Source organism: Balaenoptera ricei, chromosome 13 (assembly GCF_028023285.1).
Source record: "Balaenoptera ricei isolate mBalRic1 chromosome 13, mBalRic1.hap2, whole genome shotgun sequence".
Taxonomy (NCBI): domain Eukaryota; kingdom Metazoa; phylum Chordata; class Mammalia; order Artiodactyla; family Balaenopteridae; genus Balaenoptera; species Balaenoptera ricei.
Window position 1 is genome coordinate 43,952,572 of NC_082651.1, and position 144,179 is coordinate 44,096,750.

At 43.1% G+C, this 144,179-nt stretch overlaps 1 protein-coding gene and 1 long non-coding RNA gene across 4 annotated transcripts; both read right to left on the bottom strand.

The window, feature by feature from the left end:
* Positions 1–7,230: 7,230 nt before the first annotated feature.
* ARHGAP25 (Rho GTPase activating protein 25) lies at positions 7,231–57,003 on the bottom strand. Of its 2 annotated transcripts, XM_059943154.1 has the most exons (11): positions 56,973–57,003; positions 54,414–54,613; positions 47,585–47,672; positions 41,722–41,838; positions 28,906–29,113; positions 23,135–23,267; positions 18,443–18,516; positions 16,476–16,597; positions 15,124–15,320; positions 11,987–12,513; positions 7,231–9,210 (listed from the first exon to the last, which is right to left on the bottom strand). In XM_059943154.1, the coding sequence occupies exons 2-11, from the start codon at positions 54,594–54,596 to the stop codon at positions 9,003–9,005; spliced, it is 1,857 nt and encodes a 618-aa protein (XP_059799137.1). In that variant the 5' UTR covers positions 54,597–54,613; positions 56,973–57,003; the 3' UTR covers positions 7,231–9,002. The 2 variants fall into 2 exon arrangements, with proteins under 2 accessions (XP_059799137.1, XP_059799138.1); XM_059943155.1 differs by lacking the exons at positions 41,722–41,838; positions 56,973–57,003 and having other exon boundaries at positions 54,414–54,923.
* A 44,531-nt stretch (positions 57,004–101,534) lies between these two features.
* On the bottom strand, positions 101,535–116,372 carry LOC132377118 (uncharacterized). 2 transcript variants are annotated; one of them, XR_009506535.1, is made up of 6 exons: positions 115,983–116,372; positions 115,316–115,459; positions 110,240–110,343; positions 109,933–110,083; positions 108,649–108,873; positions 101,535–105,896 (listed from the first exon to the last, which is right to left on the bottom strand). It is a non-coding gene; the product is annotated as an uncharacterized LOC132377118 (long non-coding RNA). The 2 variants fall into 2 exon arrangements; XR_009506534.1 differs by lacking the exon at positions 108,649–108,873.
* Between the last annotated feature and the right edge of the window lie 27,807 nt (positions 116,373–144,179).

Consider the following 144,179-nt stretch of genomic DNA (forward strand, 5'->3'; position numbering starts at 1 on the left):
AAGACCTCTGTTGGAGAGTCATCAGCAGCCTGTGTGGCTCCTTGGTGTCGGACGAAGACTGTGTCCATCGTGGGCTGGTGCAGCCCTGCAGGTGCTGGGCTTAGCAAGCTGCACGTGCTTCTGTGTGGAGCAAAGGGCCCCCTTCCTTGGGGTGAGCAGTCAGGATGGAGGCTTGGAGGGCAGAGTGCAGGCTGCCGACAGAGCAAAGGAGCTGCATTTGCCCCCCTCAGCTGTACAACTGCACAGGCAACCTGGAGACAGGAGGCACTCACCCCCCGGAGTTCCAAATGGCAAGCTTTCTCTGCCCCTGCTGATCTTCTCTGCAGGGTCTCTAACCACTGCCTCATCCCACTTTGTCCCGGCCCTGATCTTCAGTTCAGTGGTCCAGGAAGCGGCCTCTGCCTTTCCTTGTACCCTCTGTCTAACTCTTTTCCTACCAGGTGCAAACTTCACTTATGCTTTACTGGGGTTTCCAGTAAATGTCTGTTTCCAATTGGCCAAGCTTGGCTATTAGCGTGTGAAGCAGACTAATTTGCCAAAAGTCAGTTTGTCAGATGAACAATTCACCCAATTACTGGAGATTGTTTGAAGTGTTAGCATTGCCCTCATGTGTCCCCAAATCCATCTCCGACCCCAGAAGCTGTCAGAAAAATGTTTTCCTCTGGATGCGAGACAGTTTGCAGAGTCACAGTAAAAGGCAGGAGCAAAAGCAGAAGCAAGTTCCTTTGCTATAAAAAGGGGATAGCGCTATCTAGTTCTGGGGGTTTTGTCAGGATTAACTCAGTTAATACAAAAGAAGCACTTAGAACAGTCTGGCCGGCAACATTCAGCACCCGATAAAAGTTGGTGATTATTACCATTGTAATAATTATTACTTTTAATTGACACATGCATTTAAATTATATGAATTGAACTACACATTTGATGAAAAATTAAAATAACAATTTAAATAGGAATGCCAGGTAAAGAAGATAGGTAACAATCACTAGGGCCGATTCAGTGGTCCGTACCCTTGGTCTCGTCATTTAGCCGGGGAGGGGAGAGGGGCTGGAGATGAGTTCAGTCACCAATGGCCAATGATTTAACCAATTGTGATTATGGAATGAGGCCTTCATAAAACAGAAAAAGTTGAGGTTCGGAGAGCTTCCGGGTTGATGAACACATGGAGATGCAGGTATATCAAGGAAGCTCTGTGCCCCTTCCCATGTACCTTGCCCTGTGCGTCTCTTCCATCTGGCTGTTCCTAAGTTCTATTCTTTTATAATAAACCTATGATCTAGTGAGTAAAATGCTTCTCTGAATTTTGTGAGCCACTCTAGCAAATTAATCACAACTGAGGAGGGGATGGTGGCAACCTCTGATCTGTAGCAGGTCAGTTAGAGGCACAGGTGACAATTGGTACCTGAAGGGTTGAGTGCGGGAGCAGTCTTGCAGGACTGAGCCCTTAACCTGTGGGTTCTGATGCCATCTCCCCGCAGAGAGTGTCAGAATTAACTGCTTGAGGTGTTGGAAAAGCACACATTGGACATATTAATTTCAGGGGTGCAAATGAAAAAAAAAACATTTGCACACTTGAAATTAGTTAGCAGGATACTATGAGCCTAAGCAAATTACTTAACCTCTTGAAGCCTGTTTCCTCACCTGTAAAATGGAGATGATACCAGCACCTCCCTCATAGTTTACTGTGAGATGTAACAGAAATATTGCAGGTAAATCAGAGTCTACCATGCTTAGGGACTAGAAGCACTCAATAAGTATGTTATGTTTTTAAAAACGTCCATACAAATGTAGCTCTTCTAAAACACTAAACTGTAGGAGGAAGAATCAGTATTGTAATATTTTGCTGTATCTTAGGTGCAATTTACTTGTACTGAGTAAAGATGTCATTGGCAACACAGCTACCCAGATTATCATTGCATAGAGATCAACCATCAGGAGTGGAAGATGCCAGATGCCATATGATTTTCATGTATTTTATTTTTTCAGTAATTCTCAAATTCTTTGGGGCATGGATTCCACTACTCTCGGAAGAGCAAGGAAGACACACAATAATGCCTGTCAAAGACTAAGTAAGTATTACGAAGAGCAAGCCAAACAACCTATGTGCACACAATTGGGTCCAATACCATGAAATCCTGCATGAGAATCTTGAAGGCGATAGCTGGATTCTGAGGGTATTAGTTTTGTTTAAGGACCAGCATTTCCACAGGTGACTAAGCTCAGTTGCATAACACGGTATTGGCTTTTTCTGACTGGGGTTGTTTTTTCGTTGAAGGTAATATCCAGTCCTAAAATAAACACTGTATCTGATCCAGACCACCTGCTTCCTGGTGATCAAGTTCAAGTTCCCGAGGAACGTGTTTGGTGGCAGCCCCAGGACAGCTTCTAAGGGAAATAAGGGCTTTGCATCCTAGCCAAAAGGCAGTAATCATAAAAAAAAAGAAGCAGAGGGCAAGTATGGGTAAACGCATCATTAGATGGGCCTTATTTTTAGAGCAGTTCATAGGGCGACATTTCCTCTGTCGCTGATCTACCAGGAGTATTTAGGAAACACACTATGTGAAACAGACTGAAGACTGTCTGGTGTCCTGTGCTCAGAAACTGCAAGCTTCCAGCCAGAATGGTCTGTTTTAGGCTAAGGTTCCACAGGGCAGAGCATATATTTAACTTATGACACATCTTAAGATGAGGAAAAGATGGGGAAAGCGTGACCCTGTGTCCCCACCCCTGCCACCACATCCGCCTCCACGTGGAACAGGGGGAGGTTTTTCTCTCTCCCAATGATCTCATTGGCAGTACATCCTGCAAAAGCATCCAGCATGCCCACTGAGGGCCCTTCTAGGCTCGTGGGAAGAGACAAGTGTTTTCTAAATGGAAAAGAGGGTTGAGAATAAGTGAGAAAGTTCAGAGTAGAGAGACTGACTCCTTAGCACAGTAGACCAGAGGCTCTCAGGAGACCCCAGTCCCAGAGTTATTCCCAAGAGATCTTTTAAGTGTGGAGTCGATGACATGGGACCCTGAACTGACTCCAGGCAAAGACCAGGTGATGTGTGGCCTCCATCCATCCTCAGGGCAAGCAGGTGGGGTGAGATCCGGGGTTGTGGGGAGGCATCTGCCTACAGATATTTCTCCACATTGATGCTGAGTCAGAAAAGGCAAAATTCGTGATTTTTTTTCCTGGACCCACACCTGTCTTCTCTCCTTAAAAAACTTGGAACGTTCTTGGAAATTTTATTTTAATCTATCATTACTTAAGAGATCATTTTCTATGTTGTACTCCTCTACATGAAGGCCATAGCATTGGGCAAATTGGACAGACTTGTGTCAGTTCCCAGCTCTGCTACATTGAAACCTCAATTTTGTCATCTGTAAAATTGGTAGAGTAGCATTTAATCCAAGAGTCGATTTAAGGTTTAAAGGAGGGCTTCCCTGGTGGTGCAGTAGTTGAGAATCTGCCTGCCAATGCAGGGTACACGGGTTCGAGCCCTGGTCTGGGAAGATCCCACATGCCCCGGAGCAACTAGGCCCGTGAGCCACAACTACTGAGCCTGCGCATCTGGAGCTTGTGCTCCGCAACAAGAGAGGCCACAACAGTGAGAGGCCCGCACACCACGATGAAGAGTGGCCCCCGCTTGCCGCAACTAGAGAAAGCCCTCGCACAGAAACGAAGACCCAACACAGCCAAAAATAAATAAATAAATAAATAAATAAGTAAACTCCAATCTCTTTTAAAAAAAAAAACAGATTTAAAGGAGATGACATGTACAAAATCCTTGGCACAGAGAATAATTGGTATTTGTTCCTTATTAATGGTAGTTCCTGTTATGATGTTGATGATGAGACCGATCAAGGATCCAGGATGGTATCTGAACATGATGGGCTTTGCAGGCTGGGAGGACACCAATCAGTAAAGGGGAGAAGGGAGCAGAAAAGGTGGTCAAAGTGCCAACTTTGACCAGTTGTCAGCTTTGCTTGAGGGCAAATGAGCTCTCCATCCTGCTACCTGAGTCCCCCTGTCCCCTTTTAAGTCCCTACCTCTTCACCCATCTCAGATTGTATGCCCTGTGCTCTCAGGTGACCAGCGTCCCCCACTGCACTATTCCATGGTGACATCTCACACTTCATCCACCTCTCCACCCACAACACAACTTACCCCACCAGGCTCCCATTCTAATTACACAGCTCTCTGCTAGGAATCAGATAACTACGTGGTATAAAGATGGTACTAATGATTAATGCAAGTTTCATGGATGTCTCCCAGGAATGTCACATTTGTGGTTAATATCCCAAAGGCTCTTGGTAGAGATTTCTCGATCTACTATGAGTCTGAAAGGGAGATGGTTTTAATCAGAGTTGTTCTCAGGACTCATTAAATCAAGCCCTGAAGTGCTTATCTCCTTTGCCTATGTCAACCCTTAAAGTATAAGTTGAGTGTATCCCCAGGTATTAAGGAAGTCTCAAACTCCTGGGACTTCTTCAATGACTAAACTACTGTTATACTGAAATTCTTTGGTAACATCTTCAGGCTCAGTCTTCCCCATCTAAAAAATGGGTTCATATCCTAAATCCATTTTCTATCTTGTAGGCATCTCTTATCCTAAATGAGTGAACACATGATAAACTAACAAGAAGGGAGGACAGAGAGTATCCTCCAATCAACAGTTGTGTTGATTGGAGATGGGAAGGGGGAGCAGGTAGATTTAATATTATCATTAGTCATGACTTGAGCCAAACTTAGCAGTTTTAGAACCATGTTTAACAATCCTGTCTGCATATTAGAATTAACTGGAAAGTTTTTTTTAAGAAAAGAAAATTCCCAGGCCCCACCCCTAAGATTCTGATTCAGTTGATATGGGGTGGGATCTGAGCATCAGATCCTTAAGGAGGTTCTATTGTGAGGCCAAGTCTGAGAACCACTGTCTCAGGACAGCACTGGTAATGCAGAGGAAGTGGAAACTGGCATCATATGAGGTGGGTCTTGGTTGTGACCGAGAGCTGAGCCCAGCTCTATATTCTGGAAGCACTTAGCGACTGATGTTCAATGAGTTTCACAGCATGGTTGTGAAACTGGGGGAGAGAACTCTTGGACAGAAGCCAAGAATCATAAGAATCCCTGAACAGTGGATCAGAGGAACCCCTTCTTTAATCCTCTTCCTCATCGCTGCATAAACACTGGCAATTCACTTGTCTCTGAGTCTCGGTTTCATTATCCATTAAATGAACAGGTTAGACTAGACAAGTTCAAGGGTGCCTTCCTGGGCTGTTCTTCTATGATCCTAAGATAGTTTCCAGGCATCAGAGGAAAGAGAAGCTGGCATTGCACATCCTTGTTGGTATTCTCTGCCCACTCCTTGTCTGAAGTCACTTGGCAGCTCTCTGTTGCTGACCGAAGGCCAGCCTTGAGTAACAGCTGAATCTCCAGAGCAACAGCTGAATCTCCATCCTTGGGGCCTCCCTTCACCCAGGCTTCTCCTGCAGGATGAAAGATTTCATGCCATTCTTGTGAAGGCAGCCCACATGAATGGCAGGAGTAGCCTCTAAGTGATCTCTCTGCTCCCGGGCCAGCACACAGCCTGATGGTATCTGCAGAGGAAGGGGTGGAATGTGGAAGTTTACATGACGTCAGTGCACACATATCCTCCTGTCTTGAGCTGGGAGCCCAGCCGTCAGCTACTGTGCCCTGCTGCATCTTCCCCACCCCCTTCTCGAGAGCCTTGGGCTGCTTTGGAGTCCACTGCTCCATGCTTCCTGAGAGGATGGGCCTCTGAGCAGGACTTAAAGAATTGGTCAAAACAACAACAACAAAACCTTTATCGTTTGCATCCTCTGCAGCAGACTCTGTACTAGTGACGTCACATTCCATCTCTCCAGGCCTCAGACTGACCAAGATCCACTGGAAAAGAATTGCTCTGGTCTGTTTGTCGCCCTACCCCCCAGAAAAATTCACATGTAGAAATCCTAACCCCCAAAGGTGATGGTATTAGGAGATGTGGGCTTTGGGAGGTAAGTCATAAGGGTAGAGCCCTCACGAATGGAATTAATATCTTACAAAATAGCCCCACAGAGCCCCTTACCCCCTTCTGCCATGTGTGGATACAGCCAGAAGCCTGTCACCCAGAAAAGGATCCTCATCTACCTTGATCTCAGACTCCAGCCTCCAGAGCTGTGACAAATAGATACCACCGAGTCCGTGGGATTTCGTTAGAGTGGTCCAAGCGGATGTAGACAGGACTCATCCCAGCCAATCCCCTAATACAAAGTGTCCTATCCAGTGCACACATGTATGGAAAACCATCAGATGTGCCTCACGCTTAGGAGAAAAGGCCCTAACGTGCCATGCTCGAGGCTGTGAGGACATGCAAAATGTTGGTGGGAAGAGGGTAAGGGGTTTTAACGTGCATATTGCAGACCTTTTGGAGTTCTCAGCACCTGTGCCGGTAGAAGAGAGGGGAAGGCGAAGGAGTGGGTGGTTGGAAAAAGGCAGATTCAGTAGATCCTGCCCATGGCAGGGCTTTGAAAGTAACAGTGGGAGCTCCTGGGTCCAAGACAGCACCGGTGACATAGGTCAGTCTGGTTTTGCCTTCCAGGAACTGGCTCCCAGGTCCAGGTGAGGCCTGGAGCTACATTGCCATGCATAGCATAGGTGGTCTTTTGGGGCACTGAGGACAGTGTGGCCTCAGACCCCAGATCTTCTTCCCTGGCCCTTCCTTGGACTCACGAGGGCCTGGGGTCCTGGAGGAACTCTTTCTTGTGTTCTCCTCATATGGAGGGTGGCACAGGAGCAGCTTAGGCAAACCAGGTCCCCTCTCGATTGTGAAGAAGACTTGACGTTCTGGCTTCTGATGCTGGACCTGCCGCTCTGTGATCTTGCAGTTCTGGCAAAAGTTGTGGAATGAGAGGTATCACCTGACCAGGAGGGGCTTGGGATTCAAACATGGGCCTTCCACCCAGCCTGAGACCCAGCAAGGTCCTATAACGTGGACCCCCAAGCAAACAGGCTTCAGGGCTTCCTCTTTGCTCCTTGAAACAAATGTTCCCTTTGGAACTGTGAAGTCGGCTACTTCCATACTCAAGTCTATATTAGCATTCAAAGGGTCCGTGCCAGGAACCCATGGGAGAACATGGCACACGTCTGGCAGAACTACAGACACTCATCAGTGGACATTAGGTGTTCAGGAAGTGTTTCTATGTTTGCTACTCTGTAACTGAAAAACAAATCAACTCCAGGAAATCAAATATTTTATTGCTTTACTTAATAATGTTCCAAATCAGTCTCCCAGCCCCCAATCTGCTGTAAGCAAGTCTCTACGAGGAGCTCTAGGTGCCATCCTTATCCTCTGTCAGTCTGGTCCTTGGGGTGCTGGAGGTGGGCAGAGCAGGGCCTGGGTAGCAGGACTGAGAAACATAGACCCCCTGTCCATCCCTTTCACTCTGTGAGTAATATGTCATGGCCACAGGCAGTGGGGAATAACCAGAGTGAAGAAAACACAGAGAGGAGGAGAAAAAGGGAGAAAATGATAGGAGAGAAAGGAATAAAGGAGGAGACACAGATGCTGTGGAAGGCTAAACTCTCACTGTGTAACCAGAGATTCCAAACCACTAATTCAGCCACGTGGCTTCAAGAGTTCAAGAAAATTATGGGAGTAATGGGATGAACTATGTAACATTAGTACAGGTAATACCTGCTGGGAAATTGGGCCAGGAGTTTCCAGAGCTAAAAGCACATTTGAGAATATCTACTTATATTTGTTTTTATCTCATCATTATTCAATTTTTGTCCTGTGTATGTTTTATGATATAACAATACAGTAGTACGTGTGTATAATTTATAAATAAATAAATATACCTATATTGAGGAATGTATGTTCAAATATTTTCTATTGATGGGGTACATGGTCAAAAGAGCTTGGAGACCACCTAACTAGAATGATGACAAAAATCACTAAAGACTCCACCATCCTACCTATCAAGGCCTGGGGCCTCACCAGGGGCCTTGGCCAGGGTGGCTTAATGTAGAAGGAAGTCAGCTGTCAGCTGGGAAAGCCCTCTCCCAGCTCTTCTCTAGTGCCACAGGTCCCTTTAAAGGGTAAAATCACTTGCATTTTGGGGAAATAGGAGAAATATTATTATCATGACTGTTACTATCTAAACACCCAACTAGCATCTAAGGAAGCTGCATCATAGTGGGCCTGCCCTATGCAATCGTGGCCTCTGAAAGGCAAGTGGGATTGGAATGCGGCCCATGATCTGCTCATCAAGCCATGTGCCCAGAGAGGGGTGCATCTGTCCCCAGGCAGGGGAGACTTTTACTCTCATCATGGTGTTGTATGGATTACCAATAGCCCTGCTTTTTTTTTTTTATTTGAATCTAATTTTCTAATCGCTTTTGCTTTCATAAATCCAATTTACTGCTTGTTTTGTCTTTGCCTAATACTAATGTCAGGTTGGCAGCCCTGGAGAGTCTGCATCACAGGGGGGGCGGTGGCAGAATGGGGTCCTGGCTTCAGTAGGTGCAGCCCCTCAAAACACAGCCCACCATGGCTGAGAAATCAAAAGCTGAATATCATTTTTGGCCCCTGTGTCTCAGAGACACCCGAAGGCCGTCTGACTAGGTGAAATGTTCCACACAGGAAACAAAGAACCAACTTCTCAGTCCAGCCTCTGTTGGTGTCAGCCTGTTGCCTGGGTCCTGGGATGTGGCCTGCATCAGAGTCTCCATTCAGCCACGGGAGGTGCCACTTCACTCGGCCTGAGACCACGGTGGAGTAATGCAATCCCTTTGAATACAGCCCCGGGGCTCAGACATGTCCACACAAGTCCCAGCTCACCCTTATCCTCCAGCAAACTCCACTGATTTATTTACTGGGAAGTGTGATGTTTCCCCCCCCCAAAATGTCCTCTCCTTCTTAGGTAGGAATGTTGCTTCCTGGTCATCAGCTAGCAGCGAGAAAGGGAGCATTGCTGGGTCTCTGCAGGCTGTCTCTGTGGTGCTCCTGGGACCCTCAAGCATCGGTCCTGGGCTCCTTCATCGATTTGACAAATTCCTTGACATCCTCTTCCAAGGCCTTGTTCCTCCTCTCCACATCCTCCCGGGAGCGCTCCACGTTGCGGAGGCTGATTTCCAAGGCTGCAGACTTCTTCTTCTCCTTCTCCAGTTCTTCACTGAGCCTCACCACCTTAGCCCACACATCATAATTTTCCGTCTCAAGGCTACGAGGAAGGAAAGAAAAGAATGAAAGGACGGGGTGGGACCTCTAGACCTTCCCTTCAGCCTTTCCCTCAACCCCCTCTGTCCACTTTACCTTCCACATCCCAAGACCCATCTCCAACCTGTACCTCCTAGTTATGTCCCATCCCCGACAGGAGGACTTCCCAGTTAACCTGAATTCCCAGAGCCTGTCCCCTTTTTTGTCATTTGTCATCCATCTCATGACATCTCTTGTGTTGTTTTTCACATCGTTTTGTGTTTTGTATCTCCCACCACACAATAAAGTCTTTGAATGAAGAGACCACCTCTAATATTTACAGCCCCACAGCGCCTTGCATCTGTCCTGCTCAGTGGAAAGGTTGACTGACTGCTGAACCCCATCTGGATTCCAGATTCCCGGCGCCGGTGTACACATGCATGCTTTCTCATCCTGCTTCATTGCAGAGCACGGACCAGAGCCTTCTCTTATGAAGGCTCCTGGGGACCAAGATTTGGAGAATTTGGGGGAGCTGCCCCTTGGGAGCAACTGTCTTGTCAGGCCCACCCTTGTTTCTGAATCCCACTCCAAGTGAAGGATCTGTTGGATTCCCGAATTCGCAGGATTTTCATCGTTACTGGCCAAAATCCTAGTCTAGTCTCAGGTGCGCATCTCTCTCCCTCCAGGCTGTGCTGAATTAACCCTTGGGAATGAGAGTACATATGACATTTTTGAGCCAAAGGAGGGAATTTCAGGCCTATGAGGAGACTATGATTGGAAATTGGCTTCAGAATTTCATTCTGTGAGATGCTGCTTCCCTGCTACCCAATGCCCTGCTCATTTTTATACGGAGACTTGAGCTCCTGTTTGAGCCCATCTCTGGCTTCTATCTTCCAGGGCCTTGGTCCATTTTGCAGGCAACGGCCTCTCTTCAGAGCCTTGCTTACCCCTGCCTGTTTCTTCTTAAAGCCAAATTAGTCTCATTCCTCTGGAATTCCACCCATTACAAATTTAGTTTTCTTCTCTGAGTCCTCCATATCCTTCTTGTTTTGGGGGGCAACCTCAAAAGAGACACCATGCTAGATCTTGACCACTGCTTCCAGTGGAGAGGTAGAATCTGAGTGGGTTTGGGAGGTTGGCTGACCCGAGTTCAAATCTCAGTCCCACCAATGACTAGCTGTGCAACCTTTTTATACTTCCTAAACTCCCATTTCTTCTGTAAAATGGGGGTATTACCTATTTCACGGGATAACTGAGGGGATTATATGAGAAGGCGTGTCTGAAGCATGAAGCTTAGAGCAGGCACTGTAGACTGTTAATTCTCCTTCCTCTCCCAAGGATGGAATGGGACAGCGGATTCAGAAGACTTTGTTCCCTTCAGGAGGAGTGGCCACCTAAATGGCAGCCAGTTTTTCCCCACCCTGTCAATGACCCCTGTGCTAGAAACTGGGGCTCAGTGTCTGCTCTGGGGTTGCCTTGGTCACTGCCAAGATGTCACCCAAGTCTCAGAGTCTACAAACAGCTGATTTCAGTTTCTTAGACAAGAAGTTATGTGTTGTTCTAGATGGGCAGCCCTCTCCAGGGAACACAGGTTCACCAAAGTCTTCCTTTCATGTACCTGAGTCTCTATGGACTGAAAAGTACCCGTCGTTCGAAAACCCCACTAGGTTCACATTTCACTAACTTTTGATTAGTGTGACTTTAGGCAAATCTGGATTGAGGTTTCTTCTCAGGAAAAATCAGTGGTGTGAAAAAGATTTCAAGAAAGTAGTTTATCTACTCAAGTGAGCAAATCATGTCCGAGCATCTTAGAGATTTGTGTGAAATGGTGGCAATGGCCATGTCACCGGCCTCGCTTCCGTTCACCCCCTGCAGTCTGAGATCGTGGGGAGTTAGTGATCCTGACCCATTGAAGCCTCAGTCAGGTCAGGGGTGCCCAGAAGCTCTGCCTCACTTAGGCTTTCAGGTGGCTGACCAGGCCCTCTGCATTCTCTGCCCTCTCCCATCAGTCACTCCCCTGCTGCCACCAACCACCGCTCTTCCTCTGCATGAACACGCCAGACCCCTCCCTTCCCATAGCCTCTGCACTTTGGTTCTCTCTGCCTGGCCTGCTCTCTCCCACACCCACCCCAACCCCTCCCACATGGACCTCCCTCGTTCCCTCCCCTCCTTCAGGCCTTTGCTCGAGTGTCACCTTCTCAGTGAGGCCTTCCCCAACCACCCTATGTAACACTGGAACCCCCTTCCTGAGCTCCCCAACCTCCTGCCCTGCTTTATTTCTCTCCCTAGCATTTTCCACCATCTGACATAGCATATGTTTTAATGACCCTTTTGTATTCTCTGTCTGTCTCCACTAGAAGGAAAGCTCTATAAGCAAAAGGGCTTTTGTGTGTTTTGCTCAGTGCTATTCTCTAACAGCTGAGATGGTGCCTGGCACATAGTAGATGCTCAATAAATGTTTGCAGAGTTGATGAATAACATTAATATAAAAAGTTTAAAAATTTCTCTTAATTCGTTAAGACATGTTGATGCTTAAACAACCACTGTTTGGAAACAGTTGATTAAACTACTTAAGCTACATATTTAACTTTTCATGAATGTAAGGTAAAGCTTAGAGTGTTCACTAATTTAGTCATCTCCTCAATGCCTTTGCCCTGTTCCTTATTAGGCCCAACTGCTGTAGATAGCATCTTCTGTAACTGAAGTTTTATAATGTCACTTCTTTGGCAGAGGAGAACAATCCCTATTGCTTTTAAGATGGAAGGCGAGTGGCTGCCCAGGGCCCTCTGGATGTGACTTACTTTTCAATCTGTTCCTCATACATTTGCTTCTGTATTTCTATTTCCTTTTGCAGCTCCTGGACCATCCTCTGCAAAGATTCAAGTTCCTCTTCTCCGGAGTTCTTTTTCCCAGGCCCGGTTTCAGAGTTTAGGCTGGCAAGAGCATCTCTCTTGGAGTCACAGGCCTGGGATGATAGTGTACCGGCTTCATCCCCAGGGGACCCCGGCTGGGTGGGGACATTATCATAGGTGGAAGTCCGCTGGGAGTCGAAAAACTGTGGCACATCTTGAGACATCGTTCTCCTGTGCCCATCCCCTGCCTTCCCCTCCAAAGGAGATGACCAGAACTCATTTTTAAAGATCTCTACTTTGCAGCTGTTGGCACCTTGCAAAGCTGATGTCAAGAAGCATTTCCGGTTAGGGAGCGTCTGAGTCCTTTTTCGTGACTGCAGCTTCCAATCTCCTGGCTTTTCCCTGGATGCTTTGTCTTCTAGACACCCATCACTTGGCCGTTGTCCAGTGGGGCTGGTTGCATCTGAGTTGCTGGCCTAGAAAAAAGTGGTCACGGATGTTACATGGGTTTTTCCCACACGTGTCACGTTCCCAAGATAAGGATTAGAGACTTGAAAGAAAGTATCTCCTGGCCACACACCTATGAAACTCAATTAGAAGACCATCTCTTAATTTGTCACATTAGTTGATTATCTGTGTGGCATTTTTCCAAAAGGATATTATACTTGAAGGGACTCATGCTCTAGAGGTAAACTGCTGACTAAAATCAATTGTTTGTTTGTAGTAAGGGACCCTAAACTAGGATTCTGTTATAACCTTAGAATGGGGGGGGGGGGCTTTTCTAACTATGATCCAAATCCAGAAGCCATATAAGAATAATTTGATAAACTCAATCCACATGTGTTTCCACGACCCCCAAAATTAAAAATAAAACAAAGAAACCACCACATGCTAAATCAAAGAATGACAAACTGACAAAAATATTTGCAATGTATATCACAGACAACAGGCTACTCTCCATAATGCATAAAGTTCACAAAAATTGAGAAGAAAAAGACTAATATAAATATGGGCAAAGAGCAAGATCAGAGAGTTCATGGAGGAAAAATGCAACTGGCCCTTACACGTAAAAAAAAAATATTTGAACACTCTTATAACAGGAAAAACTCAAATTGAAATTAAAATTACTGAAATATTAGTTCTCATCTAACAGATGGGCAATCCTCCAAAATCTGACAACACACTCTGCTGGCGAAACTATAGGGAAATAGGTTATTTCATGCATTGCTGGTGGAAGTGCAAAATGGCACAACCACAGTTTAACAATGTTAATCAAAATTACATACTACAAATCTATTTACCCTCTGACTCAGCAATCATACTTCTAGGAATTTATCCCAGAAATATATTTGCCTGAGCACAAAATGAAGCATGGCCAAGGTTATTCATTGCATCCTTGTTTGTAGTACAAAGGAGTAAAAGAAACCTGTTCATCTATGGAGGTTGGCTGAGTAGATCACGGTACATGCACAGAATGTAACACCACACATCTGCCAGAAACTTGAGGTTGTATGAGGTACTGCCTATGTATTGACATGAAAAGGTCTCCAGGGTATCTGTTAAACAGAAAAATTCAAGATACACAGTAGCGTGTGTGTGTGTGGAGAGGGAGAGAGTGAACATGTTACGCTTTGTGTAAAAAGGGAGGTAAATAACAATTTACACTCATATCTGCTTATATTTGCAAAAAGGAACACTGGAAGGATAAAAAAGAAACTGATAAAGGCATGGAAGAATAAGGTGGGTGCAGACAGCAGAGGGAGCAGGAGTTCTAAACATCTCTCTTTCTTTTGTTTTGACTTTCTTGAGTCATGCATATGTATTTTTAGATTAAATTAAAAAGGAAAAGATTGAGCCCTAAAATGAGAAATCAGAGCTCAACCTGTCTGTCTGACGCTTCTAGCTCATCACCTGCCTTGGCAACCCCACCTGGAGTCAGAAGGACCTGGGCCCTGAGGTGCAAACTAGATCTAAGTCCCACTCTCGACCATTCTACTGCTGTCATCTTGGGACAGCTGGTCAACCTCCCTGAGACTCAGTGCCTCAGCTATAAAATGTGGATGATAAATTCTGCCCTACAGAGTAATGGTGAGGACTCCAGATGTGATCTGTTTAAGGTTCCCAGCACACTGCCTGTCCATTGCTGTCCATACTGTTACAATAAATACAGAAACCTGTCAAATGAGCACAACAATGGCTACTCTCAAAGATGTCTAGGATGATTTCATTATATGAAATAAACATTTCTAAATATTAATTTGATTTTAGAGTATTAGTAAATGCACTGTGTCCAGACAGGCATCACCCAAGAAAAATCACAACTACCACCATCTTTTTTCCAATACATTCTTAATCATCCTCGGGATTAACAGTAGGCAACTGACATTACCTGGCGAACTGGAAATTTTACATTCATTCCTTGACCACACATAAAGAATTAAGCTGCTATATAAAGTTCACACATTCTTTTAAAAAATATTTGCCTCTATAAATACGTTAAAATATTTGAGCTTTGCAAATTATTGGCCTAAATAGTCTAAATTTCAGAGTCTGCAGAGTTTTTTGACATTGTGAACGTGAGCCCCAACCCTTCAGTACAAATGAGGGGGTTGACATTGCTGAGACTGCTTATCAGGGAATGAGAAATATTACACAAACACATACATACTCTGAGAAAGGAATCACGTTTCATGGCTTAGCAGGAAACCGTTCTCTCTGGACTTTCACCCGGAATTTTCAACAACTCTCACTAGAACATTAACACTGCGGTATGTAATTTCCCCATCGAACTTCCCTGGACTGAGTTTGAAAGGGTTTAGAGTGGGCTTTAGTGAGGACTCCCATTGCTTAGTCATTGGGGGATGGGCACACATGTCACTAATCCCACCTCCAGGATACCAACAGAAACTAGATTTTGAAAGAGGCCAGGCTTTCAAGATTCATTCAAATGGGTCTATATCAGCTGTGCCCACTGCCACAGCATCACCCAGGGCTCCCTAAATCGCCGTTCCAGAGCAGCTCTTACATGGAATGACCTGGACTGAAGGAAGAGTCGGATGGAAGGAGGAAGGCCCTCTGCACCTTACCGTGTTACTGACGCTGTCTGTTCTAGAAATTGGAGGGTCCTCAGTGGCATCCCAGCCCACAGAGCTTCGCGCCACTGGAGGTTTCTTGGGGTCATTTTTTGGGGCAGGGGGTGACAAGGGTGCATCCTTGAACTTGGGAAAGAGGACTTCGTGGTCTCTGATCATCATGGTCATCACTCTTTGGATTTGAGGAGTCCCTGAAAGAAAGAAGAAAGACATTTGTAGTGCTGGACCATGGGGCAGGTGGTCCTCAAGTTTCTCCACCCATGAGATGTCTCTAAACTTGACTCTAAAACCACATGGCCCCAAAGGACCCCATTTTCTCCTCACAGGACCCTTCTTAATTGCTTGGGGTAGGAGATTGTGGTGAATGGGATGGGATAGAAGAAGGATATGGCAGTGGGGCGAAAGAGGGTTATTTTCGGCCTACAGTCCTCTGGATCAGTCTTTGATCAGTTTATAGGCAATACGACAGGAAAGAAAATGAAGACATCTTTCTCTGTTGATGTGATCCTCAGTATGACATCTGATTTCTTATTGCACGCATAGAGAATGCGTACCAGGCATACTGCCTCCCCCAAACCACGGCAGACATCAGTACTCTGTGTCAGGACTCTTGTTCACTGAACCAAGACACTACCTCAGAAGTCTTTTCAGCGCAGCTTTACAAGTAGCCTCTTTGGGAGTTGCCTTATAAAATCACACTTGTTGGGGCTTCCCTGGTGGCGCAGTGGTTGGGAATCTGCCTGCCAATGCAGGGGACACGGGTTCGAGCCCTGGTCTGGGAAGATCCCACATGCCGCGGAGCAACTAGGCCCGTGAGCCACAACTACTGAGCCTGCGCGTCTGGAGCCCGTGCTCCGCAACAAGAGAGGCCGCGACAGTGAGAGGCCCGCGCACCGCGATGAAGAGTGGCCCCCGCTTGCCGCAACTGGAGAAAGCCCTCGCACAGAAACGAAGACCCAACACAGCCACAGATAAAAATAAATTTAAAAAACTGGAAACAGTTCTTATTAAAAAAAAAAAAAAAAAAAAAAAAAAAAAAAAAAAAATCACACTTGTTTGCTCTCTCTGGCTAAGGATGTTTAAAAGTACTAAGAGACTAAGAAACACCAGCTAACTGTTTTCGTGCTAGCCTATCATACTGTGTGATGACTGGTAAATCTTTAACCTCTCTGCTCTGCTGTAACCTGGAAAATGAACATAATTCCTGCCTGCTTATTTCACAGGGCTATTTTACAACTCAGACAAGATGATCAACGGAAAATGCTTGGCAAATTGCAGAGCAATTTGGTAGCGATGTCACTGTCTTTACTTCTTCTGCCCCTACCTTCACCACAGGACCAGCGTACCTCTCATGATCACAGCAGGGTCTTCGACCTTCGACCTGATGAGATTCACACCAATCACAGTAGCCAGATTGTCCACACTCATCTTGTTAACTCCACAGTTCAGCTGGATTTCATGGAGAAACCTGTGGGCAACCAGGAAATCCCAGAGTAGGAAATAGGAAGTTGCCACAAGGAAGCACTTCCAGGTACCCACAGGATCCCAGAGGTGGGTCTCAACTCTTTCCTTCTGGTCTCAGGAATGGGACCAGTCTGCTCTGACTACAAGAATTTAGCTTCCCCCTGAAAGATTCAAGATCAAGGAAGAAGAGACACAAGCAACCCAGCTGCTGATGGTGGCACTGGGGCCAGGGGTGGGTGAGGAGTCACATCGGCAGGAGACAGGGTCCAGTTCAGGGAGCTAAGAGGAGACAAGAAGGACTAAAATGGGTGTTTGACTATCCCTGGTCCTGACTTTACAGGCTTCTCTCCCAGGCTCTCAGCACCTATCCCAGCTGAGTCTCCAGAGAAGAGAACTTCATCGTGGGAAGATCTCAGAAATGGGAATTCATGGTACCTCCTTGGTCTCATCCTCAGGTTACACCACCAAGCATCTCAAATTCTCAGCAAGTGCTCAAAAACTAACACTGAATTTTTGCTGTAATCCCACCTATTTGAGGAATGAAGCTCTCAGATTCACTATTTTAAAAACCTGAAAAGATCAGAAAAAAACACTTCTAAATACTGTCTCTAAAAACCATTTATAAGTAAATCGGCTGAAGCAACATAAAATTCCAAATACGGAGAAATTATCAAATAAGTGGCGGGAGGGTGTCCAAATGAGGAAACATTATGGAATATTATAGAGTCATGTATAATCCTACTTTGTGACATAGGAAAATGCTCACTATACAACATTTAGCTAAAAGAAGCAGGATACAAGTATATATATATTCTCTATTTAAAAATATATTTCTAATTTGGTATAAAAATTGTTTCCCTATATTTATATTGATGCATGTGATGATCTATCACAGAGACAAAAACATTCAGAAGGAAACACACTCAAATATTAATAGTGACTTTTTCTGGGTGAGGGGATTTGGGGAAATGTTCATCTATTTACAGTATTTTATATTCTCCTAGTTTCCAAATCAAGCATGTGTAACTCTTTTATCATCTGGAAACTACAAAAAATTATTAAAAAAATAAATAAAACTAGGGCTTCCCTGGTGACACAGTGGTTAAGAATCCGCCTACCAATGCAGGGCACACGGGTTCGAGCCCTGGTCCGGGAAGATACCACATGCCGCGGAGCAACTAAGCCCATGCACCACAACTACTGAAGCCTGTGCGCCTAGAGCCTGTGCTCCACAACAAGAGAAGCCACAGGAATGAGAAGCCCGCGTGCCGCAACTAGAGAAACCCGCGTGCAGCAACAAAGACCTAACGCAGCCAAATATAAATAAATAAAATAAATAAATTAAAAAAAATAAAGATAAATTTCAGCTATGTCTGACATGGAGATCCAGGCTCCCAACTCAGCCAGATCTGGGTCAATCCACATGCTATGTGTTGCCACAGAGACAGCACATAGCAGGTCTGTCCTCAGAAAGGGAATTAAGAAAGGTGGCCTGGAATGAATGTCTCTGGGGTGCTAAGTTATGGTCCAGAGACAGGAAGATGGGAGATGATTCTAGAAACATTATAAGAATTCTGAGTTCTAATGCCTGTCCCAGGACTGTGGGCAGCACTGGGGCAGGCTTGAAGGAGGAAGCATGTTTCCTTTTTATGCTGATTAGATTTTCCGGGATCCTTTCAATTGTCTTGGGGACACAGGAAACTACCTCAGTGCTATGTGAATAGAGTTGACCTTCCAGAGGTCTGGACCAGAATCTCTTGAGTTCACAGAGATACTCTTTCCTCCTCTAACTGGGGAATTCTTTCTGGTGTGGCTGAAAATTATGGAACTGATACCAGGTGCCTCTTACCTGCAGATGTAGCTTAAGAGACTATAGTTGTCTCGAGGAAGGATGGAGAGCTGCTTCATCAACTCCTGCTGAGCCTGGGAAGAGATTTTTAATGCCAGTAAAAGAGCCTGCTCACTTGCCAGCAATGGGACCCTGGAGCATAATTGGTGCAACTCTGCAGAAGCAACACTTTGGCAGTCACTCCTGTTCCCGTAGTTTTGTGTGTGTGTGTGTGTTTTAACATCTTTATTGGAGTATAATTGCTTTACAATGGTGTGCTAGCCTCTGCCCTACAACAAAGTGAATCAGCTATACATATACATATATCCCCATATCTCCTCCCTCTTGTGTCTCCCTCCCACCCTCCCTACCCCACCCCTCTAGGTGGTCACAAAGCACTGAGCTGATCTCCCTGTGCTATGTGGCTGCTTCCCACTAGCTATCTATCTTACATTTGGTAGTGTATATATGTCCATGCCACTCTCTCACTTCGTCCCAGCTTACCCTTCCCCCTCCCTGTGCCCTCAAGTCCATTCTCTATGTCTGCGTCTTTATTCCTGTCCTGCCCCTAGGTTCTTCAGAACCTTTTTTTTTTTTTTTTAGATTCCATATATATGTGTTAGCACACGGTATTTGTTTTTCTCTTTCTGACTTACTTCACTCTGTATGACAGACTCTAGGTCCATCGACCTCACTACAAATAACTCAATTTCATTTCTTTTTATGGCTGAGTAATATTCCATTGTATATATGTGCCACATCTTCTTTATCCATTCATCTGTCAATGGACACTTCCATGTCCTGGCTATTGTAAATACAGCTGCAATGAACATTGTGGTACATGACCCTTTTTGAATTACAGTTTTCTCAGGGTATATGCCTAGTAGTGGGATTGCTGGGTCGTTTGGTAGCTTTATTTTTAGTTTTTGGAGTAACCTCCATACTGTTCTCCATAGTGGCTGTATCAAGTTACATTCCCACCAACAGTGCAAGAGGGTTCCCTTTTCTCCACACCCTCTCCAGCATTTATTGTTTGTAGATTTTTTGATGATGGCCAGTCTGAATGGTGTGAGGTGATACCTCATTGTAGTTTTGATTTACATTTCTCTAATGATTAGTGATGTTGAGCATCTTTTCATGTGTTTGTTGGCCATCTGTATATCTTCTTTGGAGAAATGTCTATTTAGATCTTCTGCCCATTTTTAGATTGGGCTGTTTGTTTTTTTGATATTGAGCTGCACGAGCTGCTTGTATATTTTGGAGATTAATCCTCTGTCAGTTGCTTCATTTGCAAATATTTTCTCCCATTCTGAGGGTTGTCTTTTCGTCTTGTTTATGGTTTCCTTTGCTGTGCAAAAGCTTTGAAGTTTCATTAGGTCCCATTTGTTTATTTTTATAAAACTTCTAATTTTGAAATAACTATAAATCCACAGGAAGTTGCAAGAGTAGCCTGGAGAGGTTCACTGGTTTTGGTACCTTGTATTTTTTTATTCATCTGCGATTATGCCCTCCTCCCTGACTCAGAGCTACTCTAAGGCAAGAACTATTTGATAACCATACTCACAATAACTGTTTGCTTCATAAATGCTTGAGCTGTAACTCTCCAATAAAGAATTCGACCAGAACCAAATGCCCCCCAAGTCACTTTAAAAGTGTTGTGAGAAGGAGGATGTTTCTGAGAACTGAGGTTTCACGCGATATGGTTTCGCTGGGAGCTGCTAGAACCCAGGGACAGACTGACCAAGCTGGAAGGCAGGTGAGAGGCCCGAAGGTTATAGCTTCATGATGACACTGAATGTTAGAGACAGTCATACAAGGAATGCAAGTGCCAGGAAGAGGAAGGACAGAGAATTTTCTTTGTTCTTTTCTCTCACAGTGCCTATAGAGTCTGCAGTCACCGTCTACAACATCATGATTGTAAAAGGGCACCAGTGCACATGAGACACACAGGCTCTCCTCAAACGTAAGCACCTCCTCCAGGAGAAAATGCACCCTATGGCCTGTCGGCCTGCATGCAGTGACTTGGTGCAGCCCCACTGGATCTAGAATGCCTGCTTCATACTGATTCCCTCCTCTTCAGTTTAGTCAAGTAAATTCTTTGCAAAGGTTGCTTTAGACTCACGCCTCCCAGCGACTGCCTCTGCCACGTGTTCACCCATGAGAGAGGCTGTGATCCCTCACCCTGTCCAAATCTGTGTTACCAGGATTAGAAACTCTCCAATATGTTGAGATCGAGAAAAGTTGGGAGAAGCAAGTTGGGAGAATCAAGGAAGTTCAGGGGTGGGAGTCTGATTGTCAGAACTGCATCCATGGACCTCCTTTCCTTTCCCTGAAGCTGTGGGACAAGATGTCACCTGAAACATTCATCTTTTTAGCCAACTTTTAAACCTTATTCCATAAAATTGTATTACTTTTGCAAAGGTGAGCTGATATGCCTGTATAAATTAAGACTTTCCATATCCTCTTTTAACCCCCCCAAAATTCATAAACCATACACAAAATATCCTAAAATCAGATCATGCAACCTAATTTTTGTGTTGGAAAATAGCTACAAAGGCTATAGTGTGTTAGTTGCATCCTTATCGTGCTCTTTCTTTCCTAATGCTAAAATATAAAACCACTTTTTTCTTGTACCAGGATCTACTTAAATTGTGAGGCTCCTCCCTCTCAATCAGGATGGAAGTTCTCACAGCTGTACTTTCTTCCAGGGCTAGGGCACTATCTCTTCAATGATTTTATATATATATATATATATATATATATATATATATATATATATATATATATATACATACATATATATATATATACACACATACACACACACACATATGTGTGTGTGTATTATATATATATATACTTTTTCTGGGAGCATACTATATAATAAATTCAGAAGTAGAGCAGAGACTAAACATCCCCTTGAATCAATAATTTTAAAATGTCACTCACTTGTGACACATATCCCATGGTCCTCAAAATGATCCTGTTATTATGAAATGTGTCTAAGTTTGTGCTGTCTAATACAACAGCAACTTGACACATGTGACTATTAATAAAATAAAATAAAATAAAATAAAATTAGAAACTTAGTTCTTCAGTTGTGCTAGCCACATTTCAAGTGCTAGTGGCCACATATAGCTAGTGGTTACTACATTGGACCGTGCAGTTATGTAACAGTTCCATCATTGTAGAAAGTTCTCTCGGGCTAAGTAAATAAACTGAGTCTCACAGAAGATGCATCATTTGCTAAATGGCAAAATCAAAGTTAAATTCATTGCAAGTTTTTCTGTGCACCACTTTGCCAGAGAGGACTTTTTTTTTTTTTTTAATTTTATTTATTTATTTATTTATGGCTGTGTTGGGTCTTCGTTTCTGTGAGAGGGCTTTCTCCAGTTGCGGCAAGTGGGGGTCACTCTTCATTGCGGTGTGCGGGCCTCTCACTGTCGTGGCCTCTCTTGTTGCAGAGCACAGGCTCCAGACGCGCAGGCTCAGTAGTTGTGGCTCATGGGCCTAGTCGCTCCGCGGCATGTGGGATCTTCCCAGACCAGGGCTCGAACCCGTGTCCCCTGCATTGGCAGGCAGATTCTCAACCACTGCGCCACCAGGGAGAACTTTTAACATAGTAGTGCTAAACACTAACCTCCCCAAAGTGGGCAGTTAGACCCCTTTATTAGCTGTGTAACAAATGCATTCATGGGCCATTTAGTTTTGCAAATCTCGGTTAAAAACCATAATAGGGGCTTCCCTGGTGGCGCAGTGGTTGAGAATCTGCCTGCCAATGCAGGGGACATGGGTTCGAGCCCTGGTCTGGGAAGATCCCACATGCCACGGAGCAACTAGGCCCGTGAGCCACAACTACTGAGCCTGCACGTCTGGAGCCTGTGCTCCGCAACAAGAGAGGCCGCAATAGTGAGAGGCCCGCGCGCCGCGATGAAGAGTGGCCCCCACTTGCCGCAACTGGAGAAAGCCCTCGCACAGAAATGAAGACCCAACACAGCCAAAAATAAATAAATAAAATAAATAAATTAAAAAAAAAAAAAACCATAATAGTTTTATTGTTGTCAGTCAGGTTTTCTTTTGCTGGTTGGCTAGTTTGTTGTCAGTCAGGTTTTCTTTTGCTGGTTGGTTAGTTTGTTTAACATGTTGACTATCAGGGCTTTAAGGAAACAATTTACACAAGGATCAAAATTCCTGCTGGTGAGGAGCTGCATGATGCTGCAGATGGGGACTGCAGACCCTACAGGCAGCTGCAGCTGAAAGGAACCAAGAAAAGCTCTTGTCCTTCCTCTCCCTGGCACATGTGTTTCTTGTATACCCATGCATGACACGCATGGTCATCGCAGATCTAGAACATTTGGACCTCTCACCTGCCCTCCAGGTGGGTCAGTCTGTCTTTTTGTCCCAGCGGGTCTTAGCAAGGCCATATTGCTTGAAACCCTTCTCAGAAGCATCCTCACTCTCTTACTAATTTTAGAGTGACTTGGGGGTATTTAATGATAGTCCAGTACTTTGTTGGAGTGCAACATCCCATAAAGGCTGTCACCATGATTGGCTTCATTGGACTTTTGTTGCTGAGAGTTCCAGTTTGACAAAGTATCTCACCAAAAGTTATGGGGTTCACCCATGACCCACTGTTGCTTGCCTACCAGAATAGTGTTCAGTAACCCTCACCTTCTTCCGAAGCAGGACAACTAACTCTATTGAGATACAAACCTTTGCCTCATCTGCATTCATGAGCTGCCCGCAGAGCAGAAACCCCTCATACTGGCTCCAGGGAACCACTGGCTCTGGGAGGTCTCGGAGGTAGAGCTTCAGCAGGGAGGCTACCGTGTGCACATCTGTATCTCTGGAAAAAAACAAACAATGTTTTTTGAAAACAAACCTCCAGAACTCTCCTCACCTCCCCCTTGGTGATCCACTGAATAAGATCCCAGCTTCCACAAAGACATTTTGCAGAGGAGTAGAGTCTGATAAAGATGTATCTGACCAAAATATTTTTGCAACTGCCCCTTCTGGAATAATAACCCCCAACACCTTTTCCTTTATCTCTTCTACCTAACTGCCTCAAAGATAAGTTTAAGGTCTACTCTTCCAATAAGCCTGTTAAACTATTCTAGTCTTCATTGCTTTCTTCTTTCTCCAAGTCACAGAGTACAATTGAGCATTCTCTACTTAGTCTCTAGTTTTTCATGTGGTAACTCCTTATAGCTATGACCCATTGATCTCTTTAGTCTATCAGAGAGCTTAAAATAGGTCTGGGATTCATTCATATATTCACACAATCATTTATTCAACCAATGTGTTGAGAGAACCTACTAGGTGCAAGACATTATGTCAGGCACTGGGGTTTCAGCAGTGAACCTGAGGGACCCACAGGATCCCTGTCCTCATGGAGTGACAGAGCTATGAAGACTCAAATGTTACCAAGTCATTACAATACTGTGTGGTTAGTGAGATGACAAGGAAGTCCAGGACTTGAGACTGCATGGAAATGTAGAAAAGGGACACCCAACGCAGAATTGGGGAACCCTAGGAAACTCTTCAGACAAGATCGGAAGACTGATGAGGAATTAGAGCATGGGGTAGGCAGCATATCTTTCAGCCTGGAGGATGGAGACAAGACTGGATGAACCATGGCCCAGGAACCAAACCTGGCCCATCACCTTTATTTGTACAGCCTGTGAGCTAAGAATGGATCTAACATTTTCAAATGGTTGGGGAAAAAACTCAAAAGGAGAATATTTCATGGCATGTGAAAATCATGTGAAATTTGAGTTTCAGCATCCATAAATAAAGTGTTACAGGAACATAGCCATGCTCATTCATTTTTGTATTGTCTTTGGCTGAATTCTTGTATAAGAACAGAGTTGAGTAGCTGCAGCAGAGACTGTCTGGCCTGCAAAGCCTAAATATTTCATATGTGGCCCTTTAAGAAAAGTCTGCTGATCCCTGGTATATGGAGCTATTGTGTTTATTCCGCAGCTCTATAAGAGAAAATGAGTCTGAGTATACCATATACTTGAAACTCATTAGTGAAAAATATTTATTTGATATCAAGAAAAACTGGTCATGCACTCCAATGTTCATAGCAGCACTATTTACAATAGCGAAGACATGGAAGCAACCTAAGTGTCCATTGACAGATGAATGGATAAAGAAGATGTGGTATGTATACACAGTGGAATATTACTCAGCCATAAAAAAGAGTGAAATAATGCCATTTGCAGCAACATGGATAGACCTAGAGATTATCATACTAAGTGAAGTAAGTCAGACAGAGAAAGACAAATATCATACGATATCACTTATATGTGGAAACTTTAAAAAAATTGATACAAATGAACTTATTAACAAAACAGAAATAGACTCACAGACATAGAAAACAAACATGGTTACCAAAGGGGAAATGGGGGGTGGAGGGATAAATTGGAATTTGGGATTAACAGATACACAATACTATATATAAAATAGCTAAACAACAAAGACCTACTGTATAGCACAGGGAATGATAGTCAATATCTTGTAATAGCCTACAATGGAAAAGAATCTGAAAAGGAATACATATATACATATGTAAATATATATATACACACACAAACACATATTTATATAAATGAATCACTTTGCTATACACCTGAAACTTTGTAAATCAACTATACTTCAATAAAAAAAAAGAAAGAAAGAAAAAGAAAAACTTGTATCTGTAAGAGACACTCCCAGTAGTACTGTGAAAAGCTGTGATGGGGCAAGAGGTCCAGCCGATCTGAGTGTCTCTTGGGCTTCAGCAATGGGGACATAGAAGCGGCTGGGCTGGGTGGGATCACATCCTGGAGGAGGGCCGGGAGGGGTGGATTTGGGCAGGAGAAGAAGGCAGGCATTTGAGGCCTCAGAAACCAGAACATCGAGGCTTGACTGCGGAGCTCTCTATCTTGACGTTTCATGTAAATGTTTTCTTTTGGGTTTTTGACAGCCAGTGGTTGGAACTGTCTTCTGGAAAGGTTCCCCACTTTGCAGCCTGTGAACTCCACCTCCAAAGAAGAACTTGAGCTAGCACAGAGTCCTGCCTCTGCTCCACTGCTGCCCTCAGGAAATCGGGGGTGGGGACCATTCACTTAAGGCGGGGATTCTGGAGAAGCCTTCCCTGCTGAGTCACTGCCTAAAAATACCTTGGCAGAGCCCTCTCGTCAAAATGCAGGACAAGTTCCCCAGAAAATGGCAGGACAACAGCCAGCTGACACTTTGCCCAAGCAGCATTCTCCTGAGTCCTAAAATCTCCTTTGTCCCAAATCCTCTGCATTGCAATCCACCCAGTGGGCTTTAATCAGGGTCCAGGGTCTCAGGTTTGATTGAAGTCTCTTCCTCACCCCACATCCTCTAATCCTACTCTGCAAATGTCCCAGGAATCCCTCTAGGCCTCACTCCCTGTCCTGTTCCAGAAGGCCATGGTCTTTTGCCAGGATTCTGCCAGCCCCTATCTGGCCTCCTGGCTCCACGACTCCATTCTCCAATGCACTGTCCGTCACTGGCACAGCCCCCAACACTCAAAACATACCCACAGAACAAATATGGAAAACAAAGAATTTGAAATGACAAAAACAGTATAGATGATACATCAAGAACCAGAAATTTTGAAGAGAAAGAGCAATAAAAAAAGACAAACTCGGGGCTTCCCTGGTGGCGCAGTGGTTGAGAATCTGTCTGCCAATGCAGGGGACACGGGTTCGAGCCCTGGTCTGGGAAGATCCCACATGCCGCAGAGCAACTAGGCCCGTGAGCCACAACTACTGAGCCTGCGCGTCTGGAGCCTGTGCTCCGCAACAAGAGAGGCCGCGATAGTGAGAGGCCCGCGCACCGCAATGAAGAGTGGCCCCCGCTTGCCACAGCTAGAGAAAGCCCTCGCACAGAAATGAAGACCCAACACAGCCATAAATTAAATAAATAAATAAATAAATAAATAAATAAATAAATAAATAAATAAAAAGACAAACTCTATAGATAGTTCAATCAGGAGAAACTAATAGCCAACATTAGAAAAGAGAAAGGGGTTGTAACCACACATATAGGATTGATACCTCAACATTATCATCAAAAAACACATTAGCCATCTAAATCATCGTAGAATATTGCAACCCACAGAAAGCTTCCTAATTCATATTGCCGGGGGAAGATAATGCTGCTTGGTCTGGCTAAGTCCTCAGGCTTGTTTATTGTCTCAGCTTAAGTGTCATTTTTGGGGAGGCATTCTAAATCCAGCAGACCATGTCAAAAGCCCCCTGTTGAAGTGAAAAATGATGAAAAAATGAAATGAAATGAAAAATAGATGAAAAATGGCATTAATACCATCTATTTTTCATTTTTTGGCATTTAACACAATGGAAAGTCTACAGTTATGTCTTTAAATTTTTGGTTTAATGTTTGTGCCCCCATTGTAACAGAGCTGGATCAGATGTCATGCTTATAATCTAAGTTTCCAGCATGATTTTTCCTGAGTCTGCTTTTCCTCCAACCTAATGGAACATTCTTATATGATGTTATATGAACTTCTGAGTTCAACGCCTGACCCATCAGAGATTAGCCAGGGCCTCTCAGGTGGTCTGCCTACCCTTCCCTTGTAGCACTGACCTTCTAATGTGGCATGTCTGTCCTTTTCTCACAGAAATATAGGTATGGGGAGTGTATTGTGTATTGGCAGTATCCATCCCAGTAGATGGATAGCCATCCCATAATGTTTATATGTTTAATGAGCGCCAGATACATCCAGTAGACTCTACCAAGTAAGAGCGCCTTTGTTTTTCTTCATTCTAGTGAGGCAGTTTGGGGGATCTCTGGTGGAACTGCATACATGAACTATGTAGAGGATCTAGGTGAGTACCCACACGGGTCACGTGGACCCAAGAGTCATCCCTGGGAGGATTCCGAAGAGCCACAGGTCACCCTTCCTATTTCTGGATGTGTAAACTCTTTTCCTCAGTTCTAGGGGGTGGAGCTATCATGACAAGGTGTGGTAGCTCTCCTCCCTCCAGCCCCAAATATTTCACAGAATCAAAGACTCCAAGTCTACCACCCAGGCTGACTTTACAGATGCAGAAGCTGAAGCCTTGGGCAGGTGTTTGGCAATCCCCACAATCACCTCTGGTCCTCCTGGCCGACTGTTCTCATTGCCTTAGCAGCAACCCATCTGTATTTTTTGATCAACATAAAGCTAGTTAAAAACATAAAAAGAAAAGTGAATATAAAGGTAGTGAACTTGATTGAATCGGTGCCTGACAATGAAATGTGATTTAGGGTCCTGCTGAAAGCTCTCTAAATTTGATGGCCATAACCTGCTCTAGTTCCAGTAACATCTTCACCTGTTGCTTTCCTGATAAAATACAGCACCTTGGTAAGTTAACCTATTGCATGCCAAGGGCAGCAAAGACAGACATATGGTGATCCAAACTAAGACAGTGGCTGTGAGAATGGAGAGAAACAGACGGGTCTCAGAGATGCTTCCGAGGGAGGGTGGGCATCGTTGGTGATTGGAGTGGGAGGTGAGGGAGAGGGAGGGTGAGATGGTCCACACAGCACCACACTTAGCTGTTCACGATTTTCCCAGGATCAGCCCGAGTCCTCTCTCGTAAATAAGCTCTTGGGGGGATTTCAGCCTTTGGAAACTGGAAGAGTTCAGGCCCGTCTCACTGAATCTTGGTTTATGGGCTGCCGATTTGGAAAGAACAGTGGCTCTTTCTTGCCAGCAGGACAAGCGCGTGCAGGCAACTGGGGCAAATATTGCACAACAGACAGAAAGTGTACAATGTCGGGTGGCGGTTGTACCTTCTGAGCAGGGCAGAGAAGGAAACCTTGGCAGGGTGGCTGTAGCAGCAGGGGCGGGAGGGGGATGGTGGAAGAAATGTCGTTGCGCCTGAAATGCCCCGAACAGGACTGGGCAACCTCCACAGAGGAGATTGGGAGAACGCCAAGATGTTGGCATGCACTCCCTCCCAAAGAGTTCAGAACCAAGTTCAGAGTTGCACAGAAATGTGGTCTCCCAAGTTAACAAGAAGTCCTGGCTCTGGCCATTTCTGGAAAGCTGAGGAAGACCATGGAGCCCTTGGATATAGACATGGTGCCTTATCCACCACCCAGAGTCGGCACAGCCAGCTCAGCAATTCTCCACCCCTCATCCGCTCCGAAATGCGTGCCTTGAGCTAAGTCCCATCTTTCTCCCTTGGTCCACCCTTCCCCTCCCACCATATCCTAAACACCTCTTGACTGCCCTGCAAGGCCCTAGCTCTAGTTCACATCATCTCTCGCCTAAATGGTCAGAATGCTCCTCTAACTGTGTTCCAGGCTCCCAAATTCTGAGTTATGAGCAAAACAAAAGGTTCTTTCTGTTGCAAACCAGGGCTTTTGGAAGCATTTGTGCGAGTCCCATAGCTCAACTGGTAGAGCGAGGTCCTCTCAGCCAAGCAGGGCACGGGGGAGGCGAGGCAAGGACGGCATACCTGTCAAAGGAGGGCCGCTCCCCCGCGTCAAAAGCATCTCTCAGCTGCTTCACCAGGTTGTCCTGCCCAGGCAGTCGGAAGATGCCCTCTTCGTTCAGGCCGTGCTCCAGGATGAACTCGGCACACTTCTCCACCAGGATGGGCACCAGGTGGGGGCCGAATTTCTGCTCATAGGCCACGGTCTCATCCAAGCGCTGGCCGAACACCGCTGGGAAGAGAAAAAAGCAGAGCTTGCCCATCACTCTGACTTCCCTTGGAGGAACTGATAGGTCAAAGTGCTTTGTCTATTTCTTGATTTTCTGCAATGATACTAAACAAAACACAGAAGACAAATCACACAGATATATTTCCTGGGGCTATAAATTGGGGGCTGTCCACTTGAAGCAGTCTGTCAGTCTTTTTCTGTTTGTCCACATTTATCATATTTAAAATGACAACTCACTTTTAATGAGTGCTTGTTTTGTGCTAGGAATCGTACTAAATTTGTACACCTTTTCTCATTTAATCTTGACAGGAATCCCATGAGATGTTGGTATCATTGTGCCCGCCATCCTATGAAAGATACTGAGCCTTAGAAGTGTTAATGAACTTGCCAAGGTCAGGTGCCAGGACACAGTACCGTCAGAATTCAAGCCCAGGCAGTAAACTCAAGAGAAGCAAGCAGGCCATTTTGAATTCTGCTTGTGTCATGTAGCATTAAAGCATAATAGTCTATCATACGGATGTCTCATACTGTATTAAACCACTGCGGCATTTTAAATAATTTACGTTGTTTACCGGGCTCTACTATTATGAGCATTGCCACAGCGAACATGGCCACTCCCCTAGCAGAGTTCCTGGAATGTATATAGTGCAATGTGTAATTCCTAATTAATTGCTTAATTGATTAATTAACATTTGGATGGATGAACATAGGCTTTTCCTTCTTTTGGACTATTTCCTTAGGGCCAATCCCCACATGTAGAATTACTAGTTCAAGTGGTTGGAACATTTTAGTGACTACAGTATGCAAATTGCTTTCCAAAAATATTTTTCCAAATTACACTGCCTTCAGTGTAATTCCCTCCCTCCCTCCCTCCCTCCCTCCTTCCTTCCCTTCCCTCCCTTCCCTCCCCTCCCTCCAGCATGTGTGGACCAGCTCCACCGAGCCCTGCCAGCACTTGGCTCTATAATTTCCCCACCCCAGCAGTGTAACAAGGTTAGTTTATAAATCAGGACACTGGTTGGCTGGGCCCCATGGGACCCCAGGGCCCCGTGCCCTTTGTGTCCTGGAGATTCAGAAGACAGTCATGGTTTCAGCTCTGTCCTGCCTGGCTTTCTCTCTGGCATAATTAGGGCTCTGTTACACTGACCACTCCAGTCGCTAGGACACTGTTCCCAAAGCCCTTTGGTTTTCCCCATGATTCTCTCTGGTTGGTCCCCTTTATCCAGTCTCTAATTAATGCGGATGCCACATGTAAAGAGCTGCAGCTATCTCTCTGGAATCCACCGTGTCCTCCCCACTTCCCACTGCCCTAGGCCAGGCTGGACTCCTCTCTCACCTCCCCCTGCTGTGGTCTCCTCTCCTGTAACTGTTCAAAACCCTCCTGCTACTTAAACAACTGGTCTACCTGAGCACGTTTGTCCTTGTTTTTAATAGTCACCCACTTCTTCCCCATTTGCCACAGCAGTGATTTTCAAATTACCCCTCAAAACTCCAGGGGTTCCTCAGAGGCCCCTCAGATGCTGAGAGGTGAGAGCATTTCAGAGGAGCTGAGCAGGTGGGCCTCTCTCCTCCCTACTCCAACCCGACCTGCTGGGCTGTTGTCTGTTTTACTTACAGCATTTCAGTGAGACTGTTTGCTTAAATATTCCTGTGGCTAAAATTTGAAAACCAGGTTGGCATTTGTATTGGCTCCTACCTTCCTTTCTGCCTGATCTGGCACCTCAACCTGATGATCTCAAAGCCCACAGTGCTCTCCAGTCTTCATGCCCTTGCTGAGGCAGTCTGTTCATCTCTCCCTTCCCTGTCTACTAAGATTCTATGTGTTCCTTGTCCCGACTCAATATCATCACCTCTGCCAAGTCTTCCCTGACCCAGCCCGAGGGGCTCCATTGCCACTCTGTGCACCTGTATCCCTTCTGTAATATCCCAATCCCTTTTCCACTGTGCTATTGTCATTTGTAAGTACTGTGCCCTCTGCAAGACTGTAGGCTTCCTGAGGCTGGGAATATGGGGAGGGTTCTCTTGTCCTTATCGTGTTTAGCATGGGGCCTGGCCCAAGGTAGATAGTCAACCAGTTTTGCTGAATTACTTAATCAATTATGTAATCTTTAAGCAAGTGCTTTCCGTGATTCATGACAATTTGGGCATTTCTATAGTTTAAACAATAGTAGGGACCCCATCAGTAAATGAATTCAGCTTCACACTAACATCTATTGAGTGCCCTGCATGTGTTAACAGCAGGTCACGTGGAATGGGTTATACAGAAAAGGAGGGACAGTAAGATGTGGTTCTTGCTTTCAATTAGCTTACTACCAAGTTATGAAAATGAAAGGACTCCATGCAAAATAATGAGAAACAATTAGAAGATGTGAGGAACTATACAGCATTAGGTTTCTGTTTGTCTGTGAAAGGAGCTAGATAGATATTTTCACCAAACTGGAAGGAAATAATTAAAATGATCTGACTCAAAACATAGACGAGGAGGCATTTGTAAAATTCCCTTTGAGGGGTCCAGGGAGGGCACCTCAAAGGTAGAAGCAGATGTGTTTCAGAGCAGTTGAAACTTGGGCTCAAGGAGCCCATTGGATCCCCATGGAGAAAGATACTGCAAACACAATGGAACGGTGTTCATGGGGACGTCAGAGCTGTCAAACATGAGCTCTATCTCTGAGGTCCCAAGACAGACGATCTGGAATCAAGTTCCTTCTTCCAGCCCTCTGCACAGTCAGTTCACCAGCTTTTCTCCTCAACCGAGTCTCTCATCCATGTCTTATGTTCATCTTCTCTTCCTCCCATGCCCACAGTCAGGCCTTTCAATGTCATTCTCCCCGGGACACTCATTTTCCAACATTCCTTTTCCGTCCAGCATCTCTACCACCCCACCCCCCCATGCCTTTCTCAGGCCACAGAGGTACAGAGCATACCGATCTCCATAAGACCTTCGGTCCAAATCTTCACCACGCAATCCCCTCCCCTCTGCCTCAGCAGGTGACCTTGTCTCCTCCTTCCTTTATCTCCCTAAATGAAGGACATCATGAGAGAACCCCCAGGTCTCCACTCTCTGCCTCTCCTATCCTTCCTCCTCTGTCCGTCTGCCTGTCCTCTCTCAGGGGAAGAAAATTACCCTATGCTTCCCTCTAAGATGATATTTCTTGAACTGTGGGTTCCATCCTTTTCCACCTCTTCTAGGTCTTCAATCCTCTTTTATATCTTAGATTGAAAGAGCATGTGAGTCTAAATCTTTACCAATTTATTAAAGAATCATCTCCCACTCCTGCTCTCATGCAATCAACTAATACCTGCCTTTCTTCTCTTCACCAATATGCTCATAGAAAAACATGTCTACTTCTGGAAAGAGTCATCCACTCTCATAGCCTCTACTGTTTCCCTTGTTATTCATGTAAACTCTCAATCCATCTCAACCTGGTTTCACAAGCTGCGTCTTCCCATCCAATCTGCTCACTAAGATTTCTCGTGCCCTCCTAATGGCCAAATCTGACCTATGTTCATTCCACACTCTACTGGTCTTCTCTGAAGACTCTGATGGTATTGATTCTCCTTCCTTCCTCAAGACTGTCTCCTTATGTGGCTGTGAAACCGTCGACCCTCATTCTAGTCTCATCTCTCTGCAGCCTCCTCTGCAGGCTCCTGTACTTGCCCTTCCTCCACCTGTCCCTTCAGTGTGTCATTTCCTAGCATTCTAACTCAGACTTCTCCTCACTCTAGATGTTATCCTTGGGAAAGTTCATACAACTCCATGCATTTGGATATCACCTATAAACTGACACATAAATCTGCATACCTGGTCCAATCTCTCTCTATATATCATCCCTATCTCCCTCATTTCTTTCTGTCCCTCTTCTGTGCCTATAAGCCCAACATCTGATGGCAGTTCTCCCACTGTCTTCTCCAATCTCACTCTCATCCCGTCCCCAACTCTCCCATATCACTGCTTCTCCTACACACTTCCCCACAGACAATAGCCTTCAGTCAATCAAGCAGTCAAGCAGCAGGCACTTTCCTAGGCCTTGAGAGTACAAAGCCATTAACGCAAGATACCCGCCCTCAACTATCCAGTTAGCAAAATTATGAGCATTAGAAGTATCTGCAACAACCCTCCTTCTTTCTTAACAGATCAGGACCTTTTAAATCCCCTTTAAACTGTTTCTCTTCTCTATCCTCGCTCGTACTGTCCACATTATTGTAATGGTTTCTTTTGCAATTCTTTTTCTTGCAAATTCCTTCCACTGGAACTCATGAAATCATTTGGCAAATATAGACTGAGCATCTGCTGTGGACCAGCTTCTTTGGTAGCTGGAGATTATGATAGAAAGAAGGAAAAATAGTCTTTCTCTTAAAAACTCTGGAGTGAAAGCCCTCCCTCCTCCCCACCTGGAAACCTGATTTTCCTGCAGCCTGAACTCAAACACCTTCTTCTAAGAGGGAATTTGTTGCTCCCTCTGCTGTGCTCATGGCGCACCGTGTGCATACTTCATCACTTCTCGTGTCCCTTTATGATGATTTAGTTAAGCATCTCTCTTCCACTGGACTGTGGGCTCCTCGGAGGCAGACAGCCCGCCTGGCTCACCATCTATTTTTACCTCCTGGCACAGAGCCTGCCACATGACAGACTAGTTCTCAAAGTGCTGTTACCTGCTGTCTTCCATTCCTCCTGTTGCCCGTCCCTTCTCTCCTAAACGTACTCTGCTCAGCATTTCCTCAAACTTGGGCTTGTCAAAGAAATCAATGGCCTCTACATTTTTAAAATCCAGGGTCAAATTCTTAGTCTTTATCTGAACTGCTCCATCAGCAACATGTGACCCAGCAAATCACCCCTCCTTCTTGAGACAATTCCTCACATGACTTTTGGTTCTCCATTTATTTCTTTGGCCTCTCGTTCCCTGCCTCCTTGGATGATTCCTCCTTCCTCCCTGTCCTCTAAAGGTTGCAGTGTCTCAGGCCTTTCCTTCTGCATCTGCATCTACTGCATAATCTCACGGCTTTAAATATCACCCATATGATAAAGACTCCAAACTTTCCATCTCCAGCCTAGAAATCAGGCCAAGTTATTCTTACCAAGAAATGGCCACAACCTGCTCTAGAGACATCAGGACCCACAGGTCCCTTCTAACATGAGAGAAAGGGCATCCTTGTTTGTTCAGTTTGTCTAGGTCAGGGTTGGTCACTTTTCATCTCACACTGCATATGATGAATTCGGAATCCAAAACATCCCTGGAACTCCAAAGACCCAATCGTGAGTTCTACCTACCGCTGACTTCTGGATCCTGATTGCTACCCTTTGATCCTGGGTGGACATGAAAGAGCCTAAATATAAGGGAATAGATGAACCCAAAAATCCAGGGAAACTAGGGAAGGGACCAGTGAAGGAGGAAGACAGTAGACAGGTACTCAACGACCATTTCCCACCCCAAGGATTCCAAGAGGTGAAACCCAGCTTCCCTTTCTATGCCATGCCCTCCTAGCTTGCACTCAGTCCTTTAGGGTACTAGTGCCCTACTGCTCTTTTTAACCTCTGTCGGCCACTCATCCACCCGGAACTCCTCATCACTTTGGACCCGTCACCATTAACAGACGCATTTCCATCTAAACAGGTACAACTCTTAATTAATTATAATATGTAATCTAATTATTAATACATTTAATTAATTAAGCTAATGTATGACAGACTACCCTAAAAGCTTTCATGTGTGCTCTCACTTAGTCCTCATAAGAACCCTACAATTGTTCCATTTTACAGATGAGAAAACTGAGACTCAGATTAGGAATCTGTTCAAGGTCATATTTGCCCTGTGATTCTAAAATCGGTACTTTAATCTTTCTTGTTTAAACTCAGTGGAATAAAATTGTCTAGGTGAAATTTCAGACGGCAGCAATGCTCAAGGGAAGAGAGAGAGGGGTAAGCTGCGCAGTTTCTGCTCACAAGCCATCCTCCATTCTTTACTTCTTAAGCCCTCTCCCCAGATTTGCTGGAAAACCCCAGAACACTGTGTTGGTTCCGTTAAGCAAAAATTAGCTGTCACCTCCTTTCTAACCTAGCTCCTACTTCATCATCGCTCCAACACTCTTGGATTCAGGACAAGAGCCCCTCCCACCCCACCTCCAGTCCAGCCCAGGTCACCGAGAGCCCGCCCTGCCCCTCTCCTCCCTCTCCGCACTGGCCCCGTCCTCAGAGGTTCAGTCCCAGGAGGATGCCCCTCTCAGACAGGAGAGGGAAGGGGAGCTGGGCGAAGTGTCTTTTCATGGAAGAATTGAATCCCAAAATAGGAAAGAAATACCTTTCTTTTGGAGCTTGGGGGTTTTCTTCCTGAAATTCCAGCAAAAGAGCAGTGCCAGGGCAGGAAAGCCACAGCCCGGTTCCCACCGCGGCATCCTGGGAATATGAGGCATGGCGGGGGCCGAGGAATCGTACTTTCTGCTGGGCCAGGCTCAGACCTTCCCTCCTCCCCAAGCTGCAAGAACCGTCCCCTCTTGCTTCCAGATCAACACATGCTTGTCAATACTGCTTCAGGTTCAGATTCCGGCACTGAAACCATGGGATGTGTCGGCACCTGCCCCGGCCCTCCCTTCCTCCTTCCCACACTACTTCTCCTCCCCACTCACCTTTACACACATGACTCTCGGCTTTTAAAGAGTGAACATAAAGCTGTCAAGGCCCCCGCAATAAAAATAAGTGCCTCCTTTTACTTAGCAGCGAATTGTCAACTGCCATTCAAGGAATACCAGGGAGGTGGGTTAAAAAAAAAAAAAATCCCACACACAGCCCTTACCAACGTCGCTCCATATATCAAAGCCTCTGGCAGGAACACAGGATTTCACTTAGCGCTGATGAAGCCAGCCTACCCTTCCCTGGAAATGACTGAGTTGCATGTGGCTCAGTGGAGCATTCAGAGAGAAGGATCTTGGAGGTGGGTTGCCGGGTAAAATGAGATGATTTCCCCCCTCCCATTGAGAAGATTCAGCAAAGAGTGCAGCAGGCCAACTAGACATGCCCAGGAGACTTGAAATGGACTCTCAGCCTCATGGGCAGGATAGGCAGGGGCAGGGAAGGACTGCCAGGAAGGGTCCTGGGCAGTGTGATGCTGCCAACCAAGTTCACCCTTCCATGTGCTCCTAGGAAAGGAGGACTCATCTGTGACACCACAGTCTCCTTCCATGTCAAATTCACTCCTATGTCCTGGCAATGCTACCACAGAAACAAGCAAGCCTGTTTACTTCTCTCCATCTCCACCACCCCCACCCTCATCCAAGCCACTTTAGGATGAAGACCCACAACTTTAACGTAGCTATCTCCACTGTTCTCGCCTTCCTCTCACTCCAGAGCCCATTCTCCTTTCTGCCACAGGACCTTTGCACATGCTATTCCTCTGACTGGGACACTGCTCCTCTTCCCCCTTCTCTGCCTAGCTGGCCTCTACTGGCTTTTCAGATAGAAGCTTAATCATCACTAGTTCAGGGACGCCTTCCCTGAACTTCTTAACAAAGACATTTTTTTTCCCCTTACATAGCACCGTGAGTTTTTTTCTTCATGGTACTTTTCGCAGTTGTAATTTTATGGTTTTCCTTGGGGTTTTTGTTTCCTTTCTGTGTCTCCTGCTAGACTGTGAGCTCCTTGAAAGTAGAGACTTTGTCTTTTCTTTTTTTCTCTCTTCTTCTCTCTCTCACTGTTGTACTCCCAGTGCTGGGGCCACGCCTGGCACGTGACACATGCTCAAGAAATATTTGTTGAGTAAATGAATAAATAAGTGTCCGTCTGGTGTTAGGATCTCAGGGGAAGGGAGGTGAGGGAATTAATGAAAATAAATAAAAATCATGCCTCGTAATGTCCCATTTAGCCAGAGAGAAAGAAGCAAGACACATGAGGTAACAGTGAATCACAGAGACCACACTCCCACAGGCTACGCTGGGCTGTGGGTTGTGAAATCTTGCTCTGAAGGCTGCAGAGACCTAAAGAAATGAGAGGGAGAAAAGGAACCTGAGGCATAGAACAATTCCATATTTACATGAACCATGCCTAGTGCTGGCAAACACACAAAGACGCTTAAACCATGAGACCTGCCCCAGAGTCTTTCAACCTGGTTGGGTGGAGCAGAGCTACGCATAATTGAGTGCAGTGCTTCTGCACCCGGTGATGGCCCAAGGAAAACTTCAAAAGCCATCCTCTGCAGGAAGGAGGCAAAGCAGGTCCCGACTGAGTAACAATTTGCAATATGGCTGCCAGCCTCCTGGGGATGGGACGGAGATCAGGTTTCAATGCTGAGATCCAGGGAAGGCAGAGCCCTCTTACTAAAAGGGGGAGGTGGTTTGGAGAAAGTGGGCAGCTGGGAGCCTGGGAACAAGTCACCTGAAGCTGAGGTGTGATCACCTCCCTTCCCTTTCTCCTTCGTAATTCGGGACAACTTAGAATTGCATCCAGAACTTCTGGGAAAAAATTAATCTAACCTTTCCAGCTGGGCCCTTAAGAAAAGGTAGGAAAAAAAAGAAAAAAGAAAGAAAGAAAAAAAAAAAAGGGAGTGAGAGAGAGAGAGATAAATTGGCTGTCTAGGAAGGAAAAGGCTGGAACACCAAGGAGCACCAAAGAGCTGCTCTCCAATGTGCAATATTGTGATGTATAATAAGAAATATTTTTTCGTCTTCCACCCATTTCCTGGCACAGAGTTCCTAAAACTCTTCAAATTTCCTGCGATGAGAGCGATAAAGTGTCTTTCGTTATGTTAAAGAGGTAATTTTTGGATCCCAGCTAAGGATGGGGGCTGGTTGCCAGGGGAACCAACCAACCAACCAATGTGATTATTAGTTTGGAACTTTCAGCCCCACCCACCAGGGAGGGGCGAGGGGCTGGCGATTGAGTTCAATCACCAATGGCCAATGATTTAATCAATCATGCCTATGTACTAAAGCCTCCAGAAAAGCCCAAAAGGATGTGTTCAGAGAGCTTCCGGGTTGGTGAACACAAGGAGGTGCAGGTAGAATGGCGCTGGGGGAGGGCATGCAAGTTCCGTGCCCGTTCCCCATACCTTCTCTATGCATCTCTTCTATCTGGCTGTTCCAGAGCTTTGTTCTACTATAATAAGCCAGTAATCTAGTAAGTAAACTGGTTTCCTGTGTTCTGTGAGCCACTCTAGCAAATTATTTGAGCCCAAGGAGGGGGTTGTGGAACTTCCAATCTGTAGCTGGTTGGTCAGACGCACAGGGTACAATCTGGACTTGCCATAGGCATATGAGGGCAGTCTTGTAGGACTGAGCCATTAATCTGTGAAATCTGAAGCTATCTCCAGGTAGATAGTATCAAAATTGAGTTAAATTGTAGAACACCTAGCTGGTGTCCAAGAATTGCTTAGACGCGTGGGGAACCCTCCCCCTCTCCCCAACACACACCCACTGGAATTGGTCCCAGAATCAAATCGGACAAAGTAAGAGGCGTGTTCAGAGGCAGAAGGAGCCGAGGGGAAGAAGTTAGGTATGCCACGGGGACCATGTGGACCCTCTCTCCCATCAGGGGAGCCAGAAAAGGAGTCGGGGCAGGAGGAAGCCTCAGCTCTGCAGAATTGTCATGAGAATGACTTGGTGGGGAAGGGGTTCAATGTCAAACGGGACGATCAGGGGAAGGCTCACTGAAGTGAAGTTTGAGCAAAGACCTGAGGAAAGCAAGGGACCAAGCCGTGCAGCACCCTGGGGAAGGAGGGTTCCAGACAGAGGAAGCAGCAAGTGCAAGGGCCGTGAGGCAGGAATGTACCTAGGGTGTCTGGGGAAGAGCAAGGAGGCTGGTGAAGCTGGAGTGAAATGAGCACTGGAGAAGGTTCTAGAAAACAAGGTCAGAGAGGTCATGGGGGTGGGCGCAGATTGTGTGTGGAGTCATTTATAAGGCTTCTGACTTTTCCTCTGAGAGAGAAAGGAAGCTATTGGACAGTAATGAGCAGAGAAGGTCTTGAGATGACAGGTTTAATAAGCTCACTCTTCTCTCTGTTGAAAACAGACTACAAGAAGGCGAGCCTGGAAGCGTGGAGAGAGTTTGGAGACCACTGCTGCAATTCGAACAAGGCAGTCTGGCGCCTCAACCAGAATGGCAAGTAACAGAGGTGGTGAGAAGTGGGTAGGTTCTGGGTGGGAAAAGTCATAGAAAGTTTCATGAAGAGCTGAAAAAAAGACAGCAACAACATACCTCAGTGACTTTCCAGCGTGCGAGGGGGCATGCCCTGCCGATCTAGCAGACCCAGATCAGAGGCACTTTACAAGGCGAAAGAGGGCCTCCCCGGAGGCAGGAGCCCCAGGCCTGCCCCTCGACAGCTGGGCCCCTTGGACAAATCATTTACTTCCTCAGGACTGAAGTTTCCTGACTTACAAACAGGAAGAGCAAATGTCTGACTGGTCCCAAGACCTCAGACAGGACTCTGCTGTCTTAAAATGCCTTCTCATCCTGAGATGTCTGATTTTGGTTCAATCTGAGATGCCACGTCAAATCCAGACCTTGTTCTTTGAATACATAAATAGTGCTGGACTCTTATCTCTCCTCCCTTGGACTTTCCTCTGCCTACAGGACTTACGCTTGACTTGCTTCTGATGGTGGTGGCCTCCGAGTGGGGTGAGGGAGAAATCCCCATGTGGGTTATGACCATTGCAGCGGTTCGCCCTGACATGGCTGAGCAGAGCGCCACAAGGGGCATAGATGCTGGTACGCACAGTGCCTCCACAGCATTTTGACTCAGAACAGGTGCATAATTTAGACGACATGTGCTACCCTTGTCACTGCAGACAGCCTAAAGCACTGGACCAGGGAAAACAGAAAATGTCAGCCATCTCACAATCCAGGGCAATAAGGAAGGTCACAGGTCAGACCATCCAGGCTGAGCAGCACATAACAGAGCTTTAATAAATAAACCCCTCATCTCAACCTGATTAGCACCATAAAAAATACTGCGTTTAGGAATTGGGAAATGGTTAATGAAACTACTCTCCTCTTTTTTTGTAATAGGTTGCAGCTATTTGTATGAGGCAGGCACTCAAATTAGGCTGTCCCATCCAAGTCACTTCTTTTCTCGCACCCCCTCCTGGGCAGGTCACTGGCCACAGGACTTCCTCCCTGCCCCAGATCCTGACCGCAGCTGAGCCAGGAGTTTGGAATGGGGCGGTAGTAGAGGCTGAGCTCAGCCTCTGCTGGTACTCCAGGGATAAATATGGGAAAGCTGGGGCTGGCACAGCAGTGTCTGGGACAGGCGTGAGCGCTAGAGGGCTGTTAAGGAGAGAAAAACAGGCAGGCAGAGAAAAGCGGAATGGGAAGCTGTGTGGCCCCAGGGAAACTGGCAGGATAAGCTCATGTTGATCAGTTCTCAGCCCCAGTCCCTTCAGTCTTCCTGGAAGTTCCTGCCCTTGGTTTCTTGGAGTAGCTTGCACCTGCCCAGTAAATACCTCTTTCTTGCTTAACATCATTTGGATAAAATTTATCCATTAAGATTATACAGCCCTTTGGGAAAATTAAGCTAGAAAATAAAAGGTGTTGAACTGCATAAATCCTATGTTTGTCATCCTGAGAAACAAGTATGTACATATGAACATCAGCTGGAAGGAAAATATAAAAACACCTCTGGTAGTTTTAGGAGTGATTATTTTCCTAAATTTTTTCAAATGTCCACGAAATTGTTAAGATGTTCATAATTTTTGAGAGAAGCTATTGGGCAATCAAATAAATATTTAATATTTGAGCTATAACAGCGCCCCCCCAAATAATTTCCAAAATAACAGGCAGCATAACTGATAAATAATCATAAATTATACTGTTATCCTGGAGTTGACACAAATGAGTGTGTTCCTAAAAAAGTTGAAGGAAAATGGTCACTTGAGATTGTGTCATCAGTTCTTTCATATTTTTATGAAAGGAAAAAACACATACTGGATTCACCTGTTGGTTAATTTCAGATTTTTTTCACATTAGTTATTCACAGGCAGGGCCCTCCTGTAGTGTGGACACAACACCAGGTGTTCTCAGAGAGCTCAAACACTTGAGCTTGTAACCTTGAACTTGAGCTTATAAACTCAAACACTAGTAACCCAGAAAAGTGTTCAACCCTGAATTCACTGTGTACCTGTAAGACTGCAGACACAATTCCGGAACCTCTCCCCCTTGTGACTACCCCAATTCTGGACAGCAGCTTTAGTTTCCTGTGCTGATCAGCCTAACTTATGCTTTCAGCATAGATCTTGCCATCGACCTTCTTGGGTTCCCAAACCCCCATAGCTGGGCAGGCTCTTGGTACCACTGAAGGTTAGTGCTGCCAGGAACTGGGGTCAGCTGGTGCAACCTGTTCGTTTTACAGATGAGAACACTGTGTCCAGAGAGGAGAAAGGACTGCGTCAGGGCATCACACACATTTGCCAATGAGTGCAAAGGGCTTGCAGTCCTTCCAGCTAATCTGGAGTTGGCTTTGAGATCACCCAGGGAGGGAAGTTAGAGCCTTGGCAATAAGCATGGCCTCGGAGTTGTCCTCTGGTGGTCTTCTTTGAACACTGTTCAAGGAAAGCTCTTGTCTGAATCTACCTCCTTCCCATCCTTGAGATGTCACAGACACCTGTCCAGGAAAGCCTGCAGGAGTCCTTACCTCCAGAGGGTGTGCCAGCGACTCTCCTAAGGAATTTAACCCACTCCTCCATTTCCGCCTGGGAGCTGGCCATGAGGACATAGGAGTCCTGTCCCGTGCGACTCTGGTCACATGAGGCTGGAGGAAGAAGTAACACTAATGAAGGTCATACATTGGTCAGGGGCCAGGGCAAGGGGCAGCGAGGGGAAGCTGAGCCTGAATTGCTTCTTTGGTCCAATTAAACAAGCAGTCAAACAGCACAAAAGCATCTACTTTTCCTCAGCAGAACTGAGTATCTACGCACCTTTATTGTTTTTGCTGGAGCTCTAATCCTATACACAAATCGTTGAACTCAGTGGTTTGCAACTGAGATGATTTGGGCTGAGATCTGTCCCCATGGAGGACAGAAGCCATTTCCTATCAAAAATTAAGAGGAAGTTCAAGGGGCGGTGTCAGTACAAGAGGAGACAGGCTCAGCCCATACGATTCTGAAAGCGAAGTCCATCACGCCCATCATGGATAACTTCCTAGGCTACCCTGAGCTCAGCTGTGGGGTTGGAGGAGGGAACAGCAACTCAGGAGGGAGGGGCAATGAGCACCATATGCCTTTCTTATGAATCGGTGCCTCCTGTTCAGGATTACTGCCCTCCTGCCTGCATGAAGACATTGCAAATGGTAGGCTCTCGGTACATAGCTGATGGACAAATGAAGTTTGTTAGGACTTTCTTTATCGTTTTCACTTTATACGCAAGATTACAGACAGACATCTGTAGTCTGTCCTGGGTTGGTGTTATCAAATGGACAAAAGGGTGGAAGAAATGACAAGGGGGCAGAGTGGGGAGAGGAGACCAAGAGAAAGCATAAGAGAAAGTGACAAAGAGAGAAAACTAGGGAGAGAGAAGGAGAGGAGAGGGAGAAGGGGCACATCAAACATAGGTCTTACAAAGTACAAGAAAATAACAGCAATCCCTTTCAATTACAGGATACTATTAAATCTCACATTGCTTTAGGGGACATCAACCCATTCTTCTCAAAATATCAGGGCATTTCCTTCAAAAAGAGCCTGTTTTGCTACCATATGACCCAGCAATTCCACTCCTGGGTATTTATCTGAAAAAAACAAAAACACTAATTTGAAAAGATACATGCACCCCGATGTTCATAGCATTATTTGCAGTTCCCAAGATATGGAAGCAACCTAAGTGTCCATTAACAGACGAATGGATAAAGAAGATGTGGTATATATATATATATGATGGAATATTACTTAGCCACAAAAAAGAACAAAATTTTGCCATTTGTAGCAACATGGATGAACTTGGAAGGCATCATGCTAAGTGAAATAAGTCAGAGAAAAACAAATACTGTATGATATTGCTTATATATGATATCTAAAAAATCCAACAAACTAGTGAATATAACAAAAAAAGAAGCAAACTCACAGATATAGAGAACAAACTAGTGGTTACCAGTGGGGAGAGGGATGGGGGAGGGGCAATACAGGGGTAGGGGATTAGGAGGGACAAACTATTGGGTATAAAATAAGCTACAGGGATATATTGTACAACACGGGAATATACCCAGTATTTTATAATAACTACAAATGGGGTATAACCTTCAAAAACTGTGAATCAGTATATTGTACACCTGTAATTTATATAATATTGTACATCAACTATACTTCAACTTTTAAAAAGCTTAAAAAAAGAGCCTGTTCTAGCTGCCCAGTTGGGCCCAAACCTGTATTTTCTTACACAGCAACAAAATACTTTCAAAGTCCCTTTGTTTTCAGTCTCTTCAACCTGTCTTAATATTACCCAGCCTCACTTTCTTTTACACTTTGGGACAACCTGATTCTGAATCCGTCTTATCACTGGGTCATCAGCTCTTCTGGCCAGAAGTGTCAGCCCATGGAAGTGCTGGCCACTGAGGAACATTATGAAACTGGGTGTTTCCAGAAGTAAGATGGGCAGTAAAAAGCCCTCGGGGCAGAACTAAAGAATCCCATAGGAAACACAACATTCTTTAGTAATAGAGTAGGGCTCTAGTATCATTTCCGCTCTACAAATAATGGAACTGAAGCCCAGAGATGCAAAGGGTCTTGCCCATTGGTACCCAGTAAGTTATCACCAAACTCAAGGCAAGGCCATGGGTCTTTCTCCCAATAGTTTCCACCAGCCCATAGTGCTTCAAATTTGACCTTGGCCAAAATTTATCTGGTATCCTTCTCCACCATGCCTACACTCCAGTCTATTACGTTATCAAGAACATGCCTACTCAGTTTTCTCTCATTCCTGACAGATTCCTTTAGTTCCATCATGGCAACACCACTGAGAAATATCCAGCTCTCAGGATGTTCCTCAATGACCAGGACTTCCATGGACTGATCTTTCTGATTAGAAGAGCTGATGACAAGATGGATTGAGAAGTAAGTCATCCCAAAGGCTAAGGAAGGTGAGGCTGGGTAATATTAAGATAGATTCAAGAGACAAGAACCAAAGGGAATTTGAAAATTCTTTGTTACCCTTCAAAAAAACGAATGTTTGGGCACATTGGGGTGCAAGGGAGAGCTGTCTTTGAGGGAAACTGCCTGACATTAATACAGAGCCCATGGACAGCATCTCTGCCCTCAGGCACATACTTCCTCTGACTTAAACAGTGTGTTCAGCCTGTGTCACCTATTGGGCTGTTACCCCTGTCAGAAAGGAACCTCCCTTCTTTTCTTCCCCTGCCTAAGGAACTCCTATCCATCCTTTAAAACCTAGTGCAAATGTTATCTTCTCTAAGGACCTTTCCTTCAAACCTCCTTCTCGCACTCCGAAGGGAGTGGGGACTCCCTTTTCTAAATCCCCTAACATCCTATCATCACCTCTATCACAGCAGTAGCTAAATTATCCTGAACATTGGTTTCCTTATCATTAAAATTGAATTAATTACTTAATACGTCCAAAGCTAAAGCCCTGATCTTCCACCCAAAACTGGTCACATGCACAAATCTCAGGAAAGCCATCCTTCCTGTTGTTTGCGTGAAAACCTTAGAGTCAACCTTGACTTCTCTTTCCTACATCCGATCCATCAGCAGATGAAGTCCTCTCTACCTTCAAAATGTGTCCAGAAATTGATCATTTCTCACCCCCTTCATTGTTACTATCTCTGACTTGGATAATTACAATAAACTCCTCACTGGTGTTCCTGCTCCGTCTTTGCTCCTTTTTAGTCTCAACTCAAAAGAGTTTTAAAACAAAAGTCAGATCACGTTACTTCTCTGCTCAAAACCTCCCAATGGCTTTCCATCCTTCTAGCACAAAAACTAAACTTTTTACAGTTGCCTACCAGTGCCTGTAAAACCTATGCCCACCCCTGACCAAATCAACTACTCTTCTCCCTTCTCAGCACTTCATTGTAACCACCTTGGCCTCCTTGATGTTTCCTGAACACAAGAAATAGGCTCAGAGACTTTGCACTGGCTGTTCCCCTTCCTGGAATGCTCTTCCTCCAGATGTGCACTTGGCTCACGCCTTCACTTCCTTCGATCTTGGCTCAGAGGTCACCTTCTCAATGATGTCTATTCTTCCCGCTCTATTTCAAATGACAAATCAACAGTTGCCATCCCCACCTCATCCAGTACTTTCTCTTTCTTTGCTTTCTTCCCATAGTACTTCTCCCATAATAAAACTATACAATGTTCTCATTTATTTGGTTTGTTTTCAGTCTCCCCCCATTGACTGTAAGCTGCATACAGGCTGTTTTGTTCGTTGCTGGATCCCCAGTTCCTACAATAGTGCCTGGCTCGTAGCAGGTGCTCAATAATTTTGGTGTAACATTTCAGAAGGCAGTATGAGAATTAAATGCTACATATCCTGCAGAAGGAATAAACCCCCCATCCCTGATGACTCCCTTTGGGTGAGAGAACAGATAATTATTCTGCTTGAGGTAGTTAGGGAGGGAGAAGCTTGCCTCAAATTTTTGCCTGCTCCAAATAAAGAAAAACAGCATAACAACACCCGAATTCTTCTCTATGGCCTTTGCACAGCTAAAACTGGTGATCACAGAGAGGGGGCCCCGATTAGGAAGGCCATTTCTTTTGCCAGCGCTGGCCCCTGAGAATTGTCTTGCACAAGAGGATGACAAAAAGAGGAATTGAAAATTCTCTACATCATAACATAAAGGGTTGTCTCATTTTAGGTTAGGTGGAAGCTTGAGAATGATGGTGTCTTTAGGAAAATGGTTCCCTGCCTTACTATTGCTTTAGAATTATTTGTCCTTATGAGTTGAGTGTGTGCATGCGCACATACACACATGTGTGAATCTGTCCAAGAATTCCCCCAGCAGCCCAGGAGACAGCTGTTAGTGTGAGTGACAATGAGAGAACAAATCTTCATCCTACAGTAACAGCAGTCTTCAAGTTACTGCAAAGTCCACAGTAAATTTGCAGTTGGAGCTCTCAGCAGGGTCACCCCAGATTGAAAAATCAGGTTTTGGGACATGTGTCATCATGAATGGTCACATCCCTTGAATTGTGCTGGGAAAGGGATCCTAGGGATAGAAGAAACCTCGTGGGAAACGGGTGGGGTTATCCCAGAAAGGAGAGACTGGAAAAGTAGGTTCTTCCTCTGAGGAGGAAGAAAAATGGATAGACCCTCAGATAAAAAGCAAGGGAGTGTCCATGAGGGGGCCACTTGGGAAGAGCTGAACTTTAAAAAAAAAAACACCTGTTTTTCTTTGTTTTCTATAAACAGTCAGAGCCAGTTTTGGGATTGGTTTCCACATTACAATTTCCTCTAGTTATTGCCAAAACTTCAAACACTTGGCACTGCACCAAGCGTGGCATATATATTTCTTTACTTAATCTTCACTATCATCATCATTGTCCCCATTTCCCAGGTAAAGAAACAGAGGCAAAGAGAAATTAAATAATCAAATTAAATTATTAAATTAAATAATTGATCACAATTACACACATAGTAAGTGGCAGGGCCAGGATGTGGCCCCGGGCAGGCTGGCTCCAGATGGGGCACGTCTACCCTCTCTGCTACACTGACTTTGCCATCAAGTTTCTTATGCACACAGCTGCCTTGCGTGAGAGGTAAGAAGAAATTTAAGGCAAGGGGCACTCAGGGGACGTTGGTCTCCCCTGCTGTGTCAGCATGGCATCAGCAATCTGGCTGCATAGCTGGACCCGCAGCTCTGTAGTTCCTGCTGGTTGTGGGGGTGGGGGCTAGTGAAGGAGCAAGAGACAGGGAGGAGAGCCTCAGTGTGACAGACTTCCACAGACACAAGCAAACTCCCCTTGAGACAAACTGAGACAAACTTCCCCTTTCCCCAGATGCATTCGAGGAAGGTAACTCTTGATTAGAAAGAGACACCCTCCAGTGTGTGGCTAACTTGTGCAATAGGTAAATTACAGCACCTGACATGTAGTAAGTGCTCAGTAAGTCGGAGTTGTCATTTCTTAATAGGTCATAATGAACCACATGAGACTGTTGACTGTCAACCGTTTTTGACCTACCAACATGGCGATTTCACATGGTTCAATTTATAATTTAACTGTTCATTTTATTGTCCCACTCGCCTTCAAAGTTGAGCTCCTTTTGGCGAGCAGGGATGATGTACTTTCCAATCAGTATCCCAGCGCCTAGTGGATACCTGGCTCCAAGCAGGTGCTCGTGAGATGCTTACAGAGCTCAACCGGATGCACACCCACTAAGTACACATGTCGTTAATGAACTAGTATGGGATCATTAACTATATACAGAACTCTTATGCATTCTTACTAGGTTGGTTGGCTAGCTGGTTGACAGACTCACTGAATGTAGCCTTGACTTCTGGGGTCAGAAGTAACATGGGAACGTGATGCACGTCTATCCCACATTTCGTCACCTACCTGGAATGACTTCAAAGACAAACTTCCCCGCTTCTTCTGGGTTTGTGGCGATCTCCTTGATTGTACTCCCTGGTAGATACATGCAACCCTGAAAGATTGAAAGCGAGGCCTTTAAGGTAAGCAAAAACATTACCAGCTATGAACTAAAATTAAGTTGGCGGACAGATAGGATAATGATGGGATAGCAGAGAGGAGCATGGAAAGCTGGCATCTCAGCTTCGAATGGGGCACTTCTGCTACTCAGACCTTGGTCAGATTAAGTGGCAGCTATGTGAGATCAAGCAAGGTGTCTAAAGAGGCTAGGCGGACACGGTTCTGACTGGAGAATGAGCTGAGAGGGTGCCATCACCAACACTTGCCTCTTCCTACTTTCCAAGAGCCAAAATTCCTTGCCAAACCAGACACCTGATCTTTGTGGAGGCCATGCTGAGACTGGGGGGGACCATACCACCTGCCGGGCTGCCAAAAGGGGCACTGAGGACTGAACCACAGGTTCATTGAGGCGATGCAGCACTTAGTAGCAGCAAGAACTTCTGAGCAGCACGCTCCAGGTGTCTGTCCCTCTGCTGAGCACCTTGATTGTGTATTATTCGCTTAGTCCTTTAAGCAATTCTCCAGGCAAGGTATTGCTACACAGATTTACAAGTGAGGAAACTCGGGATCAGAATGGTTCTGTGATTTGTCCAATGTCACAGAGCTAGTAAGTGACAGAATGGTAATTCATCTCAGAAGTGTGTTCAGACCCTGTGCTTTTCACCATCACAGTGGAAGTGCTGGACCCATCAGCTTAATGTCCCTTGAACGGGCAAGGGGAGGAGGATCATGGACCCGTTGTGGGGGAGGGGTGGAGTGAGGGTGGAATTTGTGACCTTACACATGAATATGTCATCAGAAAACCAAGTCACTTCCACCACGTGTACACTCATTGCTTTACCATTGACAGTGCACTGTCACATGCAACATCTCCTTAGACCTCAAAACAGCCCCCCAAATCAGAAACATGGCAGGATGGCCACTCCCACTTTACAGATGAGGAAACCAACACTTTCAAAGTTTAAGTAACGGCACGAGGGGGCACAGTTAATTGTCCTAGAGTTCCTTACTCATAATTTACATTTCACTAGCTGTCATAGGTAGTGTGTCTGATTCTGAGCTGAGTAAACAGTGATGTCTTGTTTCTAGAACAAATCGTGGATGAAAAGGATTGGCAGCAGAAAAGCTATAAAGGAAGAGTCTTAAGGAACTCCCAGGTCAGCTCAGAATCCTGAAAGAATAAATGTTTCTTGAGGGTCTATAAATGCAAATGTCTAAGACTGAGTGAGAAAAAGAGTAGAAGCGAAAGCAGAACGGATGGGGGGAGAGAAAGGGGAAGAGGAGAAGGAGGGGAAGGAGGCGAGCCAGGGGAAGGAGGACAAGAGAAAAGAAAAAAAATTCTGCCTACACTTCTCTAATTTTATTACTTAAAAATAACCACCACCTACATGCTCCTCGCCATCTTTAAATAATATCAGTGGCCTCAGAAAAAAAATGACCCTTAGATTGTGCTGCTGGATAGTATCTTCAGGACACTTAACACAGAGCCTGGCACCTAGTAACTGTTCAATAAATGGTATTTACATACTTTGTATTTTATTTTCACTATTTTTGGATGAAACTATCAAATAACCGTTTAGAGACGAACTTAGGAGAGGCAGGTACCCCTGAAATGACACTTTCTTTATCTTCCTACCAGGCAGTACTCCCTCCTGTCTGAAAAAACTACATAGTGTTTTATTCTGGTGCCATAACTCACAGCCATTATTAAAAGTTAAATTATATAAACTTACAATGAAATATTTTATACTAAAAATAAAGGTAGTACTACTCAGAATTCATCACTTTCTAATTCTCTCTTTCTTTTTTTTCTTGCAATTCCCCTGAGACACAATTGACATACCGTACTGTCCAAGTTCAAGGTGCAGAGCACGACGATTTGACCCACAGCATCATGAAATGATCACCACAATAAGTTTGGTGATCATCCATCATCTCACAAAAATATAAAAGAAAAGAAAAAAATTTCTATTTACCTAATTATTTGCTCTATTTTACTATTATTTCTGTTCATACGGTCATTTACATCAAATCTATCTGTGTGGTAGAAACACTATCTAACGCTACGCTACTGTACATCCCTTCTCAACTCTGTGTTCAGGGATGCTGGTAGCTTGAATCAGACACAGTGGGAGTATCTACACAACAGAAATTGGCAAATGCTGTGTCCAAAACAACTCCCCTACCACAGGGCTGTTGGTTAAACATTTCCCAGCTCGCCCCTGATAGACAACTCTCTGCTCTAACTTCAGAGAAAGCAGATGAGGCAATGGAACAGCTAAGCCAGGATTGTCTAAAACCATCATTGTAGCAGAGACTTGAGGGCAATTCACTGAGATTCTGTTTTAAACAACTTCCTTGACAAAGAAACTTTTGGAATGAGTTATAGGAAGCTAGATCATGGACTTACAGGGCATTATACTGTTAGAGCTAGACAGACCTTTCTGAGAACTCAGAGGAAAAACTGCACAGACTGCCTTCTCCTGAACCCCAGGGTCCCCTGGAAGAGCATATACAAGGGTGCATCATAGAGGGCCCCATAATTTACTTAATCATTCTCCTTTGTTGCACATTTGGTCTAATGTTTCTCATTACAAATAGCACTGCATATATCTTATTATTTCTTTTGGATAGCTTCTTAAAACCAGAATGACTGGGTCATTCTGGATATGATATTTTTGGCTTTTAGAAATCTGGCCAAATTGCTTTCTAGAAAGGCTGCACCAAACGTACACATCAACAGTATACATGAGGGCATTTTTCATCTGATTGCTCTAAGATTACTGGAGTGATTTTTGTTTTTTGAGTTTTTTAGGAATCGTAGTGTATGTGTGTTCTTTTTAAATTTACAACTAATTTATATTTTAGTCATAGAGAAAGAAGAAAAGTAAAAGTTATGTGTAACTCCGGTACTCAGAGATAACTCAGTTAACACCTCTGTGTATTTCTTTCCAAGCCTTTTCCCATAAATTACAGATTCATTGTTTTTTTCCCCTCAAGAATAGGATTAGCATATAAATCATCCTCTGCTGTTAACTGCTTTTTTCGAAGCAATTATATTATGGGCATCTTTCAATTTCAAAAAGTATTAATTTAGGGCATCAACAGCTGAATTATATTCTATCAGATAGATATATAAAAGTTGCCTCACATAACTTAGCCCCTACCACTGGGCATTGTTTCCACATCACTATTATAAACCCCTACATTAGAAATGCAGGGTCAAAGAATTTGCATTTCTGAGAGGCATATTACCCTCCAGAAAGGTTGTACAGATTTTCATTTCCACTAGTTGTGCATGAGAATTCCTGTTCCCTAGTCTTTACTAACACTGGAATTTCTAGAAAATCTTTGCCATTTTGATAAGGGGACAATGGTATCTCATTAGCTTCCATTGCATGTCTTTAATTATAACTGAGTGGACTTTTTTACCTATGCTTTTTGGCTATTACATTTCTTTGGGAAATTGCCCATTTACATCATTTGCTCATTTTCCTATTGCTGTTTCTTATAAGATTTGAGATTATTTTAAATAGGAAGAATAGTTGTTTACAATTTTTCCTGTTTATTTTTGCCTTTTCACCTTATTATTTTGGTTTTTAAGGTACAGACATTTCTATTTATGCAATTAAATCAGTCTTTTCCTTGTGCTGTCTTTGTTGCTATGCTTAAGAAACACCTACTTCCCAAAGATCATGCAGATAATTACACTTTCTTCTAGGATTTTTACGAACTCGTTTTCACACATAAGTCTTTAACCCATCCAGAATCATGAATGGTGTGAAACATAGTGTGGAAATAGACCTTTAATTTTTCCCAAGAATTTAGTTCATATCTTTCATTTCACGTCTAGATATTTGCAATGTCTATGAATCCCAAAACAATGTTAAATGATAGCATAATAAAAGTATTTTATTTTGAATAGACTTTTCTTTGTCTTAATAAAATAATGATGGATATATGAAAAGTCTACAAGGATATCCACTTAATTCTTGTTTGTTATAATAACATAGAAAAATCAGCCCAAATTCTCAACTAATTTCCAGGAGGAAATTGGTTAAACAACTTATAGAGTGTCCATAAAATAAGTTATTTTGCCACCACTAAGAATTACATTGTAGACTAATATTTAATAATATGGGACAATATTCACGACATATTGTTAATTTTTAATTAAAGAATACTATTATACTAATTTTGCATTTAGATGAGTTTCTAAATGTATATGCATAGACAAAACTGGAAGAATTGAGGATTTAGGTGGTTATTTCTTACTGATGGGATAATTCTTATTTTCTACTTTGTGATTTTCTGTATCCTCCAAATTTCCAACTATATACCCATATAGCTTTTGTAATCAAAATATTCATATCCATATAAAATAAAATATTCTGAGAAATTATCATTTTATTCCGTTTTTTAAAAAACCTTTTTATATCTGAAATGAGTTTTGGATTTTATCAAATGCTCTTTTCAGCCATCTATTTAGGGGTTGTGTGGTTTTTCTCATTTGACTTCTTGATCTTGACTTATTGGTCTGATACATTAATAGGTTTTCGAAAAAATAAACCATACTTGTCATTCTAGAAGAAGCTTTACCTAATTATCCCAGACTAATTTAATCCTGAGAGGACTCAGAGTTTCCTCCTCCGAAAGTAAGGGAGAAAAGCCAGGACCTCCAATAATTTATTTTACTCTTTGACATCCGTTTATGTTTTTACAAAACAATTTTTTACATGTGCTTCATATCATTTAATCCTGTGACAGATGCAGGCCAGGTATGGTTGTCTCATCTTACAAAAGAAAAAAAGAGGGGTCCAGAAAAATTAAATAATTACATGGCCAGATGGTAGTAGAGCCAGGAAAAGAACACAAGCTCCCCGGCTACACCTCACGGAAGTAAGCCTCACTGAACTTCCCTTTCTGCTGCTTTGGGAAGGCTAACACATTATTGCCATCTCCCTCACTCTCCGCAGACGGGAAGACTTCCTGCCTCGGCTATTAATGTACCAGGAACCCCATCTTAGCTTGTGATTGCTTGCCTCTGATAGGGTCTGTTCGTAAAGTGAAGAAAGTCTGGTTACCACGCACAAGACACTGGGCAAGAACCCAGGCAGTGGTGGGGTCTCTGGCCCCTCCCCCAGCCTCTGCAGGGACAGACACTCACAGCCCTCTGACTGGAGGTTAACCGGGCACTGCCGATGCGTCACAGAGCCTCAAGCCTGCCCTTAGAGAGAACTGTCCTCTTCCAAAATGACCTTCTCACTTCTTTGCTTACCCGGCCATCCACCTTCAATATCCTCACCCTTCTTGGGGCTTTTTTTCTGGCTGCAGAAAGTTTTAGAGTCTGTCCTCCCTAACAAGTTCCTTGCCCACTCTTCCACCTCCACAGGCGTGAGCTCTAGAAAGGGTGTCCAGTCCTCCTGGTTGCCTTGAGACATACAATTTACACCTGGGGTCTCTCAGCTGTTAATAGCATCCCCTTTTTTCTCTCATTCACCACGAGAGCCACGAGGAATCAATGAGTCAGGAAGAAAAGACCCAGGCCCAAGATTTACGATCAAAGCCCTCTCTAGCCCCATCCACTCCATCTGGAAGTCCTGTTTGCTGTATTTTCAAGTGTATCAGGGATCTGATCATTTTCTTCCAGCCCACTGAGATTCTAAACATTATAACCTCTCACCTAAATTACCATTATACCTCCTCCCCTTCAGCCTTGGATCTGTTTTTGAGCATGGTAACCAGAACCATCTTTTTACAACATAACCCAAGAATGACCCCTTTCTGCCAGGAAGCTTGCCAGGCCTGCCATTGCCCTCAGTGTAAAGACTCAAATCCTTACAGGGGACTACAATGTCCTTTACAATTTGCGTCCCAACCCCCAACGCTCCACTCTCTGACCTCATCTCCTCTGACCCTTTCATCCCCTAACTCTGCTGCTCCCACGCTGACCTCCTTGTGATTTCCCACACACATCAGACATGCTCTACCTCAGGGCCTTTGCACTGGCTGTCCCCTCTGCCTGGAGTGCTCTTTACCCAGAGATCTGCCTGGCGGATTGCCTCTCCTCCTTAATCTTTGCTCAAATGTCCCCTTTCTCATGAAGTCATTCTGGCCACCCTTCTTGAAATTGTACCACCTCCCCCAAACGCTTGATCCTCCTAGCCCCATTCTATTTTTTCCTCATAGAACTAGTCATTTTCTAACAAACCGCATAATTTTCTTATTGATTACGTTTATCTTTCTGCTTCCCCCCTCCCCATCTTCTAAGTTCCACACGTCAGGGGTGCTTATCTGTTTTAGTCACTGAGTTATTTCAACTCCCTGGAACAGTGTCTGGCGCACAGTAGATGCTCAATAAATATTGATTGAACAGACAAATAAATGAAAGTCCCAAATCAATTTTCCTGAACCCAAATCCACTCTCCCGGAGCCCTTGCGCTCCACATCTCCATTGAGACCACGGTGCCAACCTCGACTCAGCGCTGCGTTTAGGAAGAGCCCCAGCGCTCATCCTGGGGCTCCGTGGAGGAGGATCACCCTGTCATCTCTGCAACTCAGTTTATGTATCTCACACAGGGTGAGAAGGAGAGAGAGAAGTCCTTTCAAATGGACAGGGGTCTCATCCTAGTAAGAATCCCCCCTGCGAGTCTGTAGTGATCTGCGGGGCTCCATCCACCCCCCCGCACCCAGGAGGGGACAGCCCTGGGAAGGGGGCGAACAGCCAGACTGGTACCTGTGGCTTCACGTCCTCCTCGTCCTTGTAGTAATAGAGCTGCTGTGCCCTCAGCACGAAGTACCTCTGCTGCCAGTTTTTCACGATGGACCTCTGCTTCTTCAGCCAGCCCATCTTGATGGGTCTTTCCAGTGGGTTGGGGGTGGATGCGGGGTGAAAGGTCGCCATCTTCTCTCCGGTCATCACGCTCCTTGACCGAGCTGTGGAGAGGGACACACAGGCGGGCTGACAGGGGCTGTGAGCAGTGTGCAGGGAGGGGCCGGGAAGCACCGGGCCCCAGCGAGGCCGGGCTCAGGGGTCCAGATCTGCAGCAGGGAGGATGCCCCGGAACCCAGCGAGCCAGCCGAGGGGCCAGCTCCCATCAGCGCCGGCCCTGGGGCCCTACACCCTCAAGGTCCGGCAGCTGGAGTCGGCGCCCTCGTTCTGCAAAGCCAGAGATTGGCTGGAGCCTTCTGAAGAGGAAGTGGCCACAGCATCTGACAAAAGGTGCTTCCTTTTTCCTGCGTGGGAGTCAATATCTGACAAGAGAGGGGAGAAAATAATGCCTCTTGCTCTCAGGGTTCAGGGTGAGTCCCACACAGCTGCAGAGGCAGCCAGAAGCTGCCCGGCTTCTTCCTCAGAAGGAGCCACTGTGTTCCCCAACCTCACTGCCCAGTCCTGCCCTGCCCCAGCGGCCCCCCAAATCCCCCCGACCCCTGACCACACAGCCAGTGTGCAGGATGCTGGCACATCCTGAATCTTCCTGCCCAGTGTCGTCAAGAGCTCTCTGTCCCCCGCCCACAGAGAGTGTTCACAGCCTTTTCTGCTGGACCAAGGGCCTCCCTGTAGCTGCCTTCCTACTACGTTTTCAGTTGGGTTGTCCCTCCCATGTGGCTGACAGCACACAAGCATTTGAAAAGGACATGAATCTGCCACCAGGACACAGACGCAGAATTTGAATCCAGACCCCCCCCCAACCCAGTGCATCGTGTAGTTTGCTTTTGTTTTCACCCAAGAGCTCTGCCTGTCATCAGATTAGATCCAGGTGTCTGCAGCTTGTCTCCATGGTAACTCCCACCCAGGATAACTCTCTCCTTCCCTCCTCTCCACAGCGATCCATCAGCCGGCCTGTGGTCCCCTGGGGGTCAACATGTCCTTCCTCAGATTCTCCCCTCCCTTCTTTCGCAGCTGGTCCAACATTTCCCTTAAAACCGCATTGGAGCTCCGTGTCTCCTCGACCTTGTGCGGTGCGCTCCACACTTGCCAGTCTCCAGTGTTTGCATTCTCCTCCTTGCTGGAGGAAGTCTCCATTTTATAATCCCTTTATCCAGCTTTTGTCAGTCTCCAGAGCATTCATGAAGAAGCTGAACGAAGCCAACTCCACTCTCATCCAATCTCATCTCACCTGGTAAAGACCAGTTTCTCCTTTCTTGGCTCTTTGACCCTGAGTACATTATGCAGCTTCTCTGAGTCTCAGTTTCCTTGCTTGTTAAACTAGGATCATCATAGCCCCTATTCTATGGAATTGTTGTGGAGATTAAACAGGTTAATGTATATAAACCACTTTGCACAGTCCCTGGTCCAAGGTGAGCAAATGTCACTCATTATTTTTATCAACACATGACTTTACTTCCTACTGCGAAGATGCAGATCGATCATCTTCGAGAACCTCCTAAACCTCCCTCTTCGTTTCAAAATATTGCTGCATTGTCAAGCTTTCCCTCTTCCTTTATTCCCATTTTCAATGCATTGAATTAACAGCTTCTCTCATTGCTTTTGATTCCTTTCTTTCTATCTCCCTCTAGGCCTGTATTTTTTGTCTTTTATTTATATTCATGACTCGCTTTCAAATACCAGAATTTTTTACAGCATTACAGAGTCTTTCTTCCACTGATTCTAACTGGACCCAGAATTATCACCCTTACATAGCTCATCCTGGATTGCTGTCTGAAGTGGACTCTGCCCTTTCTGGGCTCCCTCGACCCCACAGGTGGTCTGCGTTCCTGTCACATACCCTCATTCCCAAGGTGCCAACTTGCAGTCACCCCTCGCCTCCCACCGGGGACTGGAGAGATCATCCTATGCTGTACACCAGGGCACGAGACACACTTGATTCAACCTCCTATTAGACAGATATCATAAGAGTGCAGATACCCCGATACCCCGTTGCAGTAAAAAGTAACTTGACATTGTGGCTTCCCTGGTGGCGCAGTGGTTGAGAGTCTGCCTGCCAATGCAGGGGACACGGGTTCGAGCCCTGGTCTGGGAAGATCCCACATGTCGCAGAGCAACTAGGCCCGTGTGCCACAATTACTGAGCCTGCGCATCTGGAACCTGTGCTCCACAACAAGAGAGGCCACGATAGTGAGAGGCTCGCGCACCGCGATGAAGAGTGGCCCCCACTTGCTGCAACTAGAGAAAGCCCTCGCACAGAAACGAAGACCCAACACAGCCATAAATAAATAAATAAAATTAAAAAAAAAAAAAAGTAACTTGACATTTTGATGAACATTTAGCGATGTGCTAGCAAAGGGTTTGTTTTATATCCGTGTGTCCCGGCACGCCAGTTAAGAATTTTACCTTTGATCTTAATCTTCAGTTCATTGCAGTCTTCAAGGCCTTCCATCTGTAACTCAAAGAACAGCCACTCTGGGGCTGATCACTTGGTCTAAGGCTGTTTAAATGATCTGAAGGAAGCAGGGGAGGGTTTGGGCAGGAATACAGTGGGGAGGAGGGAAGTGGAAGAACTGTGCACAGCGCTGTGTCTCTCTAGGTCAGAAACTGTAACATGGAAAGACTCACATGCGTACTAGAAAGAGGGCAGAGATGGAAAGAATGGTTGGCACACAGAATTTCTGAAGAGTGAGGGATTCTGGCAGACGCACGGGGATTTTTCCTCACCTCGGTAGCCTCTGCCCAGCCCAGTATGACTTCTGTGCTCATCCAGCTGAAGCAGTCTCAGACTTGGGAGGGAGGGCTTCTAGGCTTCTAGGGTGATACCACCAAAGGCAGCCAGCGCAGGAGAGGAGGAAAGCAGGTGGGTGCCACGTGGTGGCTGTGGAGACTCAGGTCCCCGCAGACTCAGGCTACCCCCCAGAGACCCACAGAAACTGTTCGGACTGCTCTAGAAAATAGGAGAAACTGAAGAGCTCCAACAAGAATTGAAGAAGCAGGATAGGGGGAGCAGGGGCCAAAAAGATACCGTAGACTGAAGAGAATGAACTCAGCACAGAAGAATTCAGCTGCTGGGATAGCTCTGGGAAACTTTTTATGCTCTGTAGTGGCAAAAACAATAATAGCAAAAACAAACATGCAACACTCAAAACCTCCCCCTAGAAGCATCTGTGCATTGCAGAATGGCCTGGCAAAGGAAGAGTAGATATGAGAATGTTATGTCCTCATACTTGGCCAAGAGGGGTCTTGATGTCCTTGTGACAAGTAGGTGACCACTTTGTCCGTATGCATGGGATCAAGGCCTTGGCTAACCATCTGTTATATTTCAGAAATGATCCCATTCACCCATACATCCACCATACGTGATATGACTGTGGGCACTGGGCCATGAGTACAGATGGCTCAGAACAAACTGCCACTGCTCGAATCAGGCCTGAACACTGGGGAGATGACAGCAGGGGTTCTGATGAGAGACAGTAACGAAGCAGGGGCTCCTTCTGTCCCATATCAGAGCCATCTCCCACCTCGGCCCTCAGTATGCCTCATCGGCCAGCCCTATCATGAGGTGATTCAAATATCAGAGAAGAAAGCCTGGTGGGTCCTGAGTTGGACTTGTTTTTGACGACTTTCCTGGTTCGTTCCTTTGAACAGTCTCTCTTGTCTGTGGGTGTGACTTGTTCCCGGATAAAGTAAACAAAGAGATCTGTTACTATTTCTAGAGCTGTTTCTCATAATGAAAATAATAACCGTGATAAGCTTTGCTTGTGAGCCAGTAATCACATACAGAGCGCACGATCCCAGCCCTTGGGGAAGGAGGTCTGAGGCAGGCTGTGGGCTGGAGCGGGGCCCGAGGGCAGACCAGCGAAAGGCAGGTAGTTGGAAGGCAGTTGCTAAGAGTTTGCAGAACGCTCTAGGGAGGTGGGAAATCCACCCGTACTCTAGTACATAAAGAAAGAACAAGCCCCCAGCACTGCACTGCCCAGTACAGTAGCCACTTGCCATGACTGGCTACGTACATTGAAATGAATTAAAATAAATTAAATTCAGTGCCTCGGTCACACTAGCCGCATTTCAAGTGCTCAGTAGCCCATGTGGCTCATGGCTACAGTAATGGACAACACAGGAAGAGAATATTTCCATCATCACAGAAAGGTCTATTGGTTGGCACTTCTGGGAATCTGAATAGTATCATGACCAAGCATGAGACAAAATGGGCCATAAAGGTGTGGGTAGCATTTCATCAAAGAGAGAAATCAAACTGGAGGATCCAGAAAAGTAGCTTCTGGTGGCAGAGTGAGAAGTTCAACCTTGATCTGAGAGGTAACAGGGAGCCATCTCATGTACCTAAGCAAGGGAGGTTCATGATAAAATAGAGACAAGTTAAGTAATTGAACCGCATAGGCTGCATTTTAGTCTACAGGTGAGGGAGGGCAAGAAGAGACATAGATAGAAGAGACATAAAAGAAGTTCCACAGTCTCAGGGGTGCTGTTTCTGCAGTAGAAGGTAGCTGCTTTTTGCCCCAAGTTGGAGCGAGAAAAAATTAAACGAGGATGTATAAACAGAGAAGTCAGCTTGGGAGGCATTATCACTTCCTCTCTTTATCTTCTCATCTTCTGACCCCACCCTCCCCCCACAGATAATCAATCACAAAATCTTCTAGGGTCTACTTCTGAGATATTTCTTCCATCTGCTCTCAACTCTGCATGAGTTTAGATTCTATTTTAGAGGCTCCGAACATGTGAGATGGGAATAGTTCAATCAAAGCTGGAAAACTACTGAAGGTATTTTCTCAATATGTTGATCTGAGCAGTGCATTAGTCTGGGAACCTTGTTTAAATAAAGTTGAAAAGCGAGTAGAATATACATAGCTTACCCCCAGACACCCTCTCCTGAGCTGTAGACTCATCTACCCGACTGCCCGCAGGTACCTCCGTAAGGATCTCCAGGTCACGTGATGTTAGTTGAACTTACCGTCTTTCTCCCCCTACCTCCTACCTTTCCCCGGGCTTGTGTAACAAACACACCCAAGCCTGCTTTTCTATGGTTTGCTGTGACTGACTTCTTCCCGGTCAACCAGCCAAACCAGAAGGCTGACCCATTCCTACAGTCCTCACAATCAATAGCTCTCTTTCTCTCTGATCCCTCCTCTCTACAGCTACCTGGTTTTTTTTTTTTTTGGTCCATTTATCCTCTCCCTGGATTTTCCCAATAGTTCCCTGTCCTGTCTCCCTCCTACCAATCTCATCTCTCATCCACTGATGACATTGTTTGTGACATGGTCCTTCTGAAACACAAATCTGATCATGTTACTCTTTGACCTAGAAGTCTTCAATGACCCTCCAACATCTTCATCCTAAAAGATGAAGACTAAACTCCCTACCATGGGGTTCAGAGTCCTTTGTGATTCTCCTGTTGCATCTCCTGCTCTTCCTCCATACCCATTCTGCACTCCATCCATGACGGTATTCCATTCCCTCTGCTGGGCTCTTCTCCCCACCCATTCTCACCCACCCCCAGTTCTTGAAATGTTCTTGTTCGTTCTTCAAGACTTACTTCCTGCCACACCTCCCATGAGAAGCCTTCTCAGCCCACCCAGACTGAGTCACACCCTGGGCTCTATTCCCTCTTAACTGGGGACACATGTCCTTCAAATCACTTATCATCCCTCCTGGTCCTTTTTCTTACTCTGTCTTCCCTCTCCACTTGAACTCTAAGAGGACAGGGGCTCCGCTTTCATGCTTAGCCTTGTTCACCCTGTATCCCCCACATCTAACACAGCGCTGACAAAGAGAGGGCAGGGTGAGGTAGCAGAGAGCACAGGCTTCTACGTATGCAGCCTCGGGTGAATCATGTTCTGTCTCTGAGGGCCAGTTACCTTCTCTGTGAAACTGTGATAATAATACATAGCTCGTGGAGTGGCCAGTCTATAAGGATTAACAAAGATAAGTGGACGGGCCCCAGCCAATGTCTGCCTCTTAAAACATGGGCATTAAATGGAAGCTATTATTGTTAGCAGTATTATTGTAGGATGGACTGGATATTATGTTAAATGAGAGAAAAGGAAGAAGAGATGAAAGGGAAGAGAGGAAAGGAGGGAGAGAGAAGGAGGAAAGGAAAAAGGGAAGACTAGCTGGACAGTGTACAAAATTCCAGGTGTGAATCCAGAGGCCTGAATTAGGATGGCGGCCGGGGAAATGGAGAGCGTGGGAGAGGCAGTGATGGGGCAGACCACCAGAGCTCCATAGCTGGCTGAACAGGAGGCGGGTGGGAGGTTTGGGGTTTGGGTGGCTCAGGTGAGGGGGCCTTCTCCATCCATTCATCCAATGCACATTGGCTGAGCGCTTGGCATGTGCCGGGAGCAGTGACTGGGTCTGGGATCTAAGATCAACCTGACACAACCCTGCCCCACAAGCATTCAGAGACCTGAGAGACTCGTTCGTAGAAGCTGGGAAGGAAGCAGAGAGCGTGGTGGCTTGGAATAGGCAGGAAAGTCCTGTTCTGGGTGTGATGAAATATGAGGGTGGGCTGAGAGATTTTGACTTCCCCAGAATTCTACTTTTGACAGGTGAGGCCTGTGGGTTCAGAAAGAGGTTATTGGGGGAAAAAGAGGTGCAAGTGAAAGCCAGGATGTGAGAATCTCTGATCTGGAAAGTAACATAATAGATGTTCAGAAATCAAAGAAAAGGCTGAGCCCAGAGGAGACTAGCATTAACTCAAGGCACTGGAGATCAACTTAGATACAAGACAGAGAAGGTTACTGTTTTCCTTGGGACTTTACAGAGAGCTTGCATTAGGTATCAGTGTGGGAGAAAAGAAGCGCAGCAAGAAAATCCACTATCCCCAAGAGTTTAGCAATGGAGCAGGGGTTGCTTCCTGGAAGGCGAGTGAAAGGAGAGAGGCTGTCATCTTGTGCCAAGCAAAGATCCAGGGCCAGTTTTGGTCCATCTCACACCCCTGGGCCAGGAGCTGTCCTGGGGGAGCAGATGATTCCCCTGGATGGATGGATGCAGCCAATCTCCAGGGTAACAGCTTCATGATAGGAGCACCAGCTGGGTTTCAGCCCTGCTCACCCTTTCTGCCAAGGCTCTTGACCATGCACTTACACAGACATCCACGTTCTGCAAGAGGACACTTAAGGACATAAAGCACCATTCAGAAGCAAGAGGTCCTTTATAAAGAAGTGTTTGAGTTTCTGATCTCAGTGTTCTCTCTCAGAAAATGATATTTGGCTGCGTAGGTGAGCAGGAGGCCCCATGGGCTCAGGAATAAATATCTTTCTTTTTAATTTATTTTTTTATTGACATATAGTTGATTTACAATGTTGTGTTAATTACTGCTGTACAGCAAAGTGACTCAGTTACACATATATACATTCTTTTTCAATTCTTTTCCATTATGGTTTACCACAAGATATTGAATATAGTTCCCTGTGCTATACAGTAGGACCTCGTTGTATATCCATTCTAAATGTAATAATTTGCATCTATTGTACTAATCCCAAACTCCCAGCCCATCCCTCTCCTTCCCCCACCTCGTGCATGGCAACCACAAGTGTGTTCTCTATGTCTGTGAGTCTGTTTCTGTTTTGCAGATATGTTCATTTGTGCCTTATTTTAGATTCCACATATAAGTGATATCATATGGTGTTTGTCTTTCTCTTTTTCACTTACTTCACTTAGTATGATAATCTCTAGTTTGTATCCGTGTTGCTGCAAATGGCATCATTGCGTTTTTTTTATGGCTGAGTAGTGAGGAATGAATATCTTTGTGCTTTTATTGCATGTCTGCAGGTTATAAGGTGCTAGAGCTATGGAGAAGTTCTTGAGGGCAAAGACCACGTCTTATTCATTTTAGTATCCTGAGGACCCTTACTGTGTCTGGCTTAGAAAAGTTAATTGGAAGGAACAAAGAGAGGAAGAAAGTGTATGTGTGTGTGTGTTAATGTTGAATAAAGTTCAAATAGAAAATTCATAGGATGTATTCTCTTTAACAAAGAAATTCATATCCTTTATATTAACCAATCAGAAAATTTTCTTGGGCATTTCTTATGTGCAGGGCATGGTGCTAGGTAATGTGCAGAGTTTAAAAAATAGAGGAAGCTCTCTAAATTAGTGAACTCGAGATTGTGAGGCTTCAAATCTTTGCTGTGCACCCTGGCACACAAAAATGCATTCTACTGCACCCTGTTGCCAATAGCTGCCTCCATCCCAGCCCTAGTTCTTGATGGGCCCGAGCTCTGTCATGTTCTCCTTGTATAAAAAAGGAGATTCATAATCAATCACAAACCATGAAATGTGAAAAGACGGAGGCTCAGGTATCAGAAAATAGGTTCCCAGGGGCAGGGATTTCTATAAATTTTTTTCACCAATCAAACCACACCTTCTCGAAGAGCATTTGGCCAATTGAAGGGTCTCAATAAATGTTTCTTGAGTGAATAAAATAAACATTTTAGAGAGAAATGTGAGTCACCTTGAGGCATTTTACATTTGCAACAAACATTGACTGATCTACCCACTTGTGGGATTTCTAGATGTGTTCACTTGTGCCCATGCAAGCAGAGCGGCCAGGGAAGATAGAATCCCTGATGTAATAATGATCCCCACCAACAGTGACGTATTTAGTGAGGTCTTACCTGCACTAGCCACCATGCAAACACGCTATCTATCAAGATCAAGTCGGTCTGGTTGAATGCTCACACTACCTCTTCATGGTAAGCTCTGTTTTACAGACCAGGAACTGGAGCTCACAGAACTGAAGTGATTTGCCCAGGTACACGGCTAGAAATCTAATTTCAAAGCCCAATATCCATACCTAGGCCACACAGCCCACAGAGAGGCACATACTCTAGTGGTAAAGAGAGGTGCCTAGGCTGAGAATCGTGTGTAATAATTCACAGGGTTAGACAGTAAGGGTGAGATGAAAAGGGGACGGGCCACTATTCCCAACACGGAGACACCAGCCTCGGCCTCCACCCATTCTGCCTCAATGTTACGCATAAACCACTTTGTGCTACCTTTTCCTTCCAACGTAAGCTCTGCAAGGCTCGGCAGGCCTTGATGAAAGAGTGATGGGGAAGTAACACTGAAGCCTCCAGCCCAGCCCTGAGGCTGTGCTGACACCCCGACAGGAAAATGGACATATTATGGGTCCTGCCACGTCTTACCGGCTCTCTGCACAAGCTCCTTTGAAGAGACCTAAGGATCCTGACCAAAGCCCACTGGGGCTGAGGCGTGGGAGGGAGGAGCACGGAACCAACCGGAGGGGGGCCCAGCACTCGGCCCACAGGGCAGCTCACAGAGGGCCCCCCAGCCTCGCTGAAGAGGCAGCCCTGGAAGCCGTGGGAAACAGCAGGTCCCCGCATGGCTGCCTCCCTGGAGATGGTCAGTAGGGGTCCATACACCATTGCGTACACCCCACACACACTCACACCCACACCCACACACTCACACACTCACACCCACACACACTCATACCCACACGCACACACTCACACCCACACCCACACACTCACACTCACACCCACACCCACACTCACCCACACACACTCACACGCACACACACTCACCCACACTCACACACTCACACACACACACTCACACACACACATTCACCCACACACGCCCCATTCCCCCCAACCACACGTGCAGACCCTCAGCCTGTCTAGTTATCAGACTGTGGGAAGACAGCCCTCCTAGAAGAAAATTAAGTCTTTTAACTTCAGAACCTCCAGGCCCACTTTCTTTACCACTTTTCTCTTCTCCTTGTCAAAGGCACACTGACCTCTACTTTGAAACACCCACCATTCAGGGGGGTGGGGAACTTTAAAAATCTTTCCACTCTCAAAAACTGGCATTTAGACTTCAGGATAAATTTATCCTGTGATTACTCTCCTGGATTTTTTTTTAAATTCTGTTTCTTTTTTAACTTGGGCTTAAAAAACTTTACTCCACCCCCAACCTCCCAAAAGGTAATGAGACGTGAGACTGAGGATAGCCAAGGGGCTTTCTCTGTGCACCCGGAATTCAGTCACACGGGCCTTCCCAGGCCGCTTGCCCTGAGACACATTTACATAACCTAATTCAAAGAAATACCTAAAGTTGTTCCCTGAATACCTGTCTCCAGACCCAGGAACTGAGCAGGTTTAATTTTCCCACGTTCTATAGCTCATAGAAATTTATTGTTTGACAAGTGAGCCTTTCAATGTAAAAAAGCAAACTCTGCTTTGCAAAGGGACTTAGCACACATAGCTACGTCTTTTGCAGGAAGAAGCAAAAATGCGGTCTCTGTAGCATATGAAGAAGAGAGAGAGCTGGCTTTCTGTTTCTTCTTCAGGCTTGCAAGTTCTACACTGTGAATCCGCCCGACTAGGCTGCCTTTCCAGGGCCACCCTTCTGGCGTTCATTCCGGAGCTTGCGTGTCTCGGGAATGTGGAGAGCAGTTGTCTCTTGTGGGCCTGTGTCTCCATCCATTGCAACACTTCACCAGCCCCCTCGGCCTATCTTTGCATAACAGGAAGCCAAACATAAAAACAAGAAGCATGCAGAATTGTGAGTGCTTCCGACTAAACACTGCTCGGGACTGCCTCTTCCTCAGCACACGGTGTGATGGAGATTTGGCAATCGGGTGGCACACGCACCCCGGGGTCCACACTGTGACCCCTTAACTGTATCCAAGTTAACTGGCTTCCCAGATATGGATGGAAGGAAGGACTTTGCATCATTAACACAGTAAGCTAGAAGAACTATTGACCCTTCCACTGTCAAAGCCAGTCATTTGCTCCAGGTAAGGGGTTCTGCTTAGTCACTAGCATTCATAAATATGTAGTGCATTAGAATGCTTGAAGTATTTATATTTTATAAGCCCAACTAAATTCTGTGGCTCCAGTAACTCACAGCAGTGACCCAACCAGGCCATTGCCCAAGGGCTGGCCCCAATAATCAAGCACTGGGCCTTGACGAAGCTACAAGCTATTAACCAGCCTACAGATGTCACTCCAGTCTGTTCCTAAGGGCCCTCTCTGGTCCTCGGGAATAGTGATTTTTAACCGTACAGTTCTAATAAGAGTGTGAACAATAAACAATTGTTGCAGTGGAATGGGCCTGGTGTACAAGTCATAATAGGTTTCTCTTACTCTACAATCTGATAAAAAGATTCTTTTTTTATTAATTTTTATTGGAGTATAGTTGCTTTACCATGCTGCATTACTTTCTGCTGTACAATAAAGTGAATCAGCTATACATATATATATATATATATGTATATATCTCCACTCTTTTTTGGATTTCCTTCCCCTTTAGGTCACCACAGAGCACCAAGTAGAGTTCCCTGTGCTACATAGTAGGTTCTCATTAGTTATCTATTTTATACATAATAGTGTATACATGTCAATCCCAATCTCCCAATACATCCCACCCCCCTCCCCGCCTTGATATCCATATGTTTGTTCTCTACATCTATGTCTCTATTTCTGCTTTGCAAAGAAGTTCATCTGTATCATTTTTCTACAATCTGATAAAAGATTCTATTAAAAATGGAGGCCATTAGATTATGGATGGAGGACAGAGGACACCCATAAATTATTAATTAGTTTCATAGGTGTGATTAGGAAATAAAATGTCCATATTTTCAAAGATGCATACTTAAGCATGGGGAATAAAATTACACAGTGTCTGGGATTGGCTTTAAAATGTCTCAGCAAAGAAAAGACAAAAAGAGAAACAAAGGAATAAAGCAGATGTGACAAATTCTTCATAATTTTGAATTTCAGTAATGGATATACATGGCAGTTCATTATATTTATTCTCTATGTTTGTGTTTGAAATGTATGTATAATAAAAAAATCTTTTTCAAGATTCTACTAGGCCTTAAACAATAAATTCTTTTAGGCTTCATTTTTTTTCACACATCAGCTATTGCCCTGAACTTCAACTTGCTGGTTTTCCCAGGCCTGCATTTCCAGACCTGTTACTTATTCCTCCGAGCACAGTGAAGTGATGTTACACAGATGTTCCACCACACACGTACACATTCCCCCGCCCCGGACAGATCCAACCCCTCTGTTGCCCCAGCACTGTCACTTTATCAGTTAATGAAGGGGAAGAACCGAGGGACTCCTGAAGCTTCCAGTTATGGATAATATTTCCTGTAAAGTCAGCTTTTACTCAAACTGTTAATGGTGGTGATGGTCTGTCTGTGTACATGTACACACGCACACACACGCACACACACACACATATATATATATAATTCCCCAGGGTCGCGGAAGGAGCTTAAAAAAACAGCTGTTGCAAGGAAGGCAAAGAGACTTCGTTTTGCTAGACAATTCCTTCTGACCGGAAGTAACGTCTGGGCCATTGGAGGCCTAGTTCAAGATCAATGGAAAGAATAGAGTGACTGATTATCAGCGTTTACAATGACAAAAGTTGGAGGAAGTGCTAGTTCATATGCTACTGGGGCCTGGTAGATGGCCAACACTGGATGATAGTCCCCCCTCCAGCCCTGTAGCAAGCAGGCAGGCAGGCAGCCTAGAGCAGTGGAAGGCATATCTGACGGCATCAGGAGACCCAGGTTCAAGTTCCAGCTCAGACACAAACCAGCTGTGTAACTCTCAGGGCCTTTCTGAGTCTTCATTTCTTCATTTGTAAAATAAAAGGATGGAAAAAAACCATCTTGAATGCTTTTCCAACTCTAAATTAAAAAAAAAATTTTCAACTCTAAATTTTTTTGATTGACCTATCAAACATCTTTCAGCCAATACTTTGTGCTGTAATCCTGTTTTTTTATGTGCAACATGTCTAACTTAATTTACCAACTCAGGCAAGGATCCAGTTCCATATCAAGATCACAGGTCTCTAGCGTTACGTTTATGTAATTGATTAAGAAAAATGAATTTGGCAAAAAAGACATAATCTTGGTGATTTTAATCAAACACAGATGGTTTGACACGTCCTGGTTAGAGTGTGAATTTCGATATTAGGCTAAAGAAGATCCCCTGAGAAGTCCCAGTAATAATACAGGGTAGGAGGTACACAGACAAAAGCCACTGTAACTATTACTCAAGGATTGACAATTAAACAGTCTGCGTGATCAATTTATTCTGCGGTGATACCTTAGCTCCCAAATATTACGGACCCCATCATCTTTCTGGATGCATCTCTCCAACGTTAAACCAGGCTTTACATACCAACATTTGCAAATACATCCATGCCTTTTTGACCAAGAAGCTTTCTACTAATTTAGTTAAGGAGATAATAATGAATGTATCTTAAATTTATTTACAAAGATATTCACTGCAGCATTATTGTTTGAAAAATGTAAACAAGTAAATGTCCAACAACATGGAATCAGTTGAATGAAGTATGGCATGTTCATAAAGTAAAATACTATGTACCATTAAAGTTGATGCTTTCTTGAGTTATAATGACATTGAATTTATGTAGTTAGATTAAAAACTGCTTACTCCAATATACACAGGATGACTCCATTTTGTTAAAAATACACACACACTATAGTGTAAGAAAGTCATAAATTCATGTGTGGTGTAGCACAGAAAAACATAATGCAAGATTCACACCAGACTGGTGTAGGGTTATAGGTTATTTTCCTGATAGGTGGGATTATGGGTAATTTTTATGTCTTCTCATGCTGTCATTTTTTCATAAAGGAAACAAAAGTTATTTGTAAAATCTCTACGTCAGCTTTTTCTTCAATGATCTGCAGGCTGTCTCCCAAATTAAAAAATTTAAAACTTAACATGAGTCAAGAAAGAACTGACTGAGAGGAATCAGTCCCAATGTTAGGAAGAATTTTCATAATCTAAACCAAAGTGAATTCCAAAAGTTTTCAAATAGAGCATTTCAGAAGCTAGCTATGCTCTCTTGGGCAAATCACCTTTCCCTGCCTGATGGGATTACTCGCCAGCAGGATACAATATATAAATGTCCTTTATGAAATATACAGTAGGTATAGGTTTGCTTATTATTATTGTCATTTACAAGAATAATTTTTGCAGATCTTAGTTTCTGCATATATAAAATGAGGCTGAACAGGATGCTTGCTAACGTCCTTCTAGACCCCAAATTCTTCTACTCTTTGTATATGAGCAGTTTCTACTAATACCATAATGCACTCAGAGTATAGAATTAGAGAAAAGGGGAGCAGAGCAGATTCATTATTGAGGAAAGAAAATAAGAGAGAATGTGCTCAGCGAGGGAGGGAGATCAGTATAGTTTGGAGGGTCGGCCCAGACATCACAGAAACCATAGAACCAGAACAAGTTCTTTGGGGCTGAGAAAGGACAGGGCTTGGGGAAAGAGAAGAGTCAGCAGAAAGGCCTGAGGGAGCACAAGGGGCTGCTCTGGGGGAGCCCAGGAAGGAAGGAGCCCCTGAAATTCTGGACGGTTTGACCCCATGGTGTAACAGCCCCATTTCCAAATTTCCATCAAAATGACCGAAGAATGACTTCAGTGATAACAATGGGAAATGTGAAGTGAAAGTAAAAGTAAGGAAGGATGCTGTCTGCGAGCTATTTGTGGGGAGGAGGATTTCTGTGAGCTGGAGGCTAGGCAGGACTAAACTGGAAGAGCCGACCCACCCACAGTTCAGTGTCTGTGGAGGAGAAATTGTCCACGAGAGTGGGATGGTCCCCCAAAGAATCTGCACCACCTCCTAGAGGGGGCCAGCAGTGCGCTCGAGGGGGGAACGGAGGGAGGCCCCCAGAGCACAGAGGCCTGGCTGGGCTTGCTCTGCTATCTCCAGCTTACCCCAGGGGCCGAAAGTCCCACCAGAAAAGCAAGGGGTGGGAGGGCCTGTCTTGCTGGCTCCTAACCTGGGCCATTGAACCAGTGAGAGCAGGGAGGACTTTTCCAACTAACCTGGGGCTTCGCCAAGGAGAAAAAAAAGAAATTCTCTATGAACAGAGCCTCACTCCCTAAACTGAATGCTTCTTAAAAAGTTACAGGTATGCTTCCCATTCCACCCAGCAATTCCACTTCTAGGAATCTCCTCACGAGAAGTGAAAGCGCACGTCCACAGATTTCTTGTATGCAAGTGTTTCCAGCAGCGTTATTCATAATGGTCAAACTGGAAACGACCTAGAGTCCATCAGCTGCTGGATGGATGAACACAAAGTGCATAGCTGTGCGATGCAACACTGCCCCAAAATAAAAAGGAATGAAGTACTGATACAAGTTACAAGATGGTAACCCTCAAGAACCTTATGCTAAGTGAAAGACACTGAATGCAAAAGACAGCATATTGCAAATCCGTGGAAGAAATACCCAGAAAAGTCAATATTATAGAGACAGAAAGCAGATGGGAGGTTGCCTGGAGCTGAGGGTTAAAAGTAGAGATTGACTGCAAATGGGCAGGAGGGAACTTTCTGGAAAGATGAAAGTCTTCTAAAACTGAATTGTGGTAATTGCTGTACAAGGACCAATTCCTCACTCATTTTATAAAGACCATTTAAAATAGATCATAAACTTCACAAAGTGATAGATTTGCCTGTTTTGCCACTCAGGTAGCCCAAGTGTCTAGAATACTCCAAGAATGCGGATATTTCAATGTTAGGAAAACTATTCAATGGTTTATTACAGCAATAGGTAAAAGAATTGAAAAGCCATATGTTTTCAAAACATTGTGAATTTACATTTGATAAATTTCAATATCGATTGATATTACAAAATAAATTATCAAGAATAGAATACTTTGGGGGCTTCCCTGGTGGCGCAGTGGTTGAGAATCTGCGTGCCAATGCAGGGGACACGGCTCCTCGTCTGGGAGGATCCCACATGCCGCGGAGCAACTGGGCCCATGAGCCACAATTACTGAGCCTGAGCATCTGGAGCCTGTGCTCCGCAACAAGAGAGCCCGCGATAGTGAGAGGCCCGCGCACCGCGATGAAGAGTGGTCCCCGCTTGCCGCAACTGGAGAAAGCCCTCACACAGAAATGAAGACCCAATGCAGCCAAAAATAAATAAATAAAAAATAAAGAATTATAAAAGAATAGAATACTTTCTTAGGTGGTAAGGAATGTCTATCTCAAACCAAACAGAAGTAGCTGAAAGAATGCTCTATGTTGCTGAAAATTCAACTACTGAAAACTGAAAAACTCTTCAAGAAAACTCCAAGAAAAAGTTCTTAGGAGCAAGGCCAAGTGTTTGGTGTTTAGCTGTGTAAGGAAAATTGATGAAAGTGAGAGTTTCAAAGAAACACAAAGTGATACAGCAGAAAATTTCTGACACTTCTACTGTGTCATATAACTGAGAGCTGTGGAATGTGTGAACATATCCATTGCTGTGACATTTTACAATTCCTTTAAAATTTTTTTGAGGATTCACAGAAGAAATCATTCTAAAATCCATGAAACTTAACCCAATAGAAAAAAAAAATCAATGTCAAGGTCTTGCTTAGAGCTACTGATGTGGGAAATCACTGAGATTTTACTTTTTCATAAAATATTATTATTTACCAGCATTTCTATCCATTTCAGGCTATGCTTCACAGTACTTGAGTGAGGCTTCGCAGAAGGCAGAATTTCCCCTGTGACTCTGCCGCTGACATCCCGCAGTTCTGTTTCCTCTTCAAAGCTGTCAAACTTTATCAGCTGTCTGAAAAAAAATGCTCTAGGGGTTTTCCCTATTATCGCCTAAGGTCCTCAGAAAAATGTTAGGATTTCTTCTGAAAGCATCTGTCTGAAGTGCGGGCTTCTTCGACAGGCAGACACAGACCTTTGCCCTGATCCTTCTCTCTGTGGCTGGCCGCCCCTTGACAGTCCTCCCAGCCTCTGTACCACATCACTTGTTGCCCACAGAAGATCTAGAAGAACATCATTCTTCTTTCTTTTTCCTTTATCCATTTGTTTGCTTTTAGCCGATGGCCACTGAAAGACAAACTAAGCCTTGAAGTCGTAGCAGCAGAACCTGAAGAAGCAGGAAGCCCAGATGGACAAACAGGAAGCGGAAGACAGGGAAGCACGCATGGGTGACTCGGTGATTGATACCATGACAGGCAGGATTTGCCCCCAGTTCCAAGTCCCCCTGGTCTGGCGCATCTTACAGCATAAAAGACCTTTTCAAGGTGAAAAATCACTTATGTTTTCATGAGATTTTGTTGAAAGGGAATCATTTCACTCAACTCAGTGTATGCACTAAATGGAGATACAATAACTGACATGTTTTATAATGAACTTGTATGGGGTACAATCAGGAAAGAAGTAGTAAACATCTTAATGTGGAATTTAAAACATGGAAGAAAGCATTTATTCGTGTGCTTAAGAATGGATCATACTTTTTTCTCCTTCAACTCCTTAATTCTGCCCTTCCCCTCTCTCCTTCACTTTTCTGGCATTTCCTTAATTGTATCAACTGTGAAATGTGAGGACTTCAAATCTAACCTAAGAGAAGTGGAAGGAAGCTGTACTCAGACTTAAAAATAGCCCCAGAAAACATCTGTTCCTTTGAATATATGGAAAGATATTTCAAAATACAAATAGACAAACATAGCTAATTAATTCACTTGAACGTTAAATCCCATTGATATACAGTGTGAGTTTTGTTATCTGAGGGATGGATGTATATTGGGGGATGAGTTTCCATAATGCCATTTCTACTTGTATAATTTTGAGAAAGAGGCTTCACAATGACATTCTGGAGTGTTTGGCCATAAAAATAGCACTGACCATTCCAATCTCCAGCACTTTCCCCTGCATGATAAAAAATACTTTGGAAAATGTGACTTCTGTGCTCTTTGGGAGGAGGCCTGGAAACGGAGGGCTGAGGGTTCAGAGTGACACAGGAAATCTGTGTTTGTAACGCTTAAGTGTGTGGGTGTGTTCACGTGGGCAGTGCTGGAGAGGAAATATGAAAGAAAATGTTTGCAAACCATTGCAGGCAGGAGCTGAATAAGAGACTCAGAGAGTCTATAAAATTTACAAAACATATTTGATATCCATGGAGTGTCCTGGGTTGGGATTATCAAAAACTACTCTTGACACCAAAAGCAGTATCTGTAAGAGAAAAATCTGGTATTGGTTTTTGTCAAAATTAAAACCTTTGCTCTTTGAAAGGCACTGAGAGAATGAAAAGCAAGCCACAGATTGGGAAAAAAATATTTGCATACCACATATCTGACAAAGGAATTGTACCCAGAATATATAAAGAATTCTTAAAACTCAACTATAGGGCTTCCCTGGTGGCGCAGTGGTTGAGAATCTGCCTGCCAATGCAGGGGACAGGTTCGAGCCCTGGTTTGGGAAGATCCCACGTGCTGCGAAGCAACTAGGCCCGTGAGCCACAGCTACTGAGCCTGAGCGTCTGGAGCCTGTGCTCCGCAACAAGAGAGGCCGCGATAGTGAGAGGCCCGCACACCGCGATGAAGAGTGGCCCCCACTTGCCACAACTAGAGAAAGCCCTCGCACAGAAACGAAGACCCAACACAGCCATAAATAAATAAATAAACAAATACTTTAAAAAAAAAACAACTCAACTATAAGTAAACAAACAAACCAATTTTTTAAATGTGCAAACTATTGAACAGATACTTCACTAAATGAAAAGATGCCAAACATTATCAACTATCAGGAAACCATGAAGTAAAACCACAATGAGGTACCTTTACAATCATATTAGAGTGACTGAAATAAAATTTAAAGACAAACTAACAGTACTGAGGACTGGTAAGGATGAGAAGCAACCGGAACTTTCAAACATGGCTGGTGGGAATACAAAATGGTACAGCTACTTTGGGAAATAATGTGACAGTTTCTTACAAAGTTAAGCATTCACTTACAATATGACCCAGCAGTCTCACTACTCAAAATTTACCCAAGATAAATGAGACATTATATTCACACCAAAACCTGTAAGCACATATTTATAGCAGCTGATTCTAACTTCCAAAAATCAGAAGCAAACCCAGTGTCTTTCAACTGATGGATGGCTACATCCACACAATAGAATAATACTCAGCAATAAGAAGGACAAAACTATTGATACAAGCAGGAACATGGATGAATCTCAAATGCATTCTGCCGTCTAAAAGAAATCAGACTGCAGACAGGCTACGTCCTATACAATTCCATTTATACGACATTTAGGACAAAGTAAAACTACAGGGATGGAGAACAGATGAGGGTTTGCCCAGGGTTGGCCAAGAGGGGTTGGCTAAAAAGAGACGGTGCTGGACCTGTCTGTATCTCGATTGTGGTGGTTATCACATGACTCTAGGCATTTGCCAAAACTCATACAACTGCAGACCAAAGTAAATACATTTTACTAGATGTCAATTTCAAAACAATTTTTTCATCTCCTCTCATTTGTTACATGTTTGTTACACAGAACCACCTGACATTCTCACTTCCTCCTGACCTTCAAAAGTTTCCGTAGCTAATAGAAGTTCTTTTTTTTTTTTGAATATCAAATGCTGAGTTTCTTTTTTTTTTAACATCTTTATTGGAATATAATTGCTTTACAATGAGATGCTAGCCTCTGCCCTACAACAAAGTGAATCAGCTATATATATACATACATCCCCATATCTCCTCCCTCTTGCGTCTCCCTCCCACCCTCCTTATCCCACCCCTCTAGGTGGTCACAAAGCACCGAGCTGATCTCCCTGTGCTATGCGGCTGCTTCCCACCAGCCATCTAATCTACATTTGGTAGTGTATATATAAGTCCATGCCACTCTCTCACTTCGTCTCAGCTTACCCTTCCCCCTCCCCGTGTCCTCAAGTCCATTCTCTACATCTGCGTCTTTATTCCTGTCCTGCCCCTAGGTTCTTCAGAACCTTTTTTTTTTTTTTTTTTTTAGATTCCATATATATGTGTTAGCACACGGTATTTGTTTTTCTCTTTCTGACTTACTTCACTCTGTATGACAGACTCTAGGTCCATCGACCTCACTACAAATAACTCAATTTCGTTTCTTTTTATGGCTGAGTAATATTCCATTGCATATATGTGCCACATCTTCTTTATCCATTCATCTGTTGATGGACACTTAGGTTGCTTCCATGTCCTGGCTATTGTAAATAGAGCTGCGATGAACATTGTGGTACATGACTTTTTTTTACAATTTTTTTTTAAACATCTTTATTGGAGTATAATTGCTTTACAATGGTGTGTTAGTTTCTGCTTTATAACAAAGTAAATCAGTTATACATATACATATGTCCCCACATCTCTTGCCTCTTGCATCTCCCTCCCTCCCACCCTCCCTATCGCATCCCTCTAGGTGGTCACAAAGCACCGAGCTGATCTCCCTGTGCTATGTGGTTGCTTCCCACTAGCTATCTATTTTACGTTTGGTAGTGTATATATGTCCATGCAACTCTCTCACTTTGTCCCAGCTTACCCTTCCCCCTCCCCATATCCTCAAGTCCATTCTCTAGTAGGTCTGTATCTTTATTCCCATCTTGCCCCTAGGTTCTTCATGACCATTTTTTTTTTTTTAAGATTCCATATATATGTGTTAGCATACGGTATTTGTTTTTCTCTTTCTGACTTACTTCATTCTGTATGACAGTCTCTAGGTCCATCCACCTCACTACAAATAACTCAGTTTCATTCCTTTTTATGGCTGAGTAATATTCCATTGTACATATGTGTCACATTTTCTTTATCCATTCATCTGTCGATGGACACTTAGGTTGCTTCCATGTCCTGGCTATTGTAAATACAGCTGCAATGAACATTGTGGTACATGACTCTTTTTGAATTATGGTTTTCTCAGGGTATATGCCCAGTAGTGGGATTGCTGGGTCGTATGGTAGTTCTATTTGTAGTTTTTTTAAGGAACCTCTTTACTGTTCTCCATAGTGACTGTATCAATTTACATTCCCACCAACAGTGCAAGAGGGTTCCCTTTTCTCCACACCCTCTCCAGCGTTTATTGTTTGTAGATTTTTTGATGATGGGCCATTCTGACTGGTGTGAGGTGATAACTCAGTGTAGTTTTGATTTGCATTTCTCTAATGATTAATGATGTTGAGCATTCTTTCATGTGTTTGTTGGCAATCTGTATATCTTCTTTGGAGAAATGTCTATTTAGGTCTTCTGCCCATTTTTGGATTGGGTTGTCTGTTATAAGTTCTGAATGGAAAAAAAGAAAGTGACTTCTACCATCCCACAGTGACTTGGATTAGGTGAGTGGTCTCAAAAAAACATGGGAATGTAGGGAAGACCAAAATATTAAGTTAAATCTCCCCAGGTGGTAAGGGAGCAGGATCCCAGGGAGGGAGGATGGTACCCCTTCAAAGGCTGGTCTACCTCACGGCATGCCGTCCCCAGCAACAAGCCCACACTCCTGCGAAGAAAGTCTGACCATGATCCTCATCCGGATGACTCATTTTGGTGTCCCAGACTAGCAAGGGAACCTGGCCAGGGGTGTTTCCTCCCATCAACACAGTCTCTGAATTCCAGTGCTTCCAGGTTTTAGTACAAGGAAGAGCACAATGATAGGCAAGTTGGTGGCATTAAATACCCTGAAAAGGAGTTCTTTGGTGGAAAGTAGTAGAAAGCCCACTGGGTAGTGTTCAGGAGACTTAATTATCCAGGCCTGGTTCTGCTGCTAACTTGCTGTGTTCATATTTGAGCAGTCTACATAATGCATGTTTTATCATTGTCTTACCAGACTTTTTTTTTTTTTTTGGCTGCAAAAAACAGACTCTGAATCAAGCTGGTTTAATACAGATAGATAATAGATACTTAGATCGATAGATCGACACATACATACATGCATACATACATACATACGTGGACCAATAATTAGATCAACCAATCGTTCTTAACCGGGGACATTTTTACCCCCAAGGGATATTTGGCAATGTCTAGAGATATTTTGGTTGTCACAACTAGGAGGGCTGCTACTGCCATGAGGTGGAGAAGTCCAAGGTTGCTGGTAAATACCCTACTGTGCACAGGGCAGCTGCCACAGCAAACTGTTGTCTGGCCCAAAATGGCAATAGTGTTGAGGTTGAGAAACCCTAATATAAGTATGGACACACACATACATGTATATACATAATGATGTATGTGCATGTGTGTATAATTTTTTAAAAAGAAAATATTCTTTCAAAAAACTAAGGTAACTTTGGGGAAAAGATCATGGCTCAGGATGATTAGAAGTCAAGGTAGATTTTGCAAGTTTGGAGCTCTTAGAGTTCAAGGCCCTTCCTCTTAGTGTCCTATGATTTGCAAGGCTCAGTTCTGAATGACTGTTCTCTGTGAACCTCAGGCTGAGAGAAAACAAGCTAGTTGCAGCTTGAGTCAGCTCTGTCCAAGGGCAGGCTTGCAAAGGCCAAGTCTGTGGCCACCCATGGAGACGGGTTGGAAGCCAAGAGGGGGAGCTGGGAAAACAGCCCCAAAGAGGCTATTAAATGTATCTGTAAAGGGACGATAAGGTCACCTACCCTCTAGAAGCCTACCATTAAATAAATGACCAGGGGCTTCCCTGGTGGCGCAGTGGTTGAGAATCTGTCAATGCAGGGGACACAGGTTCGGGCCCTGGTCTAGGAAGATCCCACATGCTGCAGAGCAACTAGGCCCGTGAGCCACAACTGCTGAGCCTGTGCGACTGGAGCCTGTGCTCCGCAACAAGAAAGGCTGCGATAGTGAGAGGCCCGCGCACCGTGATGAAGAGTGGCCCCCGCTTGCCGCAACTGGGGAAAGCCCTCTCACAGAAACGAAGACCCAACACAGCCATAAATAAATAAATAAATAAATAAAAATTAAAAAAAAAAAAAAAAAGAATAGCTTCCTTAAAAAGAATTCCAATTCTAGCCGCTAAAAAAAGAAAAATTTCTCTTCTAAAAAAATAAATAAATAAATGACCGTGGGCCTCAGGTCTCTTGGAAGCAGAAATGGCAGGTCTCTCCTTAAAATGGAATTCATAATCTCCCTTTTTTTCCCTTTTTATCTTGAAGAACAGTTTGTGGTTTTTATGCTACTACAAAATAAATAGAACTGTAACTTATGTCCCCCAGTTTGCATAGCTGATTCCATGAACTTTTTAATAAGTTTTGCTTACTTATGTCAGTCCCAAGTTTTACCCCCTTAGAGCTGTCAGGATATGAAGGGTAATTTTGCCACCTGAAGTTTATATGGACCGAATGAGATAACGGAAAGTACAGTAAATCCCTGCCCCAACACAGTCAGTGGGGGCCAAAATCAGTCATCTACAGCACAAGGTCACGTTATTTTGAAGCTAATGAAATGGCAGGGCGGCCTTGAACCTGCTCAGTTGCCCAAAGCAGCTCCAGAGGTCCAGGTGGACCAACAGGCCTGACCCAGCCACGGCTGAGTGTGCTGCCCTCTGGTGGCCACAGTCAGCTTTAGCTGACACATCAAGGACCAGAATGCAGTCCAGAATGCCAGGACCAGCAGGTCAGCAACAAGAAGCAATTCTAAGAATTTCCCAGTTAGTTGTCACCCTTGTATTGTCCCAGGCCAGGAACACTGGACCAGGAAAGGCTGTAGACTAGAGAATCATGTGGCATTTTCCCTCTACTCAGCTTTCTCTCCCTCCACTCTCTCTACACACAACACCCAGAAAATACCCTTGGACAGGACAGAGGATGGACCCATGTGCCCGCCACATTGTGTCTAATTATCACAGGGTTCCTTACTGGGGCGGGGGGCGTGGTTTGTTGCTTGGAAACGTAAAGCAGTGGTTTTAGCCTTTGTATAGACCCCTTTGAGAATCTGCACGTACACATATAATTTTTCATACAATTTTGGGAGGGTTGTGGGTTTACTGAAGCCAGTCCAGGACACAGAGAGAAGGACACTGGGTACAGGCCTGACAAACATGTTTGTTGGGTAATACATGTATGATCACCAGCCACTCTGAAGACATTTGGAACAGAAAGGAAAAAGATCAGGGGTAGGCAAGAGAGAAGGAAGAGAAAATCTATGCCAGTTGGAGGATAATAAGCCCTTTACTGTCCTCTAGAATGTGCCAAATGTCTGTATGGCTCCTTAGACATATTTATCTATGCTGTGTATCCCCACCTTTTCTATTCACCCTTAATACTGGGTTCCTGTTTTACACACCTGAGTTTTTTCTCCTCCCCCTGTGCTTTCTGGCCAGAGTCGCTGGCAGACCGGCAGTGAGACTTGAGTTGGGAGTGAGGAGACAGGGTGGGATTAGGCAGACATCCCCACCTCACCGAGTGACCATTACAAGCAGTACCCTGTCTCTGGGCTCTGAATGGGGATGAACATCCCTCAATCCCTTTGGGGCTGGAATGAGACACTGTGAAGAGATGAAAAACATGGAAAGAGAATTTGTCTTTAAGTTTTGGAGTCTACAGTGTTATTCCAAAAATAAGTCCTCCTAGGATACCCCACAAGCAATTCACGCTCAGAGCTGGGGAAATAAGTGTCAGCTGGCCCTGTATGTTGGCCACACTCACAGCAGCAGAACCCAAACTTCTCCAGATACCAAGACGGCACCCCTTGCCACTTACATCAGTGTCTCTGCTAGTTGGAATTTAGCAGCCAAGTTTGAGAACCAATGATTTAGAGGAGGGGTAGGGAAGGTTCAGCTCAAGAACCTGATGCCGTCTTCATGTGATTCTCTTGAGCCCTGGAGTGATGGCTCTGATAGATGAAACTATCAACACATGCAGGCACTGGGGAGCTCAGGGAGAATAAGTTAAGGACCGTGAGAACTGGAGGCTGGACAATGGTTAGGAGGCTCGCAGTAATCTGGAGATAAGACAAGAGGGTGGATCTGAGATACAGGTAAGAGAATTAGTAGGACTGATGTGCTCTACTTGGGGAAGGAAGAGGTCCTGGTCAAGAGGTCAAGGTCCGGCTCAACAATCACCTCATTCTTGGGACACAAGATAGAAAAACATCAAGGTTGACTCTATAATTTGTGGCCCCCCAGTACAAAGTAAAAATGTGGGGCTCCTTGTTCAAAAATAATTAAGAACTTCAAGATGGCGACAGCAGAGCCTTTAACCAAGCGCGGGGACCCTGCGCGGTTGCCCAGGTCGCACACCCAAGCACCAGCCCTGAGAAGATCTTGGCCACTTGATAGAGCCGTGAGGAGTGGACAATACAGGGCGTGTGTGGAGAGAGACACCTAGAAATGAAAGGCCACTGGGTGATGACTTTTTCTCTTTGAAAGACTCACAGAAGTGCTAGCTGGGGTTATTGTAGGAGATTTTCCTGTTTGTCGGTGGACTCCTTGTAAATATTTGAATGGCAGGATTGCCCTGAGGGCTCTGGTTTGCTCAGGCACTAATTGGCGGCTGGGGAGTCAATGGCACCAGCGACTGTGGAGATGCATTTGGTGGAGGAGTCAGTGGAATGTGCCATTCTGGGAGTAGAAGGTGATAAGGGTGGTGTGCAAACTGCAATGGTGACATATGAAAATTTATCCATCCACGTTCAGTTTGGGAAGTAGGAATTGCCTATTAAGGATTTAAGCGTTTACCGAATATTTGGAGGAGCTGAAGGAGCAGATTTCAGGCGGCAAAACAGACCTGATTCCCTCAGAGACAGATCACCTCTGGGGAAATTCCACAAGTAAGGTCCCTCCGCAGAGGCTGCCGCCACTGCCCCCCATGCCCAAGACCCCACAGAGCGGGCGCTGGAGCTGCGATGTCCAGGAGCCTCACGGCTTCCCATCTTGTTTGCCAGCAATAACCAGGAAGACACAGGGAGATGCCTGCCCTTCACTTCTATGGTCCAGATCGCATACCAGTGAATCGACCCGGCAGAACGTCATCTATTTCTAGAATCCTGGCTCCAAGGGAGTCTGAGAAATCTTGGTTTGAGTTTTTCAGTCTCTCCAAAGAAAGGAAAGGTAGAAGGAAGTTTCAGCAAAATAGTCCAGGGTTACAATCGTAGCCAGTTTTGTTATCCCTAATGCCTGAGAGCACGATAACTTTCTGAATCCGTAGCTGATAAGTTCAGTTTGGCTGGTGGTTGGTGAAAGCCAACCTGCGGGGCTTTGAAGAGCATCGTCCCCTACAGCAAGACCTGTCTTCCACTCACCTCACCTGCTGCACCTTCCCCTCCTCCTTCTCCCTCCCTCTGCCTTTGCTGGGTCCCTCTCCCACCCTCTGTCTTTCCTCCTTTCTCCTCTCCATTGCTCTCCCTCGCTCTTCATCTTAGCTACCCCCCCCCCCCAGACTAACTGACCACACGACAACACTGATGTACAACTTTAATGTTTCCATTTCCTGAGAAAAGCTGCTTTGCACCTCTTAGGAGCCCCCTGGATACCCTAACCCTAACCCCAGTGCTAACCAGTATCCAGTTAAAGAGGGGAGGTAGAGGGATTGGGGCTGCTGAACATGTCTCCCCAGTCCCTGAGTCTGAAGTGGAGGGATTAATTCATTGACCTCACTTCAATCTCCATCATCAAGAAGACTTTGGGGATGAAGAGGTACAAACTACTATGTATAAAATAAGCTACAAGGATATAGTGTACAACATGGGGAATATAGCTAATATATTATAATAACTATAAATGGAGTATAACCTTTAAAATTTGTGAATCGCTCTATTGTACATCACAGAACTTATGTAACATTGTACACCAACTACACTTCAATTTTTTAAAAAAGACTTTGATTATAGGAGGAAGAAGTGTCCCTTGGCACCCTATTCAGCAGCCTAAGCCCCATGACTTAGGTCCCAACCTCTCTTGAGAACAGCTGAATGCTCAGTCACCTGCATGCACTTCCAAATTAGCTTCAGAAACCAAAAGTTCTACTTCCTTCTCCAAAAGAAATTCAGAATTGTCTCTCTGGATCAAACCATTGCTCCACACCAGTAAGGGCAGCAGAAAAACACGTGTTGGTCTTATTTTAACTTACAGATTTCACTGGGGTGAAGGAAAGTTAGCAGGCCACAGGACAGTCCCCAGCTATCCCACGAAAATCTCCGAGATCACCTATTTGTATGCCAGGCACTGTTCTTGGCAGCAATGGCCTAAAAGTGAGGGAAACAGACAAAGCCCGGCCTTCCAGGAGCTTATAGTCTAGTGGGGGTGGAGACCATAGACATGAAAACAAATGAATATCATTTCCGGTACAAAAGTGCTATGAAGAAAATAGAATAAGGTGATGGGATAAAGAGAGACTGCAGTAGGGGGGTGCTATACTAGGTATTACGGTCAGGAAAGACCTCTTTAAAGAGAAACTGTTTGAGCCAAAGCTGAATGGCATGGAGGAAAGACCAGGGTAAGATCTGAGTAAGGGTAGATCAGAGAGAGAGTGGCAGACAGGCCCGAGGTGGCCTTGAGCTCCAAGTGTTTAAGGAACTAGGAGGTGGGCGTGGCTGAAGGGCAGTGTGAGATGAGAAGAGGAGAGGCAGGTGGGCTGGGGGAAGGGGCTGGGGTCAGACCCCACAGGCAGGGATAACTAGTTTGAATCTCATACTGATGGTTTTAAATAAGACATTCCACAAGTTGATCTGTGCTTTTAAACGCTATCAAGTCTGGCCATGGTGCAGAGTGTATATTGTACAGCAGTGGTCCCCAACCTTTTTGGCACCAGGGACCAGTTTTGTGGAAGACAATTTTTCCATGGGGGGAAGAATGGTTCAGGCGGTAATGCGAGCGATGGGAAGCAGCAGACGAAGTTTCGCACACTGGCCCACGGCTCACCTCCTGCTGTGCGGCCCCGGTCCTAACAGGTTGCGGACCGGTACCAGTCCACAGCCCAGGGGGGTTGGGGACCCCTGTTCTACAGGGCAAGAGTGGAGGCAGGAAGACTAGTTAGCAAAAAATTGCAGAAGACTCAGCAAGAAATGATGGTGTTTACAGTATCAGAGATAATTGAAAATAATCAGATGAGAAACATAAATCGCTAACGAATCCAAAAGTTTTTTCTGGTGGATTAGATGCAGGGTGGTAGAGAAAAACATGAATGGAAGATGACCGTAGGTGGAAGCTTGAGCAACTGGGTGAAAGGTGGAGTCTTTTATTGAGGTCAGCTAAACTGGGTGGGGAGGAATGCGAAGAGAGAGAATTCTGGATTCTGTGTTGGACGTACTGGGAGAGAGAAGCCCGAGAGGGATCCAAGTGGAGGTGGTGAGCAGTCTGGAGCCCAGCAGACAGACCAGGGTGAACGTACAAAAGGATAGATGGAATTTAAAGCCATGGGAAGGGATGAGACTATCCAGCAAGTGAGGATGGATGAGAGAAGAGGACGAGGGAACTGAGCCCTGGGGCCAGAGCTGGCCTCATAGACACGCCACCTGTGCGGTTGTGCTGAGCCCCAGGTCCCTTGCACCTGGTTCAATGCTCTGCGGCTGCCATCTTGCAATTCTTCATAATTTGGAACTAGGATCTCCACCTTTTCACTCCTCACCAGGCCCTGCAAATGATGGAGCCAGTTCTGCCTCAGACACTTCAAAGTTAAGAATCTGGTGGAGACAGAGACTCCATCAAAGAAAGCTCAGAAAGAGTGATTAATGGGGTAAGGAAGTCCCAGAGTATGGTATCAAGCCAGCCCAGAGATTATTTCCAGGAGGAAATAGCCAACTGTGTCAAACACCGCAGGGCACTGGAGTGAGACAAGGACAGCAATCGATGCACCCTTGGCCAAGTTCCCGACAATCAGTGACTTTGACGATGACCTTGGAAGAATATACAGAAGGAGGCCCCCTCATCCTACAGCCCACACCTCTTCTCTTCCCATTGCCCGCTCGCTCCATTTCGCAGAGTGAGAAACCTCACACACATGCATGTCAACATGCCAGCCCAGACATCCAAGCTCTGTTCTGGGCCTCCCTGCCATCAGCCTTCTGCAGAACAGCCACTAGGAGGACCCAGGAAGACAGGCGGCCCGGCCCTGGAAACAGCTCTGTCTATCCTTGCAGGGAATTTCACATTCCCAAGTGGTCTAGACAGCTAGCAGGGCCCAGGCTGCAGGTGGGCAGACACCTCGGCAGCTAGAGCCCGACCAGAGCAGGACCCTGTAAGGTCCAGGCCTCCAAACGGTGGCCCTGTGCCCAAATCTAAGGGCAGTCCTGGAGGTGAAGACATGGGTAGACGGAAGCAACTTGTAGGTAGGAAAATGAGGTGGTTCTCATTCAGTTGCACATACTTTTCTCTAAGAAATATAAAAGTGAGTGTGACAGTGGGAGTAGGTGTTAAGGCCTTGAGGAGAGAAAAAAATGTTTTGAGGGAAAGGAAAGGAAATTTACTAGCTAGGCATAGCAGGCTTATCTGGGTCTGTTGAACATCCACCTAACATGACTGTTCACAAATTTTAAGTAAATCCAGGCAGCTCAGTGGTCTCACTTTCCCCAGCAATGTTCAGGTGCCCATGTACAGGTGCCAAGAAAGTGGCTTCTTGGGTTTAAACAGGGTTAGCGGCAGAGGAGTTAAGGGTGTTTGTTCCACAGCTCTGCGATGCCAGAATTAGCAATCTATGGTCAAGAGGACATAATGGAGGATTGATGGTGAAAAAGTGGTAGAACCAATGGAATGGGAACTCGCGGCAGAGAATTGCTGGAGTGGGTGCCTGCAAGTGAGACTTCAGAGATGGTACAGTTATGAGGGAAGACATGGTTTACTTAGGGCTATGAGCAGTTTCTTTCAAGAAACATTTTTTATCTGGAACCCTACTTTGTATCTGTAAAGACACAAAAGGTGATTAAATCATCCGTCGCTTTCGTTATAATGCTGGGCATCTCAGCCCACAGAGGATGAGATATGGGGATAACTTTGTGATGACCAGAGATTGGTTAAATCCAGGGCTTTCTGGAGAGAAACAAGGGAAATGGACCAAGTTTACGGGTAGAAATGTAGTTATGTTGTCTGTGGGCGCCCTCTATTGGCACCTAGTCAGAATAGCCATCTGGGGTTGGAAGCTTTTGGGGGTGTGTGTGGGTGTGGGTATGTTTTAATTAACGAGTGAAAACTTGCCCCTTCTAGATATTTAGGGGCTATGGCTCAAGTGGGCAAGGAAATTTTAGTTAAAGAACAAACCCTGCGTCAGCATTTTAAATGTCACAGTCTCAGTTACGTCATTTATGACTTTCTGATTCTCTTTACAGAGAGCCCTGCTTAACCCTAACCTTGAGGGTCTCTCCAATGGGATTGAGCTACTTGAAGTCAAGATCTTAATATTTTTTTATCTCCTTACATCCTGAGCCTAGTACTGTGCCCAGCATATTGTAGGTGTCTGATAAATATGTGTCAATCAAAATAGAAGGGCAATGAGCAAATGATCAAAGTGGTACAATGTCACAGAAGAAGGAGGGTTTAATCCTACTTGGGCAATTCAGGAAGGCTTCCAAGAGGAGAAGGGTGGTGGCCATGGTGATGGGGAGGGACAGGTAAAGTTGAAATGAATCCAGAAAATAGAAGAGCAAACCTAGGGGCCAGATAGAGACTCCACAAGGCAGGGATTTTTGTGTGATTCTGGAAAGAACGTCCCTGCTATATGACTGACAGCTGTGGTTCCCAATCCTTCCCGAGAAAGTATGAGTAAGAATCTTAAAATTTCATAAAAACAGAGAGAGGAAGCTAGCATGGCAGATTCAGGCAGGCTGAAGGAAGAATCTGGAAGGATTTTTAACCATGAGTACTGAAAAAAAAAAAAAAAAGAACAACAATTCAAGGTTTAAAGAAGATTCCCCATAATTTTGTTTTTACTCTAAACTGTGCGACCTCACCGGAAATTCAGTTCAATAGATAATACAGAGCACTTTTACAATGATGGCATTCTTTTCTCAAAATGCCTTGTTTTCTCAGACACAGAGCGTGGGACCAGGGTGACTTTTCTGGTTTTCATACTTAGTATCTCATATCTCAGGAACCCCCTGAGTCCCAGGCAAATTGGGACAGCTGGTCACCCTAGCTGAGCAGGGGAATTCAGAACAGTTCAGATGGAGAAGGCTGGTGCCCAAGCTGGTCTTGGGACAGAGCACAAAGGGCCCTGGCTGAGAATGGACAGGGGGTGCCAACTTACTCTGTACCTGTGATCATCATAACCCTGGGTTGTGTGCCCAGGGAGATTCCTCACCCACCAGCAAAATGGGTTTCCGGGTTCTGAACGACCAAGTGCCCAGAGGAAAATGCAGAAGAACAAGGAGGGGGAGAATGCACTCACAAGAACCCTTGGGTTGCAACAGCAGAACTGAGGCCAAGGAAGACAGGGGTCTCATTTGGAAGGTCCTGCTGTTTCTTCACAATTGTATCTAAAAATAATGGCCTGGAAATGAATAGTTGGCCACATGTGGGATTCTTACAGAAATGGAAAAACTAATCTGCTGCTGCTGTAACTCACACGTAAGACATCACAGACATTAACCATTGACCCCAGTGAGGCCCAAACAAACAGCATGCAACCTCACTTCGATGGCCAGAGATGCTTGTGAGAGTGGGAGACGTCTGCAGCTCTGGCGGAAGCGGCTCCTCAGCAATGGAGGAGGGTCACCCAGGTGGTGCACAACCCAGAGTCACTCTTTTCCTACCCAGAGTAAGAGGAGTATGAGGAACGGCCCCTATCACAACAGCGTGGAGACAGAGACCTCTCTACAGCAAGCATCCTGCAGGACACTTACCAGAAGCTCCTCCTTATCCTTATAGGAAAGTCACAACTCAGGTACTTTACCAACTTAGGAAAGAAATGGCAAAAACAAAACAAAAAAAAAAGAAAAGCAAGAGGAAAGGAAAAGGACAAACGATGAAAAGTGATCTGGCTGTGTAAACGGAGTGGATGAAATTTGTATGCCTTAAGGAAGGGCTGCAGAGTCAAAGACTGGAGGTAAAAGAGTCAGAAACAAGACGTGCCAGGCAACCCCAGAGCAGCAGTGCTGTGGTGAGCCAGGGGGCTGACACTGGGCAGCAAAGAGGATCAGCAGGTGCTGAAAAGGCCATTTGTCTAAAGAAAAAAGAGAAGAACTAAACTGGACCAAGACAAACTAAACTAGCACCGCTGGCTGGGGCTTTCACCAAAGACTTGGCTGGAAGGAGTTGATAGCGTACCCACATTGTAGTCATGCGCTTGGCCGCAGTGATGATGACAAGTGATATTTACGAAGCACATGCCGATGTCTGCTATTATGCTAAGGGTTTTACCAAGATCATCTCCTTTAATCGTCACAATAGCCACATGGGTTAGCACTGTGATTATGCCCATTTTACAGATAAAGAAAGTGAGAACCAAGGTCACATGACTAGCAACTAGTGACGGTAGAATTTACTTTAAGGTAACTTTCTAACTACCATCCCATGCACAGTTGGCTCGTGTCACTGTAGCTAGTTCAGACTTTGTTAGAAATTTTTTTGGTCAACTTTATAAAAATCATTTTTAAATATTAAAAAATATTTTATATCAGTATCAGAAACTTCATACTGTACCACTTCCTCTTTCACTTTGAAACTCTCAGACCAACAAGGAAGCCTACAGATGGTTCAGAAGCCATAGGCCAGGGTTCCACCAGTAGAGTATCACTAGCCCCATCTGGAACATCTGTGTGTACACATTTTGGAGGCGGGTGAGTAGCATAAGGAGGCAGTGAAGCAGCTGTCATAGGGCACAATATTGAGAATGTTCCTTGAAAAGGACCTGTCATGTAGAGGTGAGCAAATACATGTTACATGAATGAATGAATGAAATGAAAATGATTGGCCTCAGTGTACTGAAGCCACCATCATTATATATAACTAGCAAAAAAATATGAGTGGCCATAGAATTGTGTTTTCATTTATGAACTAAAAGAATTGATTCTCAGCACCCATGTTCTTTGAACACTGTTTTTAGAAAAATTATAATGCCCAGTTGCCACTAATAAGTATGAAATTTATTCACAGGCTACCTGAGGAGTTGTATACTGATAGATTGCATATACTTACACTCTCTCCTTAAAAGACTTCATGGGTTTTTCATCTTCAAATAGAAAACTCATTTGCAATGAACACATAAATTTATACCAAAGACAAAGGAAAATATAAGTCTGCTAATTGAATGGGTGAAAGTTGTGATTGAGCTTCAGTTTAGCTCTGAGTTTCCTGGCAGACAAGGCAAAAAAAGAAAAACAATAGGTTTCACAATTGTCTTAACAGAAAGGAGGAAACATGCCAGTCCCTCAAAGGAGACAAAGTATGAGCACTGAATTCTCAGTGAATTTTCTCACCTAGGGTTACACATAGAAGTCGCCTGCATTGTTCATTTCCTGTTCTCATTTTTACAAAATAATCAGGAGCAGATTTCATGAAATCGTTACCTGCGGTGATGATTAAAACTGATGGTGTGACAGTAAAGTGCAGCTTAGTGAGCCCATCTGTAAGGATGCCAAGGTAATGTAGCCCAAGTACAACTTCTAGTTTGATCTGAGGTTAGAAATCAGATTATCTAAAAAGAAAGGAAACAGGTGTTTGCTAAACACCTAACGTGTTATGTGCATGAAATGTTTTCTTCCTCTCAACATACATATTATTCATTCTGTTTAATAATTAAGTGACTGTTTTACTGGGATTTACTGCAAATCACCAAAGGGGTCCCAAGCTCACGCACTCTCTTCTGTACCACACACACCTTCCTGCGCTCCTACACTCCTATCAAGAAAAGCCAATGGGCAATTCATCCCTTAGAAAAGCTTCTGTCAGTGCCACTTTTTACAGGCAATTCGAGTTAATTTTCTCCAGAGAGGGCCTAGAGCGCTGGGGTTGCACATTACTGATTAAGGAGAAATTTCTTTGATTAAAAACCAAGCACGAAGGGTTAACCAAGATGGCGGAATAGAAGGACGTGCTCTCACTCCCTCCTGCGAGAGCACCAGAATCACAACTGGCTGCTGGATAATCATCGACAGGAAGACACTGGACTTCACCAAGGAGGATACCCCACGTCCAAGGACAGAGGAGAAGCCACAGTGAGACGGCAGGAGGGGTGCAATCAGAGTAAAATCAAATCCCATAACTGCTGGGTGGGTGACTCACAGACTGGCGAGCACTTATACCACAGAAGTCCACCCACTGGAGTGAAGCTTCTGAGCCCCACGTCAGGCTTCCCAACCTGGGGGTCCGGCAACGGGAGGAGGAATTCCTAGAGAATCAGACTTTGAAGCCTAGTGGGAATTGATTGCAGGACTTCGACAGGACTGGGGGAAGCAGAGACCCCACTCTTGGAGGGCGCACACAAAATAGTGTGTGCATCAGGATGCAGGGGAAGGAGCAGTGACCCTGTGGGAGACTGAACCAGACCTACCTGCTGGTGTTGGGGGGTCTCCTGCAGAGGCGGGGACTGGCTCTGTTTCACCGTGGGGACAAGGACACTGGCAGCGGAGGTTCTGGGAAGTACTCCTTGGCGTGAGCCCTCCCAGGGTCTGCCATTAGCCCCACCAAAGAGCCCGGGTAGGCTCCAGTGTTGGGTTGCCTCGGGCCAAACAACCAACAGGGAGGGAACCCAGCCCCACCCATCAACAGTCAAGTGGATTAAAGTTTTACGGAGCTCTGACCGCCACAGCAACAGTCAGCTCTACCCACTTCCAGAGCCTCCCATCAAGCCTCTTAGATAGCCTCAACCACCAGAGGGCAGATAGCAGAAGCAAGAAAAACTACAATCCTGCAGCCTGTGGAACAAAAACCACATTTACAGAAAGATAGACAAGATGAAAAGGCAGAGGGCTATATACCAGATGAAGGAACAAGAAAAAACCCCAGAAAAACAACGAAATGAAGTGGAGATAGGCAACCTTCCAGAAAAAGAATTCAGAATAATGATAGTGAAGATGATCCAGGACCTCGGAATAAGAATGGAGACAAAGATTGAGAAGATGCAAGAAATAATTAACAAAGACCTAGAAGAATTAAAGAACAAACAAACAGAGATGACCAATACAATAACTGAAATGAAAACTACACTAGAAGGAATCAATAGCAGAATAACTGAGGCAGAAGAACGGATAAGTGACCTGGAAGACAGAATGGTGGAATTCACTGCTGTGGAACAGACTAAAGAAAAAAGAATGAAAAGAAATAAAGACAGCCTAAGAGACCTCTGGGACAACATTAAACGCAACAACGTTCGCATTATAGGGGTCCCAGAAGGAGAAGAGAGAGAGAAAGGACCAGAGAAAATATCTGAAGAGATTATAGTCAAAAACTTACCTAACATGGGAAAGGAAATAGCCACCCAAGTCCAGGAAGTGCAGAGAGTCCCATACAGGATAAACCCAAGGAGAAGCACGCCAAGACACATAGTAATCAAAGTGACAAAAATTAAAGACAAAGAAAAATTATTGAAAGCAGCAAGGGAAAAACGACAAATAACATACAAGGGAACTCCCATAAGGTTAACAGCTGATTTCTCAGCAGAAGCTCTACAGGCCAGAAGGGAGTGGCATGATATACTTAAAGTGATGAAAGGGAAGAACCTACAACCAAGATTACTCTACCCAGCAAGGATCTCATTTAGATTTGATGGAGAAATCAAAAGCTTTACAGACAAGCAAAAGCTAAGAGAATTCAGCACCACCAAACCAGCTCTACAACAAATGCTAAAGGAACTTCTCTAAGTGGGAAACACAAGAGAAGAAAAGGACCTACAAAAACAAACCCAAAACAATTAAGAAAATGGTCATAGGAACATACATATCGATAATTACCTTAAACGTGAATGGATTAAATGCTCCAACCAAAAGACACAGGCTTGCTGAATGGATACAAAAACAAGACCCATATATATGCTGTCTACAAGAGACCCACTTTAGACCTAGGGACACATACAGACTGAAAGTGAGGGGATGGAAAAAGATATTATGTGCAAATGGAAATCAAAAGAAAGCTGGAGTAGCTATACTCATATCAGATAAAATAGACTTTAAAATAAAGAATGTTACAAGAGACAAGGAAGGACACTACATAATGATCAAGGGATCAATCCAAGAAGAAGATATAACAATTATAAATATATATGCACCCAACATAGGAGCACCTCAATACATAAGGCAACTGCTAACAGCTATAAAAGAAGAAATTGACAGTAACACAATAATAGTGGGGGACTTTAACACCTCACTTACACCAATGGACAGATCATCCAAAATGAAAATAAATAAGGAAACAGAAGCTTTAAATGACACAATAGACCAGATAGATTTAATTGATATTTATAGGACATTCCATCCAAAAACAGCAGATTACACGTTCTTCTCAAGTGCACACAGAACATTCTCCAGGATAGATCACATCTTGGGTCACAAATCAAGCCTCAGTAAATTTAAGAAAATTGAAATCATATCAAGCATCTTTTCTGAACACAGCACTGTGAGATTAGAAATGAATTACAGGGGAAAAAATGTAAAAAACACAAACACATGGAGGCTAAACAATACGTTACTAAATAAGCAAGAGATCACTGAAGAAATCAAAGAGGAAATCAAAAAATACCTAGAGACAAATGACAATGAAAACACGATGACCCAAAACCTATGGGAGGCAGCAAAAGCAGTTCTAAGAGGGAAGTTTATAGCTATACAAGCCTACCTCAAGAAACAAGAAAAATCTCAAGTAAACAATCTAACCTTACACCTAAAGAAACTAGAGAAAGAAGAACAAACAAAACCCAAAGTTAGCAGAAGGAAAGAAATCATAAAGATCAGAGCGGAAATAAATGAAATAGAAACAAAGAAAACAATAGCAAAGATCAATAAAACTAAAAGCTGGTTCTTTGAGAAGATAAACAAAATTGATAAGCCATTAGCCAGACTCATCAAGAAAAAGAGGGAGAGGACTCAGATCAATAAAATCAGAAATGAAAAAGGAGAAGTTACAACAGACACCGCAGAAATACAAAGCATCTTAAGAGACTACTACAAGCAACTCTATGCCAATAAAATGGACAACCTGGAAGAAATGGACAAATTCTTAGAAAGGTATAACCTTCCAAGACTGAACCAGGAAGAAGCAGAAAATATGAACAGATCAATCACAAGTAATGAAATTGAAACTGTGATTAAAAATCTTCCAACAAACAAAAGTCCAGGACCAGATGGCTTCACAGGTGAATTCTATCAAACATTTAGAGAAGAGCTAACACCTATCCTTCTCAAACTCTTCCAAAAAATTGCAGAGGAAGGAACACTCCCAAACTCATTCTATGAGGCCACCATCACCCTGATACCAAAACCAGACAAAGACACTACAAAAAAAGAAAATTACAGACCAATATCACTGATGAATATAGATGCAAAAATCCTCAACAAAATACTAGCAAACAGAATCCAACAACACATTAAAAGGATCATACACTACAATCAAGTGGGATTTATCCCAGGGACGCAAGGATTCTTCAATATACGCAAATCAATCCATGTGATACACCATATTAACAAATTGAAGAATAAAAACCATATGATCTTCTCAATAGATGCAGGAAAAGCTTTTGACAAAATTCAACACCCATTTATGATAAAAACTCTCCAGAAAGTGGGCATAGAGGGAACCTACCTCAACATAATAAAGGCCATATATGACAAGCCCACAGCAAACATCCTTCTCAACGGTGAAAAACTGAAAGCATTTCCTCTAAGATCAGGAATGAGACAAGGATGTCCACTCTCACCACTATTATTCAACATAGTTCTGGAAGTCCTAGCCACGGCAATCAGAGAAGAAAAAGAAATAAAAGGAATACAAATTGGAAAAGAAGAAGTAAAACTGTCACTGTTTGCAGATGACATGATACTATACATAGAGAATCCTAAAACTGCCACCAGAAAACTGCTAGAGCTAATTAATGAATATGGTAAAGTTGCAGGATACAAAATTAATGCACAGAACTCTCTTGCATTCCTAAACACTAATGATGAAAAATCTGAAAGAGAAATTATGGAAACACTCCCATTTACCATTGCAACAAAAAGAATAAAATACCTAGGAATAAACCTACCTAGGGAGACAAAAAACCTGTATGCAGAAAACTATAAGACACTGATGTGGGACTTCCCTGGAGGTCCAGTGGTTAAGACTTCACCTTCCAATGCAGGGGGTGCAGGTTCGATCCCTGGTCAGGGAGCTAGGATCCCACTTGCCTCGTGGCCAAAAAAACAAAACATAAAACAGAAGCAATATTGTAACAAATTCAGTAAAGACTTTAAAAATGGTCCACATCAAAAAAAAATCTATAAAAAAAGACACTGATGAAAGAAATTAAAGATGATACCAACAGATGGAGAGATATACCATGTTCTTGGATTGGAAGAATCAATATTGTGAAAATGACTATACTACCCAAAGCAATCTACAGATTCAATGCAATCCCTATCAAATTACCAATGGCATTTTTTACCGAACTAGAACAAATCATCTTAAAATTTGTATGGAGACACAAAAGACCCCGAATAGCCAAAGCAGTCTTGAGGGGAAAAAAACGGAGCTGGAGGAATCAGACTCCCTGACTTCAGACTATACTACAAAGCTACAGTAATCAAGACAATATGGTACTGGCACAAAAACAGAAACATAGATCAATGGAACAAGATAGAAAGCCCAGAGATAAACCCACTCACCTATGGTCAACTAATCTATGACAAGGGAGGCAAAGATATACAATGGAGAAAAGACAGTCTCTTCAATAAGTGGTGCTGGGAAAACTGGACAGCTACATGTAAAAGAATGAAATTAGAATGCTCCCTAACACCATACACAAAAATAAACTCAAAATGGATTAGAGGCCTAAATGTAAGACTGGACACTATAAAACTCTTAGAGGAAAACATAGGAAGAACACTCTTTGACATAAATCACAGCAAGATGTTTTTTGATCCACCTCCTAGAGTAATGGAAATAAAAACAAAAATAAACAAATGGGACCTAATGAAACTTCAAAGCTTTTGCACAGCAAAGGAAACCATAAACAAGATGAAAAGACAACCCTCAGAATGGGAGGAAATATTTGCAAACGAAGCAACAGACAAAGGATTAATCTCCAAAATATATAAACAGCTCATTCAGCTCAATGTTAAAGATACAAACACCCCAATCCAAAAATGGGCAGAAGACCTAAATAGACATTTCTCCAAAGAAGACATACAGATGGCCACGAAGCACATGAAAAGATGCTCAACATCACTAATTATCAGAGAAATGCAAATCAAAACTACAATGAGGCATCACCTCACACCAGTTAGTATGGGCATCATCAGAAAATCTACAAACAACAAATGCTGGAGAGGGTGTGGAGAAAAGGGAACACTCTTGCACTGTTGGTGGGAATGTAAATTGATACAGCCACTATGGAGAACAATATGGAGGTTCCTTAAAAAACTAAAAATAGAATTACCATATGACCCAACAATCCCACTACTGGGCATATACCCAGAGAAAACCATAATTCAAAAAGACACATGCACCCCAATGTTCATTGCAGCACTATTTACAATAGCCAGGTCATGGAAGCAACCTAAATGCCCATCAACAGATGAATGGATAAAGAAGATGTGGTACCTATATACAATGGAATATTACTCAGCCATGAAAAGGAACGAAATTGAGTCATTTGTTGAGACGTGGATGGATCTAGAGACTGTCATACAGAGTGAAGTAAGTCAGAAAGAGAAAAACAAATATCACATATTAACGCATGTATGTGGGACCTAGAAAAATGGTACAGATGGGCCGCTTTGCAGGGCAGAAGTTGAGACACAGATGTAGAGAACAGACATATGGACACCAAGGGGGGAAAACTGCGGTGGGGTGGGGATGGTGGTGTGCTGAATTGGGCAATTGGGATTGACATGTATACACTGATGTGTATAAAATTGATGACTAATAAGAGCCTGCAGTATAAAAAAACAAACAAGACAACTAATACTAAACTTTCATTGGGTTATTTGTATGGAAATATGTTAATATAAATGTTTCAGACATTACATGAAATTTCTAAAAATCTTATATGTTCTGGTATAATGTTATAAGTCATAATCCTAGTTATTACTTTAAAATGTATATATCAGAAAGAACTAATTTTCTTGTCAACTGCATTATTATGAACTTTCATCAAATCTTTAACCGTGGTCATTTTTAAGTCTTTTGTCATTTACAGACAGTTCTGGGTGTACTCTGATGCTTTTGCAAATATGTTCCTATAAAAGGGTTTCATCTTCAAGAAATTCATGGAAAAGACTGACAAGCACAGGTTTCTGGTAACTGACTGTACTGCTGAACTGAATGAATAAGCATTTTCAGAACTCTAATGAAAAACTGATGAACTCATAAAAGTGCTAACAAAAGATCAAGATTAAAAAAAATTAATTACATGGGACTGAGTGAACTGATGAGGATGAGTATAATTTTTGTGACTTTCTGTTTGAATTAAAAGAAAATCCCACAAGGACTCAGAGGCAAAGAATATACAAATCAAGTTTCACTGCAAAGTAAAGGAGCTGTTACAGTGGAGGATTACTGGACTGAATGTCAATATTATGACATAGTATGAGTGTGTTTCATGTTTGGTAATTGCAATCATTGTTGCTTTTGTTGTGGTCATCCATGTACAATGCTTGATGTCAGTCTATTTATCTCTTGTAAAAATAAAATACAGTGTGTGTGTGTGTAAAAAAAACAAAAAGAATAAAATACTTAGGAATAAAAAAAAAAAAAAAAACCAAGCAGACGGGAATAAAGACGCAGACCTACTACAGAATGGACTTGAGGACACGGGGAGGGGGAAGGGTAAGCTGGGACGAAGTGAGAGAGTGTTATGGACATATATACACTACCAAATGTAAAATAGATAGCTAGTGGGAAACAGCCGCATAGCACAGGGAGATCAGCTCGGTGCTTTGTGACCACCTAGAGGGGTGGGATAAGGAGGGTGGGAGGGAGGGAGACGCAAGAGGGAGGAGATATGGGGATATATGTATATGTATGGCTGATTCACTTTGTTGTAAAGCAGAAACTAACACACCATTGTAAAGCAATTATACTCCAATAAAGATGTTTAAAAATAAATAAATAATTAATTAGTTGAAAAAAATAAAAGGCAATCAATCAGTTGGTAGGTTTGACTCAAATCTCTCAACTTCAGGAGCCTTCACTGAGCTCACCACAAAGGAAGTCCACAGTTTCTAGATCTGTAAGTCTCTCTGGTTAAATGGCCTGGGAAAGGATTATTACACTCTCCTTCCAGTGATAGGCAGACTCAAGGTCTCCCAGGGGACAAGATGTCTACACTGTGACTAAAACGTGACAGAGCCTTAATTAAGCTCTGAGCTTCCCGGCAGTCAAGACAAAAAGAGAAATACAATGAGTTTCACAGCTGTCTTAACAGAAACGAGGAAGCACGCCAGTCCCTCAAAGGAGACAAAGTGTGGGCTAAAGCACGGGCAGGAATCGGGTGGTAGTAAGGGAGCCCTGAGTAGAGAGGGCTCCAGGCGGATGAGAAAGGGCAGGGAACAGAAAAGGACATGGCTGGGGTCTAGAGTGTGCGTGTGTCTGCTTGGGGAAGCATCTGTGGCAAGAACGAGCAGGCAGGTGTAATCCCTTCACAAGGAGGGGCTACAGAAAATAACAGAGTTTTTTCTTCTCCAAAGGAACAGGGACCGTGTACAGGAAAATCAGTCTAAGAAGGATGGCAAGTCTGGGACTCACTGAAGAACATACATATCTATATCTTAAAGATATATCTATAGATATCTTTTATCTATAGATATATAGATAAAAATGAATGGCAGTGTTGGGGAGAGAGGTGGCGGGACCAGCATGCCGATTCCTAGGAGCCCTCCTGTGGCTCCCATGGCTGTTATCATAGGACTGGTCTTGACGTCCTGTAATTGTTTCTCTGTCTATGCCGCACTAGCCTGTAAGCCTTGCAGAAGCAGAGAGCAGGACTGCCTTTAGATTTGCTTGCCAGACCTATGGGTGTCATTTTGTGTGTGTGTGTAAAGTGATTTTGATTTTTTAGAACGTATTCAAAGGAAGAACAAAAAAAAAGCTTTCGAGGAGAAAAATGGTGATGAGTAAAGCATAAGACAAGAAATGTAAATTATTTTTTCTCCTTGAGACTTCCATATCTCAGTTCCCCTCTGGGGACTCCACAAAACTTACATACCACCCCCAGGCTGGAATCTGTCCCATTGGCCTGCGCCTCACCCTGGCTCTCCCTGTGGTATTTCCCTGAGTCTCCATGGGCGCCCTCTTGTCTCAGTTGCTGTGCCAACACTGAGGCTTCACATTAGCTCTTTACTCACTCCCTTCTCCTCTATCCGATTAAACAACCACAGAGCTGCCTCAGGAGAGGCATTTTTTCTTTCAAGCTGTCTTGTGTGTGATGGGACCATCATCACCACCTTAGTCTTCTTAACCAGTCCCAGCATCTTTCCAGCACCCCTATAATGAGCATCCTGCCGATGACCACGTGTAGGTCCTGGCTGGTTGCAACCTCTGCAGCTGCAGGAGGGCTTTGCACCTGGCTGCCGACTGCCAAAGAGCATGTGCCGCCAGACCTTGTGCCAACACGCCTGGCCAAGCACTGGAATTTGTTTTAGCTTTGAGTATTCTCAATAATGTAGTTAATACTTGTTCACTATAGAAACTCTGGAAAATACTTATAAAGTAATAATACATACATGTGTGGTTATACCTCACCCATAAATCCTTCACTCATAATTAGCTACTCCAGTTGGCCCTTGAACAACACAGGTTTGAACTGCGCAGGTCCACTTATAGGTGAATTTTTTTGATAAATATAGTTCCTGTGTTTTCATTTTACAGATCTTTAAGTGCAGCGAAAAGTTTGTGTTCGATTGGAGATCCTTTTGTTATTTCAACATCTTGCCCCCTTGAGTGAGTCACTTATCAATTCCTTTGTTTCTGAGGCAGAGATGGTAGTACTCAGATTTCTGGCTGCACGGAATGGGGAAGGAGGGTCCTGAGCCCCTAACCGCCCCACCCCCCGCATTGTTCAAGGGTCAACTGTATTAACAAATTGTTTATCTCCTTCCAGATTTTTGAGTGTTTATTTACACGTTCGTTTCTTTGTTCATTTTATATACAATAATAAAATAACTTCTCATGTAACTACCAATAACGTTAGTTAGGTACATTTGGAGCTTCCCAAATGCATTTCCCTTTCTTTTCCCTACAGAAGTAACAACCATCCAGAAGTTTATATTAGTCAATTCTTCATTTTTCTTTATAGTTTTGCCATATACATACACAGTTTTTAAGCTTCCTGTAAATGAATCCCCATTCTGATCTTCTGTGACTTCCCTTTTCTGCCTAAAATTAAGTTTTTGCTATTCAGACTCATTGAAATATATGACCACAATTAATTAGTTTTTGCTCTTGTGTAGCATTACATTTTATAAAGATACTACAATTTATTTTTCTTTTCTGTTATTGATGGGCACTTGGGTTGTTTCCTGCCCCTTGTTATTTCAAGAAATACTACTGTGGAACTTCTGTACATCTCTTCTTGTTCATACACACAGTAGCTTCTCCAGGGGACAGTCTCCAGAGGGAAATGGCTGTTTCGTAGAGTCTATACATCATCAGTTTCACTGAGCAATGCTAAATTGTTTTCCAAAATTGTTTTATTCTTAGTGTCTGAGAGTTCCTATTGCTCCGTGTCCTTGACAACGCTTGGTATTGTCAGAATTTTTCATTTTAGCAATTTTGGTGGGTGAGATTAGGTATGTCATTGTGCTTTTAATTTACATTTCCTAATTACTGTGATTAACCATATTTCCATATATTTATTGGCAGTATTATTCCTATCCTGTAAAATGCCTATTCACGTTGTTTCTTCATTTTTTAAACTATTTTTTGATTCATAGGACTTATTTATATATTCAATTCTCTCTGTCTCTGTGGATCTCTGTATCTATCTATGCATCTGTTTATCTAAAACTATACTTTCAAATCTGACAGCTTTTAACAAGAATAATAACCTACGTTGGAAATTGGTCTAGTTACAGGGTCTTAAGTAACAATTATTTTTATTCCCTTTACTCTGATTTTCTAAAGAGCAAAACTAGATCCCATATCAGACAAATAATGATTTATCAAGTGGAAAAAAGCCCTCCACTACTGTTGTTTTTCACTTTACTACTTGGGAGATTAGAATAATGAATTTTTGTTTCTGGATAATTTTTTTTCAACACTGAATTTCAGAGGGGAAAAAAAAGTTGAAAACAACTGTCCCTCCATAGTCACTTTTTTAATGTATCTCAGAGTCATATGCTCTCTAGGGCCCACTGTCCCCTCATTTGGCTTAGGGGAGCTGAGAAAAAAGTAAGACGTGCCTGCAACTGAATACAACATGGGTGGTCCTGAAATTCACCCAGAGATCTTCCCACTGAGCACTCCCCAGCAGCCGGGCAGGAAGGGCCTTCCCTGGATGGTCAATACCCTCTCAATAGAGCACCTACATGCCACCCTATGGATGTGCCATACCCTTGGACAGTGTGCAAGAAATGACACTGCATCCTAGAACCCACCCTCTAGGGCTTACAGTTCAGTTAGAAAGACAAATAAATGAAAGAGTAAAAGATATGAGTAACACTACATGAAAGCAATGGAAGGCTATCATGATTTTAACTATTGGATGAAAATTGAAGATGACAAAGGATCGAAGGAAGAAGTTATGTGCTCTTGGCTCCACCTCAAGTCAAGTCTGTTGGCTCTACATTTCCCTTGCCTCCAACCCCTGTTCCCTCCTAGGACCCATAGGTCAGACGCAGGGTAGCTTGGGTCACGTTCTCCCACCGCTTCCAGACCCATGGTGTGGTCTCTGGTCAGCCTCCCATCCACTGGGGCCCTCCCCACTCTCTGAGATGGAAGTACAGAGGAGAGTCCTCCACCCGCTCTCGGAGACTTCCACTTTCATTCCAGCCCTGGCTCAGCACTCACAAGACTCAGAGGGAACTAGAAGTGTCGCTCACCAAAAAGACGTTGGAGCCCCTTCCTGGGCCACATCATGGATCAGTGTCTTGCTATTTCCCTAAGTAAGTGCTGAACCTGGTGTCCTCCTAGGGCACTGCCGATTCCCTGAAGTTATATCTTACTAAGAGCCTCTTGAAAGTTGACCTTGACAATGAATCATGAGGTAATACTTGGATTCCAGTCCCAAGTGACCTGATCACCACACCCTCTTGGTGATGATCTATGCCAGTGGTTTTCAACTAGGAGAGATGTCTCTCCCCAGACATCCAGTAACTTCTGGAGGTATTTTTGGTTGTCACAACTGATGGTGGTAGGGGAGTGCTACTGTCATCTAGTGGATAGAGGCTGAGGATGCTGCTAATATCTTATAATGCACAGGATAGCCTCCATCACTGAGAACTAAGCAGCCCAAAATATCTGTGGTGTCCAGACTGAGAAACCCAGACCTACTCCTGACTAGCCCAGGCTGGAAAAACCACAGGTCATGATTCCCTGTCATGACTCCCAGCTCCACACATTTTTTAATAGATTTGAGCTTCTTTGGTTATTCTTAAGTCAGTTCCTACAGTCACACCTGGACACAGGGTGCTGGAGAAGGGACCAGAGGTCCCATGGCTGAGTCAATGACTCTCTTCCCTCAGAGGGCTCAGCCTGTGATCTGAACTCTCATCAACGTGACACTCACAAAAAGTATTCTGGCTGCAGTCCAATCTCTTGGGGTGACAAACTTGTAAATGGCATGGATAATGACAAGGGCCCCTCCGTATTTCATTATGTAAGTATGATTTTTTTCATAAAAAATACTAAATAATATCATCTGCTTGTACTCAATCATTCATTCAGTCAACAAATATTTGTTGTGTGCCCACTAGGACCCAGCACCACGCTCTATGCTAGATGAATGGTAATTGTCCAAGTCTACTAACCTAGACCACAGCCAGACTTTTTGATCAGGTGAGATGGAGGGCTGGGAGCTTATTAAATTGCAGATGCTTGGGTCTGCCTTCAGAGATTCTGATTTTACAAGTCAGGGTGATGCCCAGGAATCTGCATTTTTAGTGAGCACTTGTGGTGACTTCTAACACAGGCTAATTATGGGACCATGTTTTAAGAAACGTTGGTAGAAATCATGAAATCTACCCAACCTTATCCCAGGTCTGAGATTATGCAGGCCTGCACTCTAATGTGGTAACGTCCTCTATCCCTGAAAAAAATCATTTAACCATTTAATCAATTAATCATTTAACCATTAATTGTCTCAAGCTTCCATTTTTAAACAGAATGAGAATAAGACTTGTTCAAACATGGATGGTGAGAGGGTAGAATGACCCCACGTAAATAGAAGCAAGACACTTTCAAAAGGAACAGAACCATAGAAGTTTTACTTCTAAAAACAAATTTTTTATGACATATAATAGAATGAGCATTAGCCAAGTACATTGATATCAACAGTAGTTAGGAGAAAAACCTCTGATTATGTAATATCTCTCATTCTCTGAACCGACCTGCAATGATTCCCAGCTTGGTTAGGGACCACTAATCCTCCCTGGTTACCAAGATAAATGGCTTCTCTGATTACTCTCAATTTGCTTTCAAATTCTTTCTCAGACCTATATCATTCACACTCAGATATGTGACTTTGCAGTGGACCCCTTGCTTTAGTAGCTCATTAACCACTGTTAGAAGCCCAAGTTTAAACCTGTTCCAAGCAAAACTTTTCCAAGCCATTAGAAACACCTTAATACTTATCTATGTCTATTATCAAGGAAGTTATCTCACTATACAAGCATAAGGGCAAAACACAGGGAATCATTTCCAGCCCAACTGCTCTATTCTAAATTACTGGGGTCAATTTAATAGTAGAAGGAACCCATATAAAGAAACTCGTGATAACAATTATAGAACAGATTAAAATCAATGTATCACATGAATGGACCTAGAGATTATCGTACTAAGTGAAGTAAGCCACAGAAAAAGATAAATATCATATGATATTGCTTATATGTGGTATCTTAAAAAAAATGATACAAATGAACTTATTTACAAAACAGAAATAGACTCACAGACATGAATACAAACTTATGGTTACCAAAGAGGAAAGGGTAGGGAAGAAATAAATTAGGAGTTTCAGATTAAAATATGCACACTACTATATATAAAATAGATAACCAACAAGGACCTACTGTATAACACAGGGAACTATACTCAATATCTTGTCATAACCTATAATGGAAGATGATGTGAAAAAAGAATATATATGTTTATATACATGTACAATTGAATCACTTTGCTGTACACCTGAAACCAACACAACAGTGTAAATCAACTATATTTCAATAAAAATTTTTTTTAAAAATCAATGTATCACCATCATCATTAATGAGAAGAGGTATGAATTAAAGGCCAGAATATCTCAGAAAACACACCAGAGTCCCCTAAGGTAATTAATCTAAAATGTATTCTGTCCCTTTAATTAAACGTGTCTTTGTTATACCTTCAAAGGTCTCTATATTCCTGTCTTGTCCACACTATTTACTTTTTGCTACAAGTAACACCACCTTAGCCCCGAGTCCACAGAGAAGGTCTGGGGACCCAGTGGGCTCACAAAACAGAACACCTTGCGTTCCTTTACAGATCAAGCATTTCCAAAGATTCCTACCAAAATCCACTCAAAATACGGATGAGTGTCCAAACAGGAGGGAAATTATCCTTCCATGATAAACAGAGAAAAACTCACCATGTTTTGTGAGATCTGTAGCCTTAGTCCATCCCAAGTACCCCAGATCCCACACACCAAGGAGCTCCATTCCCACCACCTCCAAACAAAAAACCCCTCCCCAGCACTTGGGAACTCTGAGCCAACATATCAGTTTGAATGCAAATTTTACCCCAAACCCAACTCTGCCGACAGATTCATTTTTAAGTAGACTATGCTCCCTGCAGACCAACATGCAAATGGTGGGAACTCAAGTATGAGAACAACAAAGGCAGCAAAAAGACGTTGACCATACCTATTTTCCCAGCCTCCCCTCGCAGGTTGAAATCCCAGTTTCTTGGCAACTTCAGGGACATTTTGCTTCTGGTTTGGGTGAGTAGCTGCTGAAGCAGGGAGTCTGCCTCAATTCACGCCCTTCTTGGCTTTTTGATCTTCTTGCCTCACAAGCTTGTGTGTGTGTGTTTTCCCCTTTACGATTGCTTCACAAGCAATCTTGGGTTTGAGGTTGATCTGCCAGCATGTCTTCTCCTTTCTCAGATGAAAGGTCCATCCATCTGTCACCGGGGATGGCACCCAAACCTGCCCACGGTCCCTCGGGAGGCTGGTACCTCGTAAAGTGTGCACCCTGCTTTTCCTGCTTTCAGTATTACCAGAAATATCCCAGTTGACACTTCACTCTGCGTCATGGGAAGCAAAGCTCCTGTTCGAAAGAATCTCAGGCCTCACTGAGGCAAGGTCGTGATAAACAACGGCTGCCTCTTGGCTTTTTTTTTTTTTTTTTTTTTTAACTGTCTGCTTCCTTGCATTTGAGGAAGTGGGTGGTTGTTCAGTGTAGATGAGACATTATAATCTCCTTCTTGAGAAAATGGTTTTTGGAAATGCTTATATAAGTAGAGTGAGTGCTCTTGGGTTATAAGCCTAGAGGTTTGATTAAAAGAAAAAGAAAATAAAATTCTAAGACTCTGGCCATCTACCTCTAAGGCTCCCTTCTCATCGAACAGAGTGGGCTTACAAAAACGGTCAGTAAGACAAAGACCATAGCACAGGGAGATCAGCTCGGTGGTTTGTGACCACCTAGAGGGGTGGGATAGGGAGGGTGGGAGGGAGGGAGGCGCAAGAGGGAAGAGATATGGGAATATATGTATATGTATAACTGATGCACTTTGTTATAAAGCAGAAGCTAACACACCATTGTAAAGCAATTATACTCCAATAAAGATGTTAAAAAAAAAAAAGACAAAGAACATTCCCCCAAAATCACCTTCGTTTAGGTCACCTTCTTTTAGTCACCTTCTTCCTGCTATAAGGCCCACATAGTTAGTTCTCCACCTACTCAGGACAAAGGTTCCAAGAGATCTCAGCCTGATGTCAGGAGGGTTCTGATGTATTTAGCTAATAAGTGAGCTTTAGCTGGGTAGACCCACTTAAGTGTTATAATGGTTCTTTGACCTTGTGTACAGGGTGTGGGTTTGGGAATCAGACTGATATGGGTTCACAACTCAGTTCCTCCACTTCCTAGCTCTGCAGCTTTTAACAAGCAACTGAATCTCTCTGGGCCTTAGTATCCTTAGCAGTAAAATGGGTTGATAATAACCATGACTGCACAGAGTGGTGAAGGCATCTAGTACAGAGCTGGACGCATAGTGGTTACACCACAAACATCAATTCAACCCTTATTCCATTTAGTTCAGTTCCGTGACAGGCTTTCATATGTTCAGCTGGGCCAGACTAACCTAGTGATTAAGTATTTGGTCCCAGAGCCAGACTGCCTGTGTTCAAATCCTGGCCCAACCACTTTCTTGCTGTGTGAATTTGGATAAGTTTCTTGACTCCTCTGTGCTTCAATATTCTCATCTAGAAATGAGGCAAATAATAGGACCTACTTCAGAGGGCTATTATGAGGCTTATTAAAGATAGTAGATAATAAAGACTAATAAGGCTATAAGGTAATGGGACTAATAAGATAGTAGGTAAGCGTGCTCACAAGAGTCACTACTGGCCAGAATATGAGCTACACATCCTTGGTCCATTCATTCTTCAGCCCTCCTGGATGACTCTGCTACACTTTCTTCTTTGCCTGCACGTGCTCACTCTGTTGATGACCTGGCTTCCTGTTCCATTGAGAAAGTTGATGCAACTGGAGGAGAGCGTCTGCAAGCTCCCATCGCTGTAGCGCCCTCACTTCCACACTCAATCTTCTCCCAGTTCCGAAGGATAAACTGTGTTTATCACTGTGTCATCACTCCTCCATCTTTACTGCTTCATCAGTTTCTTCTCTCTCTTGGATCATTCCCACCAGCATTCACACGTATTCTTTTTTTATACTATAGTTTAAAAAATCTCTCTCTATGTCATTTCCCCCTTTGGCTACAGCCCCATTTCTCTCCTTCATTTCTGAGCCAAGTTTTCATAAGAATCGTCTATGCTTGCAAACACTTGTCCTACTATTCTCTCCTGAATCTTTTCGGTTGATGTTTTTGCTCCCATGACTCCACTGAATATATTCTGATCAAGGACGTGGACCACATCCCTGTCACTGAACCCACTGGTCAATTCCACATGTCATCTCACTTTGACACATTTGATTACTTTCTCCAACCCCAAGCCCTCTCTCTACTTGTCTCCCAGGGCTCCTCACGGGTGTGGTTGTCTGCCTGCCATTCTGCTCCATCTCCATTTCCTTGCTGATTCCGTCTCATCTCCCTGACCTCTTACCATTGAAGGAAACCAGGATTCACTCACTGGACTACTTTTCCATCTAGACCCACACCTTGGTGAGCTCATCTGTCTCAAGGCTTTAAATGCCATGCATCTTTTGATCCCTCCAATGTAGATTTTCAGCCCAGACTGCCCCTTGAACCCCAAATCATACACATCTCTGCTTACATAACAAATAATCACCTCAAACTAAACTGTCCAAAACTTATATCCGGGGGACCAGGCTGAAGGAGCAGGGGTGACCTGAGGCATATTCTTCTCATTGTGAATGAAAGGAGTGTAAGAGGGAAGAACGACGTATGCATATTTAAAGCCTCTGCTCTTAGCATATCTGCTCATATTCCAGTGACCAATACACATCACGTGACCAAGTCCGAAGTCAGTGAAACAGGAAGTACACACAACCCGGGGGTGGGGGGAAAAAGGAGTAAAGTTTTGCTGATCAATACTCCAATCCATCACGCCAACACGGCTCAGCTACCCTCCAAGCACCCCAGGGGTGCTGGATTCCTCTGAACTTGACTCAGTCAGTTGGACACTTCGGAGCGCCCGCTCGGCATTATGCCTGCCTGACCCAAACAGCACTTCTCTTTCTTATCCTGACTTGGGGTGGAGGCAGGGGTGCATAGCCATCCTGGGTCCCAGCCCAACAACATCTCCACAGGGAACTTGACATCATGCAAAGGTTCAATCCTGGGACCTTAAACTCAAGAAGTCTGAAAATATCTTGAAGGTAGCATTTAGAAACATGGAGAGAACTTTCCTTACTCTTCAGGGTAGGTTCCTGTAAGTCTTGGGAAAATCTCGTGACTGATGGGGAAGTTGTTCATGAATACTTGGAAAGGCAGCCAGAAGAAAAGCACCCCCGGAAAGACCCAGCACAGCTGCCTTCCCTCCGAAAAGCCTGCCCTGGAGCAGTCAGCTGCTTGGGAAGGGGTGACGGGCAGCGTCTCTGCAGCGCTGCTCCCCAGTTCCTGACCTTCAGAAAATGAAGAACTAGATGTCTCGTCTGGTTCCAAAGTTTGAATCAGCATCTGCCATAGCAAAAGGAAAAGCAAACGTTCATTCATCTATTTGCTTACTGAATGCTAACCATTAATTAAGGACTTAATTTTTTTACTGGACATTGGTGGAATGTTCATGAACAAGCTGACTTTGTTTCTGCCCCCATTCAACTTACAGTCTGTTGAGAGAGAATAGTTAAGTCAACAATTAAATACTATATGAGAAGGGTATGTTGGGGGCAGTTTGGGGAGTATGGGACTTTATCTTGGAGGGACCTAACTGGGACTTGGGGTTGTGAGGGAAGGCTTTCTGAAGGAAGTGTCTTTTATATTAAGGCTTCATGAATGAGTTAGGGAAGCAAAAGTGTTGCAGAAGTTTTCCATATGAAACAAACAGCATGCAATAGGCACAGAGGTAAGAAAGAACTCATCAGACTTCCCTGGTGGTGCAGTGGTTGAGAATCCGCCTGCCAATGCAGGGGACACGGGTTCGAGCCCTGGTCTGGGAAGATCCCACATGCCGCGGAGCGACTAGGCCCGTGAGCCACAACTGCTGAGCCTGCGCGTCTGGAGCCTGTGCTCCGCAACAAGAGAGGCCGCGATAGTGAGAGGCCCGCGCACCGCGATGAAGAGTGGCCCCCACTTGCCACAACTAGAGAAAGCCCTCGCACAGAAACGAAGACCCAACACAGCCATAAATAAATAAATAAATAAATAAATAAATAAATAAATAAAAAATAAAGAACTCATCAGGTTGCTCCTGAAAATGATGAAAGAGGAGGGATGGGGGAGAGACGAAGCTGGAGAGGGAGAACAGGGCTGGATTGTGGTGGATCCCTGGGAAGAGTTTTGACTTTACACTGGAGGAAACAGAAGCTTCTGGGGAGTTTTTATTAGGGTAAGGATGCGGAGGTTGTGGCAGGAATCCAGGTGAGAGTGAGAGCGGGGGAGACGTCAATGGCAGTGTTCAGGGAAAGAAGGGAAAACAAGGCAAAAGCCATCCAGGTGGTAGGATTGATGGCCCCGGGGAGTTTCTATGGGAGAAAAAAGATGCCCACGGTCCTGGCCCCAGTCCCTGCAGAGATGGAGGCTCCAATCACAGAGATGGGGAGTGGACAGAAAGAGTGAGGGTTACTAATGAGGAGGGAGAGTCAAGGTACCTCAAGGAGAAGATGGTGGGCTCTGTCAGTCCAGGGGAGGTTGCATTTAGAGAGCTACGGGATACTCAGTGCAGATGTCCTGCAGCTGTGGGAGCCCAGAGCTCACGTCCATTCGTTCCCTCATTCACTCCATAAACATTTATCCAGGACTGTGCTGGATGGATGCTGAGTAAACAGGATGATTAAGAACCTGGCCTAATCCTCAAATGACTCAGAAGAGAGAAGTGTAAACATAACGGCAGTGCCATTGGAGACAAAAAAAAAAAAAATAGTGTACGCACGGGGTAGGGTGGAACAGGAAATGTGAGCTCTGCTTGGGTGGCCAGGGAAGGCTTCCCAGGAAAGGTGACCCAGGAGAGGGTAGGCAGGCAGGAAGCATGGTGAGGGAGAAGGAGGAAGGTGTTCCAGGCTGATGAAACAGCAGAGAGCTGCTACAACACCAAACCCACTTAGGAAAGAACTAGGAATGGTATATGGCTACGGGGTAAGGCTGGAGGAGGGGGAGACAGACAGATGGGCCGAGGGGGCAGGGCTGCTGGGCCAGGGCCTCAGGCACTGGCTGAGGGCTAGGACTCCACTCTGAGGTGACAGTCATTGGAGGACTTCGTATACATTCCTTGTATTGTTATTTTTACCATTATAGAAGTCTATGCAAGTTTTAAATATGTATAAAGAAAATAAAAATCACCGTTACCATTTAAGATGTAATGAAAAATTTTCTCATTCTCGGCCTCCTCTCTGGATGTAGTGTATGTATATATGTTATTTTAACTTTATTAAGAAATAATTGACAAATATAATTGTATATATTGAAAGTGTACAACATGATGATTTGATATCCGTATACAATGCAGATGTGTGATTACCAAGATTAAGATTATTTACACACACATTACCTCATATAGTTAACATCGTTACTATTTGTGTGTGTGTGTGTGGTCACAATGCTTACGATCTACTCTCAGCAACTTTCCTAATACCATATTATTAGCTACAGTCACCATGCTGTACGTTAGATATCGCATATCTGTATATATTGTTTTAATTCAAAAATTACCATGCATGTTGTTTTATAAACTGCTATCATGCCTTGACAAAAAAAATGAATAGTTATCTATCCTTAAGCATTTTCCTAAAACATCATTATTAAAGGCCTCATAGTTTTTAATTATATAATGAGAGCCAAATTTATTCAACAAATCCCTGTACCACTGAGCATTTGAGAGATGCACAAAGTTTTATAATCATCTTATAGTTAAATATCTGGGGAAATCCATTCTCACACTTTCCCCCTCACCCCCAGGTGAATTCTTAGAGGTGGAAATACTGTGAAAAAGGATATGAAAATGTTAAGACTTGACGTGTGCTTCCAAACTGTCTTACAGAAGGTTCTACCAGTTTATGTTCACATCAGTGATATATGAGGGGTCCAGTTCCCTCATGCCCTCGCTAAAAGTTGGCATTGTTTTTTTTTAAATCATTGCCAGTTATTCAAACAATTTTTTAATTAATAGTGAAACTCAAGTTACTTTTTAATGTGCTTACTGGCCATTTGTAGGGGTCAGATATGTCTAGGTATCTATGTGTCTGAGTGACCTTGCAAAAGGAGGGTTATCTTATACCTTTATTTGTGACTTTCATCCCACTCGCTCTAGGATCTCCTTCAGAAACGCTGGTTAGCTGCCTGCTAGTTCTTCATTTGTAGCCTCTTTGTCTTTCATTTTGTCACCTCTGTTACTGTCCTCTGCATTTCGAGACAGTTTCTCATGTTTGCCCTTCATCTCACTGGTTTTGTTTTTTTAATGGCTTTATTAAGGTATAATTTATGTACCACACAATTCACTCATCTAAAGGGTAAAATTCAATGATTTTTTTACTATATTCATAGAGTTGTGCAACCGTCAACACAATTTTACAACATTATTGTCATCCCCCAAAGAAACCCCTTACCCTTTAGCAGCCCCTTCCCATTTCCCCCACCAACCCCAGGCAACCACTAATCTACTTTCTGTCTCTATATATTTGCCCATTCTGGACATTTCATATAAATGGAATCATATGATATGTGGTCTTTTCTGACTTGCTTCTTTCACATAGCGTAATGTTTTGAAGTTCATCCATTTTGTAGCATATATCAGAACTTTATTTCTTTTTATGGCCAAACCATATTCCATTGTATGTATGTAGCACATTTTGTTTATCTATTCATCAGATGATGGACACTTGGCTTATTTCCACTTTTTGGGTATTATGAATAATGCTGCTGTGAACATTCATGTTCAAGTTTTTGTGTAGACATATGCTTTTGTTTCTCTTGGGTTTGTACCTAGCAGTGGAATTTCTGGATCATATGGTGACTCATGTTTAAACTCTTGAGGAACCACCAGAATGTTTTTCAAAGTGGCTGCACCACTTTATATTCTCACCAGCGATACAGGAGGGGTCCATTTTTTCCCCACATTATCCCCAAAACTTGTTATCATCTCTCTTTTCTATTTGAGCCATCCTAGTGAGTATGGACTGGTATCTCATTGTGGTTTTGATTTGCATTTCCCTGATGGCCAGTGATGTTGAGTGTCTTTCCATGTGCTTATTGGCTGGTTTGGTCTTCCAAAGCATAAGTTCTGCTTCTTGAAACGTCCACAGATGTAGCCACAGGGAACGTGCATTTCTATGAGGCCACATTCAGCTAAAACTTAAGCCTTCAGTTTTGGCTTTAACTCTACTGTTTTGTTTTGGTTCCTTTAAAACCTTCTTTAAGGGGAAGCTGATACACATTGTGCTGAATATCATTCCAAACTTCTGGCAGTATTTTTCCTATGTAATTCTGAAGTACCACTTTCCCCTACCCACTGCCTGGCAAATTTTTAAGTGATGCTGGGTATGAAAACATAGTCGCATCTTACCGGTAGTGATCGGGTCTGCTGGAGAGAGTCCTTTGCCGCTGGATCTCTCCCTCTCTTTCTCCATCGCATGCTCCAAGTTGTGGCTGCCGCCATCATCTGCATCATCATGCCTAGTGTAGCTGTTATTTTCTGCAGGGATTTATAGCAGTGCCTGGGAGGGGATGGAAGGATGATACCCTAGCTCCCTCACTGAGGAGCGTCAAAGAAATGTACAGCAGAGAAGGGGAGTTCAGTTTTCTGGATTCTCCACAGTTTGTGTCTCTGATTGAAGAACAGACTCGAGGAGAGACACGCTGTGGGTACCCACCTTTGTCAGGAAGTCTCTGCCCATGACACGATGTCGGGGAGGTTTCTCTGAGCCCAGGTCCTTGTGCGATAGGACAGTGTCCTGTTGATCAGCAAAAGCTTCTCCTATGAGGACAGAGAGGAGCTTTGTTGCTAGTGCTGGCCCAGTGGTTTTGTTGTTGTTGTTCTTAATAGAAGTAATTGTGCATTGCAGTGGACGGGGGTGGATAGAAACAAAGAGAAATCTTGAGCATCTTGGTGTCGGAGTTGAAACAAAAGAGGCTTTAATTTCACTGTCTGACAACAGCAAAACCGTGGGCTCTAGAGAGGTGTCTGAGGGTTGGCCTCCCTCCCACCTGTCTCCCACAGCCCCTGAAGAGTTGCTTGGTGAAAGGTTAAGGCGCTGCCCTTGGTGGTAGGTCCCTGAATCTAATGTCTTTCTCTCTCAGTAGTGAGTGTGGAGTGGCAGAGGAAAGGGGAGCAATGGGAGGCACCTGCCATAAGCAGGCAATAGAGGTCTTTGTCCGTAGAGAATTGAAAAAATATAACAAAACTAAAAGCCCTCGGCTTTCCTTTATTATTATCACCACACAGGGTAATTCTAAATAATGTCTGTGCTAAAACTGCTGCTCCCCTTAGCTGGACCCTTCCACCCCCCACCTTGGTAGGCCCGACAACCCCTGCGGGTTATGATCTCACCTTGTCCATGTGAGAGCATCTCCTTGTTGTGAAACCTGCCCAGGGCTCGTGTATTTTGCTTGACTACACTGCCCACCTGCAAATATCAGCACCATCCCCCATCCTTCCCAATCCTTCCCACTCCAGCTCCCTGAGGATCTGAACCCCTGTTCCAGCCCCTACCTTACTTTCCCCAGCGGTAGTCTATAACAACCCCCCTCATCTCATGAGCTTTCCAGGAAGCCTGGAATTTGAACCAGGTGAATTGGATCAGAAAATCTGCCGGACTCCATTCTAAAAAAAGCCTTGAATGACTGCATCTTAATGACTTTATCCTGACAATTCAGGTAGAGCACCTACATTTAAAGAAAAAAAACAAAAAACACACTTTGTTCTTTAAGCAGTTTTAAGTTTACAGAAAAACTGAATGAGAAGTAGAGAGTTCCCACATACCACCACCCCACCCTCCAGCGCCCACACAGTTCCTCCTTTCCCCGTCTACTAGTGTTACTGAGTGCAAGCTCGTATGGCTCACTGCACAACAGGCCAAGAAATTGAGGGACGAGCTAGTGGGGCAAGGAATAGTGATTTTATTTGGAAAGCCAGCAGACCGAGAAGATGGTGGACTCATGTCCCAAAGAACCATCTTACTTGAGCTAGAGTTCTGGCTTCTTTTATACTGAAAGTGGAGGGGGTGTGGCTGGTTGTTGCAGATGTCTTGGTGCTGGAATCCTTTGTCCTTGCCTGTGTCCGTGTAGGTCTGGTCACCATGATCCTGTAAAACTCCAACAAGACAATTTTTATTTTCTGTTCTGCAACTTTTTATCTCTACATAAATGGAAAAGAGTTACACAATGAAAGGTCAGAGCCTTGAGAATGGGTTATCATGTATTATTTCAGGGTATAGGCAACATTCTTTTACCAAAGGTGCAGAGCCAGCATGACAAAGCACAGGCAACAGAGCGCAAGGATTAGAGCTAAAGGAACAGATCCAATGTGGAGTCAGGTTTGTTCTTCTCTGTTACATTAGCATCTTGCATTAGGGTGGTACTTTTGATAGAATTGATGAGCCAATATTGATACATTTTTATTAACTAAAGTCCATAGTTCGCATTAGGATTCACTCTTTGTGTTGTGCATTCTACAGGTTTGATAAATGTTTGATGACATGTATCCATCATCATGGTATTATACAGAATGGTTTTACTGCCCTAAAGGTCCCCTGTGCAGAGCACCCACTTTTGTGACACCCTCCCGTCTTGTTCACGCAGAATATTTTTTGTTTGTTTGTTTTTTGTTTGTTTGTTTTTAACAGAGTATTTTTTTTCATTGCCATGATTTTCGAATCAAGAGATTCCTAAAGGAATCTGAGTTTCTGAAACAGCCAGCGATTCAGCCAGCATGTCCACAAGATCACGGTCAGCAGAATCTCGGCAGAGGCTGACCCTCTTCAGACAGGTCAGCTGTGCCAAGACCCTTCTCCTCCAGAGAGGCAGGGCCAGGTGCCATTTATAGTCACACTTGGACTGTTGCTTTCCTTAGAATAGATTTGAGAAGAAAAGTATGACACTTTGTACTCATGTCTCATTCAAAAGTGAGGAGAATAAAGGTAGTCTGGGAAGGTCAAGACGTTTGGGAGAAAACACATTTCTTTGTGGACACGAGTGAGCTAGTTTCATGTGCTTATATTCCCTGCCTGGCTCCTTTTGGCGCTGGAATGTGGGCCCCATATTGGGGGTGCAGTCGACCAGCAACTGTACTTTTAGTTACTACTCAACTGTGCAGGGTTAAAGGCCGCACCTTCAGGGATATGACTGATTTCACAGAATGTGTGTCCTGAAGTGTGCCATTTAGAGACATCAAGAGAAAGACCTTTTTCATATGGATTTTAATAGTCTACGTCTTTAAGAGAGTTGTATTTAAAAGGCACAAGTTCAGTGTTTTACTCCCTTTCCCTTGGCTATATGAGTAAAACAGGAAAAAAAAAAATCCCAACTGGCAGAGGAAGAGACTCTACCCTCTGAACAATCTGTATGGTTCAAGGGATGTGGTACCGGCATCTTGGCTCAGAGCCTTGTTCCTCCAGGCCTGAGCCATGAGGTGGACATGCCCTGCTCGTTACTGATCTCACCTCTGCTAAGGCTCTAATGTTGATTCTGATGGCTGGTCACAGTTTGATAGTCTATTAACTTATAGGTTTTCCAACTATCACATAGCCAAAAAAAAAATTATATATACACTATGCTATATATAATTTTTATATATAGTATAGTATATAAAACTATATATATACTATAATATATAGTATACTATAATATAGTATATTAGTATATATAGTATATAGTATATATATGATATATTATGATATATTATTATACTATTATAATAGTATATAGTATATATAATGATATATATTATATATCTATATATACTATACTATACAGTATCTATGATATATACCATAATATAATATATATTAATATAATATATATTATTGCAGCTAAGGCACCAACCCTCAGAACAGGAGGTCAGAGCAACTTGGAGGCTAACGTGGTCAAGCAGGCCATGTGAGCAAGGGATGGAGGGCTAGCTTCTCCCACCCCTCACTCATCCACTCTCAGGGGGCCAGGGGTCTCCCCATGTCAGAGGAGCCTGGGCCTCGTGATTGCCCCCCAGGGAGTCCCTCTGCGCCAGCATTTCTCAAGCACTCAGCTCACACCAGAGCCCAAAGATGGGTGGAAATGGTCAGGGTGCCAAGATTCAGTGCCTTTATTTCCCGTTGTCCTCGGAACCCAGTGCAAGGTAAGGATTCACTGATCCCTAGAGGGAGCCCTAGGGCAAGAAGGCAGCCCTCCTTGCCCTTCCTCCTCCTTGACCTTGACGGTGTTCTGATTGGTCATTCTCCTTTTCATACCTGCTCTAGGTTTTTATCTGCCCCTTCTTACCCTGTCCAACTATTACAAACTGCCATGAGAAGTTTCTCAATGAATGTAGTCCATTCCAATCATTTTTTGAAAAATGTCCCGTCCAGGCTCGGGGGTAGCCCACTGGCTTCCTGTTTCACAGCTGGCCCCACAGTAGGTCTACAGGCTTGGACAGACTGCCCAAGGAGCCCAGAGAGGGTAAGCCCACCACAATGCCCCTCAGTGGACTGACAACCCCTCTTCCCTCGCTTTGGCTCCAATGAGCCTTCTTTGCTATTAACCAGCGACCACAGTGCTGGCACCTAGGTGGCCGCCTGCCAGCTCTCTGAAACCCAGATTTGTGCTCCTGGCCTTGAACACAAGCCCACTGCCCTGTGTAGGCCAACCAAGCCACGTGCAGAGAGAGACAGAACTCACGCGCACATGCCCAGATTCTCCGGAGACTCTGCCGAGCCTGGCTTCCCCTTTCAAGCTTTCCGTATTTCCCCCCATGGTTTAAGAATTAGAAAACCCTCCGTTTCTCGTCTAATAACCATCCTGCTTTAGGTGATGGGTTATCATGGCAGATTTGACCCACTTTCCCTTTCTGGGCTTCCTCTACCTTTTGTCCCTTCTTTCCTGGGTGGAGCCCTGTGGCTTGCACCCATCCTGCCTGGGATCTTACAGGGCAGGCTGAGTCGGGTGCTACCGGTGGTCTCGGCAGGGCTGTTCAACTTTGCATCTAGGGTCTCCTCCGTTCCCCACATGGGTATATAAACTTATTCACTGTGAGTCCGGTTCAAGACTGGGCTGGGTGTAGGGAGAGGGGGGAGGGGCAGAAAAGGGTAGGGGGAGCGGGAGGTGCAAACCATCGGGTGTAAGACAGGCTCAAGGCTGTATTGCACAACATGGGGAATAGAGCCAATATTTTGTAATTAACTGTAAATGGAAAGTAACCTTTAAAACTTGTATTTAAAAATTTAAATTAAAAAAGACTGTGCCAGGTGTGTCTGCCCTCTTGATAGGCCACTCTCGATACCTATTCTTCCAAAAAAATGTCTGCATTAACCCTTTACTGCCTGTCACTGGCCTTACTCCACTGCACAGAGATTCCATCAAGAGATTCTGGTGACTCGGACCTTAGGAAGCCCAGTTCTCTTTCCCCAGAGGCCCGACAGTATATTCATACAGTAACTGCTCCATCCTGGGGAAGAATCTTTGGTCCCATTCTTCCCCTAGTCTTTCACGATCATGAGGAGAAGCCAAAGGATGGAAGGCGGCAGCCTCATGGCTCAGTTCCACCAGGTGAGGATTCCACCTCGCATGGCTGCCAGACCACCAACCCTCCTTAGGGTTCGTGACCTGCCCTCTCAGGGATTTTAGTGGCCCACAGACATCATGGTCACCCTGATTACTGCTCTCCCCTGACCCGCTAGCACCCTTGGGGTGGGGGAGACATCTTCCACCCTGGAGGACCCCGTCGAGCCCTTCTGCACGCCTAGTTGAGCAGCATTTACCCGCTATCAGCACTCTCTACCAGACAAAGCACTGGCGCCATCACTTGTGGAGGTTGGGACCACGGGCAGGAAGGTCAGCCGCTACTGAGGGTCTCCCTTTTCTGGGCTATGAGTGCTGGGTTATGCTCTATGGGAGGTCCACTTCTGGAAACAAAACAAACAAACAAAACACTTGGAATGAAAAACCCCAACGAGCCTTTGGGTACAGCAACCACTAGAGTGAGCCCACAGAACCCAGAGGCCTGTGGGATCCCTGCTCATACCCAGCACAGTGAGGGAACAGCCACCAAGGACCAGGAGGGCCAACTAGGAATCTCTCAAAGAAATGCACTGCTGGTCAGCTAAGTGAGCAGGCCTCAATCCCCAGGGGTCTGGCCACAACTAGCAGATGAATTTCCCAGGCTCCCTACTCCCGAATAGGGGGCTTCACATTTGCCCACCTCTCCCAAATGGATGGCCACACACTGTTGGATGATAAATGACCTCCTTTATTGTGTGCTGGGAATCTCTGACTATAGGAACTCCATTTATGACCACTGCCTCCCAGTGGGCCCAGCATCATGGAATCTGCCGGCTATTCCACCCTTCTCACCATCTGTAGCCATGGGGCTAAGTGAGCACGGAAATGGCCAGCTCAAGAGCCAAACGCAGCCACTGTCACACTTACCCCGTAAGGAGAGAGAGCAAAGAGGAGGTGGTGTCCCTCTGCTGCAGTACAGGCCCTCATGCATCCAGCTGAACCCAGGCCAAGTTCACTCCCCCCAGTTTGGAGAGTGGGGAAATGACGCACCTCTTCATCACCTGCCCGAGGGCATCCACACCTAGTGGCACTGGCTCCTGTTTGCCCGGAATCCTTGGCTCAGGGCTTCATGAAGCTGTCCTTGAGGGCTCATAAGCCCATCAGGACTGTGGAAAGGTCAGGGGGGTCAGGAGCCTGAGCTGGAGTGAGAAGCTCGATGGGGAGCAGGGGCCCTAGAGCCAGACTCCCGGGTTTGAATCCTCCTTGCTCAGCTGTCTATCTGTGTGACTGTGACCATGTCAATGAACCTCTCCTAGCTTTACTTCTCCCGTATGCAAAATGAAGGTAATTATACTTATCTCATAGAGCTGATGAGACCATCAGATGAGATCATACATCAAAAACACTCAAGATAGTGCCTGCCATGTAGTTCTTAATAAAGGTTAGAGAAGAATTTAATTTCCACTGGTGAAATTATGTGACCTAAAGAGTCCGTAAAGCTCCATTTCATGTGATGTAATAAGAAAGTAAGCTGATAGTTAACAAAACAACATGTGCGGTGTCGGCTGTAACTTGGGGAACAGGAGGGACCTGCCTTGTTTAAACGGCCTATGAGACTGCAAAGCCAACTTGGGCCAGTTGGGGAGGGGTGTGGACAAGAGTGAGGAAGGGGGCTGTCTGTCCACATAACAGTGCAGGGCTGAGATGCTGAGGGTGGTGACTAATTCTGGACCACAAACCAGTAGTGTAGTTTCAAGAGCCCTCCTTGCCCACCCAGCAGCCCAGCACGAGGGAAAACAATGACACACCCAATTTTATCAGCTTGAACACGTTAGAGGAAGGAAGTGGTGCTGTGGGGAGGGGTAGAGTTCTAATCCTGACACGGAGACGAGAGAAAGGGATTCAAGTTGCAGAAAGGTAAACGTGTAGTCTCCTGTGTACCTGGAGTTTTGCCACCGAGAGGAAATCTAATCCAACAATCCGGGAACTGTACTGTTAAGCCCATCTTGGACTGCTCCGTCAGCCAGCTTCTAGTCTCCTGAGATCACGAGATGCTCAGCAGGGCGCTGCCAGAACAGGAAGTGACAAGGGCAGCTGATTTCATCAGTGATATGAAACCCACGGTTCCCGTTGAGTAATTACACACAAAACAGACAGACCCCGCTGGGGGAAGGGAAGAGTTAATGCGAGCGGGTAACTTCACTTTAACTCCACACATCGACAAAGAGAACACATTGACTTTCAGTCAAACTCATTTTCTCCTCCTGTTTTTCATCACAAACTTGGATGACTCATCCCATTTTACAGATAAGAAAACTGAGGCATGGACTGGAGAGGTAACTTGTTTAAGGGTCAGGTCAGAGATCTATATTTTGTCCATGAGTTGTTGCAAACCTTAATAGTCCAAAAACATACAATATAATCCTTAAAGTATAAAATTCAAAATAAAGCAAGGAATTCATTTCTTTTTTTTTCAATTTTAATTTTATTTATTTTTTAAATTTTTTATTGAAATATAGTTGATTAACAAAGTTGTGTTAGTTTCAGGTGTACAGCAAAGTGATTCAGTTATGTATATATATATATATATATATATTACATTCTCTTCCCTTATAGGTTATTATAAGATTTTGAGTATAGTTCCCTATGCTCTACAGTAGGTCCTTGTTGGTTATTTTATATATAGGAATTCATTTCTGCCTGTTAGTTCTGATGGTAAAAAGAGGAGTTTGGTAAAAAGTCTAAGTTTTGGCCAGTTCTATAAAAGGAGTCGACACACTTTCTATGTTATTTCAAAAAAAGCTTTGTTTATGAAATTAAGTAGCCAGCGCAAATTAAAGCTTGGACACATTTTGAAACATCACTCTTTTGGAGAGTTGGTAAGAAAGTTGTCACCAAGGAGTTTCATGTGTGGTTCCAGACACATGGGCAGGAAAAAAGAATGAAGACTTTAACCCACAATAAGACCTTGGAGCCTGGGGATGTCTTAAATGTTTCTGCATTCGGTCTGAGAGCACAGCTGGATTTCTCTAAAAGCTTATTTCAGGTTTGAAAGATAATATTGCTCAGAGAGGAGCCTAGTAGGATCACCTTCAAATATTCCAGAACATCTGGTGTGGAGCAGGGGTAACCTACACATTTTAGAGTCACATAGATTTCACCCACCTCTGCTAAAGGACGTTTGAATCTGGGAGGTGGGGAAATCCTGAAAGCAGACTGTGGTCCTTGAACTTGCCCTTTTAGATGATCCCAATAACAAGGTGATTATGGCCACATATTGAGAGGAATTTGATCTCTGCCCATAGCACAGCTTCCAGAGCAAGTGTAAGAGCTATTTTTTACTTAAACAAACAAACAAAAAAAAAACCCTGAAATGTCTCCACGTCTGCCACCTCTGTTCTGTCCCCAGTTCATTCCTCTGCTCCCACAAAAGTTTGAACCACACTTTACCGTGGAAGTTCATTAGAGTGGCATCTCACAAGCCACCTCCTGCCAAGGGACAGCATTTCTGTCTGACTCCTGCAATTTTAACCATGGGACCTTTCCTGTCTAGGTGTGTGATTTCTAGAAATGGGCCTTGATCACTCAGCTGATAGCGCACAGGAAGCCTCTCAGGGTTTTCACCAAAACCATCACTTTGGTCTTTGAATAACATGTAAAATTTCCTTCTCAAAATAAGCATGGGCTTTAGATCAGTGGGCATAACAGGCAACTGGACAACCCTGGACTGTCCGACGTCGCTCATGCTGAGTTAATTAGCCGGGTGTCAAGGGGTGCTCAGTAGGCCTGGACTCATGAGGGTCTGGGTGCCAGTCTCTGCTCTGTGTCACTGTGATGTCTGAAGCCCAGGCTTATCATCTACAAGGACCAGATGATCATAGCTACTGTGGGCTATTCTTGTGAGGATTAGGTTTCATGTATGTAAAATACCAGGACATGGCAAGTATTGTTAAATAGTAATGATAATAATGCTAACTTTCCCCAAAACAATGTCTGACAAGGATGTGGAAAGCTGAACAATGGCCATCCCAAAGATGTCCGCCTCCTAATCCCCAGAATCTGAGAATGTGTAGAAGGACTTTGCAGGTGTGATTAACAGAAGGATCTTAAGATGGGAACACGATCCTGAACTATCCAGGTGGGCCCAGTGTAATCATAAGGGGCCTTTTAACAAGGAGGCAGGGGGAGATTATGTGAATATGGAAGCAGAGGTCGGAATGAGGTGAGAAACGGGCCATGGACCAAGGAATGCAGATGACCTCTAGAAGCTGGTAAAGGTAAGGAGAGAAGTCCTCCCTAAGAGCCCTCAGAGCGAACTAGCCCTGCTGACACCTTGACTTTAGCCCATTAGGACCAGTTTGGGGGTTCTGACCTCCAGTATTATCAGAGAATGAATCTGGGTTGCTTTAAGCCACTGGGTTTCTGGTAATTTGTTGTAATAGCAGGCAAAAACTCATACAAAGATTCTAAAACTGATTTTCTTGGGTGGTTCATAGGCTGGCTCTGGGGCCAAATTCCAACAAAACAGTCTTTCCCGTTTTTTCAGAGCAAGGTTTGACATATTCATGACATACCTATTTCAGTGTGTAGAGTGGGAAGAACAGAGGCCTTAAAGCAGACCCTGGAGCAGTTATTCTCAGAATATCCTATGATTTTGAATTATTAGAGTTCATGCTAAAATGAACATTCTGATTCAGGAGGTTTGTTGTGAGGCCTGAGACACTGCATTCCTAACACGTTTCAGATGATGTAACACTGCTGGTCCCCAGATCACACTTTGAGTAGCCAGGTTCTAGAGGACCAATTCGAAAGGAACACACATTTTTTAAAATTGAAATGTAGTTGATTTACAATATTGTGTTAGTTTCAAGTGTACAACAGTAAAGTGATTCAGTTATATATATATATTTTTCATATTTTTTTGCATGATAGGTTATTACAAGATGTTGAATATACAGTTCCCTGTGCTATACAGTATTTCCTTGTTGCTTACCTATCTTATACATAGTAATTTGTACCTGTTAATCCCATACTCTTAATTTATCCCTCCCCTGCCCTTTCCTCTTTGATAACCATAAATTTCTTTTCTATGTCTGTGAGTCTACTCCTGTTTTGTACATAGATTCATTTGTATTATATTTAGATTCCACATATAGGTGACATCATATAACATTTGTCTTTCTCTGTCTGACTTACTTCACTAAGTATAATATCTGTAGGTCCATCCATGTTGCTGCAAATGGCAATATTTCATTCTTTTTTAGGGCTGAGTAAGATCACATTACATATATATATATATATATATATATATATATATATATATATATATATATATATATATGATATGTATATCACATCTTCTAAAGCCAATTGTCTGTTGATGGGCACTTGGGTTGCTTCCATGTCTCAGCTATTATAAATAGTGCTCTGTGAACATTGGGGTGCGTGTATCTTTTCAAATTAGAGTTTTTTTCTTTTCCAGATATATACCCAGGAGTGGAATTGCTGGGTCATATGGTAGTTCTATTTTTAGTTTTTTAAGGAACCTCCATACTGCTTTCCATAGTGGCTACACAAATTTACATTTCTACCAACAGTGTGGGAGGGTGAGGGAACACATTTGCTTGGCACACAAAAGTCTCCATTAATGGACCTGCCCTTAACCACTTTGCCAACTCTGTCCAGTACTCTGTAAAACTTGACAAGGCCCACTGAGCGCCCAGGGCTGGTCATGAATCATTCAATTCCACTCCTACCAAGTATATTATACATATAAACTCAGTTGGATCTGTCCCCAAGTGAGTATGTCCCAAGGTAATACAAGCTGTACTTACTATTCTAATTATAGGATGAAGTTGATTACCTAAACTAATGAAATATGAGTTTCTGCAAAGAAGAAAGCATAACTCTTTCTATGAAAATTAAGTTACTAGCTTTGGAGAGAGAGAGTAAATGCATAGCACTATAAAATATGTCAAATCACATGTGGGTAAATGCAAGGGAGGATCATAAAAATGTCTACACTTAGAATGCTTTAAAATATGCCTTTAAATTTTCACTCCCATTTTAAAGAAAACAAAACTTTCCTGCCAGTACATTACAGATAAGACTTAGACAAGCAAAGCTATAGGGATATGCATCTAATTTTTCTTTTTTTTAACATCTTTATTGGAGTATAATTGCTTTACAATGTTGTGTTAGTTTCGTCTGTATAACAAAGTGAATCAGCTATATGTATACATATATCCCCATATCCCATCCTACTTGCGTCTCCCTCCCACCCTCCCTATTATATCCCTCTAGGTGGTCACAAAGCACCGAACTGATTTCCCTGTGCTATGTGGCTGCTACCCACTAGCTAGTTATTTTACATTTGGTAGTGTATATATGTCCATACCACTCTCTCACTTTGTCCCAGCTTACCCTTCCCCCTCCCCGTGTCCTCACGTCTCCTCTCTACATTTGCGTCTTTATTCCTGTCTTGCCCCTAGGTTCTTCAGAACCACTTTTTTTTCTTTTAGATTCAATATATAGGTGTTAGCATATGGTATTTGTTTTTCTCTTTTTGACTTACTTCACTCTGTATGACAGATTCTAGGTCCATCGACCTCACTACAAATAACTCAATTTCATTTCTTTTTATGGCTGAGTAATATTCCATTGTATATATGTGCCACATCTTCTTTATCCATTCATCTGTTGATGGACACTTAGGTTGCTTCCATGTCCTGGCTATTGTAAATACTGCTGCAGTGAACATTGTGGTACATGACTCTTTTTGAATTATGGTTTTCTCAGGGTGTATGCCCAGGAGTGGGATTGCTGGGGCATATGGTAGTTCTATTTTTAGTTTTTTAAGGAACCTCCATACTGTTCTCCATAGTGGCTGTATCAATTTACATTCCCACCAACAGTGCAAGAGAGTTCCCTTTTCTCCACACCCTCTCCAGCATTTATTGTTTGTAGATTTTTTGATGATGGCCGTTCTGACTGGTGTGAGGTGAAACCTCAATGTAGTTCTGATTTGCATTTCTCTAATGATTAGTGATGTTAAGCATCCTTTCATGTGTTTGTTGGCAATCTGTATATCTTCTTTGGAGAAATGTCTATTTAGGTCTCCTGCTTATTTTTGGATTGGGTTTTTGTTTTTTTGATATTGAGCTGCATGAGCTGCTTGTATATTTTGGAGATTAATCCTTTGTCAGTTGCTTCATTTGCAAATATTTTCTCCCATTCTGAGGGTTGTCTTTCACCTTGTTTATGGTTTCCTTTGCAAAAGCTTTGAAGTTTCACTAGGTCCCATTTGCTTATTTTTGTTTTTATTTCCATTTCTCTAGGAGGTGGGTCAAAAAGGAACTTGCTGTGATTTATGTCATAGAATGTTCTGCCTATGTTTTCCTCTAAGAGTTTTATAGTGTCTGGCCTTACATTTAGGTCTTTAATCCAATTTGAATTTATTTTTGTGCATGGTGTTAGGAATTGTTCTAATTTCATGCTTTTACATTTAGCTGTCCAGTTTTCCCAGCACCACTTATTGAAGAGGCTGTCTTTTCTCCATTGTATATTCTTGCCTCCTTTATCAAAGATAAGGTGACCATATGTGCGTGGGTTTACCTCTGGGTTTTCTATCCTATTCCATTGATCTATATTTCTGTTTTTGTGCCAGTACCATACTGTCATGATTATGGTAGCTCTGTAGTATAGTCTGAAGTCAGGGAGCCTGCTTCCTCCAGCTCCGTTTTTCTTTCACAAGATTTCTTTGGCTCGTTGGGGTCTTTTGTGTTTCCATACAAATTGTGAAATGGTTTGTTCTAGTTCTGTGAAAAATGCCATTGGCAATTTGATAGGGATTGCATTGAATCTGTAGATTGCTTTGGGTAGTATGGTCATTTTCACAATGTTGATTCTTCCAATCCAAGAACATGGTATATCTCTCCATCTGTTTGTATCATTTTTAATTTCTTTCATCAATGTCTTATAGTTTTCTGCATACAGGTTTTTTGCCTCCTTAGGTAGGTTTATTCCTAGGTATTTTATTCTTTTTGTTGCAATGGTAAATGAGAGTGTTTCCTTAATTTCTCTTTCAGATTTTTCATCATTAGTGTATAGGAATGCAAGAGATTTCTGTGCATTAATTTTGTATCCTGCTACTTTACCAAATTCATTAATTAGCTCTAGTAATTTTCTGGTAGCATCTTTAGGATTCTCTATGTATAGTGTCATGTCATCTGCAAACAGTGACAGTTTTACTTCTTATTTTCCAATTTGGATTCCTTTTATTTCTTTCTCTTTTCTGATTGCTGTGGCTAAAACTTCCAAAACTATGTTAAATAATAGCGGTGAGCGTGGGCAACCTTGTCTTGTTCCTGATCTTAGTGGAAATGGTTTCAGTTTTTCACCATTGAGAACAATGTTGGCTGTGGGTTTGTCATATATGGCCTTTATTATGTTGAGGTAAGCTCCCTCTATGCCTATTTTCTGGAGGGTTTTTATCATAAATGGCTGTTGAATTTTGTCAAAAGCTTTCTCTGCATCTATTGAGAAGATCATATGGTTTTTATCCTTCAGTTTGTTAATATGGTGTATCACATTGATTGATTTGCGTATATTGAAGAATCCTTGCATTCCTGGGATAAACCCCACTTGATCATGGTGTATGATCCTTTTAATGTGTTGTTGGATTCTGTTTGCTAGTATTTTGTTGAGGATTTTTGCATTTATGTTCATCAGTGATATTGGCCTGTAGTATTCTTTTTTGTGTGATATCTTTTTCTGGTTTTGGTATCAGCGTGATGATGGCCTCGTAGAATGAGTTTGGGAGTGTTCCTCCCTCTGCTATATTTTGGAAGAGTTTGAGAAGGATAGGTGTTAGCTCTTCTCTAAATGTTTGATAGAATTCACCTGTGAAGCCATCTGGTCCTGGGCTTTTGTTTGTTGGAAGATTTTTAATCACAGTTTCAATTTCATTACTTGTGATTGATCTGTTCATATTTTCTATTTCTTCCTGGTTCAGTCTTGGAAGGTTATACCTTTCTAAGAATTTGTCCATTTCTTCCAGGTTGTCCATTTTATTGGTGTATAGTTGCTTGTAGCAATCCCTCATGATTCTTTGCATTTCTGCAGGGTCAGTTGTTACTTCTCCTTTCTCATTTCTAATTCTGTGGATTTGAGCCTTCTCCCTTTTTTTCTTGATGAGTCTGGCTAATGGTTTATCAATTTTGTTTATCTTCTAAAAGAACCAGCTTTTAGTTTTATTCATCTTTGTTATTGTTTCCTTCATTTCTTTTTCATTTATTTCTGATCTGATCTTTATGATTTCTTTCCTTCTGCTAACTTTGGGGGTTTTTTGTTCTTCTTTCTCTAATTGCTTTAGGTGTAAGGTTAGCTTGTTTATTTGAGATTTTTCTTGTTTCTTGAGGTAGGATTTTATTGCTATAAACTTCCTTCTTAGAACTGCTTTGGCTGCATCCCATAGATTTGGGGTTATCCTATTTCCATTGTCATTTGTTTCTACGTATTTTTGATTTCCTCTTTGATTTCTTCAGTGATCCCTTGGTTATTTAGTCACATGTTGTTTAGCCTCCATGTCTTTGTATTTTTTACAGAATTTCTTCCTGTAATTGATGTCTAGTATTACAGCATTGTGGTCAGAAAAGATACTTGATACAATTTCAATTTTCTTAAATTTACCAATGCTTGATTTGTGACCCAGGATATGATCTATCCTGGAGAATGTTCCATGAGCACTTGAGAAGAAAGTGTATTCTGTTGTTTTTGGATGGAATGTCCTATAACTATCAATTAAGTCCATCTTTTTTAATGGGTCATTTAAAGCTTGTGTTTCCTTATTTATTTTCATTTTGGATGATCTGTCCATTGATGAAAGTGGGGTGTTAAAGTCCTCTACTATTATTGTGTTACTGTCAATTTTCCCTTTCATGGTTGTTAGCATTTGCCTTATGTACAGAGGTGTTCCTATGTTGGGTGCATAAATATTTACAATTGTTATATCTTCTTCTTGGATTGATCCCTTGATCATTATGTAGTGTCCTTCTTTGTCTCTTGTAATAGCCTTTTTTTTAAAGCCTATTTTGTCTGATATGAGAATTGCTACTCCAGCTTTCTTTTGATTTCCATTTGCATGGAATGTCTTTTTCCATCCCCTCACTTTCAGTCTGTATGTGTCCCTAGGTCTGAATTGGGTCTCTTGTAGACAGCATATATACGGGCCTTGTTTTTGTATCCATTCAGCCAGTCTATGTCTTTTGGTTGGAGCATTTAATCCATTTACATTTAAGGTAATTATCGATATGTATGTTCCTATGACCATTTTCTTAATTGTTTTGGGTTTGTTTTTGTAAATCTTTTCCTTCTCTTGTGTTTCCTGCCTAGAAAAGTTCCTTTAACATTTGCTGTAAAGCTGGTTTGGTGGTGCTGAATTATCTTAGCTTTTGCTTGTCTGTAAAGATTTTAATTTCTCCGTTGAATCTGAATGAGATCCTTGCTGGGTAGAGTAATCTTGGTTGTAGATTTTTCCCTTTCATCACTTTAAATATGTCCTGCCATTCCCTTCTGGCTTGCAGAGTTTCTGCTGACAGATCAGCTGTTAACCTTATGGGGATTCCCTTGTATGTTATTTGTTGCTTTTCTCTTGCTGCTTTTAATATTTTTCCTTTGTATTATTTTTTTATAGTTTAATTAACATGTGTCTTGGCATGTTTCTCCTTGGATTTATCCTGTATGTGATTCTCTGTGCTTCCTGGACTTGAGTGACTATTTCCTTTACCATACTAGGGAAGTTTTCAACTATAATCTCTTCAAATATTTTCTCAGCCCCTTTCTTTTTCTCTTCTTCTTCTGGGACTCCTATAATTTGAATGATGGTGCATTTAATATTGTTCCAGAGGTCTCTGAGACTGTCCTCAATTCTTTTCATTTTTTCTTTATTCTGCTCTGTGGTAGTTATTTCCACTATTTTATCTTCCAGGTCACTTATCTGTTCTTCTGCCTCAGTTATTCTGCTATTGATTCCTTCTGGAGAATTTTTAATTTCATTTATTGTGTTGTTCATCATGGTTTGTTTGCTCTTTAGTTCTTCTAGGTCCTTGTTAAAGGTTTCTTGTATTTTCTCCATTCCATTTCCAAGATTTTGGATCATCTTTACTATCATTACTCTGAATTCTTTTTCAGGTAGACTGCCTCTTTCCTCTTCATTTTTTTGGTCTGGTGGGTTTTACTTTGCTCCTTCATCTACTGCATATTTCTCTGTTTTCTCATTTTGCTTAACTTACTGTGTTTGGGGTCTCCTGTTCGCAGGCTACAGGTTTGTAGTTCCCGTTGTTTTTGGTGTCTGCCCCCAGTGGGTAAGGTTGGTTCAGTGGGTTGTGTAAGCTTCCTCGTGGAGGGGACTGGTGCCTGTGTTCTGCTGGATGAGTATGGATCTTGTCTTTCTAGTGGGCAGGACCACATCCAGTGGTGTGTTTTGGGGTGTCTATGAACTTATTATGATTTTAAGCAGCCTCTCTGGTAATGAATGGGGTTGTGTTCCTGTGTTGCTAGTTGTTTGGCATGGAGTGTCCAGCACTGGAGCTTGCTGGTCATTGTGTGGAGCTGGGTCTTAGCATTGAGATGGAAATCTCTGGGAGAGTTCTCGCCAATCTGGTGGTCCAATGTCCTGAACTTGGCTCTCCCACCTCAGAGGCTCAGGCCTGACACCCAGCTGGAGCACCAAGACCCTGTCAGCCACACGGCAACAACGAATGGAAGAGTGTTTTTGTGTGGTGTGCTGTCCTTCTACTAGTCCCTGATTTTCCAATGCATTCAGGAAGCAGATTCCAGTTTTGATGTTGTATTGATTTTCTATTGCCATTGTTCTTTCAACGTCTCCTCAGCTGCCCAGGGCTCAGCCACCTCACTCTCCTGGGCTGTGGCCCTGGGGGACTCAGAACTGCACGTGGCCCAGCCTCCCGCTGGGTTGGGGGCGGGGCAGGGGAGGAGCCCCACCCCAGGCCTGGCATTGGGGACCCCACCTGGGATGGGTGAGCACCACTAGCCCTGCTCAACCTGTGGAAGATGAACCTGCAATCTGGAGAAGGAGAACTGGCATTCAGGCTGGACCACTTCAAAGCCAAGGCCACGTGGCACATCCTCCTCATCAGACACACTCCCAGTACCACGTGGATACCTCCCTGGAAAGAACCACACTCTTGCATCTACTTTTTAAGTGAAAATGTAAAAGGTCAAGTGATTATTGCTGCTCTCAATGGTGGGGATGGTGTACTTACTTATACTTCAGACCTTTGGCTCTTCTTACACAACACTGCAGTGTTACCTACCACCCCTGTCAAGCCTCAGCACCACAAACCTGTCAGAAGCTGTGATTAATCTCCATCTTTTGCAGCGGAAGAAACTGAAGCTCAAAAAGAAAGGAGTGAATTGACTCAGTTCTAGAGGCAGTAAAAGCCTCTCCATCCTGGGCCATCCTCAACAACCCAGGGTTGTTCTTCTAAACAACAGAATGTCATGTTCTGACATTTAAAGAGAGAAAAAGAATCACATGTATTGTTCAATTAAGATCAAAGAGTAAATTGAAATAGCTGTGGCAAAAACACATCAGGTTGAAGGAAGTGTAGGCTGGAAAATTATTCTATAAAGTAGAATACAGATGCCTATCCAAGGTGTCCCTAGAGACCCCATGGTGGTTTCTCACCAGTGTAAGTGCTACCTCAAGATTATATCATGTGATAACATATATGGGAAAAGAATCTGAAAAAGAATGAATATATGTATAGTATAACTGAATCACTTTGCTGTACACCTGAAACTAACACAACTTTGTAAATCAACAATACTCCAATAAAATTAAAAGTAAAAAAATAAGTTATATTAAATTAAGGTATGCTAAAAAAGGTTACATCGTGTGGTTGAGGTTTTGGGTATAACTATATATACATTTTCAATTCTTCTGTGCTCAGCAGTTGAAACTTCAGTTTCAATTACTTCTGGGAGGGAAGGATGTTGGCCCAAGCTCCAGGAAAGGGTAGAAGCCACATAAGGCAAGCTCAGGAGCCCTGCTGGCCTTCTCTACTGCCACATGACTCGCTGCAGTATTCCTGTCTCTCTTGAAGGATCTACATTTTGGGAGAAGCCACAGCATGAAAGAGTTAAGCATAATTTCCATATATGGAAACGTCCCACAAGGGTACATGGATGTGCCAGAAGAGACCACACTGAACAGCTCTCCTCCTTCTCCATGCACTTCATCTTTCCTTCTCCTTTTGAAATGGGTCACCAGGGACAATGGGTGCCAAGTCTCAATAAGAGCAAACAAACAAACTAGGCCTTCTGATTCAAGTTGGCAAACTAAGCATATTCCTTTCTCTCTCTTCTCTCCCCAAATCCCATCTAAATGGCAATAAGGAAGGACCAGGAAGAGTGGCGAGCATAGGAGAGGATCAGCAGACCAAGGATTTTCATGATTCTTGGGTAGAATTACACTGAGGGATAAACATTGACAGAAGAGATATCAGCTCAGAACATGCCCAAGAGAAGGCTGCAGCAGAAGAGGGGTCCTGGATTCAGGCATGTCAGGTGTGAAAATGATTGAACAAATGCCTGTGGAATAAATGATGGAGTAGGTTCATTCTCCTATCCCCTCTCCTCCCCTATGCATACAACAAAAAAAGTCCACGGGAGGATGGGTCCAAGATGGTTAATTTCGGAGCCCTGGGATATCATTAGGGCATCAGATTCTTTCCACCTCTCAGCTCCGCCCTGTTCACTCTGTCACTTCACCCCACCACTAATAGATGCCACAGCAGTTCCATCCTCTCACCTAGAGGTGACTATATCTGGTGGAAGGACCCAGGATGGCTCCCAATCTTCCACGCACCTCTTTTAAGAGCAAGAACTCTTTTCCCAGAAGCCCCTCAAACAAACCTCCCGTGGCATCTCATTAGCCAGAACAGGGTCACGTGTCCACCCTAAGCCAATCACGGGCAAGAGGAATGGGATTTCTGTGGCTGATTTAGAGCAGTGCCTCTCAAACTTGAGCATGCATCAGAATCACCCTGAGAATTTGCTAAAACACCCATTGCTGGGCCCCACCCCATAGGTTCTGGTTCAGTAAGTCTCAGGATGGGGCCAGAGAAATTGCTTTTCTGCAGGGTTCCCAGGTGATGCTGATCGTGATCCCTGGGTTTGAGGAGGCAAACAGCAGTGAAAGGGTCTATCCTCTTTCAGCGTTTTAAGTAGTTCTAACCTAACTTCCTGCCCGCATGTTTCAAGTTAAACCTTCTAGTGCACATGGTCTGCCTTCATGCTCAGGGCTTAGTCATTTCTCTCATTCAGGGAAGTTATGATTGTAAGCATCAGAAGAACTAAGAGCAGAAATGGTCAAAAGTGGCTGCCTCTGGGGAGCAGGTGGGAGAAGAGGGGGCAGAAGGAAGTAATGCGATATTTTATTATGATTACATGCCCATCTGAACTGATTGGATTTTTCTTTTCATCTGTATTATTGCTTTAATAAGAATGCTTTTGTAGTGCATGTTTTTCTTATTAAAGAATATTTTCAGCTCCTCCTTTTTCCAACTAGTCATTTCTATGTATCAATATCAATGTTGTGAATGGAGCTTAATGTAGGTGGGAGTTGCTATTGAGTAGTTGAATTAAAATCATCATGATGAGGTTGACAAAATATTAACCTATGGTTTGCACCAAAATTTGTCTTAGGAAGAAGACTCTTCCCCTTTGGAAAAATAATTTGAGAAGAACCTGGGGGAAAAGTTCACTTCCACTTCTCCTCAGTCACCATCACCAGGGACCTCCATGAAGGCCAAAACCAAGGCTCAAGAGAAAAGGGCTGAAATGCTCTACAAATAAAAGGAGAAGTCATTGGACCTCCTCAGGAAATCCACTGGAAAGCAGAGAGGAGGAGAGAGAGAATTGTGTGCCATTGAGAAGGAGGAATTGCATTTTGAGCTGTGACCTCTCACCTAGACATCCTTCATCAATTCCTCAGGGCCCTCTTCTGTTAAGAGTCTTACACATGCTTATTTGAGTGAGTTTTTGTGGTGGAAACTAAAGCGACTATGTTTCACATTTGGCATGGGATGACCTAGACAACCCAGGAGGAAACGGAAAGCCAAAGAGGCAGAGGAGACTCAGAGAACAATGTAAGACTGGTCTGCCTTAGGGAAATGTAGCAGAAATCTTGTTTCACTTTCCACCGGCCCAGTTATTAGAGAGTCGAAGGTAATTTTACCTACATCTCAAGGGGCAGGTCAGCCCCCAGTTGACATACCAGTTAGTTATATAAGAACTAGAAAAAGCCACCAAGTTCATATCAAGGAACAAATATTTCAACTAGATGACTGAGGGCTTTGAACTCCTGAGAAGAAACTGTTACTCAACTGCTGCAGAGACATCTTCCAGGAAGAGGGGATGGTCCAGGTGTGTCCAGAGCTCCCACCTGGACTGGGAGCTAAATTCCAAAAACTGAGCATGTTCTTCAGATGGAATAACTCTGAGTGCTCCTAGGCTGGTGTTCATCTATGCAGAAATCAGAAAAGCCAAGCCTGACTTATCATAGGGGCTAAATAAATAAATAAAAGTCCTACAGCTGTTTTTAGCCTGATTATTGGCCACACTAATACCCAAGAAATAGTGTGAAGTTCTGCCACTAATATAAAATTATTGTCATTATTCCATTTACTCAAGAACTTAATGGCTTCTGTTCGTCAGTACATGTCTTTGACGTTTTAAGTTTGTATATTTTTCTCTTAAGCATTTCCATTTCTCTTTACAATTGCAAAGTTAGGTTGAATTATTATTTTTTCCTCCCTTTCTATGGCTGATTCTCCTTTTCCTTTATAAATTATCTATTTGACTCATTTACAGACCTAGCATAAACTCAACCTCTTACTATCTGTCCTAAGTAATTAGCTGTTCTTTTTATGGATCAAATGGAAGGGTTTGTCATTAGACTCTTCAATAAGTCATCTCTCAAAAAGGAATAAATAACACTATTACTTTAAGTCATTCTTTAACTTACTAGAAAAAAATCCGAAGAGAAATGTATTAGCCATTTGTCTTGTAATCCAGTTTGATTCTCCTCTCTTTGTCTCTACCCAGAAGAGGATCATAAGGCAGCATAAATGTCCACATTGGGACACAGTGCTACATCTCTTCTCCCATCACTCAAAGACAAGGACCACATGGCTGGCTCAGGAAGGAAAGTGGTACTGAAATACCAGGCACACTCACTTGCCAAATTCTGGAATATTAAGATCTTCATTTAATCTGTTCCAAATCATAACCTAGTAGAGAAAAGTTTGTATTTTTTCATCTGTAGCCATGGGAATATTTGGCAAGGGGAAAACTCTTGTATCTCAGCTCCCTCTGCTGGTGTTTCAGAAAACAATTTGTCCCCTTATTACCAGGTCCTGTGCTTTATATACACAGAGGGCCATCTTCTTGCCAAATGTGAGCTGATAGGGAAGTTAAGTCCACATCAATAGGGAAAATCTTCTCAAGGAGCCCAGTGCTCCAAAAGATGAAAATAGAAGAGGGGCCTTCCCAATGTTGAGTCCAAACTAAAATGGAGATTCTCCAGCCCCCTCTATAAAGTAAGCCTGAGATGAATTCAGGCATGCTTATTCTGAAAAAGAATCCCAGGTGATCCTGTTGGACCTCCTCATTAGGAATCATGGTTCTAAAAGTTCTATTTTATGTTTAATGCATATTCTGGTTGCTACAGTTCAAATTTATATCTGTTTTACAGGCTTAGTGTGTTGCGGGGCTTGAGGGGAAGGGGAAGGCTAATTATTAACCTGCCCAAATATGCTTGGTTATTAAAACGGCACCTATAGCCTTGATTCTTTATGCTAAAAGCCCCACTTGCATGATCCTCTCTTCACAGTTCCTATCCTCCTGAAAAATTCTCAAGAACAAATCATAGCAATTTGAAGAGGCATTCAGCACCACATGCACCCAAGTTTCTGAAACCTTGCTGCTTTTTCATCTTCGGTTTTCTCATCTCCTCTCCTTAAGGGTTTTGCTAGTGTCAGTGCATTCCTTCTGAAGCGGGTGAGCAGCCACCCAATGACAGAAGGGTCACACCTCCCAACCTGCTCATGGTGTTCATTGTTCGTGATGACAAGGAAGATGGAGCATGGTGTTGAATGACACACACAGCATCCTGAGCCCACAGTCCTGAGGTCTATACATCAAACCTATCCCTGGCAAGAGAAGAGGTCTTGGCATGTCAGCTCAGTGACTAAGAGACTGCTTCTCACTGGTCAGGGCATGATTTACACTCAAATTCTATATACCTCAGTCAGAGCTGCCATGAGAAAAATGGTTTCGAGGCTCTAGGTATGCCCACGAGCTTAGCTAGACCCCTTGCAAATGTATGGTCTTGGTTATTTCCTACCAAGGGAAATAACTCAAAATTTGTCCCAATAACCATGGGTTAGTCAAAGTACACATAAGATAAGAGAATAAAACACGTCCATAATTTGTTCTATATAGGAAAATATTATACACACATAATATAAAAAGGAACCAGCCAGAACTGAAGAATAACATAACTGAAATGAAAAACTCACCAGAAAGAACAGAGTAGGTGATACAAAAGAATGCATAAGTGATCTGGAAGATAGAATAAAGGAAATTAACCAATCAAAACAGAAAGAAGAAAAGCAAATTTGAAAATGAAAACAGTTTAAGAGACCTCTGGGATGACATCAAGCATACCAACATTGTATTACAGGGGTCCCAGAAAAGAAGAGAGAGAGAAGGGGGTCAAAAGTGTATTTGTTGAAATTATGGCTGAAAACCTCCTGAACCTGAAGAAGGAAACAGATATCCAGGTACAGGAAGCACAGAGGATCCCAAACAAGATGAGCCCAAACAGACTCACACCAAGACATAACCTAATTAAAATGGCAATAGTTAAAGATAAAGAGAGAATTTTAAAGGCAGCAAGAGACAAACAAACAGTCATATACAAGGGAACCCACATAAAAAAAAAAGCTTCTGACTTTTCTGCAGAAGCTTTTTAGGCCAGAAGGGAGGGGCATGATATATTTTAAAAGCTGAAAGGGAAAAATCTACAACCTAGGATACTCTACCAGCAAGATTATCATTTAGAACTGAAGGAGAGATGAAGAACATTGCAGACAAGCAAAAAAATAAAAGAATTCACCAATACTAAACTGAACCTAAAAGAAATGTTGAAGGATCTTCTCTAAGAGGAAAAGAAAAGGCTACAACAAGAAATAAGTATCTATAGGAAAGGAAAAATCCCACTAGTAAATGCAAATATATAGTAAAGGCTGAAGATCAACCACTTAAATAAGCTAGTACAAACATTAAAAGACAAAAAATTGTAAAATCAACTATAACTATAATAAACAGTAAAGGAATATATGTGAAGATGTAAAATATAACATCAAAAACACAAAATGTGGGGGAGGGGAGTAAAAAGTGTAGATCTTTTAGAGTATGTTTGAACTTAAATGACTACCAGTTTAGAACAAGTAGATATAGTTAGAGGTCAACATATATGTATCCCATGGTAACCACAAATCAAATCCTACAATAGATACACAAAAACTAGAGACAAAGGAACACAAGCATATCACTAAAGAAAATCATCAAACCACCAGGGAAGAAACTAAAGGAAGGAAAGAACGGGGAAGAACTACAAAAACAACCAGAAAACAAGTAACAAAATGGAAATAATTAAATACCTATCAGTAATTATTTTAAATGTCAATCGATTAAATGCTCCAATCAAAAGACATAGGATGGTTGATTGGATAAAGAAATAAGAACCATCTATATGCTGCTTACAAGAGATTCACTTCACAGCTAAAGACCCACACAGACTGAAAGTGAGGGGGTAGAAAATATATTCTGTGCAAATGGAAATAACAAGAAAGCAGGGGTAGCAATAGTCATATCAGACAAAATAGACTTTAAAACAAAGTCTGTAACAAAAGACAAAGAAGGACATTATATAATGATAAAGGGATTAATACAAGAAGAGGATATAACACTCATTAACATATATGTACCCAATAAAGGTGCACCTAAATATATAAAGGAAATATTAACAGACATAAAGGAAGAAATTAACAATAATACAATAATGGTAGCGGACTTTGACACCCCACTTACATCAATGAACATATCATCTGGGCAGAAAATCAATAACGAAACTAGCTTTAAATGACACATCACACAAGTTGGACTTAATAGATACCTATAGGACATTCCATCCGAAAATAGCAGCATATACATTCTTTTCAAGTGCACATGGAATGTTCTCCAGGATAGATCACATGCTAGACCACAAAACAAGTTTCAACAAATTTAAGAGGATAGAAATTGTACCAAGCATTTTTTTCAATCACAACAGTATGAAACTAGAAATCAATTATGGGAAGAAAAATGGGAGAAACACAAACACGTGGACACTAAACAACATGCTACTAAAAAACCAATGGGTCAATGAAGAAAACAAGGAGGAAATCAGAAAATATCTCAAGACAAATGAAAATAAAAACACAACTTTCCAAAACCTATGGGGCAAAGCAAAAGCAGTTCTAAGAGGGAGGTTTATAGAGATATAGGTCTATCTCAAGAAACAAGAAAAATCTCAAATAAACAACCTAAAGAAATTAGAAAAAGAAAAACAAAGCCCAAAGTCAACAAAAGGGAAGAATAAAGATCAGAGAGGAGGAACTTCCCTGGTGGTCCAGTGGTTAAGACTCTGCGCTCTCAATGCAGGGGGCCTGTGTTCAATCCCTGGTCAGGGAACTAGATCCCGCATGCCACAACTAAAAGGTCCAATGTGCTGCAACTAAGACCCAGTGCAACCAAATAAATAAATAAATATTTTTTTAAAAATCAGAGAGGAAATAGAGACCAAAAATAATAATAATAATACAAAACCAAAAACAAAACAATAGAAAAGACCAATGAAACCAAGAGCTCGTATTTTGAAAAGATAGACAAAGTTGATGACCCTTTAGCCAGGCTCATCAAGAAGAAAAGAGAGATGACCCAAATAAATAAAATAAGAAATCAAAGAGGAGAAACAACAACTGATATCATAGAAATACAAATAATCATAAGAGAATACTATGAAGAGTTATATGCCAACAAATTGAACAAACTAGAAGAAATGGATAAATTTCTAGAAACAAACAATCTTCCAAAACTGAATCAGGAAGAAACAGACAATCTGAACAGGCTGAACACTACCGATAAAATTGAATTTGTAATAAAAAAAAAAGAATCCCAGCAAACAAAAGTCCAGAAGCAGATGGCTTCACAGGTCAATTCTATAAAACATTTTAAAAAGCATTAATATGTATCCTTTTCAAACTATTCCAAACAATTAAAGAAGAGGCAACACTCCTAGACTTATTTTATGAAGTCACCATTACTTTAACATCAAAACCAGATAAAAACACTACAAAAAAAGAAAATTACATGTAAATTATATTGTTTAGTTTTCAATTATTTGAGGGTGTTTCAGACAGGTTTTTATTTTTTTATTTTTAGTTAAGTTCAATTTGTTCAAAGAGTATACTTTATGTAATTTGATTCCTTTTAATTTTATTATGATATTGCCTATCTTGTTGAATGATCAATATGGATTTGAATGTGGATTCTGTTTTTGTGAGTGGATTTTTCTATAATTATTAATTAGGCAAAATTATCTAATGACTTTGCTCAGGTATTCTATAGCCTTATTTACTTGTTCTAATTATTCCTATGGGTGAAGTGTTGAAATCTTCAACTCTAATTGTGGATTTGACTGTGTCCCTTTTTCAGTTATATCAGGTTTTTTAAAATATGTTTTGAAATTCTGTTATTAGGTTCTCTGATTTTTCTCTTTTCCCAAATTCTTTCAGATTAATTTACTATTTTATGATTCTATTCTATCTTATTTATTGGATTATTACCTGTAATTTGTGTTGTTGTTTTTAGTAATTATTCTAGGACTACAGTATTCATTCTTATTGTAGTAAGAATTCAAATAATATTATACTACTTCACATATAGTATAAACAGGTTTCAACAGAATACTTTCACAACTAGGACACGTGCAGATGCTGGTGGAGGACCCCAACATCCAAGGAGAAGGGAAGAACCTCCAAGGGAACCGATAGGAGGTGGGGGGACTGAGGGGAGGGGAGAAGTGGAGGCTGGACAGGACTGGTGCCCCTGAGGGTGGCTGAGAGAGGGGAGGGGTTCCCACACCTGGAGGGACCCTCAGGGGCTCGGATCAGGGGGCAACAGGCCCAGCATTTCCCCTGCCCAATTGGTTGGGGAAGTCTGTCCAGCTCTCAGAGTCCCCTCTGGGCTGGGTTTGTCCTGTGGGTGTAGAAGGGAGGCTGGGGAGATCAGGAGAGGCAGGTGGGAGGGGTCCTTCATTACAGGAGGAGCAGAAGAGGATCAGAGGGTGTTTGCCCTGCCCACTTGAGCCCAGGAAGCCTGCTGGGCTCCCAGGTGGGGTCCCCTACCCTCTGAGACCAGAGGTGGGAGGGAGAAGCACACTTGGGTCCCTTCTGATCTGTTGAGCCTAAGCCCCACCTCCCACCCCCCCACTCCCACCCCCACACCGCCTTTTCCTGCCCTGTGGGTACTAAGAATAGGCCCTGCCCAGCACCCAAACCTCACCCCTGCTTAGGCCCCCACCCTTCACATCCAAGGCCTTTTCCACCTTCTTTTTTCTCCTCCTCATTTTTACTGTTGTGTTTCTGTTTTATCTTCTGATTATTGTTTCATCTATATTTTTATTTTTGTATTTTTTCTAATATAGCTGTTAGTTTCCTAGACTAATTTTATTTTTTACTTTGTTATTGTTCTCCTTTATTTATTTATTTATTTTTTTGCCACCCTATGCGGCTTGCAGGATCTTGGTTCATGAGCCAGGGGTCAGGCTGAAGCTCCTGCGGTGGGAGCTCCAAGTCAGAACCACTGGACTAACAGAGAACCTCAGACCCCAGGGAATATTCATCAGAGTGAGGTCTCCCAGAAGTCTTCATCTCAGCACCAAGACCCAGCTCTACCCAACAGCCTACAAACTGCAGTGTTGGAGCCTCAGGCCAAACAACCAGTAAGACAGGAACACAATCCCACTCATTAAAAAAAGGAAAAAAAAAAATGAGACAGAAAAAAAATATGTAACAGATGAAGGAGCAAGGTATAAACCTAAAAGACCCAATAAATGAAGAGGAAAAAGGCAATCTACCTGAAAAAGAATTCAGAGTAATGATAGTAAAGATGATCTAGAATTTCTGAAATAGAATGGAGGCACGAATTGAGAAAATACAAGAAATGTTTAACAAAGATCTAGAAGAACTAAAGAACAAACAAACAGAGATGAACAACACAATAACTGAAATGAAAAATACACTAGAAGGAATCAATAACAGAATAACTGAAGCAGAAGAACGAATAAGTGAGCTGGGAGACAAAATGGTGGAAATATCTGCTGAGGAGCAGAATAAAGAACAAAGAATGAAAAGAATTGAAGACAATCTCCGAGACCTCTGGGACAACACTAAACAAACCAACATTCAAATTATAGGGTCCCAGAAGAAGAAGAGGAAAAGAAAGTGTCTGAGAAAATATTTGAAGAGATTATAGTGGAAAACTTCCCTAACATGGGAAAGGAAATAGTCACTCAAGTCCAGGAAGCACAAGAGAGTCCCGTACAGGATAAACCCTAAGAGAAACACACCAAGACGCATATTAATCAAACTAAGAAAAATTAAATTCAAAGAAAAAATATTAAAAGCAACAAGGGAAAAACAACATACAAAGGAATCCCCATAAGGTTATCAGCTGATTTTTTTAGCAGAAACTCTGCAGGCCAGAAGGGAGTGGCAGGATATACTTAAAGTGATGGAAGAGAAAAATCTACAACCAAGATTACTCTACTTGGCAAGGATCTCATTCAGGTTCGATGGAGAAATCAAAAGCTTTTCAGACAAGCAAAAGCTAAGAGAATTCAGCACCACCAAACCAGCTTTACAACAAATGCTAAAGAAACTTTTCTAGGCGGGAAACACAAGAGAAGAAAAAGACCCGCAAAAACAAACCCAAAACAATTAAGAAAATGGTAATAGGAACATACATATCAATAATAACCTTGAATGTAAATGGATTAAATGTCCCAACCAAAAGACACAGACTGGCTGGATGGATAAAAAACAAACCCATATATATGCTGTCTACAGTAGACCCAATTCAGACCTAGGGACACATACAGACTGAAAGTGAAGGGATGGAAAAAGATATTCCATGCAAATGGAAATCAAAAGAGCTGGAGTAGCAATACTTGTTTCAGATAAAATAGACTTTAAAATAAAGACTGTTACAAGAGATAAGGAAGGACACTACATAATGTTCAAGGGATCAATCCAAGAAGATATAACAATTATAAATGTTTATGCACCCAACATAGGAGCACCTCAATACATAACGCAAATGCTAACAACCATGAAACGGAAAATCAACAGTAACACAATAATAGTAGAGGACTTTAAAACCCCACTTACACCAATGGACAGATCATCCAAACAGAAAAGAAATAAGGAAACACAAGCTTTAAATGGCACAATAGGCCAGATAGATTTATTTGATATTTGTAGGACATTCCACCTGAAAGTGGCAGAATACACTTTCTTCTCAAGTGCACATGGAACATTCTCCAGGATACATCGTATCTTGAGTCATAAATCAAGCCTTGGTAAATTTAAGAAAATTGAAATCGAATCAAGCATCTTTTCTGACCGCAACACTATGAGACTGGAAATCAATTACAGGAAAAAAATTGTAAAAAACACAAGTACATGGAGGCTAAACAGTGTGCTACTAAATAACCAAGAGATCACTGAAGAAATCAAAAAAGAAATTAAAAAACACATAGAAACAAATGACAACAAAAACATGATGACCCAAAACCTATGGGATGTAGCAAAAGCAGTTCTAAGAGGGAAGTATATAGCAATTCAATCTCACCTCAATAAACAAGAAAAATCTCAAATAAACAATCTAACCCTACACCTAAAGCAACTAGAGAAAGAAGAACAAAGAAAACCCAAAGTCAGTAGAAGGAAAGGAATCATAAAGATCAGAGCAGAAATAAATGAAATAGAAACGAAGAAAATAAAAAAGATCAATAAAACTAAAAGCTGGTTCTTTGAGATGATAAACAAAAATGATAAACCCTTAGCCAGACTCATGAAGAAAAAAAGGGAGAGGATGCAAATCAATAAAATTAGAAATGAAAAAGGAGAAATCACAACTGACACCACAGAAATACAAAGGATTATACGAGACTACTACAAACAACTAGATGCCAATAAAAAGACAACCACGAAGAAATGGACAAATTCTTGGAAATGTACAGTTCTCCAAGACTGAACCAGGAAGAATTAGAAAATATAAACAGACCTATCCCAAGTAATGAAGTTGAAACTATAATTAAAAATCTTCCAACAAACAAAAGCCCAGGACCAGGCAAATTCTATCTAACATTTAGAGAAGAGCCAACACTGATACGTCACAAATTCTTCCAAAAAATTGCAGAGGGAGGAACACTACCAAATTCATTCTACAAAGCCATCATCACCCTGATACCAAAACCAGAAAAAGATATCACAAAAAAAGAAAATTATAGACCAATATCACTGATGAACATAGATGCAAAAATCCTCAACAAAATACTAGCAAACAGAATCCAACAACACATTAAAAGGATCATACACCATGATCAAGTGGGATTTATCTCAGGAATGCAAGGATTCTTCAATATATGCAAATCAATGTGATACACCATATCAACAAATTAAGGAATAAAAACCATACGATCATCTCAATAGATGCAGAAAAAGCTTTCGACAAAATTCAACACCAATTTATGACAAAAACTCTCCAGAAAATGGGCATAGAGGGAACCTACCTCAACATAATAAAGGCCATATATGACAAATATACAGCAAACATCATACTCAGTGGTGAAAAACTGAAAGCATTTCCACTAAGATCAGGAACAAGACAAGGATGTCCACTCTCACCACTATTATTCAACATAGATTTGGAAGTCCCGACCATGGCAATCAGAGAAGAAAAAGAGATAAAAGGAATACAAATTGGAAAAGAAGTAAAACTGTCACTGTTTGCAGATGACATGATACTATACACAGAAAAACCTAAAGATGCCACCAGAAAACTACTAGAACTAATCAATGAATTTGGTATGGTTGCAGGATACAAAATTAATGCACAGAAATCTCTTGCATTCCTATACACTAACAACAAAAAATCAGAAAGAGAAATTAAGGAAACAATCCCATTTACCATTGCAACAAAAAGAATAAAATACCTAGGAATAAACCTACTTAAGGAGGCGAAAGACTTGCACTCAGAAAACTATAAAACACTGATGAAAGAAACCAAAGATGAAATAAACAGATGGAGAAATCTACCGTGTTCTTGGATTGGAAGAATCAATACTGTGAAAATGACTATAGTACCCAAAGCAATCTACAGATTCAATGCAATCCCTATCAAACTACCAATGGCATTCTTCACAGAATTAGAACAAAAAATTTTACAATTCGTATGGAAACACAAAAGACCCTGAGCAGCCAAAGCAGTCTTGGGAAAGAAAAACGGAGCTGGAGGAATCAGGCTCCCCAACTTCAAACTATACAACAAAGCTACAGTAATCAAGACAGTATGGTACTGGCACAAAAACAGAAATATAGATCAATGGAATAGGATAGAAAACCCAGAGGTAAACCCACGCACATATGGTCACCTTATCTTTGATAAAGGAGGCAAGAATATACAATGGAGAAAAGATAGCCTCTTCAATAAGTGGTGCTGGGAAAACTGGACAGCTAAATGTAAAAGCATGAAATTAGAACAATTCCTAACACCATGCACAAAAATAAACTCAAATTGGATTAAAGACCTAAATGTAAGGCCAGACACTATAAAACTCTTAGAGGAAAACATAGGAAATACACTCTGACATAAACCACAGCAAGATCTTTTTTGACCCACCTCCTAGAGTAATGGAAATAAAAATAAAAATAAACAAATGGACCTAATGAAACTTCAAAGCTTTTGCACAGCAAAGGAAGCCATAAACAAGACAAAAAGACAACCCTCAGAATGGGAGAAAATATTTGCAAATGAAACAATGGACAAAGATTAATCTCCAAAATATACAAGCAGCTCATGGAGCTCAGTATCAAAAAAACAAACAATTCATTTAAAAAATGGGCAGAAGACCTAAATAGCCATTTCACCAAAGAAGACATAGAGATGGCCAAAAGGCACATGAAAAGATGCACAACAACACTAATTATAAGAGAAATGCAAATCAAAACTTCAATGAGATATCACCTCACACTTGTCAGAATGGCCATTATCAAAAAATCTACAAACAATAGATGCTAGAAACAGTGTGGTGAAAAAGGAACCCTCCTGCACTGTTGGTGGGAAGGTAAATTGATACAACCACTATGGAGCACAGTATGGAATTTCCTTTAAAAACTAAAAATACAACTACCATATGACCCAGCAATCCCACCACTGGGCACATATCCTGAGAAAACCATAATTCAAAAAGAGACATGTACCACAGTGTTCACTGCAGCACTATTTACAATAGCCAGGACATGGAAGCAACCTAAATGTCCATCAACAGAAGAATGGATAAAGAAGATGTGGCACATATATACAATGGAATATTACTCAGCCATAAAAAGAAACGAAATTGAGTTATTTGTAGTGAGGTGAATGGACCTAGAGTCTGTCATACAGAGTGAAGTAAGTCAGAAAGAGAAAAACAAATACCGTATGCTAACACATATATATAGAATCTAAAAAAAAATGGTACTGATGAACCTACTGGCAGGGCAGGAATAAAGACGTAGACATAGAGAATGGACTTGAGGACACGGCGGGGAGGGAGAAGCTGGGACAAAGTGAGAATAGCGTCGACATATATACACTATTGAATGTAAAATAGTTAGCTAGTGGGAAGCAGCAGCATAGCACAGGGAGATCGGCTCAGTGCTTTGCAATGACCTAGAGACGTGGGAGAGGGAGGGTGTGAGGGAGGCTCAAGAGGGAGTGGATATGGGGATATATGTATGCATATGACTGATTCACTTTGTTGTATAACAGAAACTAACACAGTATTGTGAAGCAATTATACTCCAATAAAGATCTATTTTAAAAAATACTTTCATTTTCCCACTTCTGCCTTTGTGCTATCATTATCAACATTTTACTTTACATATGTTATAAACCTAAAAATACAATGTCATAAATTTTACTGTAAGCTGTCAATTTACATTTTTTTAATTTAGACGACTAAGTCTTTTTGAATTTCCCACATTTTTGCCATTTCCAGCATTCTTCTATCCTTTGTGAATAACCAAGTTTCCACTAGTATTACATTTCTCTGCCTGAAGAAATTTCTTTAATCTTTCCCATAGTGCAAGTATGCCAGCTATGAGTTTTCTCAGCATTTGTTCGTCTGAAAAAAATCTTTTCACTTTTATGTTTGAAAGATAGATTTTCACTGAGTATATAATTCTAGGTTGAGAGTGTTCTGGTGCTTTAAAGGTGTTACACCATTGTCTCTGGCTTGCATAGTTTCCCATGAGAACTCTGTTGTCATTCTTTTTTTTTTTGGCTGTGTTGGGTCTTCGTTTCTGTGCGAGGGCTTTCTCTAGTTGTGGCAAGCAGGGGCCACTCTTCATCACGGTGCGCGGGCCTCTCACTATCGCGGCCTCTCTTGTTGTGGAGCACAGGCTCCAGACGCGCAGGCTCAGTAATTGTGGCTCACAGGCCCAGTCTCTCTGTGGCATGTGGGATCCTCCCAGACCAGGGCTCGAACCCGTGTCCCCTGCATTAGCAGGCAGACTCTCAACCACTGCGCCACCAGGGAAGCCCTGCTGTCATTCTTATCTATGTTTCTCTGTATATGATGGGCTTTCCCTCCCTCTGATTGTCTTCTCTTTGTATTTGGTTTTCAGCCATTTAATTTTTTATTTTATTGTATTTTCCATTGTATTGTTTTCTGAGCTTTCTGGATCTGTGGTTTGTTATATTTCATTAATTATAGAAAATTATTTGCCACTATCTCTTCCAATATTTATTTTGTTCTGTTATCTTTCTCTTCTCCTGATCAAATTCTAATTGTATTTGTTAGATTTTTTTAATAGTGTCCAGCACTTTCGGACCTTTAAATTTGTTTGTTTAGTTTTGTGTTGCTGTTTTTCTCTTTATGTTTCAATTTGAACAATTTCTCATGACTTATCTTCATGCTTACTGCTGATAATCTCATCAAAAGAATTGTTTTTCTTTGACATCATGGTAGTTTTTTATTTACAGCATGTAATGTGATATTTTTTATAGTTTTTTTCTCTCTGCTGAAATTTCCCATCTGCTCATGCCAGGTATCCATCTTTTCTATTAGATTCTTCATGATATTAATCGTAGTTATTTTAAAACTTTTGGCTGATAGTTTCAACATCTTTGCCATTTCTGGGGCTTATTCTGTTCTTTTTATCTTTTGATAGTGGACATTTTTCTTGTTTTTTTCCTCTGTGTTATTTTATTGAATGCCAGCATGTGAATGTAAAAGAAGAGTGGAGAGTAAGTAAATAATACTATGTTGGGAAATTGGTACACTTCTTTTTCAGACCATTTCTGTGTGTGTGTGTGTGTGTGTGTGTGTGTGTGAAGGAATGGGTTGATTTAGTCAATAGTTGAGCTTGGTTTGGATTTTGTTTTAAATTTTAATTGATCTGTTGTACACCTAAAACTAATATAATATTGTAAATCAACTATACTTCATTAAAAAAAATTTTTAATGGTAAATTTTATATTATGTATATTTTACCACAATAAAAAAGGGGAGCTCTTTAAGGTCTCCTGCCCTGGCCCAATATTTCTCCTGAGTCTGCCTTTTTCTCATTGTTAGTGTAGGAGTGATATCCTTTTCTGGCTTTCTCTATCCTAAATGGAGGCAGAACTCCTATCTTGATGTTTTACTGCTATTAGATACTGAAT

Coding starts and splice junctions, on each gene's coding strand:
- ARHGAP25 (XM_059943154.1), bottom strand. CDS start 54,596: ATGACCGGAGAGAAGATGGCGACCTTTCACCCCGCATCCACCCCCAAC. Junction 41,839..47,584: donor TGTCTTTGAAGTCATTCCAG/GTAGGTGACGAA, acceptor TTCTTCCTCCAG/CCTCATGTGACCAGAGTCGC. Junction 15,321..16,475: donor CCCTGCTGTGATCATGAGAG/GTACGCTGGTCC, acceptor TCTTTCTTTCAG/GGACTCCTCAAATCCAAAGA.